We start from the raw sequence: 144179 nt of genomic DNA, 5'->3' as shown, positions 1-144179 counted from the left end.
GACACACCTACTCATTCAAGGGTTTTTCTTAATTTTTTACTATTTTCTAACCTGTAGAATAACAGTGAAGAAATCAAAACTATGAAACAACACATATGGATGTAGTAATGGATGTAGTAACCAGAAAAGTGTTAAACAAATCCAAATATATGTTATATTTGAGATTCTTCAAAGTAGCCACCCTTTGCCTTGATGACAGCTTTGCACACAACAGGCTCAGCCGTGAAGTGATAGGCCACACTTGCCCACAGAATGGAACCGCCGAGTGCTGAAGCGTGTAGCGCGTAGAAATCCCCTGTCCTCAGTTGCAACACTCACTACCAAGTTCTAAACTGCCCCTGGAAGCAACATCAGCACAAGAACTGTTCGCCAGGAGCTTCATGAAAGGGGTTTCCATAGCCGAGCAGCCGCACACAAGCCTATGATCTCCATACGCAATGTCAAGCGTCGGCTCAAGTGGTGTAAAGCTCGCCGCCATTGGACTCTATGTTCTCTGGAGTGATGAATCACACTTCACCATCTGGCAGGCCGACGGAGGAATCTGAGTTTGCAGATTCCAGGAGAACCCTACCTGCCCCAATGCATAGTGCCCCTTAGTTCCAGTGAAGGGAAATCTTTGCTACAGCATACAATGACATTCTAGACAATTCTGTGCTTCCAACTTTGTGGCAAAAGTTTGGAGAAGGCACTTTTCTGTTTTAGCATGACAATGCCTCCGTGCACAAAGCGAGATCCATACAGAAATGGTTTGTTGAGATTGGTATGGAAGAACTTGACTGGCCTGCACAGAGCCCTGACATCAACCCCATCGAACACCTTTCAGAGCCAGGCCTAATTGCCCATCATCGGTGCCTGGCCACACTAATGCTCTTGTGGCTGAATGGAGGTAAGTACCATCAGCAATGTTTCGACATCTAGTGGAAAGCCTTCCCAGAAGAGTGGAGGCTATGATAGCAGCAAAGGGGGTACAAACTCCATATTAATGCCCATGATTTTGAAATGAGATGTCCGACGAGCCCACATACTTTTGGTCATGTAGTTTATCTGCCTCCCACTTCACAAAATTTGTCATTTTTCTCTATATTTCCTACATACAGTATTTATAAAATTCTTCAGTATGCAGGTATAAAAGTAGTCTTCAGGTGGTCTCTGGATACATGCCCATCAACCGTAGACAGCAATGAAGCATGTCATTGGCTCACTAATAGGTGGATCATGGATGGCTGTATAATGAGAGCAGAGCCCTGTCAGTGGCCGGCTGCAGGCATCCTTCCCAACCTGGCTTGCAGCAGTACCACCCAGCACTGTCAAAGGCTCTAAATCTCGTCTGCTGCACTGCTGATGAGCCAAAGGCGTCCATCTCCCACAGACAAAAGCTATTAGGTTTCCACTGAATCCCCAGTATACTGGAGGACAGGAGTTTGCCTCTCTCCATCCAACTCTGAATCAAACTCCATCCTGTCAGGCAAAGGGTGGTGTGTTTGTGTGTTAATGTGTGTGTGTGTGTGTGCGTGTGCGCGCGCGCGCTAAGCTCATAGCCATTAAGGGCATTCTCTGTGTTCTGTCATTTCACTATTCCGGACAGTAGACAGAAGTAGGGCAACAGGAAGCAAAACATTTTTGGCCAAAAACACTGGTCTGGCTTACAGGCAGAAGTAACGTTTTTGGTTTGGTCCAAAATCTGAAATGATGTATCTCCAAGAGTATTTTCTAGGCCAGTACTGTAAGCCAGAGTCATAGCAAAACACACTAGGCCTGTAAGGAAGCAAATCCATCTTGGCATTTCTCTTCCTGCAACACCAGCACAAAGCCTTACTCTATATGTGCTTGTCCACTCTAATTCTTGCATGTCTAATCGGTTCCAGAAGTTCAGAAACATCTGCTGTCAGAAGTTAGCTTGTGTCAAACTAGGCTGGCTGCAGTGAGTATCAAACAAAACATCCGAGTCGAGATAAGCATGGTGCTGGGAAATGAAGAGCAGTAGAGGTCCACCAGCTGACACATTCTCGATCAGAAGGACTGGGCTGTAAACAGGGGTTAACTAATTCAGATCTACTGATAGTGTCCATGAGAAACGTCGCAGCTGCCTCCTCATTGAGGTTGTTCAGAGGGAGAGAAAACATGTCTCTTAACGTTAGACGCTAATATTTGTTGAACATACTATTTTTACATGGTACGGGCAAAGCATCACATAGATCATCACATAATACAACATATGGGCAGCACAGCAGAATGTAATGGACCAGCTTGCATTTAATTAAAACCTCTACAGGATCGGTGGGTCCCCCGCGGGACAGTTGAGCTAATGTAGGCTAATGCGATTAGCATGAGGTTGTAAGTAACAAGAACATTTCCCAGGACATAGACATATCTGATATTGGCAGAAAGCTTAAATTCCTGTTAATCTAACTGCACTGTCCAATTTACAGTAGCTATTACAGTGAAATAATACCATGTTATTGTTTGAGGAGAATGCACAGTTTGAAACTTGAAAAGTTATAAATAAACCAATTAGACACATTTGGGCATTCTTGATACAGAATTTTGAACAGAAATGCAATGGTTCATTGGATGAGTCTAAAACTTTGCACATACACTGCTGCCCTCTTGTGGCCAACATCTAAATTGTGCCTGGGCTGGAATAATACATTATGGGGTTTCTGTTGCATTTGAAAGATGATGGTACTGTAACGGCGTTCGTCTGTTGAAAAAAGAGAGTCGGACCGAAATGCAGCGTGTAGGTTATTCATGACTTTAATGAAGGAATCGCGGTACATGAAATAACTGAATCTAAATACAAAAACAACAGAACGGAACGAAACTAATTACAGCCTATCTGGTGACTACAGCACAGAGACAGGAACAAACACCCACAAAATACAAAGCGAACTCAGGCTGCCTAAATACGGTTCCCAATCAGAGACAACGATAAGCACCTGACTCTAATTGAGAATCGCCTCAGGCAGCCAAGCCTATACCACACCCCCAATCAGCCGCGATCCCAAATAATACAAACCCCAATACGAAACACAACATATAAACCCATGTCACACCCTGGCCTACCCAAACATATAACAAAAACACAAAATACAATGACCAAGGCGTGACAGGTACAAAAAACTGTTGCTTTTTTATTTTTAAACTCAGCTACAAAGAACATCCCTTTTTCAGGACCCTGTCTTTCAAAGATAATTTGTAAAAATCCAAATAACTTCACAGATCTTCATTGCAAAGGGTTTAAACATGGTTTCCCATGCTTGTTCAATGAACAATAAACAATTAATGAACATGCACCTTTAGAACGGTCGTTAAGAAACTAACAGCTTACAGACCGTAGGCAATTAAGGTCACAGTTATGAAAACTTAGGACACTAAAGAGGCCTTTCTAGTGACTCTCAAAAAAAGAAAGAGGGTCCTTGCTCATCTGCGTGAACGTGCCTTAGGCATGCTGCAAGGAGGCATGAGGACTGCAGATGTGGCCAGGGCAATAAATTGCAATGTCCGTACTGTGGACGCCTAAGGCAGCGCTACAGGGAGACAGGACGAACAGCTGATCATCCTCCCTGTTGTAAGGCAGGTCCTCACCAGATATCACCGGCAACAACGCCACCTATGGGCACAAACCCATCGTCGCTGGACCAGACAGGACTGGTAAAAAGTGCTCTTCACAAACTATTCACGTGATGGGGTGATGGTCGGATTCGCGTTTATCGTCGAAGTAATGCCCATTACACCGAGGCCTGTACTCTGGAGAGGGATTGATTTGGAGGTGAAGGGTCCGTCATGGTCTGGGGCGGTGTGTCACAGCATCATCGGACTGAGCTTGTTGTCTTTGCAGGCATTCTCAACGCTGTGCGTTACAGGGAAGACATCCTACTCCCTCATGTGGTACCCTTCCTGCAGGCTCATCCTGACATGACCCTCCATCATGACAATGCCACCAGCCATACTGCTCGTTCTGTGCGTAATTTACTGCAAGACAGGAATGTCAGTGTCCTGCCATGGCCAGTGAAGAGCCCGGATCTCAATCCCATTCAGTACGTCTGGGACGTGTTAGATTGTAGGGTGAGGGCTAGGGCCGTTCCCCCCAAAAATGTCTGGGAACTTGCAGGTGCCTTGGTGAAAGTGGGGGTGTAACATCTCACAGCAAGAACTGGCAAATCTGGTGCAGTTCATGACGAGGAGATGCACTGCAGTACTTAATGCAGCTGGTGGCCACACCAGATACTGACAGTTTTTTAAATATTTTGACCCCCCCTTTATTCAGGAATACATTTCTGTTAGTCACATGTCTGTGGAACTTTTTTAGTTTATGTCTCAGTTGTTGAGTATTATTATGTTCATACAGATGTTAAGTTTGCTGAAAATAAACTGACAGTGAGAGGACGTTTCATTTTCTGCTGAGTTTATTATCTTTTACCAGATCTAATATGTTATATTCTCCTACATTAATTTCACATTTCCACAAACTTCAAAGTGTTTTCTTTCAAATGGTATCAAGAATATGCATTTCCTTGCTTCAGGTCCTGAGCTACAGGCAGTTAGATTTGGGTATGTCATTTTGGTCGAAAATGTCAAAAAAGGGGCGGATCCTTAAGACATTTTTAAGCTAGCTAGCTACTTATCCCGCCTGCTGTGTACCTGAGTCCTATCTTGCTCACTAGCTAGGTAGAACCCAGTGTCCTAAAAGCCTGCCAAACTACTGCCCTCACCAACAGCGGGAGCGAAGAACACTGTTTATCGTTGTCCCAGCTAGCTAGTTATCGTTGTCGCCCCGCCTCTTCTTGTGTGGGATTTATCATGGTTGGTATCCAATGTTATGGTGCATTACCACCACCTACTGTACTTGAGCAACCCTGCCTCTAGCATTTGTACCCGAGTCCTAGCTTAAGAATGGACCAATAGAGTATAAAGAGGGGCTCCTGCAGATGCAGGAATGCCCGAAATTGCTGGAGGCAATTGCACACTTCTCAAATTTCTAGGCAGGACATCAGAATTGACATATCCCAATCCCATGTATCCTTTGCTGATTAGGCTATCCCATAACACCTGGCGGTGCAGCAAAAGTGCGGAAATATTTTCCAGAAAAATAAGGAATAACTTTGTGAAATGTAAGCAGAATGTGTATTTGTTCACCAAATTATGTTCAAATTACTTTTGTATGAAATTTGAATTCAAATGTTGAGCAAATGGTGTTAATCAGCCCGTTCCCAAGCTAGCTAGCTAAGGCAATCTCATCGTGAAAATTGGCTTTTTACAGACGAACAACTAAACTAACTAATCAGAGTTTCTGCAATGTGTCAATTGTCAAGACCCGGACAGTTTTTAAATCATGAATCAGTCAACTTGCTAGCCAGCTAAAGACATATAGCAAATCGTTTCTCACACTATTGCATTAGGTAATGCATTTAAACAACATCTGATGAAAATCTTAGAAAATGCAGGCAGCTGTATTCTGTTCAATCTAGGCTTTCTAGCCTAGTTATTATTTGTGCATTCTGTTGATGTGCCTGTTTTACTAGCTGCATGCAGTGTCTGTTTACCTAGCTAACATTAGCTAACTTTCTCTTGCCACTTTCCCTTCCCCTATTGTGTTGCAAATCAAATCAAACTTTATTTGCCACATGCGCCGAATACAAGTGTAGACTTTGTCGTGAAGTACTTACTTATAAGCCCTTAACCAACAGTGCAGTTAAAGAAGAAAAAAATATTTACCAAGTAGGCTAAAATAAAATGTAATAATAAAAAGTAACACAATAAAAGTAACAATAACGAGACTATATACAGGGGGCACCGGTACTGAGTCAATGTGCAGGGGTACAGGCTAGTTGAGGTAATCTGTACATGTAGGTGTGGGGGGGGGCAAAGTGACTATGCATAGGTAACAAACAAACAGCGAGTAACAGCAGTGTACAAGAGGGGGAGGGGGTGTCAATGTAAATGGTCAGGTGGCGATTTTCATGAATTGTTCAGCAGTCTAATGGCTTGGGTGTAGAAGCTGTTGAGAAGCTTTTTGGTCCTAGACTTGGCGCTCCTGTACCGCTTGCCTTGTGGTAGCAGAGAAAGCAATCTATAAATTCTGTGACTGGAGTCTCTGACAATTTTATGGGCTTTCCTCTTACACCGCCTATTACATAGATCCTGGATGGCAGGAAGCTTGGCCCCAGTGATGTACTGGGCCATTCGCACTACCCTCTGTAGCGCCTTATGGTCAGATGCCGAGCGCAGTTGCCATACTAGACAGTGATGCAACCGGGTCAGATGCTCTCCTTGGTGCAGCTGTAGAACCTTTTGAGTGTCTGGGGACCCATGACAAATATTTTCAGTCTCCTGAGGGGGAAAGGTTTTGAGGTGCCCTTTTCACGACTGTCTTGGTATGTTTCAACCATGGATAGTTCTTTGGTGATGTGGACACCAAGGAACTTGAAACTCTCGACCCGCTCCACTACAGCACCGTCGATGTTAATGGGGGCCTGTTCGGCCCACCTTTTCCTGAAGTCCACGATTAGCTCCTTTGTCTTGCTCACATTGAGGGATAGGTTGTCTTCCTGGCATCACACTGCCAGTTCTCTGACCTCCTCCCTATAGGCCGTCTCATCGCTGTCGATGATCAGGCCTACCACTGTTGCGTCGTCAGCAAACTTAATAATGCTAAGGATCAGCATGGCAGATGTGTTGTTGCCTACTCTTTCTTACCAACTGGGGGCGGCCCGTCAGGAAGTCCAGGATCCAGTTTCAGAGGGAGGTGTTTAGTCCCAGAGTCTTTAGCTTATTGATGAGCTTTGTGGGCACTATGGTGTTGATCGCTGAGCTGTAGTCAATGAACAGCATTCACACATAGGTGTTCCTTTTGTCCAGGTGAGAAAGGGCAGTGTAGAGTGAGATTGAGATTGCGTCATCTGTGGATCTGTTGTGGCGGTATGCAAATTGGAGTATGTCGAGGGTTTCCGGGAGGATGCTGTTGATGTGTGCCATGACCAGCCTTTCAAAGCACTTCATGGCTAATGACGTGAGTGCCACAGGGGGGGTAATTATTTAGGTAGGTTACCTTCGCTTTCTTGGGCACAGGGACTACGGGTGTCTGCTTGAAACATGTATGTATTTCAGACTCAGTTAGGGAGAGGTTGAAAATGTCAGTGAAGACACTTGACAGTTGGTCTGAGCATGCTTTGAGGACACGTCCTGGTAATCCGTCTGGCCCAGCGGATTTGTGAATGTTGACCTGTTTAAAGGTTTTGTTCACATCGGCTACCGAGAGCGTTATAACACAGTCATCCAGAACAGCTGTTGCTCTCATGCATGTTTCAGTGTTGCTTGCCTTGAAGCGAGCATAAAAGGCATTCAGCTCATCTGGTAGGCTCCCGTCACTGGGCAGCTTGCGTCTGGGTTTCCCTTTGTAGCCTGTAATAGTTTTCAAGCCCTGCCACATCCGACGAGCGTCAGAGCCGGTGTAGTAGGATTCAATCTTTCTCCTGTATTGAGACTTTGCTTGCTTGATGGTTCGTCTAAGGGCATAGCAGGATTTCTTATAAGCGTCCGGATTAATCTCCCGCTCCTTGAAAGCGGCAGCTCTAGCCTTTAGCTCGATGCGGATGTTGGATGTAATCCATGGCTTCTTGTTGGGATATGTACGTACAATCGCTGTGGGGATGACATCATCGATGCAGTTATTGATGAAGCCAATGACTGAGGTGATGCATTCCTCAATGCCATTGGATAAATACCGGAACATATTCCAGTCTGTGCTAGCAAAACATAATCTGACCACCTCCGTATTGAGCGAGTCACGGATACTTCCGTGGGGAAAGCTTTCTTTGCATCTCTTTGCGTGGAGTAAAGGTGGTCTAGGATTTTTTTTCCCCTGGTTGCACATGTGACTTGCTGGTAAAAATGTGGTAAAACTGATTTAAGTTTGTCTGCATTAAAGTCCCCGGCCACTAAGAGAGCCGCTTCTGGATGAGCATTAACTTCTTTACTTATGGCCTTATCGAGTTGGTTGAGAGCGGTCTTAGTGCCAGCTTCGCTTTGTGGTGGTAAATAGATGGCTACGAATAATACAGATCAGAACTCTCTTGGTAGATAGTGTGGTCGACAGCTTATCATAAGGTACTCTACCTCAGGCGAGCAATACCTTGACACTTCTTTAATATTAGACATCGCGCACCAGCTGTTATTCACAAAATAACACACCCCCACCCTTCGTCTTACCAGGGGTAGCGTCTCTGTTCTGCCGGTGCATGGAAAATCCAGCCAGGTCTATATTGTCTATATTGTACCATTCGAGTTGGTGTTACTAGTTCAAATTAGAGGCTAAATGATTTTACTCTTACTGTAAACAACTTGACCAAGCCTAAAAATATGCAAAACTGTTAACAAAACGATTGAAACTTAGTAAAGGTAGTTGTGGCTTCAGCAACTTCAACCATCACTGAAATTTGAGCAGTGAAGTGAATTTCTCTCCCCTTGTCTCTGCTTGTTCCAGGTTGAAGGACATCCCACCCTGACACCCTGTAGATGTAAACAACTTGTTGTGAATCTCGCCGCCACCAGGATAATCCCAGGATATTACTCAGGAATGTGCACCAACATCACAAAGTTAGATAGAAATAGATTCACCCATGTTATTGTTTATCATGCAGATTTGTCAGGACATTGTAATTTATTAAACTCATTCTAAAATACTGACATTATTTCTGTCCCAGGGATTGCACGGTGTGCAAGTCTTCAATTTTAACCACAATTAGTTGAATTGGGTGTTAGTGAAGGGCTAGAACAAATACCTGTTAACTCTTGTCCTGTCTATTAAAAGAAAACTGCTGGTCATGATAAAATTGTGCCTCATGTACCGAACAAGCTTGGGAATTACTTATTTTGCGCAATGGACTGTGTTTTAAGGACTAATGCACAGATACAGGAAAATCAGTTCAAATATTTTAATTTCTAAAATAGTTGATGTCTCCACATTTTTCTGGTTTTTAGGCTTGGGTATCTGGTGACTGCAGTTCCGAAGCGTACTGCTCAGACCAATGCACTATGGCAGTTCGCAATGCTCTTGCAAGCCGTGAGAATACTTGATGACACCCGATGGTATGAGGTCGGTTGGTTTGCAGAGCCTTCCCCAAACCATAGCCCCCTAAGGACAATACTGCATTGTATAGCCCACAAACACTGCTTCCAGCTGCTCCATGGCAGCGATTCTAAATATTAAAAATGAATTCTCCTGCTGCAGGACTATTTTCCTCCTGCAATGAAATGGGTCATATTAAGATCCAACATCTGTAATGCGTGACTCATGCCTCTTTGATGTCTATTTATGCAGATCGTGATCTGGTCTTGCCAGTCTGTGTGATCTATATTTCCATGCCTAGAATTGTATAATTGCAGGCTATGCTGTTTCTATTTTAGATGCCTCTTTAAGCCGTGATGGCCCAGGGAGAACAAATGTAGACCATGCTGTAAAGAACCACCCAAACTGACTGAATAGGGAATATACTGAAATTACTGTACTTCAAAACACAGCTTCAACATAGAAATGTGAGAGTGCTTTATAGTGATTGAAATCTTTGTTGGCTGCCATACATTCTAAATCCTTTCAGTATTGCCATTCAACCTTGGATGTGCCTCAGCACGATGTTTGTTTGGACTACAGGGGAGAGCATTTTTAATGGTTTACCCACTTGGCACAGACATCATTTCCATATCTAGTTTTGATTTACATTTGGTTGAGTTGTCAACTAACATGAATTCAAATACTTATGGTAATATATATATATATATATTTTATATACATGTAAATAGAAGTTTACATGTATATAAAGTAGCTATAACTATATGTCAAGAATCAACGAACATCAGTGTAGTGGTAGTAATACATTTAATCTATAATCATTTTAGCAACAACATATGTGTGTGGGGGAGCAGTAGTTCTTAGCCAACAGTCTTATGGCCAGGGTTAAGAGTCTGTTTGTCTGAGCCTTGATGCACCGGTACCGCCTGCTGGATGGGAGCATGGAGAGCAATCCATGTCTCGGATGGCTGGAAATGTTGTGATTTTTTGTGTGTCTTTCTCAGACACGGCCTGAGAAAGAACGTCCTGGATGGCTGGGAGATCACCCCCAGTGATGCGCTGGGCCATCCGCACCACCCTCTATAAGACCATCGAGGGCTGTGCAGTTGCCATACTAGACGGTGATACAACCAGTTAGGATGCTCTCCATGGTGCAGTTGTAAAAGTTCCTAAGGATCTGACAGGACATGCCAAATTGTTTCAGCCTTCTGAGGGAGAAGAGGCACTGCTGTGCCTTCCTCACGAGTGTGCTGGTGTGAGAAGACCATGTTAAGTCCTCAGTGATTTAGACACTAAGGAACTTGAAGCGCTTGATCCTCTCCACTGCAGCCCTGTCAATGGGGATGATGGTGTGCACCTGCTCCTGTTTCCAGTGGTCCACGATCAGCTCCTTGATCAGCTCCATGGTCTTGAGGGAGAGGTTGTTGTCCTGGCACCACACTGCCAGGTCTCTGACCTCCCCCTGTCTCATCGCCGTTGTCATGTCATCAATAAACTTGATGATGGATTTGAAGTTGTGTATATGAACTGTATATGAACACATGTCTACAGGCAATTGCTGGCTTCCAATACAGGACGTTAGTATGAGCCTCCATATCAACATTGCCTCCGGTTGTACTCTATATAGAGAATAAAACGTTGGCAGTATCCAGGTTTTTCTTCAGATACCCTGCTATAACTCTCGTTATGATAAACAGTCTTGGTGTGTCATTGTCAGGGAAGATTTCATTCAGCTCCAAATCTCCCCTGGGACCAAAACAAATCTTCATCTTTAGATTTCTACTATTCAGCAAGTTGTTTGTGTTTTCCACCACCAACGGATCCAATTCTTCTCAGAAAACCGCTCCAGGGCATTTGTCAGATGAACATTCAGGAATCCCATTGTTGCAATGACATAAAACAAAATTCAAATGCCCTAATGTAAATACATGGCACTTTATCTATGTATTATATATTATTCCCCTTTATAATGAGCCATAAAGTCAACAGCATCTAGTGAAAAGCTATTGGAATACTAAGGGAACAGGGTTTGTATTCTGTATTCTAGAGCCTACACCTGCTGCTCTTTGCTGAGCTCCATCATGAATGAGCCGGACTCAGACACCACAGGACCAGGCACGTACTGTAGAGATGAATGTACATCTCACACAGTGCATTATCAAGGCCAGACCTCACTCGATTGAATTTCAACTCGGCACTCGCTGATAGTGTCTGTCAGTTTTAATTGAGTTGTTTAGTATCTTCAAAATGGCAATTTAATCCTGGTCTGGATGTGAAAGGCTCGAAATGAGGAGCCTGGCCTAACTCACCGATTAGGAAATGAGGTATCTCAGCTATGTTTTAATTGGATATAATTATAATTATGGGCTGAACTCTTAGGGGGGTCAGGGGATTAACATTTTTGTTGAGCATTTAATTGAAATGGTCACTCTTCGTACGTTCACACAGAGAATAAGTCTAAATTGATTGTGGAAAACAAACAGAACCTTAATCCTTCTTAATTATACAATACTTCTAAATAAGATATTGGCCAGTCAATTTGATTCAGGGCAGTTGCTTCATGCGGTGTTATTCTCTGTGACAGAACCACAAGGCTTTTCCTTTCAAACTGGATTGCTGGTGCAGGATGTTAGCCATCTTATTAACGTGGCGTGTCCAAGCAAACAGTGAATTGATCCCACCACTGCAACCTCCCCAACACCCCACCGACACCCTCTCCCTCACCTCTGGGAAATGTAATTGGCTGGGTGTCAGGTTTGCTTACACTCCTCTGTGGGCTGTGGTAGGTGTATATCAGCTGAGAATTAATAGCACACGGAGGTCAGCCCATAATCACCCTGATGAATATGGAAGAGGACCCTTTGGGTTTACACGGGATGGCTGCCAAAAATGATAATGACCCCCTTTGTGCCTCTTCTGGAGTCTATATGTCCTCATCTCAAGGTTGGGACTGACACACAGCCACTGGCTTAAGAGGAATGGACACTGTTGCCTTTTAGTGTAATCTGTTGGTCGCCATTTTGTTAATTTGCTAAGAAAATGAAAGATACCTACCTGTAACAGAATGTGTTCATAAAAGTATTAGCCATGCAAATCTAATGACTATCTCATGGTCGGATGAGCGAAGTGTAACAGTCTATACATCTCTCATCACAGGTTGCGAGGAAAACTGTAGCATACCAAAGTGGTGTGATCAGGGGTCATCCCTTTTTCGGTTGATTTTGCCTAGCTACCGGTAAAGTAGGCGGCTGTGCCAGATCAACTGTGAGTTATACGGGCTAATTAATGTGGCCGGCGTGCTGTGACAGGCTGAGCGATGGTGTCTCTGGGCCCAGCCATTCCCCCTTATCTCCATCAGCCACTCCTGGCCACTCATCAACTTCAGCCTGCTTATTCATGCACCCAGATGAGAGATATATTAGGCTGGGTGAAAGCGGTCACAGCTGTCCCAAATAGCTCCATGAAGATACTACTTAGCTGCTACCATGCCGTCCCTCTGTCAGCCATTTTGAGACGTTGACTTGTTGGAAACTAGAGGGCTGGTCAAACTGGCTAGACTTCTCCTGACCGGGTAAACGGTTAATTTCCTTCCAATTCTTCAACTTCATGAGGTGAATTAGAATTCAGTCTGCTTGCCAGCCATATTCACATATTAAATTGCCTTCACTCCGCTCCAGACTATCAAGAGAAACATTAAAGATGTCGAGGTCAGCACCTGCATGACCCACGTCGCTTTCCATTTGAAAAGTATTCTCAAGGAGAATGTACCAAGCTTCAAAGTCCGACAGATGAGACTCTGATGGGAGAATTCATCACCTTCCACTCTGATTAGGGAATGAACTTTATGAAGTATATGGCTGCCAATGTCAATAAATGATGCACCGAGGAACATGACTATAATCAATATTATCAGCTGATGGAAATGGGGCGTTTGAAGGGGTAAGGTAGCACAGTATGTGCACCAGTGGATTTACTCTAGGATAGCTTCAAGCCAATATTGTGCCAGGGAGGAAGGTTATAGACACAGGAGAATCATTTTGCAGTAGTTGACATAACGTCAAAGCAGTTAGGTGACATGCTGCAAAAGTCCCCATGCTCTTTTGCCTAAGAAAAACATGCATTGGTACCATCTTCTTTTTTTGTGTCTGGTCGGAACATATTCTCACTGTGCTGTGGGTGTCCCATCTGACTACTATCACATGTCTTGGTATGTAATTAGCTCTGAGGAAATGAAAAAGCCTGGCCCCCATCAACAGATGAGATGCCCTGTCAGGGTCGACCACACACAGGCCTCCACCACCCCACCCAAAACAAGCCCTAGTCACACTAAACATGGTTGCTTATTTGCTTATGTCTCCCTGTTGTGATATTTCAAAACACTTACTCTGTCAATTATTAACTGAAGTGTCCTTGTTGCTGACTATACTGAACAAAAATATAAACTCAACATGTAATGTGTTGGTCCCATGTTTCATGAGCTGAAATAAAAGATCCCCAAAATGATCCATACACACAAAAAGCTTATTCTAAAACTGTTAGTGAGCATTTCTCCTTTTCCAAGATAAACAGTCCACCTGAGAGGTGTGGCACATCAAGAAGCTGATTAAGCAGCATGATCATTACACAGGTGCACCTTGTGCTGGGGACAATGTGCAGTTTTGTCACACAACACAATGCCACAGATGTCTCAACATTTGTGGGAGCGCACATTCGGCATGCTGACTGCCTGAGAATTTAATGTTATTTCATAAGCCTCCTTCAATGTTTTTTTTGAGAATGTGTAAGTCGAACTGGCCTCACAACCGCAGACCAAGTGTAACCACTCCAGCCTAAGACCTCCACATCCGGCTTCTTCACCTGCGGGATCGTCTGAGACAGCTGATGAAAGTGTGGGTTTGCACAACCAAGGAATTTCTGCACAAACAGAAAACATCTCAGGGAAGCTCATCTGCGTGCTCGTCATCCTCACCCGGGTCTTGACCTGACTGCAGTTCGGCATCATAACCAAATTCAGTGGGCAAATGCTCACCTTTGTTGGCCACTGGCATGCTGGAGAAGTGTGCTCTTCACGGATGAATCGTGGTTTCAACTCTACCGGGCAGATGGCAGACATCGTGTGGGCTGATGTCAACATTGTGAAGAGAGTGCCCCGTGGTGGCGATGAGGTTACGGTATGGGCAGGCATAAGCTAGGGACAACGAACACAATTGCATTTAATCCATGTCAATTTGAATGCACAGAGACATCGTGACGAGATCCTGAGGTCCATTGTCGTGCCATTCATCCGCAACCATCCTCTCATGTTTCAGCATGGTAATGCACGGCCCCATGTCACAAGGATCTGTACACATTTCCTGGAAGCTGAAAATGTCCCAGATCTTGCCTGCATACACACCAGACATGTCACTGGATCCATGCGCTAGATTGATGTGTGTGACAGCGTGTTCCAGTTCCCGCCGATATCCAGCAACTTCGCACAGCCATTGAAAAGGAGCGGGACAACATTATCAACAGCCTGATCAACTCTTGCGAAGGAGATGGGTCATACTGCATGAGGCAAATGGTGGTCACACCCGATACTGACTGTTTTTCTTATCCACGCCCCTACCTTTTTTCTAAGGTACTGTATCTGTGACCAACAGATGCATATCTGTATTCCCAAATCAAATCAAATCTTATTGGTCACATACACGTGATTAGCAGATGTTACTGCGAGGGTAGCGAAATGCTTGTCCTTCTTGCTCTGACAGTGCAGTAATATCTAACAAATTAAACAACATATACCCAATACACACAAATCTAAGAAGGAATGAATTAAGACTATATGTATTTGGACGAGCGATGTCAGAGCGGAACGGACAAAGATGCAGTAGAATAGTGTAGAAAACAGTATATACATATGAGATGAGTAATGCCAGATACTGTATGTAAACATTATTAAAGTGAATAGTGTTCCATCCCTTAAAGTGGCCAGTGATTCCTAGTCTATGCCTATAGGCAGCAGCCTCTAATGTGCTAGTGATGGCTGTTTATCAGTCTGACGGCATTGAGATAGTAGCTGTTTTTCAGTCTCTCGGCCCCTGCTTTGATGCACCTGTACCTTCTGGGTAATGAGTTGTGCAGACCGCACCACCCTCTGGAGAGACTTGCGGTTGCAGGTGGTGCAGTTGCCATACCAGGCGGTTATACCTGTAAAGGTTTGTGAGGGTTTTAGTTAGCCTCCTGATGTTGAAGAAGCTCTGTTGCGTCTTCTTCACCACACTGTCTGTGTGGGTGGTCCATTTCAGTTTGCCAGTGATTGTGTATGCCAAGGAACTTGAAGTTTTCCACCTTCTCCACTGTTGTCCCGTCAATGTAGATAGGGGGGTGCGCCCTCTGCGGTTTCCTGAAGTCCCCGATCATCTCCTTTGTTTTGTCGAAGTTGAGTGAGAGGTTGTTTTCCCAGGCACCACAATCCCAGAGCCCTCACCTCCGCCCTGTAGACTGTCTCATCATCGTTGGTAATCAAGCCTACGTGACTTCCCAGTCATGTGAAACCTGTAGATCAGGGCCCAATACATTTATTTCAATTGATGTATTTCCTATGAACCGTAACTCAGTCACATCTTTTAAATTGTTGCACGTTTGCATTCATAGTTTTGCTCAGTGTAAATTATCATCTGTTTATTTTCACAGCAACGAAACAACCCACGAAGCCAACTGATCTTGAGAGCATAGGAAATGAATCTGACATCCGTAAATGATCAAATAAAAGTTCTACATATGATAACCATGTCATGTCTCCATGTTTGATTATGCAATATTCATGTTACAGGGTGGCTCTTTATTCAGCTACTCCAGTAACAACCAGATCGGCACAGCTGTCCTTTTCACGCAATTAACTATTTGACCGCTGTTCAACTGTTCGAAGTCTCACCTGCTCTCCAGTGGCTACAGCACCTGGTATTTTCTTTCATCATGCTACACAACTTGGTATACCCCTCCAACTCACCGCCGTTGTGTTGTACATGAACAATGAACTTGAACGCAAAACCGCCTTTTTCCAAACAAGCCCATTTTAGGGCTCGAAAAATGCCTTAATTCTTAGCGTCATCAATTACTATTTCATCAACCTATGGATCAAAAATATTTTACAAGCAGTTCTCTTTGCTCTAAGAAGTCATGTGTCCTCAACAAAATGTATTTATTCAAGTATCTAGAGTCAAAATCCTTTAGCGTGTTTAGTAGGCTGAGCGTAAACATATCAGACATACAGCTCCTTTGAGAGGTGAAAAAGAGCCATTCCAATAAATCACTCATCTGCATCCTCTCCTCGTCCCTACCCCCATATGCACAGAGCACACAGTAGCCTTCCTCTGGGAAATAAAGGAAATGCTAAGAAAATGAAGATGTCATCAGGTGTGCTCTCTGTAGATCAGGCCAGTACCATTGCTTTGGCATTATTTGTACAAATGTGTATCTTTCTTTTAAGAACCCCCCCCCCCCCCCCCCCCCCAGCCCATTCTACAGTGCCCTCAGAAACTATTCATACCCCTGGAATTATTACACATTTTGTTGACATACAGCCTGAATCAAAAATGGAATAAATTGATTTTCTCCTCTCTCTCACGCATCTACACACAATACCCCATTATGAACAAGTGAAAACATGTTTATAGAAATATTTACAAATGTATTGAAAATGAAATACAGAAATATCTCATTTACATACAGTGAATGGACACACCTACTCATCTTTATTTTTAATATGTTCTACATTGTAAAATAACAGTGAAGACATCAAAACTAGGAAATATGGAATCATGTAGTATCCAAAAAAGTGTTAAATAAATCAAAACGTATGTTATATTTGAGATTCTTCAAAGTAGACACCATTTACCTTGGTGAAAGCTTTGCACACGCTTCGCATCCTCTCAACCAGCTTCATGATGTAGTCACCTGGAATGCATTTCAATTAACAGGTTTGCCCTGTAAAAAGTTCATTTGTGGAATGTCTTTCCTTCTTAATGCATTTGAGCCAATCAATTGTGTTGTGACAAAGTAGGGGTGGTGTACAGAAGACAGCCCTATTTGGTAAAAGACAAAGTCCATATTATGCCAAGAACAGCTCAAATAAGCGAAGAGAACAGACAGTCCATCATTAATTTAAGACATGAAGGTCAGAAAATAGGGAACATTTCAAGAACTTTTGAAGTTTCTTCAAGTGCAGTCGCAAAAAACATCAAGTGCCATGATGAAACTGTCTCTCATGAAGAGGAACAGGAAGGGAAGACCCAGAGTTAACTTTGTTGCAGGGGCTAAGTTCCAGAGTTACCAGCCTCTGAAATTGCAGAAGTTGCAGCCCAAATAGATGCTTCACAGAGTTCAAGTAACAGACACATCTCAACATCAACTGTTGAGACTGTGTGAATCAGGCCTTCATGGTCGAATTTATGCAAAGAAACCACTACTAAAGGACACCAAAAATAAGAAGAGACTTGCTTGGGCCAAGAAACATGAGCAATGGAAATCTGTCCTTCGGTCTGATGAGTCAAAATATGACATTTTTGCTTCCAATCGCAGTGTCTTTGATAGACACAGACTTGGTGAACAGATGATCTCTGTATGTGTGGTTTCTACCGTGAAGCATGGAGGAAGTGTGATGGTGTGCTTTGCTGGTGACACTGTCTGTGATTTATTTCAAATTCAAGGCACACTTAACCAACATGGCTACCACAGCATTTTTCAATGATACGCCATCCCATCTGGTTTGCTTTTTATTTATTTATTTTACCTTTATTTAACTAGGCAAGTTAGTTAAGAACAAATTCTTATACACAATGACGGCCTACACCGGCCCAACCCGGATGATGCTGGGCCAATTGAGCGCCGCCCTATGGGAATCCCAATCACGGCTGGTTGTGATACAGCCTGGATTGGAACCAGGGTGTCTGTAGTGACACCTCAAGCACTGAGATGCTCAAGCACTGAGACCGCTGCGCCACTCTGGAGCAGCTTAGTGGGACTGTCATTTATTTTTCAACAGGACAATGACCCAACACAACTTCAGGCTGTGTAATGGCTATTTGACCAAGAAGGAGAGTGATGGAGTGCTGCATCAGATGACCTGGCCTCTACAATCACCCGACCTCAACCCAATTGAGGTTTGGTATAAGTTGGACCGCAGAGTGAAGGAAAAGTAGCCAACAAGTGCTCAGTATATGTGGGAACTCCTTCAAGACTGTTGGAAAAGCATTCCAGGTAAAGCTGGTTGAGAGAATGCCAAGAGTGTGCAACGCTTTCATCAAGGCAAATGGTGTCTACTTTGAAGAATCTCAAATATAAAATACATTTTGATTTGTTTAACACTTTTTTTGGTTACTATGTGATTCCATGTGTGTTATTTAATATTTTTGATGTCTTCACTATTATTCTACAATGTAGAAAACAGTAAAAAAATAAATAAATAAAAACCTTTGAATGAGAAAGTCTCTAAGAGATTCCCACACCTGGATTGTGCAACATTTGCACATTAGTTTTTTCAAATTCCTTCAAGCTCTGTCAAATTGGTTGTTGATCATTGCTAGACAACCATTTTCAGGTCTTGCCATGTATTTTCAAGTAAATTTTTGTCAAAACTGTCTTTTTGTTAAGCAACTCCAGTGTACATTTGGCCTTACGTTTAAGGTTATTGTCCTACTGAAAGGTGAATTAATCTTCCATTGTCAAGTGGAAAGCAAACTGAACCAGGTATTCCTCTAGGATTTTGTCTGTACTTAGCTCCATTCTGTTTCTTTTTTATCCTGAAAAACTCCCCAGTCCTTAACAATTGCAAGCATACCCATACAATGATGCAGCCACTACTATGCTTGAAATATGGAGAGTGGTACTCAGAAATGTGTTGTATTGGATTTGCCCCAAACATAAAACTTTGTATTCAGGACAAAAATGTTAATTGCTTGTCCAATTTTTATTGTAGCATTACTTAAGTTCCTTGTTGCAAACAGGATGCATGTTTTGGAATATTTTTTATTCTGCACGGTCTTCCTCTTTTACACTCTGTCAAATTTGGGTTAGTATTGGTGGAGTAATTATGCCTAACTATGCCTAGCTAAATAAAGGTTACAAAACAAATACAAAAACAATACAACTCAAATTTTGTTGATCCATCCTCAGTTTTCTCCTATCACAGTTTTTAAACTCCAACTCACGTAAATGTGAAAGTCACCCAGTAAAATGACCTGGGATGCCCAGGAATATTCTCTCGATAAGTGCGTGAATTCGACAATTTTCATGTCCTGCTAAGCATTCGAAATGTAACGAGTACTTTTAGGTGTCAGGGAAACTGTATGGAGTAAAGAGTACATTATTTTCATTAGGAATGTAGAGGCGTAAAAGTAAAAGTTGTCAGAATAGTAAAGTACAGATATCCCCCCAAAAAACAACTTAAGTAGATTACAGTACTTTTAATTAAGTACCTTACACCCCTCCATCTACCAATAGGTGTCCTTCTTTGAGAGACATTGGAAAACCTCCCTGGTCTTTGTGATTGAATCTGTGTTTGAAATTCACTGCTCGAATGAGCAGCATGTGTGGGGTACAGAGATGAGGTAGTCATTAAAATATCAAGGTAAATACTATTATTGCACACAGAGTGAGTCTTATTATGTGTCTTGTTAAGAACATTTCTACTCCTGAACTTATTTAGGCTTACAAAAACAACGGGGTTGAATACTTACTGACTCAAAACATTTCAGCTTTTCATTTTCAATTCATTAGTAAAAATTCCAGTTTGACATTATGGGGTATTGTGTGTAGGCCAATGGATTTAAAAAAGATTTGTTATTAATTTTAAATTCAGTCCTGTAACACAAAAATGTCAAGTGTGCATACTTTCTGAATACTTCCTGCGTTCTACACTATTGACTGAGCTTCTAGAGCATCTGAGTTGATATCATAGTAAATCTCACGGAAAATACTGTTGACAAACGACAACATCAGTTTCAATTAGCTCACAGTTTTCACGTATCATATCATCATATGTTTCGGTGCATTTATTAAGTATGTGTAAACCCCAAACTACTGAGACAACTGCAACCACAACATGTCAAGGATGGTTAAAATGGATAATTGGTGAATTATGAGATAAAACTTTTTTTTCAAATAATAACTTAACATTTCTCGGATTGTAAAATGGTATCCAATAAAGGGAACTGTCATTTTATTTCGACGTTCAGATTTCCTCCCTCTATGAGTTAACGAGGAGGGCGGTCTATCGAGGCAGTTTCTACTACCGCACTTACGTATTGATCCTCTTCAATAAGTACTTAAAGATGTGTCTTTGAGGCAAGATGGACTCAGGAAGCTGTGGGTTTGACATGGACGGGCGGAACTATTTGCTGTGACTGATGAGACATGTTAGCGAATTAAATAACTGCTGGGAGAGATTCGATGGATTGGTGGCAGCTAGGTCAGTCAGATGAGAGTAAAACAACATGTCTGTCCGTATTAATGTCTTATAGGATGTGTGTATAGGTGTGTGTGAGAGAAGCATAGCTGGTGACATTAGCAAACGTGATTTCACTGACAAGCGTATTAACTGGAATATTGCAGAATTGATCAAAGGAGACATTCATTATTGGTAAAGAGGCAAGAGAAGGCCTTTACATCATCGGAGCATGTACAGCATCCTCAGTCATTTGATTCCCTGTGAATCGACTCCTTGACAAGACAGTTGGTGTTATAGCTGAGTGTCAGTTATAAAATGGGCTCTGTTCTGATCAAATCTAGCTGTTTGCTCGTCTCTAGTAACAGGCGTGCGACATCAATCTTGCCAAAGGACTGAAAAATCGGATGCCGTTAGGGGCTGATTTAAGAAGGGAAGTCTTTGAGCAGCTGTCTTGCCCGAGGTACGTGCTGCTGAGTACTGGATGGGCAATCCTTGACAAATGAATAAATGATTTGTGCATCTCTCTGTACGCAGCAGTCGGGAAGCCTTTGCATATACAAACTGACACACAAGTGTCCACAATGAAGCACCGCAAGAGAGAAATAGTGGATGCTGTGTTGTCCTAGTCAACCACCACCACTCACACACACACACACACACACACACACACACACACACACACACACACACACACACACACACACACACACACACACACACACACACACACACACACACACACACACACACACACACACACACACACACACACACACACACACACACACACACACACACACACACACACACACACACACACACACACACACACACACACACACACCATCCACTTCATTTAGACCACTCTCCATCACTCTGAAAGAGGAATGCTTTTGGCAGCTGTTTGAGTAGGCTTGAATCTGAACATTTGCCATTTAGTGAGATAAGAGACAAAGGGAATGTATGTGCTGTTGTTTTGAAATGAGCACTTTGTGTTTGCTCTGCCATTGAGTAGATTACTGCTAACACTCTACAATGTAGTCCTGTAGTGTGGGCCTGCACAATGCATATGTGAAATTGTTCTCTTCAGATAAGGAACAAAATAATACATTCTGTGTGAAACAGAAGGGAGTTTGCTAATATGGTAGTCCTGTCCAAATGTATGTCCTTTTGAATCAAGACATATAGCCCACCTATAGTAGTGCAGAAGGAATATCAATTTTGCTTTCCCCCTACACCTGTTAACTGTGTTTGATTCCTCCAATGTTTGAGGATGTTAAAAAGGAACATGAGCAGGATATAAGGTGCACTGTTCGATATCTGAATAGTTACCTCTGTTCACGCTGCCTCCGGACATATGCACCTGGCATTTCATTACACTCTTTTAATAGATGGGCTGCGTTTTCTCTCTCAACCTTAGGTGTTGCTGCCATGCTAGCAGAAGTGCAGAGGTGTCACATTGTTGCGCTGAGGGCAGAAATTATCTCTACACCGGGTTCCAGAGACCACACAGTCTTGTTCACCACATTCCACTTGCAAGCGAAGCTGGTTTTGATTGACACCTGAACCTAGTGAGTCACAGGTAGCCCGGGTCTCCCTTGGTCGTCCACACAAAGACAGCCTCAGACTGCGGTAAGGTAATCCGACAGCCATCTACCCAGCCTCCCCTTCTCTCCTCCTTGCGTCACCACCACCCCGCTCACCTGGGCTGCCAGCTGACCTCAGGCTATCTTAGTCACGGAGGGCTGACAAACACACACACGCACGCACGCACGCACTCACTCACTCACACACACACACACACACACACACACACACACACACACACACACACACACACACACACACACACACACACACACACACACACACACACACACACACACACACACACACACACACACACACACACACACACACACACACACACACACACACACACACACACACACACACACACACACACACACACACACACACACACACACACACACACACACACACACACACACACACAGGCAACTGCGAGTCATACACTTCAGACAACGCGTTTCTCTCATCGCTCCTCTTGACAACACGAGAGATGCAGGTGACTTGTCTTTCTGAGTCCTCAATCAAAAAGCTCTGACAAATGTTGATGCCTAAGGACCCGCACGACGGCCTTAGGGATGAAAGAACACTTTCCTGCTATTCACAGGGGCCACTGTTCCTGAATACTTTATCATGTTTTGTGTAAACAATGGGAAAATCTCTCCTTTAATTAGCAAAGGAGCCTGATTTGCCTTGATGACAGTTGGCTCAATGGACCTAATTGTGAGTAATTTCACAGAGGAAAAATGAGTTGCTTGGCTGATGGCCCGAATGCGTCTATTTTACACAATTATGAACTCTCTGTTCTCTGTAATGGAAAAATGATAATACAATAGTGTTTCTCCGGAGTACACCATCTTGATAATAACCCACATCCTTCTTTCACAGAGTGAAGAAAACAATGCCACGAGTTCAACGCTAGTCACTTAAACAGTGATTAAGTCACTTAATCGACTCCCAAAGGCAAATGTTGTAGAATGGCAACACTGTATCAGAAGTATATGCTTTGAAGGACATATTTTTTGCCATTTGATTTGTGTGGTCTGGTCAGATTGCAATTGCTAAAATGCATGTGTGGGGTAACAAGAAAAATGCTGACTTTAAATGTCACGGTATAAAATAAATAAAGAGAGTCACACACACTATATATATATATATATATACATAGAAACTCCTAGTAATTTATTGAGTAAAACACCAACGTTTCAGCATCACTGTGCCTTCTTCAGGGTTATGTCATGAATGCTTGAACCACAATAGTGAGGGGCGTGTCAAGGTATAAATGTCACGGCAACAAACTAATAAACAGGTAACAAACTAATAAACATAATACTAGGATTACATTTCACCAGTAATTACATACTACACATACTGTACAATATTGGCATTAACCTACGCTGACATATAATGCTACACAAACCCTAGTCCCTCAAAAGAAGTTTAATAAACAAGGGATCATTTACGGAGACTTCATCGGAGCAAATATGATAAACGTCCTTGTTTCAAGAACAATAGCTGAAAATCAAATGTATTTATAAAGCCCTTCTTACATCAGCTGATGTCACAAAGTGCTGTACAGAAACACAGCATAAAACCCCAAACAGCAAGCAATGTATGTGTAGAGGCACAGTGACAAGGAAAAACTCCCTAGAAAGGTCAGAACCTAGGAAGAAACCTAGAGAGGAACCAGGCTATGAGGGGTGGCCAGTCCTCTTCTGGCTGTGCCGGGTGGAGATTATAACAGAACGTGACCAAGATGTTCAAATGTTCATAGATGGCATTCATATTTCCCAACAGTTCATAATGCACACACTAATGTAGCTACATATCACTATGCAGATGTTTCTTAAAGACGCACAAAAATAACTTACATCCGATACTTAGTACTATTGAAGCGGGACATGAAAGCTGAATTACTATGGAAAGCGCTTTTCTTCAACAGCTTTATTATTACAGATTACAGCTGTATGAAATGAACTATGAAAATAGTGCAGCGAGGTAAGATATCTTGCTGCATCACTGAGGCGTGAAGAAGCATCTGATAGAGCACAGCTGTTTTCACATTGTTGGACATGAAGAATGGGACTGAAGATACACTCAAGGCAAGAGGGTCTACACCTTTGATCAAAGAGATTCTGTACAAGCAATGCATTCAAGTGATTAGAGGGTTTTATGTTTGTACAGTGACATTGAATCGCAGTTTAGGGATTTTTCCAAGGAATGTGAGAGAGATAAAATGAGATTTGTTACATGATACCCATCTGCGTTATGGTGGGAGTATTGCACATTATTGCCCCCAAACCAAATGAATTTCTTTCACAGACAGGGGTGGAAATGTCTCTTCAAATTCTTATCTGTTTTCCAAACGAAACAAAACAGGCTGTCAATAGCATTGAATTCTATTCACCCAAATTCACCTTCTGAACCTGTTCCGAGTCACAGTGTTCTCCATTAGCTAGTGAAGTCAGTCTGTCAACGTCATTTAGTTCAGAATAGACATGAGGTTGTTCAACTAAGCATTCAGCCTTATAGCCGCACTCTACAGTATATAGCTTTTGGCAGTCGTAGAGACAGATTTTGTGCACATAAGTTCTCTATGTCCAGGGGTTTGTCCCTATGTCGACAAACATAAAGTGAAGTTAAAGAGGAGGAAGCCCTCACAGAGGCCATTATTGCACCTTACCCCGTGACTTCTGTGGAGCATGTATTTAATTAGAGACATGACAAGGAGGACATGAGGGAGTTCCAATGCACAAGTTTGTCATCTGAAGTGGAAATCACACCCTCACCACAGGGCAGGCTGAACACATTAGCCGGGGGTCGGAAATTACAGAACATCTCCCAACCTCAATGGAACTCTGCATGCGCTTGCCAAACTCCTGGACCCACTTCCTGGACTCACTGAAACTCCTGTTTCCTTCACATTTGGGTAAATAGAGGGCTTTGTCCAGACATTATTATTGGCTTATTGACCAGAAATGTGATATTTATTTTGCTTCGTACAGTAGCATGCCAAATTTGATCTTATTAATTGATTTCTATCCTAATGGCACTTTTAAAGTTCATGGGATGTTGGCAGAATGTCCCGTTCATTCTATCTTTTAAAAAATGTGTTGGGTTGCAGTACATTTGACACCGGTGAAACTCCAAAAATGCTTACATGGTTGAACATGGCTCAGTGGAGTGCCTCGGGGATCAGTTCTTAGCCCAGCGCTTTTTCACTCTGCCACCAGTGAGGATATGTGATCACTGAATCAGGGGAGACAGATCAAAGGATCCTTTCTTTCCTATGAGACTTGTGTGCTTGCCCCCACAGTCAGCACATTAAAATAAGGCTCTTGGGCACAGCTTTTCCATGGGTGTAATATTATCAAAGATATTATATTCCTCCTCGAGAAATATGTAATGCATTTGTTGGGTGATTGCAGAACTGTGGGACATTATGAAAAGGAAAAATGGTGGAATAAAATGAAGCACAAAATAACATGAGGCAATATTTGAATTATGTGAAGGCTTTTAACCATCATAATACACACATAGAAAAATACGAATTGCACATTTGAATACTGAAAAGGTGGAAATATGGACACAAACAACACAGCGCTTCCATCTGGGTGAGAATGAAATATTTCAAGCTCACTGCCGTTGATGAATAAAAAGTGCTGTAAACACCAAAGGTGCTGTACTTCTATCATCAACAGTTGAATTGTAGACATAATTGCTCAGACTTCTACACTATAACTATAGCAGCCTTAATCATAAGCTGGTCCCCTGCCACATTTCAATCAAAACCTAAACGCAGCGTTAAGATTACAATCAAAGATTTGTATGTGTCATTAAACAGCCCTAAAAGAAAACCCCTTAATGCAATATCTTTATGGCAAAATGATGCCCTCGACTTGGCATACTACAGGTCCACTGCCGTTTTCTTCATATCAAATATATGTGGTAGTGGAGGGTAAGGGTGGTGGTTTATGACACCAAGAACTAATTTGTATTCCTGCAAAGTAAAGCATTTACGAGCTGCGACGAAGCCTGAAACCTACTTACAGATGGGGGAAAAAAAAGACCCTTAAAAATCGATTTACATGTCTCCTGCGATCACTCAACATCTCCACCAACTGATTCAATTTGCAGATACACTCCTCAAACAAAATGAATACACATAAAAGGAAGCATTATCACGCTCTCAACTGGATTGAGAATACTGGGAAGACAATGTCTCTCCATGTACCAGCTCTCCGTGTACAGTTTCTCGTCTGTAGCGCCTACTGAGACGGCGCCTTTGAAAATGTCACTTCCTCCTTCTTTTCTGTCCCATTGACTTTGCAATACAGTTCCCATTCGTCTCATTATCAAGCCACTAGCCCCGTTTATACCTGCGTCCTTCATTCTGATCTTGTCCCCGATTATGTCCTGATCATGCCCGTTTTTACGTCAGAATCAGTTCACAGTGTGTCTCGCAAGTGTCTACACCTGTCTAAAAATGTGGGCACAATCAAAATGTGGACAGGATCAGGGCAAAGGGCATGTTGGAACGTGTACTTGGTCACTGGAGCTAGAACTTGAACATGACAGTCGGTAAAGCTAATCCTTACGCTGCACCTCAGGTTTTTAAAATAAACTAAAGTTCTACTCAGGGTTTGAAGTTTGAAAGGACATCCAAGGAGTCCATATTATCCACCCCCAACACGAGTGTGAAAATGGATACGTGCTTAAAGAACAGAACCCCACTCCAACTGAGGCAATTTGTCACTGTCCTCCTAAATCCTTTGAGGCTGGCTTTAAAGTTTCCAAGTATTATTCAAAGGGATAACATACTGTGATCTGTATAATCGTTGTCATTATCTTATCTTGAAATGTGATCATTCTTGTGAACGGAGCAATTAAAATGACATTTCTGTGCATGGATGGAGGCCTGATAAAGATGACAAAAACATTCCAAGCACACCACCCTCTCCCGTTATTGTTTGTGGAGGCATGAAGTTGTTTTGCATGGTGATACAATGGTGACATCTGGTGGGTAAATGCAGACATAGTGATTTGAAAAAAAAATACATATATATTTATCTAGGCAAGTCAGGTAAGAACAAATGCGTATTTACAATGACGGCCTATGAACAGTGGGTTAGGGGCAGAACAACATATTATTAAATTGTCAGCTCTGGGATTCAATCAAGCATCCTTTCGGTTACTGGCCCAGGGCTCTAACCACTAGGCTACCTGCCGATTTTGGTACGATATGGATTTTCTTTAAGATATGTAGGCCTACATCAAGGGAGATCTACTAATCAATAACATGTATATATGAAGGGACACTAAGGCTCTTGCAACAAACAAACAAAACTCTACACATTTCCATATCTCCTCCAGTCCACAGAACAAATGTCTGTGCAATGTTAGACAACACAAGTGGGATATCTCTCCAAAATATGACCACGATATTGTGGCTGGGGATCTCTTATACCCGCAACGCACATGTATTCCACCGAGTTGGCTGATTGACATTCACACGGTACAGTATATCCCGGTGCTGAGACCCGCTAAGCACAACCCGCCAGGGAGATGGAAATTCATGGTCGTGCATACGCAACGGAAGAAACAGAGCTTGTTGGGTAAGAGAAGGCCCTTACATTCTACTTAGCAACGAGGGGTCCGGGGGAAAATCCCTGATACAGCCTGGTTGACCATTTAAAACCTGGAGGCATGGTAAACAAATACAGACACGCAATAGATCCACTGTCAGCGTTAGATCCTTGCCATTCACAAACGGATTTGAAAAGAGGGACTGCTGTTTCACTGGCTCGCACTTCCTGGTTGTACAACAATCTCTTTTTTTGTGTCATACAGTGCTTCAAAAAGTCAATTAAAAGGACTTTCACTTGAATTGATTCGGCCCTTGCCTGAATAATAAAATAGATGATTCTACTGTGCAACGACTGTGTCTACTTAAAGACTGAGTTAAAAGAAAGCCTTGAAACTATGTCCCATTCATTTGAATGGAAATACTGTGAATAGAATCTTATGAACAATACATTTGCACTTTTATCTGTTGTTCTCCCATTGAGTTAACTCCTCGCTTTCATTCCCGTTCTGTCTGCAGTTTTCAATGAGGCACATGTCTGTTTTGGATTACGGCACTCTTTCATCCTCTCATTGACTGCTGCATTTGATCTTTATTACTGGGCCTTGGCTTTACAGTATGTTGACAGATTTTACGATTACATGTACTGCAGGGTTGTGCTCATGCACCTTTAAAAAAAAAAAAAGGAAACAGGCTACAGTATTCCAGTCCTTGAGGGGGTCCAATGTAATCAGATTAAGGGATTTCACTTTGGATTCTGAGTCGATAACTGGAGAAACATCTGTTTTAAGATGTCTACATATATGGTGGTAATGTGTTTAGATTCAATAGCCATGACAATCAAACAAATTATCACTGTGATGAGATGATATTGCCTGTGCTTTTCCAAAAAAAGTACACAATAAATTGTGCACATTTGGATTGAAAAGTCACAGAAGCCAAAATCAACGCTCAAATAACAGAATCTGCATGTTGCTGAGGTGTTTAAAAGCATTTAGCAGCCACGAAATGTAGCCAAATAGTAATATATATATTGCCAAAGGAGTACATTTTTGTTGGTTTGTTTGGGTCTTTGAACACTGAGCCATCTGAAGCATTTCTGCTAGGCCGAATGTCCAATTCTACTATGTTCCATTGAGGTCTCAACCATTTTGGATTGAGATGTATTTTATATTAAGGAGGCTCGCACATTTTTGCGTTTGGAGTTGTTTTTTTGATCGTGGACTAGACTCTGATTGGATTTTAGACTAACCTATTTATTTTAGATTTGAACTTTATGAACTTTATTTTGGACTCATTTTTTAAAATTTTAATTGCATGTTTTACTTGTCTGAAACTCTGATTGGTGACAATATGCTTCTTTTGCTCTTCATAACACTTTGCCTGTTTTGTTTTTGTTGCTCTAATATTGACACAGTATTTCCCTGAACTTTAAACTTGTAACTCAGTTTGAGATCCAATCTGATTGTTACAAGAGGTACGACTTGGGTCAATTGGTCATCTGGTTTTGAAGACCCATATGGATTGAAAACCGGCAACTCTGAAGTAAAAGATGAACACATCAATCCGAGCTAAAAATGTTTTGCATAAACACAATAACAAGATGATTTTTTAAAAATATAAAAACCATCCTGCAAGCTTCAAGCTTAGCATAATCAAGTTAACTGGCTGGCTGGCAGGCAGGAAAGACAGCGTGGGAAGCTAATCTGCCTTGATACTGTTAGTCTCTGTCTGTTAGGCTACTGGAACATTCAGTGTTGTGGTGCGTGCATTGGCTGTCAGTCCATACTGTCTGTGCCAACCTTCCCCTGTCTGTAATTGAATTAAGATGGTTGAGTCATGTCCTCTCTGATTCTGCTGCACAGCGATGTCCTGATCACGACCTCATTGTGCAAATGGTCATTGGTCAAATACGACTGCCACGATTGAGCAGACAGTTATGGTTCAAAATTAAATGTTTTAGATGTCATTCAGACATTTTGAAGATATATTTAGTCACTGACAAGCTCATTTTTTAAATTAATTTAAAAATCGATTACACACCATTTACGTGTTGGAGTCATTGCTGTCATTAATCTATTGGAGACATCTATTCCGTCACTTAAGAATACAATTTGAACGTAATTAACCTGCAGTATATGCGATATTTTATCTGCATTTTGCCTTGTATCATCACCCATAGGTGGAGTATCATTGTCCAAAACATTAAGGCTGCTTGATGATTAAATTAAGACACTAGAGGGCGCAACGTACCCATATGTAAAATACACCTCATAAGAAGACACATGACACTGATACATTTCCAAATTGCAATTCTGTTTCGCATTTTCATCGTTAGGAGTAACAACAAACATAAAACCGTTTGCGATGCATTACGAACATCTCTGTTTAAAACGTGTGACAATGAGAAAGGCTATTGGTAATCTTTCTATTCAGAGTTTTAAACTAGATACCTTTCTAATGAACCTGGCCTATGGGATTTAGGTGGGTAAATACATTCCAGGTTGAAACCTTATAGGCTGCATTTGTTATCAAGTTACCGGAACGTGATAAAGTCAGAACAATGTAAGAACATGTAGGCCTACATTTAGGCTACTTTGACGAATGACCACATTTTGAACTAACTATATTAAAAGGAAATACATGTTTTTAAAGACAATACTTCTACAACACATTTTAAGTAGACCTGTGTTGCAGTTATCCTAAACCTGTCACCTGTCTCACATGCCATAATGACTGATATTTGCTTTGATTGACGTTCTCCTCCACAAGCCACGACAAGGGCTCCGGTTTACAATAGAAAGGAATGGCAAGTAGGGCGAGCAGAAGCACTGTTATCCAATGGGATTACAGGTGGGAGGGAGTTTGCCTAACTCTAGTTTTGTTCTAAATTACTAGGGACCTAAGCGTATGGCTGAAGCTCCTGCACCGTTATTCCATGGGACATTGCATTGGTAGCCTACAGCTGAGATATTTGTGCCTGGCTTTCCGTATTCTATCAATACAATTATTGAATTACTTTTAACTTTTGGATACACTTTTGACAACTGAGAGGAGATATTCACATGTATGTTTCACTTTTGTATTTCCTATGCATCGGGAACTTTATTGCGCAAATTAACCATCCCGAATTGCCGCTCACAGATGCGTTTTGCTACATGGGAGCGCAGTGGTGAAACTTCATTGACAAGCAAGGGGACAGAGCACTGCAGATTCAATTACTACATCAAGATATTCTAACACGGGACAAAATAAGAGTCCTACTTCAGGGTACTCAAACTGTGGAAATATCCTTAATCATCGCTGGAATTATGAATAATTAGTGCATTTTTGGAATACAATGCTTTAGTGTTGGCCAAACTCGAATAAAGTTGATGCATCTTCGTCATGGACTTTTTCTAATAAAGGTGGACTGGGATTTTAACCATGGCGTTTACAGGTAGGGGCTTAGGCCGGTTCCATTTGATTTTATTAATGCTATGGACTTTGTCGCAATATTCTTCATCCAGTCAAATACGTCAAGAGTTTCGGGTATTGGAGGAGCAACCGATTGGTACCTACGTGGGGACGATAGAGACGAAGCCCAGCTTCGCCTATCGCTTCAGTGAAAACCACAAACTTTTTGCAATTAATGGCACCACTGGAGTCATTTACACCTCCTCTGTGATTGACAGGGAGATTTTGCAAAGCAATGTCATCAATGTGGTGGTCCTCTCCAGCCAACCTACTTATCCTACCGAAGTTAGGATTGTTGTACTGGATATAAATGATAATTCGCCAGTGTTTCCCGACTCATCAATTGTAGTTTCGTTTAAAGAAGACGCCAGCAGTGGCAGACAAGTGATTCTGGACACCGCCACAGATTCAGACATTGGGAGTAATGGAGTGGATCACACCACCTACAGAATAGTGAATGGCAACGAGCAAAGGAAATTCCGCTTGGATATTACAGTGAATCCTAGTGGAGAGGGGGCATTCTGTCACCTCGTTTCAACTGGAGGCTTGGACAGGGAAGTAACTCCCTTCTTCCAACTCTTGATTGAAGTAGAGGACAAAGGAGACCCTAAGAAGTTTGGGTACATGCAAGTAAATGTAACTATCCAAGATATCAATGACAACCCCCCTATGTTTGATCATGATCAATATCAAACGAGTGTTTTTGAAGACACAGCAGTTGGTTCTAGTGTTCTGCAAATAACAGCATCAGACCGAGATGAGGGCGCAAATGCAGACATCAGGTACTTTTTAGATGAGGGAACACCTTTTCAAATCGACCCCAAAGCAGGGACCGTCATTATAAAAGAAAGTTTGGATTATGAGCATAAGAAAGAATACTCTTTGACTATTCATGCTATGGACAACGGGGTACCTTCTCTGTCAGGTAGGTCAGAGGCTACTATCAAACTACTGGATGTCAATGATAATGACCCAGTTGTGAAGTTTAGATATTTCCCCACCACATCTAAGTTTGCCTCTGTTGACGAAAATGCTCAGATTGGTACAGTGGTAGCCTTATTGACAGTCTCCGATTCCGACTCGCCCACAGCTAATGGTAATATATCTGTCTCAATATTGGGGGGTAATGAGCAGAGACACTTTGAAGTGCACACTTCCCCAGTTCCCAACCTAAGCTTAATCAAAGTGGCTAGTGTTCTAGACAGGGAGCGCATTTCCTCCTACAACCTGACTGTGTCGGTATCAGACAATGGCAAACCCATGGCCAGGTCCTCTTTTGCCAGCCTGGTTATTTTTGTGAATGATATCAATGACCACCCGCCCATATTCCAGGAAGCCCTGTACAGAGTAGATATCAGTGAGGACATTCCAAAAGGCAGCTACATTAAAGGGGTCTCTGCAACAGATGGCGACTCCGGGCAGAATGCCAACCTTCGCTACTCCCTGGTGTCTGGAAACGGTTTGGGCTGGTTTGCCATCAGTGAAAACAGTGGTCTGGTTACCAGCGCCGCTTTGTTGGATCGGGAAGTAGCATCTGAAATAGTGCTCAACATCAGTGCAAAAGACCAGGGGCTGCAGCCCAAAATGTCCTACACTAAATTGATAGTCAACATAACTGACGTGAATGACCAAGTGCCCACATTTACACAGAGCACGTATCATGTGTCCCTGGTGGAGCACTCTCCAGCCGGTGCTGAGCTCCTGTTGTTGTCAGCGTCGGATGATGACCTTGGAGCCAATGGAACTATCCGGTTCTCTTTTGACCCGGAGACCCCGTCTAGTGTACAAGTGTTGTTCCGCCTGGATGTTGTATCAGGCAGGTTAAGCACAGCCACAGAACTGGACAGGGAGGACCAGGGGAGTTATTTACTTTACATCCAGGCTACAGACTCCGGTTGTCCCCCTCTCCACTCCATTGGTAAAGTAAACGTCTCCCTGAGCGATATCAATGACAATAGGCCAGTCTTCTACCCAGTCCAGTACTTTGCCAATGTGAAAGAGAACGAGCCCTCTGGCTCATTCGTAACCACTGTATTAGCCACAGACCCTGACCTGGGGAGAAATGGCACTGTAAAGTATATCATAACTGCTGGAGACACATCTAAATTCCACATTAATAGCAACTCGGGTCAAATCACCACCCAGGTGCCGCTGGATAGAGAGGAGAAGACCGCCTACCAGCTGCAGGTGACAGCAGCAGATGGCGGTGGACTCCGTTCACACACCCAGGCCATCGTCACCATTAATGTCATAGACACACAGGACAACCCCCCTACCTTTAGTCAGAACGCCTACAGTTTTGTCATGTTTGAAAATGTGGGCATTGGCACAGTTATTGGCACTGTAGCTGCCACCACTGTCGATCTGAATTCAAACATCACATATTTAATCACCTCAGGGGACCAGAGGGGGCTTTTTACTGTCAGTAGTGCAACAGGTCAAATCAAAGCATCCAGTCCGATAGACCGAGAGGAGCAGTCTTTTTATCAACTCAAAGTCATTGCCAGAGGTGGGGAGGTAACAGGCGAGGCCCTCGTCAATGTCACAGTGAAGGATTTAAACGATAACGCGCCCCATTTTATCCACGCCGCCGAGCATGTCAGTGCAGTGGAGAACTGGAGCACAGGGCACCTGATATTCCAGGCCAAAGCCTCAGACCCTGACGAGGGCACCAATGGCATGGTGCTCTATAGCCTCATGCAGAACCCCAAAGGCCTGTTCCACATCCATGAGAAACATGGGCTTATCACACTGACTGGGCCACTGGAGCTCACCACCAGCTCCTACCAGGTGGAAGTCCTGGCCTCTGATCTGGGGGTCCCCCTGCTCACATCCCGTCTACTGCTAACAGTCAGCGTGTACGACGTCAACGACAACGCTCCCGTGTTTGATCAGCTCTCGTACGAGGTCATTATTTTAGAGTCTGAACCTGTCAACAGTCGCTTTTTCAAGGTGGAGGCCACTGACAAAGACTCCGGCCTGAATGGGGAAGTGATGTATGACATAGTTGGCGGGAACACAGGCGATGTATTTGGGATCTTTCCGGATGGGCAGTTGTATATTAAAGCTGAGCTAGACAGAGAGGTCCAGGACAGATATGACTTAGTGCTTGTGGCCACAGACAGGGCAGTGGAGCCACTAAGTGCCAGTGTCAATGTCAGTGTAATTCTAGACGACGTGAATGACAATCGTCCCCTCTTTAACAGCACTAATTATCTGTTCCACTTTGAGGAAGAGCAGAAGAGAGGGTCACTGGTAGGGCGAGTGTTTGCAGTGGATAAGGACTTTGGCCCCAATAGTGAGGTCAGGTACACATTTGAGACTCCACAGCCCAACTTTGAGCTGAACGCCATCACGGGGGAGTTGACCAGTACTCTGCAGTTGGACCGCGAGTCTCTCATGAGACAGAGAGGCGCCACAGTGTTCAGCTTTACGGTCATCTCCTCAGACCAGGGGCTCCCCAAGCCCCTGAGAGACCAGGCCAAAGTGCAGGTTTACATCCAAGACATCAATGACAACCCGCCCAAGTTCACCAAAGACATTTACCAGGCCTCCATCTCCGAGTCGGCCCAGAACCTGACGCAGCTACTGAGGGTGTCTGCCGTCGATGTGGATGAGAGCAACAACGGACTGGTCCTCTACCACATAAAGGAGGGCAACGAGGAGAGCCAGTTCACCATCGACCGCAGCTCTGGACGGGTCACACTAGTGGGAAAGCTGGACTATGAGGCGACGTCCTCCTACTCGTTAAAAATGATTGCTGTGGACTCTGGAACCGTGCCCCTCTCCTCCTCCTGTATGCTCAGCATTAGCATACAGGATGAGAATGATAACTTTCCCTCTTTCCCCAAATCTGCCATAGCTGTGGATGTTCTGGAGAATATGAGGATTGGAGAGCTGGTGGCCTCTGTGACAGCCACGGACTCTGACTCGGGTCATAACGCTGACATAACATACAGCATCACAGCCACAAACAACCACGGGACATTTAGCATTAGCCCCAACACAGGGAGCATCTTCCTTGTGAAAAAGCTGGATTTTGAAACTCAGTCTTTTTACAAACTGAATATCACTGCAAGAGACAATGGGAGACCACCAAGGTCCTCAACAATTCCTGTGGTCATCCATGTCAGAGATTTCAATGACAATCCTCCTATATTTACCCCCGGTGACATTTTTAAATCCATTCCTGAAAATATGCCCCTCTCTGCATCAGTAATGACAATCACTGCTCATGACACGGATGCAGACATCAACGGACAGCTGGAATACTCCATAGTTCAACAGACACCCAGGGGAGGTCACTTCAGCATTGACTCCAGCAGTGGGCTCATATGCACAAACAAGGAGATTGACAGAGAGTTCTCCAATCTCTTTGAGTTGACCGTTAAAGCCACCGACCAGGCCGTTCCTGTGGAATTCCGGCGCTTTGCCTTGAAGAATGTCACAATATGGGTGACAGATCTGAACGACAATGTCCCCACTTTCGTTTCCCAGAATGCTCTGGTCGCAGAGTCCACCATCGTCATCGGCTCCATTCTCACAACGGTGGTGGCGTTCGATCCTGACGAGGGCTCCAACGGCGAGGTGGAGTACGAGCTGGTGAAGGGAGACTCGGACACGTTCATCATGGACCGCTACAGCGGGGATATCCGGTTGGCTTCCCAGCTGGTGCCGTCTCGCCTCATCTACAGCCTGACCGTGTCGGCCACCGACCACGGCTCGGACAGGAAGACCTCCAGGACCGATCTTACCATAATCCTCCAGGGCGCCGATGGGCCCGTCTTCTCCCAACCCAAGTACATCACCATCCTGAAGGAGGGCCAGCCTCCGGGTACCAACGTCATCTCCCTGGACGCCTCCAGCCCCAGAGGCTCGGCTACCAAGGTGGAGTTTTTCATAGTGTCGGTCCGCGGCGGTGGCAAGGCCGTGGGACGCCTGTTCACCATAGGCCGTCATACTGGAGTGATCCAGACCGCAGCCGAGCTGGACCGGGAACAGGGCTCTGACCTCTACCTGGTGGATGTGTACGCCATCGAGACAGACGCCAGTCAGCCCAGGACACAGAGAGCTGAGGTTAGTAGCCTGTTTATTTCTCTTCACTTAATAGAGTTCAATGGCTCCTTCGCATTGTGGTCGATTGCTGCCAGACAGCATAAATTGAACCCGTACAGATGTTGAAGTCGTTTAGTGGGATTAAATGAAATGAGATCAAGTTTTCGACTGGAAAACCCGGGAGTGAAAGGAAAGTGTCCAAGTCACACCTAGTCTACCTTGTGCTTTCGTACGCACATTAATTACATTCCTTTTTTTATTTATTTTTTCTATATTGCTAAAAGTTCTGTGTTACATTACATCTAAATTGCCTTGGACATAAGTAGGCCTTGTTTTTTTTGGCACAATAATTATATTGTTTCAGTTCCAAAAAAAGGGCTGGCCATAACAATCCGTCTAACGTTTTGTCTGTGTTCTCTGGGAAAGGGCCTGCGTATCCTGTGTTGTTGCTGTGCTCGTGCTGTTATGAACTTTGATATTCTTATCAGTGAATAGGAACGACACAAATCCAAATCGAACACATTTTTTTTTTTTTTGCTGCTCATTGCTGGCGTTACTCGTGCTGGGTTGCTTCTTATGATGGGCTTCCATGATAAATTGTTCTTGGTTTCTATAGATAGTAATAGAACAGATAATGAAAATATGCAGGTGACCTAGTGCATGTAGACTATACTATACCAGGGTGTCTGGAGCCTGAGGCTGTTTTGGTTTAAGGATGGTCCTGTTTTACTCTCCGCTACCACTAGGCCGGGCTCTGCAGGAAATAAGTGACCATCAAAATTGGGTGACCTCTTAAGACTCTGTGAAAAGATTTTTGGGAAGAGGAGAAAGGGGGGAAGAATCTGGAAGACTGAAACCTAAGCTCTCTATTTCGTATGCATTATGTGATGCTGCACCTCTTGGGCTTCGGTTTAACTTTCCGTTGGGGATGGAGTTCAATTCTCTGAAGTTGAGCGCTGAAACCCGAGACCCAGTTTTGGGTGGCTAAGCTCTAGCCACCCCTCAAATGAAAAACAAATGTGATTCTATAGACTGTATATGTGTTTTGGGAAATTTCAACTGGAACCGAGAATTTGTGTTATTACAGGCTTGATGACACAGGTTTATAAATTGGAGTTTTCTGAGTGCAACCAAAAAGGAGCCCACTGCTGCTTTTGATCGTTTTTGTGGATACCATTTCAACCATTACAAATACTGAAATTGAAATCCAATCCAATAATAGGTGATTTGGAGGCAAACTCAGATATGATTCAAATCAGAGATTATTTGCAAAGAATTGCGCTGTCATTTCACTTAATGTTAGTAGGGTCAAATGGGGATGTCAAATGCTCTCTCACTTTGCCTGCAGCACCACAGATACGGATCTCTTCAATGGAGGAAAATAATACATGTCACATTTCTTAAGTTTTCCCTGTACAAATCCTGTTCTCAAAGTCCAGTCCTGTTCTCAAGGTCCTTTTCAGTCGCCTGAGCGATGACTTTAACATAACCTATGACTGTCACACTCTATTGTTCCTTCTTAAGTGTAATAGCTAAAGCCACTTTGATGGTTTTAAACGGACTTTCCTTTGGGTGAAATGGCCTTTTCGATTTGCCCTACTTTAAAGCAGTCTCCAGTACTGCTCGGCAGTGTGACATAGGAAAGGCTAAGGGTTTGGGCTTAGACTGACACATTTCAAATCAAAACGTAATATTTAAGGGCCCTTTCAAAAGGGCCTTCGTATTGCTTGTTAAAAAATGTTGACCCTCACTTTTCTTGTGCTTTGCACTGTGTACCATGTTTAGGAATGACTTAAACGGAACAGAATTCTGTTGAGTATGCCTTATCAATGATTGCTATCATAAACAACCTGACATGGCGCTGAGCTTGCTATGAAACAGAAGTTGCCGCTGAAACAGAAGTTGCCGCTGACTTGTTGTGGAAATGCCTCTTGGTATCTGATTAAGTTAGTATAAATACCATTGATTGTTGATTGGTTTCTGTCTTTTGGGATTTGGAGTTGGCTTTGATAGCAGAACATGATGTAACAACCTGCTCTAGCTCTTAACCTGTCAGCCAATATTGTTCAGGGTGTCTGGCCCGCTCTCTCTTTCTTTCTTTCACTCATTCTCTGAATCTTCCTCCGTCTGCCAACCCCCCCCCCCTCTCTGTCTTTCTTTCTTTCTTTCTCTCTGTGTCTTTTCATTCTCTGGCTCTTCCTCTCCCTCCCTTACCCTCTGCCCTCCTCTCTCTCTCTCCACTCCCAAAACCACTCCCTCTCCAGCTCCAGCTCAATTGTTTTATTTTGCTCCTGGTGAAAAAGAATGGAGCTTTTAGGAGAGAGCCTGAAGTGCTACATCACTTATTTCCCCTCGAAAGCATTGTTCCTTCTGGAAATAAACACTGCCGACTCACAACAGTCCTTCCTTTGTTTTGCCTTCACAGATATAGTGTTGCTCCCCTCTGGCATTGGTTCAGTGGGCTCTGTTGTCTTATGGTCTGTGCCAGCATCATTCACTGACAGATTTAGGGTTGTGTATGGGACCCCCTCCTTTCTGACAGAGGAATAGGGAAGTGGGAGTTGGAGTGTGGGGGGGGGGGGGGGGGGACTTGGGAGAAGTTTCGGATCATCTCACAAACTGAGGAGGGGAGCATCAGCATTCTGCCCGCTGGCCTGATGTTCTTGGACTGGACATAGAAACAGGGGAATACAGATGGCTAGATAGATGCCTCTTACTAGTGCTTATCTTACTCTAGACAGCGGAGTTGACCGACTTCTTTTCCCTCTCTCTCCCATCTTTAGCTCCCTCAAACTTTCTGTCCCCCCCCCCCCCCCTGCAAGGTACATTTTGTCCAGAAAACTAGCCACTCCAAAGCAAAATTAAACAAAGCAAAACCGTCTATCCTCTTGTAAGCGATGAGACAGTTGGGGAAAGACAGTTTATTTATGTTATGCTGCTGTTTTAAGCAAGCTTATTGGGCGTTAAATGGATTGCGACTCAACCTAAATGCCTTACCATGGTTGGCGTCACTGCAAATACTCTGAATACTTTTACTGTGTTCGGGTTTGAGGTTGCCTGGCACAATGGAACCAATGGAATAGACAAAGTACAAACCCCGTCCACCTGGCTCTCCCGGCAGGCTTGGTCAAACGCTCAACGTATTTGAAAGAAAACAAACGCTATTTGAACCCATAAACTCCTCTACCTTGAACCCTGAGGAAATGTGAGTAGGGCATTAGTGGCCGGTGGAGTGCTTGATGTAGTGTAGAAGCACTATGAAACACAAAACCTCTACAGGCAGGTCAACAAGGTAGAGCGAGGGCTGCGCTGCCCTGATACCATACGATATGCTTGTTGGCGTGGGGGGATGAAGGGTTTCTGAGGCGAGCGAGACAGTAAATTCACGGGGTAAATTGGCTGGATATGTGTTTTGTTGCGGCCATCACCAGGGTTCCTCACAGCCTTCATGGAGTTGATGCATATGTTGGTCCTCCCATGGTGGTCCCGTCTGAGGTCAAAGTTCAGACAGGCCAACAGAGGATTCTCTCTAAGTGCCTGTGTCTTTTACGAGACAACCTATAAACCCTTCCTCACATGCATGCAGCGGGAAAAGCAGACACACACACACACGCACGCACGCACGCACACACACACACACACACACACACACACACACACACACACACACACACACACACACACACACACACACACACACACACACACACACACACACACACACACACACACACACACACACACACACACACACACACACACACACACACACACACAGCTGCCCTATTATTTTGTTGTTAATGTTCACAATTAAATAGCTGGATTACAAGGCGCGAGGTCAAGTTCACACACAGTATCTTCCATGCCAGGACAGGAACACTCCAGTTTTCATGCTACCACTTTAAAGCACTTCCCCTGGAAGAATGACTCTAACTGTTACAATATCAATGCTGATACAGTGATAGCATCGTGGGGCACGTCCGTGGCTGTCTCTGTCCAGAGACCTCACTTATTTTCTGAAATGTTGAACTTTTTGTTTCTCTATCTCGCCCGGTTTCAAAGCTAACGGCCACATCGACTCACAATGAGTGTCTGTTTAGCCACGATGGTTCTCTCAGGGCTCAGGTTGAAAAACAAGGCTGTGGGGTCGTTATCCAGACCATGTGTCACTATGTAGGCAAGTTGTGTCAACTAACGTCATGACACCCCCCCCCCCCTCCCCTCCACAATATTCTTTCTTCCTCCCTCTCTCCCTCCCGTCTCTCTTTCGCTCTCTCCCTCTTCCACTACAGTATACACAGCATAACATTTGCAAACAAATCAGCGCATCAAACAAATATATATATATATATATATATATATATATATATATATATATATATATATATATATATATATATATATATACAGGGGGGCCAAAAAAGTTTAGTCAGCCACCAATTGTGCAAGTGCTCCTACGAGAGGCCTGGAATTTTCATCATAGGTACACTTCAACTATGGCAGACAAAATGAGAAAAAAAATCCACAAAATCACATGGTAGGATTTTTTATGAATTTATTTGCAAATTATGATGGAAAATAAGTATTTGGTCAATAACAAAAGTTTATCTCAATACTTTGTTATATACCCTTTGTTGGCAATGACAGAGGTCAAACGTTTTCTGTAAGTCTTCACAAGGTTTTCACACACTGTTGCTGGTATTTTGGCCCATTTCTCTATGCAGATCTCCTCTAGAGCAGTGATGTTTTGGGGCTGTTGCTGGGCAACACGGACTTTCAACTCCCTCCAAAGATTTTCTATGGGGTTGAGATCTGGAGACTGGCTAGGCCACTCCAGGACCTTGAAATGCTTCTTACGAAGCCAGTCCTTCATTGCCCGGGCGGTGTGTTTGGGATCATTGTCATGCGGAAAGACCCAGCCACATTTCATCTTCAATGCCCTTGCTGATGGGAGGTTTTCACTCAAAATCTCAAGATACATGGCCCCATTCACTCTTCCCTTTACACATATCAGTCGTCCTGGTCCCTTTGCAGAAAAACAGCCCCAAAGCATGATGTTTCCACCCCCATGCTTCACAGTAGGTATGGTGTTCTTTGGATGCAACTCAGCATTCTTTGTTGAGTTGAGTTTTTACCAAAAAGTTATATTTTGGTTTCATCTGACAATATGACATTCTCCCAATCTTCTTCTGGATCATCCAAATGCTCTCTAGCAAACTTCAGACGGGCCTGGACATGTACTGGCTTAAGCAGGGGGACACGTCTGGCACTGCAGGATTTGAGTCCCTGGCGGCGTAGTGTGTTACTGATGGTAGGCTTTGTTACTTTGGTCCCAGCTCTCTGCAGGTCATTCACTAGGTCCCCCCGTGTGGTTCTGGGATTTTTGCTCACCGTTCTTGTGATCGTTTTGACCCCACGGGGTGAGATCTTGCGTGGAGCCCCAGATCGAGTGAGATTATCAGAGGACTTGTATGTCTTCCATTTCCTAATAATTGCTCCCACAGTTGATTTATTCAAACCAAGCTGCTTACCTATTGCATATTCAGTCTTCCCAGCCTGGTGCAGGTCTACAATTTTGTTTCTGGTGTCCTTTGACAGCTCTTTGGTCTTGGCTATAGTGGAGTTTGCAGTGAGACTGTTTGAGGTTGTGGACAGGTGTCTTTTATACTGATAACAAGTTCAAACAGGTGCCATTAATACAGGTAACGAGTGGAGGACAGAGGAGCCTCTTAAAGACGAAGTTACAGGTCTGTGAGAGCCAGAAATCTTACTTGTTTGTAGGTGACCGAATACTTATTTTCCACCATAATTTGCAAATTAATTAATTAAAAATCCTACAATGTGATTTTCTGGAATTTTGTCTGTCATAGTTAATGTGTACCTATGATTACAGGCCTCTCTCATCTTTTTAAGTGGGACAACTTGCACAATTGGTGGCTGACTAAATACTTTTTTTGCCCCAATGTATATATATGTAACAGAATAACTTTACGTCCGTCCCCTCGCCCATACCCGGGCGCGAACCAGGGACCCTCTGCACACATCGACAACAGTCACCCACGAAGCATCGTTACCCATCGCTCCACAAAAGCTGCGGCTCTTGCAGAGCAAGGGGAACTACTACTTCAAGGTCTCAGAGCAAGTGACGTAACCTATTGAAACGCTATTTAGCGCGCACCGCTAACTAAGCTAGCCGTTTCACATCCGTTACACTCACCCCCCTTTTGACCTCCCTCCTTTTTCCGCAGCAACCAGTAATCCGGGTCACGGCACCAATGTAACAGAATAACTTTACGTCCGTCCCCTTGCCCATACCCGGGCGCGAACCAGGGACCCTCTGCACACATCGACAACAGTCCCCCACGAAGAATCGTTACCCATCACTCTTGCAGAGAAAGGGGAACTACTACTTCAAGGTCTCAGAGCAAGTGACGTAACCGATTGAAATGCTATTTAGCGCACACCGCTAACTAAGCTAGCCGTTTCACATCCGTTACATATATATATATATTTTTTTAACATAAATTCAATAGTCAATAAAGAAATGTCATTGGTAATGAACGCTCTGAGCACCACATTAGGTCAACTAATGTCGACCAAGAGTCAACCTCAGACGACAGACTGGCCAAACGTTTCAAAACGGTCTTCAATAATCATTCTCCTTTCTCTGTCTGCTGCCTATCTCTGCTGTTTGAAATGAATGTGGCGGGAGCTCCAAAGAGCTATCATATGGCCTTTTTTATTTTTAACTTCAGAGATACATTTCTCTGGTTCTGTGGATTTGATTGTCAGGCCTCATCACTCCTCGCATATGTGGTCTGAACACAGAGGCTGAGCTAGTATCAGGCCCACTGGGGGACGCCCTGCTGCTTTGGACTCTGGGACAATTGATCAAACAACAACAGGACCGGAGGCTTAATGAGTTTGTTCTCTTGACCGGAACCTTGATGAGAAATGCTCCTATCGAGTGCACAGGAGGTTTGCGGCACCTTAATATCGGGAGGACGGGTTCTTGGTAACGGCTGGAGTGGAATAGGTGGAATGGTATCAAGTATTTCCCCCCCAGAAGCCTCCACTGATTTGATTGGCCAGCAGTCCAGGAACTCCGGTTTACTGGGTGACTTTGAGTAGAATGTCTTGACTGACTTTCCGGCGTAGGTGTTACAGGTTGTTAGCATCCAGCCGACATAGAAACTGGTTCAAGCTGATAGGCTGTCTTCGGGTGTTGTTTACTTTATTGACGTTGCATTCACATTAGTATTGTGTAGTACTAGGATCTACAATATCTAGTCATCTACAATATAGGTATTGTAATAGCTGTGCTGCTCAAGTCCACGTAACTTGCCTGGTCTATGAAGGAACGGTTCAAATCCGTTTCCAGCAAAAAGATTCCACTACTTAGGCTAGTAAAAAGTTAGAGGAGTCAGACCCAGAGTGTGCTTGGGAGGAGGGGAAAGTCGAGAGGGGAGTTGATTTTGGCACATTTTCACTGCAGTAATAATGGATCCCAGCTACGGAATGATTTGTTCTACACGTGACTCACACACACACACACACACACACACACACACACACACACACACACACACACACACACACACACACACACACACACACACACACACACACACACACACACACACACACACACACACACACACACACACACACACACACACACACACACACACACACACACACCAAATGTATACAGCTCCCCCGAAGCCTCTATTGTTTTCTCTGGACAAAAGTACACTGCAGCAGTACCTTTAGGCACATCTTCATTTCATCTGGAAAGAAAAACGCTTTCAGGGATTTCGATTGCCAGACCCTATATCACCACCCTGTATCATCAGCACCAAGTGACAGACCCTATATCACCACCCTGTATCATCAGCACCAAGTGCCATTAAAGGACTTGCAGGAAACAGAATGTGCGTTTTTGTTTTCCGCCCTCTGCAATGTCTAAACCACCTCCTCTTTTCTTTGAGCCTGCGGTTAGCAGAGATGACCCCAAGGCAAGAAGGCTATCTCCCACAGGCAGGCAGATAATTGAGGAGCAGAGAGAGAGAGGAGGGAAGGGAGGAGGCGGAGGAGGAGGAGGAGGGATTGAGGTTTGAGCTGTGGGAGAGGGTCAGAGCGAGCTTCAGCACCGTCAGGCCTAGAAACAAGGAGGGATAGATTGGCACCAGAGACAAAAGTTCACGTTATTGTTTTCTTCCCTCTTATTTGATGAGTTTTCCATCAAGAGAGGGGGACAAAGTGCAGAGCATACTGTATCCTGGCTGGTCAAACGGTTTTGACAGGAAGCGTGATTTATGTTTTACCTGTTTATTTTCAATTATGTGTGGCGTAGTGTGCGTGTCTCTCTAGAGTGCCTCGAAGCATCTCTCTAAACTCTGGAGAACACTTTTTTTATTAGGTTTCATTATACATGCACACCAGCGTGTAACTGAATAGTTGTGCCTTGTTTGGCACTTGAAAAAAAGACAAACTTCTCTTGAAATTATGTTGGCCTTTCCATATCATATCTTACATAATGCAGTATTCAAAGTGAACTGAATTGCAGGCAACTTTGGCTCATGAGATATTTTCAAATTCCGACCAGCTATTCTCCCAAAACAAGTTTGTGGTGTCCAAGAGTTACTGAAGAGGATTTGCTTGCGTTTTAAGGATGGCAGCACAAGTTCCATTCAAATAGTCTCATCTACATTTTTCTAAATCTAAACAAATGTATTACATTTGCACGGCAACAAACAAAACTTGCTTTAATAATAAAACAACACTTTTGTTTACACAATTCCAACAACTGAAGTCTCCAGTTTGAGAGAGAAAAAGAGCTCTCCTCTTTAGCTGGCCATTTCGGTGAGTGCGGCCCCCTCTGGTAGGGCTGCCTAATTGAAAACATCTGGGTGCACATTTTTGGGGGGGCAGCGATGTTCTAGCCAGCCAACGTGACTCAAGCTCTCGTTTTTGATTGGGTACCTGAGCAGCTCTCTCTGAGCTTTGTTGTCAGGCAAAGGTTCTGCTTTTATTAAACCGGACGATATCTCAAGGAGCAATGGGAAGCGTTTAGCTGTTTGTGCTCCGTACATCGGGACACAGAAACAGTTTCTCTGGTTTCGATTACACGCGTTGACATTGTGCAAATGTTACCCCCCCCTCATTTGTTTCTCCTATGCAAATCGCTGGAGTGGCCTAATTAGACCAGCTGTGCTGTCTCTGATTCCTTTGCCGTAATTTAGTCTCACGTTGAATGTTGTCATATTTGCCATTTAGCTGTGTGCGTGTGTGCAGTTGTGTGGTTAAGTCAAGAATCCCCTGTATTTTGGCCAAAGGTGCATACATTGTCCAACAAGCAAGATGGAAAATATGCTGGCTACTTCATACTGAAACACTGTGTTCTGATACCCCCCTGGTGATAGGGACGTCCTCATGAGGTTTGCTCTTAACGGGAGTAGCTTCCCTGAACATCATGCACTGTAGTCATGCATTAAAAGTGACCCCATACTGTATGTACTTCGTTCTACTCTACAGGTCTGTGCTGAACTTGCTCTGTGTTATAACCCACAGCAAAAACCTACAAGTCCTGGTGCATTGAATTTGTGTCATTTCTCTGCAATAGAGCTGCCTCTCCATTGGAGCCAGGTGATTTATCAAGATCAGGCCAAGAATGGGATTTCCTTCCATATTTGTTCCTCTACCGTATAAACAGACACATACTCCCATTGCCGTTGAGTCTTCATTCCGCGTGTTGGCGTGAAATGGATTACGTAAAACTTTTCATTAACATGATTCTGGTCACGCATAAATGAGAGGGAGACGTATGTGTTGGCTCAGTCTTGATCTGATAACGAGTTAATTCCCTGAGGGAAGGTGATGAACGTTCACACCGCAAAGGGTCAGGTTGCCAGTGAACGTAGAGACGTTTGACTTGCCCTTGGCAGAGCCTGCAGAATTTGCAGAATTAGCGGAAGCAATGTCCCTTGGCAGCTGAACCACTGCGCCAGCTGTGTGTGTGTGGTCATTCTTGCATCGTGTGTGTGTGTGTGTGTGTGTGTGTGTGTGTGTGTGTGTGTGTGTGTGTGTGTGTGTGTGTGTGTGTGTGTGTGTGTGTGTGTGTGTGTGTGTGTGTGTGTGTGTGTGTGTGTGTGTGTGTGTGTGTGTGTGTGTGTGTGTGTGTGTGTGTGTGTGTGTGTGTGTGTGTGTGTGTGTATGTGACATGGCCCTACAGTGCTGGAGACCCTGACCTCCCCATGGCGTCTTTATGCATCTGAGACGTGTGACAAGGCTGAGACGCTGTTAATAATGATGTGGTTATTACGTCCCATCACCCCTCGCTGCAGGCCGGCCTATGAAACAGCTCCGTGTGCTCCTTTTGTCTCTGATTGGTTGCCCATGGAGCAAGTAACCTTGTCGTACGCACATCACATTATGCTCATACTCAGGCCCAGGTGCTGGGCGGAAACGTTATGAACTTTATAAAGACCTACTCCTTATACATTGCCGATGTCATCGTGACATGTGTTTCAACTATGTTGTTTTCTTTATGGTTGCCTGTGGAGGCATTTGCAGAAGTTCCCTTTTCGATTCGAGTAAAAGCACAGGTTTTTACACCCTTCTAAGTCTTCAAACCTTTCAACATTGCATTCTGAGTGTGTGACAACTTAAAGTATTACAATTGTTTGCACGTTCTGTATATTTAATCGTTGGAATGTGTGTTACTGCTAGGTTAGATAGCGCACACGCTAGGCAAGTTATCTCAAAGTTATCCCCAGGTCGCTACCCCATATATTATTCATATTCATTGGCTGTCTATTTCCGAGTATGAGCTCTGGCCGCAATAGTAAACGCACATCAGATTCAGATTTATCTTTAAAACCTAATATACCATCCTACTGTCAAGTTTCTCGTAAGCAGGCCAACAAGTGGTTGCCCGAGCTTGATGTCTTGGCATTATCGGTCATATGGAGTCAATCAGAGAAGGCTCGTGTTTCCCCCTCTCTGTCTGTCAAATGCCCTGTCTGACCCCTGCAGTAGGTTTCATAGCAGCTTTAAAGACACTGTGCTGTTTGGCATTAGAGCCATTGGGGACTGTGGTGCGTCTTAAGGTCGGGATTGTAAACGTGCCTCTGCCTCTACTATTTTCAAAAACTAACACGGGAAATGTTTATCAGTGCTAATCTCGGACGTGTGTTTTTGACTATGCTGTTGTCGTGATGTTTTCACCCCGTTCACTTACGCAACTGAATAAGGACTTTAAAAGGAATTGTGACATGGACCTACGAAAGCATTCGGTACGAAACTCTGTTGCAATGTAGGCTACTACAATGTTTGGCGAAGTATGAATTATGCAAAGATTATGCAAAGATTATGCAAAGAACAAGCAGTAGCAACCTTCCACCTCATTTTAGATCCACTTATCTTCAAAAATACTTATTTTTCCTGCTCATTAAGCATGCTAGTCTTCGGATATCCCATTCATATCATTATTACATAAATTAGCCTCTTGGATCATTATCCTGTTGTTGTTGTTTGTTGTTGTTGTTGATGTTGTTTTTCCACTCCGCATACATCAGTACCACTTTAATTAATTTCTTACCCGAATCAGCTCTAATAAAAATAATCCCAGGATGATTCATTGAGGGTGGTATGATGAGGACAAGCAGCAAAGATCAGAAGCTCTTTTTTAGCACCAATGTTAATTCATCCTCCCCCCTCAACCCCCACCTTTTTTCTCCATAGCTTCGTAATAATCAATTCCGCGGTCTGGTTTTTATTCTTAGCGATCACTAGACCTCCATCGGATTTGGATGGAAATGAGGCTGGCTCTCTCCGTCGCTGGGGATTTGCTGGTCGGATGGATGGGTGGATAGAGACTCATCTGGAGGTCTCCTCTCCAGGCCTGTGGCTCGTAGGCCATTGAGAGGAGATTACATAGCCCAGCCGGTGGTTGTAAAACGCCGGCCGCCCTGGCAGACACCAAACGGGACTCACAGGAGTCCTTTCAAACATCACTATTGTTAGCCAGGGATTATGCTTTGAGTTGTTATACCATTAAACACTGTAATGGTAGCTATTTTCTGCTTAGGATCCAGAGATTGTTGGGGAGCAAAAAAATTCTGGAATGTTCTTGAATCATTTATATGTCATCGACAATCTGTAAATAAATAGCAGGATTAGATATTCATAAGTCATTATTTTGTTTCCAGTTATAGACCTCATTATTCCTGCTTGTTTTCCGCCAAATCCAATGAAATATGTTTTATTTGTAATATATGATAATATCGACTGGCAGTAAAACATTGTAGAATTAGCTGTAAGTCTCTTACTTGACATAAGAAGACCTTGTTTATTATTCTTAAAGCAGTGGGAATGGATAATTTGCTTAACTCCAGACTGAAAATGGAATTCCTTAGAAAGTCAAATTCTTGCCATTTTCAGGGTAATCATTTTTTCTCTCTCAAATTGAGCTATACGACTCTCTTTTTTTTATTTTATTAAACTCTGCCGTCAACAAGGCTTTTCAAAGTAATGCTCTTAGCAGGTCATTAAGCTTTTTGAGAGCTTTTCTGTAAGTTTGCCCAAACACTAAAACCCTGTGTCTTTCACTTCTGATTAGTGACACTTTAATAAAGTCGTTTAAAGTTCAGTGGACTGAATTTCCCACCTTTTTCGAATGTTTCTATGGTCACAGGGGAACGACCTGCATTCAGGCATCTATGCCATCTTTTAAATGCAAATCCTTTAAAAGTAACTGTGTAATTCTGTGTATTGGGGACTCTCCCGACTTGGCTGCGAGAGAAAGTGTTTTTTAGATTTTTTTATATAAGGCAACCGCGGCTGTTTTTCTTTCTGTCTTCTTGATCTGACAGCAATTGACTAAACCAGCCCTTAAAGCGTGACAAAAGCTTGGCAAAATCTTTACATTTATTTTCCTTTTTTTCACTCTCACTGCTGCACTTTCCTTGGTCGGCCAAAGGTAGACAAAAGCTGTCTCTCTTCCACTTGATTGGGTCGTAAGGCTGAAGTGAATGTTTGGTTGAAAATCTTCTTAACATTCCCTGCATTTAGTTTTTCCTCTTCTGGGGAAGCCAGGAAGACTATGTCGAATCAGCCACAATCAAATCATTTACGGTGAGCTCACAGAGAAGGAATTAATGCATTTTATATTGGTTCCCTCCGTTGGAAATGATGGCTGTCATCCACTTCACAAGGGGAGCAGGGAAGCAGGTCATTGACTTGATTTTCATGGGAAGGCTGGTTCGGCCATTCAGGGCCTGATAGGTCCAGTATTGACAGCCTCGGAGAGGGGAGGGGAGCACGCCGCCTTCATTGTACCATGGTTTGCTGATGAAAAACAAGAGAGGTCCAGAGACAAAGCGCTCAATGGGAACAGTAGCCCCTGTGTCCCCGCTTCTGACTGCTGCCGGGGCTTGTGTCTCCCATTCGGCTGAAGTGCTACTCTTCTCCCCCCCCCCCTCCCACATTCCTTTTTCACTCACTCTGTCAAGTGGCTGCAGAGGTGTTGCAGTCGCTCTCCCTGACACTGAGTGCAGAGGTTGTGTTTGCCTTCCTCATTTATAGGGAACTTGGCATTCTTTAACGAGGTTGTACTGTTCTCTGGCTAGACTAGCCTTATGTGTATCAGTTCTTCTTCTCAGACACTGGCACTAGTTTCCATCGAGTTACTGTTAGCCACCGCTCACCGTGGCTATATTATAGTTTGGGTTATCAGTTCAGGTTTATCAGACCAGACTTTGAAGTTAAGTGGTGGCTCTGTTTAAATACATTAGTTGGCTCGGGGCTGTGGGGTAGGACTTCTAGTAAATGTTTTGATGTTTTAGGAAGTATCTTTATCTGATAACAAGATAAGGGTTACATTATATTCTCTAATATCTCTTAATAGATATTGTAGGGAATCAGAATTACTTTATTATTGAAAAATACCTTTTTATAATGGTGTACAAACTTGATACAATTGCAAGAAGTTGGTCTACTCTTCTCACAAATGATCGGCTGCATGCCGTTTACTATTACCAAAGCTGCATCTTTGTTCTTGTCAAACAAAGATTAGGATAATGGTGTTACAGTAAACAAACGGGGAGAGTTCTGAGATTATAAGAGATGATAGAGGATGACAAGAGATCACGTTATTTATTTATTTTTGGCGGTGGGGTTTAAACCGAAGGGATTAAACCTTGTGTTTTTTAACTGAGGAGGATAAATAACCATGACTGTGTGGGATGAACTCTGACCCTCCCTGACGTGGCTTCCGACCTCTCGGGACACTCTTTGACCTTTTTAGTTCTCTGGCCAACCCGGGAAACTGCCCTTCCCACTGACAACCAATCAACACAGACCCTATTCCCTTGCTTCCCTTTCACTCATTTGGTTAAAGTTATTACAACCCAACTGATAGCAATTAGAGGCCATTCAAAAAGTCACATTTTCAAAGAGAAATAGTTAGGGAGAGAACATACCACATACTATTTCAACATCCTAGGTCCCTGTAAGATTTTTTAGATCTGAGGACCACAGTGGCATTGTGGACTTGAAGGACACTGCCGCCCCCCCCCCCCCACACCTCCCACTCCCACTCTGTCTAAGAAGGGGGTTCTTTTGAAGTGTGGATTTTATGGAGAAGTGTTTCTCATCCCCCCCCCAATCTGTCGATTGATGTATTGAGCCTGGCTTTCAAATGGGGATATAGTTCTCTCTATTTGGTCGTGATCTCTTTATCATAATATACTGTATAAGGGAGTGCTTCCCTCTGGTATGGAGGGATTTGAGAGGGCTGGTCATGTGCTGGACTGATTAAGAAGTTGGTGGTGACCCAAGGTTAAACCCTCCTGGGGGAGGGGGTGTCACGAAAGCAGAATGAATCAAGCAGTCCGAAGGAAGAAGCTAAAAATGGGTCAAACCCAAACTGATCAGGAAGATGTGAAACTTCCCAGGGCACGAGGGATTCCTTTTACCTTCCACCTTCACTTTCCTCGCTCTGTCCAAGGGACTCTGTTTTAGATAATACCATTCAAACTAAACCTCAAGCCCCTTTTGAGTTATCAACAAGGCCCAATTTTTAATCACTATTACTCTCTTCTTATCAAATTCCATTAATCGAAGATCACCTCTCTTTTTTTTTATCCCTCCTCCGGCTATGGGTGTAATTCAAGTCACAGCCGGGTTGTGTTCGTAGCTGTTTTATCTCCGCAGACGATTTGGACGTCCTGAATGGTGACAGGTTTGCCAGCCAGGCTGTTGCGGTGCAGCGCGTCTGCATTGAGTCTAGCCTGTTTTTTTTTTTCTCTCCCCTTTTCCAGTGTCTGATGGGAGTCAGACAAGCCAGGGCTTGAGTAAGTACAGAGGCCAGCTCTGTGCTCAGGCGCTGCCCGCGCTAGTGGCACAGCCTGGGACGGCCCAGATTATGTGTTACCGGGCCCGAGATGTCACAAGGTGATGGGGGCTTTTGTTGCCTTCCAAGGGAAACTTGGTCATTCTTTTGCACTATTCATTATCATCAGCATGAGGCGAACGAACAACAAGGCCAAAGAGAGAGCATCATGGACGTGCAACCTCTGTGCAACTGCAGTTGACATGCTCATTCATTTTTTTCCATTCATTTTGTTGTTACTGGCCATAGACAGGGGCTCAGCTAGGAGCTCTTTTCTTTTGCAGGATTTCCGCTTTCTTTCTGACAGTTAAATGAGTGCTGCTGTCCTTCCTGGCAATGCATTGGCATTAAAAGTCATTGACCCGTTTTGATGGTTAACGCGACCCAGCTGAGCGACGCTTGTTTCTGCAAGCAGATGTCACGGTATGTTGCGTTTCATTTGGAAAAACCGTGTTAAAGGCTAGTTTATTTTAACTTAAATCGTTATCGTCAGAACTGGATCGGAAAAAGGTTATCCAAGACAAAATGGAACTAAAGAGTCACCTTTTTACTGCGTCTACAACATAAGGTTTACAAAACCCGGCATTACGCGTGTTGTGTAGCAAAGAAGAATAGGTCTTAACGCTGTCTTCATGAGCCGTTTCTGCCTTCCAATGAGCACTGAAAACCTTGCAAAATGGAGGCACTGTAAGTGGAATTCATTAGTGACTTTTCCCTAGGAGGCCCTTCCCCCTAGCCTCTCTCTTTGTCTGTTAAAGTGAATGTCTTGCACCACGGCCCCTGTGCCCTGGCACGGGCTCGCCAAGCTCTCTCAGGTCCAACAGGTAATTCCCAGGCATTCCCCCCCCCCCTTGTTTGGCTAAGGGAAAAAAATGCTCAGCTTCATCCCTGTGTGTTTAAATCATCAACGGAATGGGGGGGGGGGTGTAAGAGAAGGAGGTTGTGGTTGCTCTGCTCAACCCTTAATGCTCATTACTTCATTCAGAAAGGACGTATCCATCCTGGGAAATGTTTCAAACTGAGACATGGCGAAGAAGATCTAAATGGCGTAGTCTTTTTGATGTCTGTCACGATGCACTTAGCTCTTGGTAATGGGCATAGGGTTTACACAGACTGGAAGATGTACGCGTTAATCGCCCAGCGTTTCCATTTGGATTCTGTGTATATTTAGAAATAAACAGTACTTTTGATACAATCAGGCCTATATCTCTAAAGCACTGAGATGGATGACCACTCTTAAACAAAATAGCATTATTAATCCGACCAAAGGCTCAACGTTTTGTTTACAGGATCCCTTGATGGTCCATCCGTTTTACAAGAACCGCTCATGCCGATTTATCTCCTGGTCTGAACGTCCCCCACCCCATCGCAGACACACTTTCACCGCAAAGAGAGGGAGAGTGCTCTTCCTTCAGTCTCCCGGTCATACAGATACTATAGATACTTGCACCACCACAGTCTTGGACACTCTCTGTGTGGCGGCAATTGTTTTGCCTTATGACCACTGTGTGTGTTTGCGCGTGTGGGATGCATATGTTTGTATGATGTGTGGCGCGTATGTACGTGTGTAAGGCGGAACAGCAGGGGTCCTATGGGCTATGGCTGGGATCCACCCGGGGGCCCGGTGGTGAGAGGAGGATGATAAAAGCTCCTTGGTGACACTGAGCCACCGCTTTCGAGGATTTCCAAGGCCTTGAATGGCAACTGTGATAATGCAGGGACAATCCTGCCCCGGTGGTCCCCCCCATTGGCACCCCTTAATAACTATATTAGTAATTAAAGGACAGACCCCCGCGGACCCTCCTCTCGCCTCCGGGAGACACACATTTGGTTAATGAGCTGTGGGAAGACTTCATCCCGTGTACCACTCCCTCCTTTTCTCTCCGTAACAGATAACCCATGCACAATAGATAATGTCCGTTCACTGTGATAATGAATATGTGCACTGTTTTCTTTCAGTCAACTTCAGTCATAGATTGGGGAGTGTTATGTACGAAGGGGGGTGGTGGAATGAAATATTGAAATTGGGTGTGAGAGTTGATATCTTCAACCCCCTGTTTCAACACTTGGAGTCACCATGAGCGATGAACTCTTTGGCCCTAGGGGATATTTTGTGGAATTGTGGGTAACATTCTTTCAATATAGTAACTTGAACAATTTTAATGTTGGCTAAATCTGCAAGAGGATCACTCGCAGGCTTAATGCATGCTCAGGCGTTTGTGTAAGTCTACCCTGTTGCACTCAAACCCCTGGTAAAAGTCACGTACATTAGCTGTGTGAGCCAAAGTGCGTGTCTAACATTACACTCATGGTGACCCCTTGGCTTAGTCTCCGATGAATAACTCTCTTGACCAGTCTTTCCCCTCGTGTCTATGTCCACGTGAGCTAAACAGTCTCATTTAAAAACAGTCTCACTTTTATGGGTGTAGGGCCTTCATGTCTCTACTTGTCGGGTTGCCGCGATACGGTTCAAGGACACATGATGTGTGATATTTGGGAAATTTTCTTTGAAAAAAACTACGACTTTAAAAGCTGTTCTGTCGTCAGCGTCAGGGGGATATTGTCATTTCTCCTCTCTGTTGCTCTGACACTTTTCACTTTTCGTCCGCGACCCAGACCCTTTCACGCACTCCCCCCATCCCTCCCCACCACCGCTCTGGTCAGCGAGAGTTAGAAGTTATGGATGAGCATACTGATTATGCTGACAAGCCCCCTAATAGGAACAGAGGATTCTATCCTCCTCCCCTGGGCCCGTGATTGGGTAGGGGAACAGGGATGACAAATAAAAGCTGAACTCTTGAATGGCAAGGTTCTGCTTCCCGGGGTTCTGTTTGCAGCGTGGACCCCAGAGGCCATAGCTCTGCCGCCCAGGGGGTTGTCAGTTACTGATGGCACTGTTGTTGGTTCCAGTGTGAAGGGGGCCGAAGAAGCCCCCACAATCCTGCTTGTTAAATAGCATGAATTAATGAAGTGGAGGAGCTGGGAACTTCCTACCCCCGAGCAACAAAAAAAGAGCCACTTCCTTTAGCATTTCTATGGGCCCCCAACTTCTTTTCATCCTGTCGGTTTTTTTTTCCAACCCCAAACTTTTTTCTTTTTTTTAAGATCCTTTAATCCTCGGGATTTATGCTGGGTGGAGAACGGTAACTGATAAGCAAGTTCTCAGTAAGCACAAATAAAACCGGGTCTTTTTGCAGAGGGAGTCGTATGTAAATGCTAATGTGAACAGTGGTCATGGCTAACGGCATGAGATGAAAGAAGGCGCCGATGTGAGATTTAGTGTGTTTCTATTTTTCAACCGTACACAGCCCACTTCATACTCCTCACTTATTTTGCAGTTCACTAAATGTTCATGCTCAAACTTTAGTTTTAGGTTGTTTTTTTGTGTGCTTGGTTCTGTGGTACGCTGGACCACAATCCAAGCATCTTATGGTCATAGTCAAAACAACTGCAAACCTTATGCCCATGACTCTCAATAATACATTTAAGTTGCTGTTGTAATGCTAGGAGAATTCAAACGAGCCAGGCTCTGTAAGAGATATTCCCATGGCACATTGCTCTCTTTTTTTATGGCCATCTTGCTTTCTTCATTTACTTTATTTATGAAAGTCCGTACATTTTACTTGGCAGTTTGCAACTTTTATGTAACTTATGAGCTGGGGTCCTAGACACCTGATTTACAGACAGGCAAAGACTGTGGAACACTTTTATAGAACTGTAAACTGGCCCAATGATGCTGATGGATTAGACTAGCAGCAGACCATCTTCAGTGTAGAGCTTGACACAGACCTGGTTGATTTAGTGTGGATTTAATGCAGTCTGTATCTAGCACACAAACTATCAGGGTGGCAGGTAGTCTAGCGTTTAAGACCGTTGGGCTGGTAACCGGAAGGTTGCTGGTTCAAGTCCCAGAGCTAACTAATTTCTCCTGTAAGTCGCTCAAACTAAAATGTATCACGCACCAATGTGGTACTTGAAGGAAGAACACACGGCTCAACCAATTCTACCACCCCATTTAAAAAAAACGTTATTTTGGTGTAATTTTTATGAAGCTGGATTGGCCTGAGAGGCTGTGACTATGGCTGACGATGGCCTGCCACAATGGCCCCAAGTCAAAGGGATAACAGAACAGAAGTCCTGCAGTGAATCAGTCCAGTGCAGACCCAGGCGCTGGACAGATAACACAGATCCCTTTGAGGTAATGCTGGTTGGCTGCCAGAGCCTAATGGGATCATGTTTATACTTTGGGTTTATCTCCCGTTTTCGACTGCGAAGACCCTCCGATGTACAAAGGCTGGAATTCGCCTCATAAAGCGGATACCGTGCAAGCAAAATAAATAAATAAATAATCACAAGGTCGAGGGAGGGGGAAACAATGCCGCACGGGACGAAACGCTCGATTGGTATCTCGCGCTGGACACATACACATGCACGCACCGTGCATTTTGCCACGGCGAGGGTTGTAAACATCATCTGAGGCTCACATCGGTTCCGCTCTGGCAGGGGAAAACACTTCTCCAAGTTTCAGACGCCGATTGCGAGCCGCGATAAGGTTTCTATTATGCTTCCTTTACGAGAGCGCTCTCTAACTGATGTAGACGAGCGGCTGTCTGGCTGCACCAATTTCTAAGGCGCGCATTAAGTGCAGCCATCAAGCAATTATATGCTGTAGAAGGATTGCCTTCGTGCTACACTGTACAGCCATGGTTTGTTAATCATGTGTTATTTCAAGCATATTAACTCTTCTTCCAGTACCCACATGGACAAAATAGCTTGATCTGATACCAAGCAAATATTCAGACTGTAATATAACTGGAAATGATACTACGCAAAGATACAGACTTGTGTGCACATAGACTATGCATGTCCATCCATCCAACCCACTCCCTGGAACCCATGGTGTCACCTCAGGCTGAAATGACAAGTAAGGCAATGGGGTCTTGCCCCTGGACAAAGCACTGGAAGTGACCAGCTCAGACTCCACACAGACTTCCCCGTCTGGCCTGTGAAACTAGACTGGCCATTATATCCTCTCTGTTTCTCTCCAGGCTCCCCCGTGGTTCTCTGTCTGACTGCCCCCCCCCCCCCTCCAACAAAGCAAAGACCCAAGGAACTGCAGGTAGCGATGCTTTGCTTCCCCTCAAAGCCCTCTCTAAAGCAGGGCCTTTTTTTAAAAGGAAGCCTCATTGAGGCCTCTTTTTAAAAAGGTTATGAAATTAGTCAATTAGAATCTGCACAGGGAAGATAGAGACAGAGTGAGGGAGGGAGGGAGAGAGAGAGAGGGATGGAGGAGAGAAGCCTCTCTTACTCTCCCAAAGCCCCAGCATGGATTAATCACCCTGTCTGGAGAATGAATGGCCGCTCACATCCCGGGGCCTGTTATTTACAATTAAGTAGTTAGACAATAAAACTCACGCCGCAGAGTCTGCTCAAGCCCTGCCTGCCAGCTCTCTCTTTTCATTTTTTCCTCCCTCACCCCTCTCTTTCTTTCTTTCTTTCTTTCTTTCTTTCTTTCTTTCTTTCTCTCTCTCTCTTTCTCTCCCTCTGACTGGCATTCTGACTGCCCGAGAAGTAACAGAACCCGTGGAACCAGATAATGGGGCGAGGAATGTCCCGGGCCTTTATGTTTTGACTTGTATACTTTTTTTGTTTGTTGTCGTTGCATTTACTTCGAGCCCTGTTAAAGTCACACACCCTCGTGCACACATTTCTACTAACACACTCCTCCTGGTAAAGCTCGAGGGAAGGCGGTGTCAGGAGGTGACTGGTGTCAGACATGCAGGGTCAGTCTAATCCCCCTGGAGGGAATCAGCATTTACTACAAAACAAATAACAGGAAAGCAGGCCGCTCTGCAACATTTCCAACAATCCCAACGGTGGTATTTCTCCCGCCCCTTCTCTCCTTTCGGTCTCTGTGGTGACGCTTATTTTTAGGACTTCCGTAGACTCATATCCTTGTTGTCAAATAATGCACGTCTCAAGGTGTGGTCTAGATGTTTTGACAAGGAGGCTGCATTGTACATTGTTTATTGTTTTATCCAGTGCGATACAGTTTCATAGGCCCAAATGTGGCTCTAACATGGCATAGGAATCAAGTAGTTATATGATGTAGTGTCAACATACTCATCATGGGCAACTCTGAAATAACAAAGACACTAGAGGGAATGTATAGTGAACCTCACAATCTCAGACTGGTAGCATTGGTTACAACATGAACTAAGTCAAACTCACTCCTGTTTATTCTCCTGATTTGGATGCAGCTTTGCTGTAATTAGCATCACGAGTGGTTTCATTATTCCATTTGTTTTCATGTCAGAGGTTAAGTGTGGCATAGTGCGTAACGCAAATAACAAGTGTTACACTTGTGGAAAATGACCAGAATGTACTACCCTGTAATTTGGAATCCCCACACTCAAGACAAATGAGTATACCCTCCTTGATTAACTGGCAGAAGCGAGTTAATTCTTCTCTCTGTGTTTATCTTACTCTAAATGTTGTTACCAGAGGGCTCACTCGTCTCGGTATTCTAATCATAATACGAAACCCAAAAGTTTTTTTGGGGGAGGCCTAATGTTTCATACTTAAACATAAAGCAACATTGGACAATGTCATCAAGCTCGAAATAGACGGTCGCTGCTGGCAAAGCGGAGGCGGAGAGGGTTTGGAAAACTGATTACAGGCCTTAGATTTGAGCCCACTCTTGACCAAAGAATCAACATATTCAATATATAACGTTTCAGGAATAGAAGGAGAGAAAAAAAAAGGAAAAAAAGGGGAGAAAAAAGCGAGAAGAAAACGTTCAACAGGAAATAGCATCACTCTTTTCGATTGCCAGTCCAACGGTGTTCGCCAAGAATAACAACGAGGGAGTCTGTAGTTAAGAGGGAGAACTCCTCGCTGGGGGAAAAAAAAGAATAATATTATAGCCTTTGTTGAACTCCACCAAGAAATGTCTCCTCCTTCTGTCGCGTTCTCAATCACGATGGCTCCACTGTGTGAAATGGCTGTGGCAAAGTTCCGTTTATCACATCTTTTTCACTTACAGAGTCTAGAGTTACCTCTTAAAAACCGTATCTGCCATCTTGTGTGTTTCAGAGTTAATGTTTTACAATGTGTGTATATTTGACCTCGGTTTGACTTATAGAAGAGTAATTGCACCTGTAAACAATGGGGAGTGGACCTGGGGGAGAGAGTCAGAGATAATGCAGACTTCTTCTAGACTGAGAACTCAGATTTAGGTGGAGGAACCATGTTGAGAGATCCACATTCTGTGTTGTCTTATCGGAATGGTGTTTTGGATCGCTGAAAAACATTTCTAGACTACAAATGATTCTCAGCATTCCCATTGCGGCCTCGAGTGTTAATAGATTTTGTTATTTGGATAAATAACGTGTACAGCATTGTAATGGACAGAAGTTGTACCCAAAACAAGCCAAGCATAACTTTGAGGTATGACGGTCATTGGCAAACATTCACCGCTGTGTTTTATACAATGGATAGTGATGAACTTTGGTCGAGGCTTCAGAAAATGATCTATTGGCCAAAGAGAAATGTCATGACGGCTTCTTTTACAGTATTTACCGTGGCCAAACTATAATGAACACCTGCAAAAGACAACGTCTTCATATCCTTTTCCAGCACGTTCCACCCCATACAGTAGGTGAAATCCCCATCACCATTCTCCTTCCCTCCCTTGCTCCATTGTGCCTCAATGACATGTCTCCGTTGGCAGTGACTAGACACAATTCCTTAGTTCGCCAGAGTTCCTAGCGGTGTGGAGTCTATTCTAAACACAGAAGATGGAGGGGAAAACCCGAGAGCCGTTTTCATGGGCTTCCCGGCTGCCAATGCTCTAAATTTGTAGACGGAGGCCTCCGTTTGGACAGAGTAGCTGTCTCGGACCGGGTAAGTGATGGATCTCTGCAAGCGGAGCTGACGAGACAACGTGAGCTAGCTGGACCCAGGTTAGAGCGGAGAAACGCCATATATCATTCCAAGTTTTAAAAAATCAAAAAAACGTTTTCTTTTCCAAACACAGCTGGCTCACTGAATTTGGCTTATTTTTTCCCTTCCCTCACATCCCTTCTACGAAAGCAAAGACCCAGTTGGATAAATGTTAGCATCCCACCTGAAAACATTCAGTGGAGCGCAGAGGGAGAGGACGATCCAGTATGGAAGTATTATCGTCCGTGTCCACCTGCCTAACACTTTTTGACCTCCTGATCTGTCAATTACTACACAGTAGTCTAGAGTTTATGTGAAAAGCTCCGAAATGACATTTTCGACAGATAATGGTATTGTTGTGGTCTTAAGACCATCTTCCTCCAACTGTCCTCCATATTGGTCTCTCTCTGCATGCTGCAGTCGGTTCAGAGGACCTATTTGATGTGCTTAACACATTTTTATTTTCTCACACATGTCCAAAGAACATGGCGTAAGTCTCTCCAGATGTCCTATGTTTGCACTGCATCCATGAACAGAAATGACATAAGCCCGTAATTTTCACTGAGACAGATTTTCGCCAGACCAAGGGTGCACTATTACGGCGCTATGTCAGTCAGCAAAGTGTGTTTCTCGCAGTGAGGTTTGTGTGTGTGTGTGTGTGTGTGTGTGTGTGTGTGTGTGTGTGTGTGTGTGTGTGTGTGTGTGTGTGTGTGTGTGTGTGTGTGTGTGTGTGTGTGTGTGTGTGTGTGTGTGTGTGTGTGTGTGTGTGTGTGTGTGTGTGCGTTTCACAGAGGGACACAGCTGTCTTGGCCTATGTCTTGGAATGAAATTGATACCGCTGTGTCTAAATGTGCTTGTATCACTGCCTCTGGCGCTATTAATTGACAGAGTTTGGCAATGTTCGTGACAACAGCTCAATCCAACAATTTGTGTGTAGTAATCACTAATAGACTTTTATTCATGAATGAATACAGTCACACATTTTCCACCCAGAACCTTTCGCACACTGCGCCTTTGTGCACCAGCAAACAAACAATTGCTGAACCTCAGTGCTCACATGCGTCACAATTTTCTGGTGTTTATTTCCTACAAACTTGTTTGGCCCTACATTTTATGTCCGAAGTAGGTATTTGTCTGAAGCCGAAAAAGAAAGGCAATTCACATGAGCACCTCAATTCCTACTCCACCCATGTTCTACCAAGGTTTTCCAGCACATAGCTTTGAACTACTACAGTAGCTATGTTGATCTATTGTAGTTCGAACAACGTTGCTTAGGATTCAAGCCTTCTCAAACACCCTAGGATTCAAACCTTCTCAAACAGGAGGCGCTCCCACAGCAATGTGACTTGTTCCGCTTGAAAGTTAAAGTATTGGACTCTTCACACACCACACTAATCCCATTCCACCACTTTTTCATTTTTTATTTTATTTTATGAAAGCAAGCTTTGCTTTTATACTTACAAGATCATCATCCTTGATTGAGCGAACTGTTTTGCGGTGGTGTAAAGTACTTAAGTAAAAACACTTTAAAGTACGACATAATAAGTAGTTATTTGGAATAGCTGTACTTTACTATTTATATTTTTGTCTACTTTTACTTAACTACATTCCTAAAGACAATAATGTACTTTTTCCTTCATACTTTTCTCTAACATCCAAAAGTACTTGTTACACTTTGAATGCTTAACAGGACAAGAAATGGTCCAATTCACAAACTTATCAAGAGAACATCCCTGGTCATCCTACTGCCTCTGATCTGGCGGACTCACTAAACACAAATGCTTAGTATGTAAATTATGTATTGGAGTGTTGGTGTGTGCCCCTGGCTATCCGTAGTATATAGGTATAGTTTAACAATTACAATTACTTTTGATACTTAAGTATATTTAAAACCAAATACTTTCAGACTTTTACTCAAGTAGTATTTTACTGTGTGACTCACTTTTACTTTAGTCATTTTCTATTAAGGTACTGTATCTTTGTCAAGTATGGCAATTGGGTACTTTTCCCACCACTTTTGTTTTGTATTTTGTGCAGTCTTGTAATTATACAGGACCAGTCAAAGTTTTCGACACACCTACTTATTCCAGGGTTAATTTTTTAAATATATTTTCTACATTGTAGAATAATATTGAAGACATCAAAACTACGAAATAACACATATGGAATCATGCAGTGCCCACAAATGTGTTAAACAAATCAAAACAGATATTATATTTGAGATTTTTCAAAGTAGCCACCCTTTCCCTTGATAACAGCTTTGCACACTCTTGGCATTCTCTCAACCAGCTTCATGAGGAAGTCACCTGTAATGCATTTCAATTAACAGGTGTGCCTTGTTAAAAGTTAAGGAGTAGAATTTCTTTCTTTCATGCGTTTGAGCCAATCAGTTGTGATTGTCAATATTATGGCAAGAACAGCTCAAATATGCAAAGAGAAACGACAGTCCATCATTACTTTAAGACATGAAGGGCAGTCAATCTGGAAAATTTCAAGAAGTTTGAACATTTCTTCAATTGCACTTGCAAAAACCATCAAGCGCCATGATGAAACTGGCTCTCATGAGAACCGCCACAGGAAAGGAAGACCCAAAGTTACATCTGCTGCAGAGGATAAGTTCATTAGAGATAACTGCACCTCAGAATGCTTCACAGAGCTCAAGTAACAGACACATCTCAACATCAACTGTTCAGAGGAGACTGTGTGAATCAGGCCTTCATTGTCCAATTGCTGCAGAGAAACCATGACTAAAGGACACCAATAAGAAGAATAGACTCGCTTGGGCCACCAAGAAACACAATCAATGGACATTTGACCATTGGAAATCTGTCCTTTTGTCTGATGAGTACAAATGTGATATTTTTGGTTCCAACTGTCGTGTCTTTGTGAGACGCAGAGTAGGTGAACGGATGATCTCCACATGTGTGGTTTCCACTGTGAAGCATGGAGGAGGAGGTGTGATGGTGTGGAGGTGCTTTGCTGGTGACACTGTCGGTGATTTATTTAGAATTCAAGGCACACTTAATCAGCATGGCTACCACAGTATCATGCGCCACCCATCTGGTTTGCACTTAGTGGGACTATAATTAGTTTTTCAACAGGACAATGACTCAACACAATTCCAGGCTGTGTAAGGACTTGTTTGACCAAGAAGGAGAGTGATGGAGTGCTGCATCAGATGACCTGGCCTCCACAATCACCGAATCTCAACGCAATTGTGATGGTTTGGGATCTGTTGGACCGCAGAGTGAAGGAAAAGCTGCCAACCAGTGCTCAACATATGGGGAAACTCCTTCAAAACTGTTGGGAAAGCATTCGAGGTGAAGCTGGTTGAGAGAATGCCAAGAGTTTGCAAAGCTGTCATCAAGGTAAAGGGTGGCTAAATGAACACTTTTTATATTTAGATTCGTTTCACTTTTTTGGTTACATGTGTTAATTCGTAGTTTTGATGTCTAAACTATTATTCTACAATGTAGAAAATAGTTCAAATAAAGAAAAACCCTTGAATGAGTAGGTGTGTCCAAACCTTTTGGTACTGTAAGTATTCAAATCAAATGTATTTATGTAGCCCTTCTTACATCAGCCGATATCTCAAAGTGCTGTAAAAAAAAACAGCCTAAAACTCCAAACAGCAAGCAATGTAGGTGTAGAAGCACGGTGGCTAGGAAAAACTCCCTATAAAGGCCAGAACCTAGGAAGAAACCTGGAGGAACCAGGCTATGAGGGGTGGCCAGTCCTCTTCTGGCTGTGCCAGGTAGAGATTTTAACAGAACATGGCCAAGATGTTCAAATGTTCATAAATTACCAGCATGGTCAAATAGTAATAATCACAGCAGTTGTCGAGGGTGCAAGAAGTCAGCACCTCAGGAGTAAATGTCAGTTGGCTTTTCATAGCCGATCATTAAGAGTATCTCTACCGCTCTTGCTGTCTCTAGAGAGTTAAAACAGCAGGTCTGGGACAGGTAGCACGTCCGGTGAACAGGTCAGGGTTCCATAGCCGCAGGCAGAACAGTTGAAACTGGAGCAGCAGCACGGCCAGGTGGACTGGGGACAACAAGGAGTCATCATGCCAGGTAGTCCTGAGGCATGGTCCTAGGGCTCTGGTCCTCCGAGAGAGAGAAAAAAAGAAAGAGAGAGAATTAGAGAGAGCAAACTTAAATTCACACAGGTCACCGGATAAGACAGGAGAAGTAATAATATAATAATAATATATGCCATTTAGCGGACGCTTTTATCCAAAGCGACTTACAGTCATGTGTGCATACATTCTACGTAAGTACTCCAGATAACAGACTGACCCTAGCCCCCCGACATAAACTACTCAAGAGACACTGTGGCCCCATCCGATGATGTCAAAGCACAGCCCCCACACCACTAGAGGGATATCTTCAACCACCAACTTACCATCCTGAGACAAGGCCGAGTATAGCCCACAAAGATCTCCACCACGGCACAACCCGGGGGGGCCGGGGGCAACCCAGACAGGAAGATCATGTCAGTGACTCAACCCACTCAAGTGACGCACCCCTCCTGGGGACGGCATGGAAGAGAACCAGTAAACCAGTGACTCAGCCCCTGTTAGAGGCAGAGAATCCCAGTGGAGAGAGGGGAAGGCAGAGACGGCAAGGGCGGTTCGTTGCTCCAGAGCCTTTCAGTTCACCTTCACACTCCTGGGCCAGACAACACTCAATCATATGACCCACTGAAGAGATGAGTCTTTAGTAAAGACTTGAAGATTGAGACTAGAGGTTGACCGATTAATCGGAATGGCCGATTAATTAGGGCCGATTTCAAGTTTTCCTAACAATCTGTATTTTTGGGCGGCAATTTTTTTATATTTTTTAAATTTATAAATATTTTTTTACTCCTTTATTTAATCTTTATTTAACTAGGCAAGTCAGTTAAGAACACATTCTTATTTTCAATGATGGCCTAGGAACAGTGGGTTAACTGCCTCGTTCAGGGACAGAAAGACAGATTTTCACCTTGTCAGCTCGGGGGATCCAATCTTGCAACCTTACAATTAACTAGTCCAACGCAATAACGACCTGCTTCTCTCTCGTTGCACTCCACAAGGAGACTGCCTGTTACGCAAATGCAGTAAGCCAAGGTAAGTTGCTAGCTAGCATTAAATGTATCTATAAAAAACTATCAATCATAATCACTAGTTATAACTACACATGGTTGATGATATTACTAGACATTATCTAGCGTGTCCTGTGTTGCATATAATCTGACTGAGTATACAAGTATCTAAGTATCTGACTGAGCTGTGGTAGGCAGAATCAGGCGCGTAAACATTCATTCAAACAGCACTTTCGTGCATTTTGCCAGCAGCTCTTCATTGTGCGTCAAGCATTGCCCTGTTTATGACTTCAAACCTATCAACTCCCGAGATGAGACTGGTGTGACCGAAGTGAAATGGCTGGCTAGTTAGCGCACGCTAATAGCGTTTCAAACTTCACTCGCTCTGAGCCTTGGGGTGGTTGTTTCCCTTGCTCTGCATGGGTAATGCTGCTCCGGTGTGGTGGCTGTTGTAGTTGTGTTGCTGGTTCGAGCCCAGGGAGGAGCGAGGAGAGGGACGGAAGCTATACTGTTACACTGGCAATATTAAAGTGCCTATAAGAACATCCAATAGTCAAAGGTTAATGAAATACAAATGGTATAGAGGGAAATAGTCCGATAACTACTACAACCTAAAACTTTGTACCTGGGAATACTGAAAACTCATGTTAAAAGGAACCACCAGCTTTCATATGTTATCATGTTCTGAGCAAGGAACTGAAACGTGAGCTTACTTACATGGCACATGTTGCACTTTTACATTCTTCTCCAACACTGTTTTTGCATTATTTAAACCAAATTGAACCTGTTTCATTATCTACTTGAGGCTAAATTGATTTTATTGATGTGTTATATTAAGTTAAAATAAGTGTTAATTCAGTATTGTTGTAATTGTCATTATTACAAAAAAACAAAAACATTATTCGGCCAATTAATCGATATCGGCTTTTTTGGTCCACCAATAATCGGTATCGGCGTTGAAAAATCATAGTCGGTCGACCTCTAGTTGAGACAGTCTGCACATGGGTAGGAAGACCATTCCATAAAAATGGAGCTCTATAGGAGAATGCCCTGCCTCCAGCTGTTTGCTTAGAAATTCTAGGGACAATTACGAGGCCTGCCTCTTGTCACCGTAGCGTACGTGTAGGTATGTACGGAAGGACCAAAGCGGAGAGATAGGTAGGAGCAAGCCCATGTAATGCTTTGTAGGTTAGCAGTAAGACCTTGAAATCAGCCCTTGCCCTAACAGGAAGCCAGTGTACAGCGGCTAGCACTGGAGTAATATGATCAATTTGTTTGGTTCTAGTATTCAGACCCTTTACTCGGTCGTCTTGGCACAAATGTATTTGGGGAGTTTCTCCCATTCTTCTCTGCAGATTCTCTCAAGCTCTGTCAGGTTGGATGAGGAGCGTCGCTGCACAGCTATTTTCAGGTCTCTCCAGAGATGTTCAGAGACATTGTCTTGTCTGTGTGCCTAGGGTCATTTTCCTGTTGGATACCTCTGGAGCAGGTTTTCATCAAATATCACTCTGTACTAAAGGCTTCCGTCTGAAAGCTAAGGCTTCCGTTTGTCACGAATGCTAAGGCTTGGCCACTCTACCATAAAGGCCTGATTGGTGGAGTACTGCAGTGATGCTTGTCCTTCTGGAAGGTTCTCCCATCTCCACAGAGGAGCTCTGGAGCTGGAATTATGAAGGCCACTGTGTTCTTGCGGACCTTCAATGCTGCATACATTTTTTGGTACCCCTCCCCAGATCTGTGCCTCGACACAATCCTGTCTCGGAGCTCTATGGACAATTCCTTCCACCTCATGGCTTGGTTTTTCTATATAGATATTTTTTTCTATATATATTTTTTTTATATAGACAAGTTTTTGCATTTCCAAATCATGTACAATCAATTGAATTTACCACAGGTGGACTCCAATCAAGTTGTAGAAACATCTCAAGGATGGTCAATGGAAACAGGATGCACCTGAGCTCAATTTTGAGTCTGATAGCAAAGGGTTGTAATACTTATGTAAATAAGGTATTTCTGTTTTTTACTTTGAATACATTTGTGAAAATTTCTAAAAACTAGTTTTTGCTTTGTCATTATGGGGTATTTATTTTGTGTAGATTAATGAGGAAAAACATTTATTTAATACATTTTAGAATAAGGCTGGAACATAACAATATGTTGAAAAAGTCAAGGGCCTGAATATTTTCTGAATGCAGTGTGTGTGTGTGTGTGTGTGTGTGTGTGTGTGTGTGTGTGTGTGTGTGTGTGTGTGTGTGTGTGTGTGTGTGTGTGTGTGTGTGTGTGTGTGTGTGTGTGTGTGTGTGTGTGTGTGTGTGTGTGTGTGTGTGTGTGTGTGTGTGTGTGTGTGTGTGTACACTACCATTCAAAAGTTTGGGTTAACTTGTTTTTTAAATAAAAGCACATTTTTTTTGTCCATTTAAAATAACATCAAATTGATCAGAAATACGTTGAAAACATTGTTAATGTTGTAAATGACTATTGCAGCTGGACATGGCTGATTTTTTAAAATGTAATATCTACATAGGCGTACAGAGGCCCATTATCAGCAACCATCACTCCTGTGTTCCAATGGCAGGTTGTGTTAGCAAATCCAAGTTTATAGTTTTAAAAGGCTAATTGATCATTAGAAAACCCTTTTGCAATTATGTTAGCACAGCTGAAAACTCTTGTGCTGATTAAAGAAGCAATAAAACTGCCCTTCTTTAGACTAGTTGAGTAAATAGTACCTGCAAAACGCCAGTCTCAACTTCAACAGTGAAGAGCTACAATAGTCATTTATAACATTAACAACGTCTACACAGTATTTCTGATCAATTTGATGTTATTTTAATGGACGGAAATTTTTGATTTTCTTTCAAAAACAAGGTCATTTCTAAGTGACCCCAAACTTCTGTGTGTGTGTGTGTGTGTGTGTGTGTGTGTGTGTGTGTGTGTGTGTGTGTGTGTGTGTGTGTGTGTGTGTGTGTGTGTGTGTGTGTGTGTGTGTGTGTGTGTGTGTGTGTGTGTGTGTGTGTGTGTGTGTGTGTGTGTGTGTGTGTGTGTGTCTGAGTTAGGTGGGTGCAGAAAATACTCTGAAAACGAACTTGCTAACGACCCTGTTAAAAATCCAGGTATGTGGATCTCGGTAAACAGCCGGACGGCTCATGACGAGAGTTGGAGATTGTTTTGTGTGCCTCCAATCAAGTTGTTTTTCAAATTTCCATCGACACTGCTGTTATATTGGCAGACATATGATAGGTATATTTCAACTTAACATTGAGCTTCAACCAATAATATCAGTAATGAGTGCATCTCAAAGGTTTCCTATGTATGCTGCTTTCAAGGTGGGTGCTTTTGACAATTCCATTCCCCGTCTGGCTGACCTTAATCTGGATTAGTCGTTTCCTTCCTTGGATTACTGTAGTAGCTTCCCATTTAATTGAACAGCATGTTGTTTATTGAGTTTGTATCAAGGTATTGCAAAGAGCCAACAGCTGCATAAGCTTTCAGAGAAAGACGAGGTAAGCCACTTTATGCAGTTTAGCCATCATATTAAATCCACTTTATGCATTTCAGGCATTATATTAGGGTTTGGCGGTATCCAGATACTCACAATGTCATACTGTACTTCTCTCATTCCAGGATTTATGGTATTACTGGTTTAGTACACAAAGGGGAGCCAAAAAACACAAAAAAACACCATTGGTCGTCTATTACCAGAATGCTAAAAGAATTAGTACAAGTAATAGCGAATTTCCATGGAGGCTGCTAGCGCAAATGAAAATAGACAAATTGCAAAGAAAGGCAATCCAGCTCATAAAGTTATACACATAGGTAGGAGCTACCGAATGTCATGTTTGGTGAGTTTGGACAATGTGAACAAGAGACATTGTCAAATGAACCAAGTTTGGACACATGCTTGTCAGAAGGAAGAACAGTACTGGCTCTGGAGCAGCATGTGTACACGCTGTGTCTGTGTGTAGTCTTGAGTGTCTAGGGCAATGGGCCTTCCTGCTCTGCTCAAAGAGGACAGAGGAGGGAAGAGGAACAGACAGACCGAGAACAGAGATGAGATAAAATGCAAAGAAACCAAGAAAGCAGTGGCAGCTTTACATATAACGAATCCAAATGGCTTTGAATTCTCAAACACGGCAGAAAGATAACACAATATGATGCCCCGTCACCTTATTAAATTCAGCCACTTGGCCTCCCGAGTGGCACACTGGTCTAAGGAATCGCAGTGCTTGAGGCGCCACTACAGACCCGGGTTCGATCCCAGGCTGTGTCACAACCGGCCGTGACCGGGAGTCCTATAGGGCGGCATACAATTGGCCCAGCGTCGTCCGGGTTAAGGGAGGGTTTGGCCGGGAGGGGCTTTACTTGGATCATCATGCTCTAGCGACTCCTTGTGGCGATATGGGCGCCTGCAGGCTGATTTCAGTCGTCAGTTGAATGGTGTTTCCTCTGACACATTGGTGCAGTTGGCTTCCAGGTTAAGCGAGCCGGTGTTAAGAAGCGCGGTTTGGCGGATCATGTTTCGGAGGACGCATGATTCGACCTTTGCTTCTCCCGAACCTGGAAGTTGTGGGGATGAGATAAGATGGAAATTGTAGAGAAAAAGGGGAGAAAATACCGAAAACAATATATAAGTTATGCCACATACTTAAACAACTAGCAAGTTAAACTTCAGGGTTGCGTAAAACGCATGAGAAATATCTTGCTGCATTTGCAAACGCAGATCTAAAATGCTTCTTATTGTAATATCTGCTCGGCAACTGACAGATGTTGTGCTTCAGTTGCACTTGTACACACGGATTAGAATTCACGAACAAGCATATTATAAGCAGACATCGCTTGGACTATTCTCCAGTACGTTTCAGTGTAGCCTACTTTTCTCCCGAAAATTTGAAAGATTAACTTTAGGCATAACATTAGGATATGTAGCTGGTTACCAGTGGTCTGAAGTCCTTAAGTAAAAATACTACTTAAGTAGTTTCTTGGGGTATCTGTACTTTACTATTTCTATTTTTACTTTACTATTTCTATTTTTACTTACTTGTATTTCACTACATTGCTAAACAAAATAATGTACTTTTAACACCATACACTGAAAAGTACTCATTACATTTTGAATGCTTAGCAGGACAGGAAAATGGTCCTATTCACTTGCTTATCAAGAGAGCATCCCTGGTCATCCCTACAGCCTCTGATCTGGTGGACTCACTTAACACACATGCTTTGTTTGTAAATGATGTCTGAGTGTTGGAGTGTGCCCCTGGCTTTCCTACATAGGATCATCAGCTAGATTCAGCCACGGGTCAATTTATTTTTGAGCGAATGGCCAGCACATAATACCAAATAGATTTTTAGACTGCATATTGACCCCATGAAGCCTAAAGAGATATACTATTTGACCAATGTAACGAGTGCGCTGAGAGTTGGGAAGCAAATCCAATTTTATTTGTCACATACTCATGGTTAGCAGATGTTACTGCGAGTGTAGCGAAATGCTTGTGCTTCTAGTTCCGTCCATGCAGCAATATCTAACAGCAAGTACAGGGAGTAAGTGTTTTAATAAATAAACACGAAACACAAACAACGCACCGACATGAAACAGAGTCAATAACACCTGAGGAAAGAACCAAGGGGAGTGACAGATGTAGGGAAGATAATCAAGGAGGTGATGGACTCCAGGTGAGTGTCATGAGGCGCCGGGTGCGCATGACGACGGTGACAGCAGCCTGATGACCTAGAGGCTGGAGAGGGAGTATACATGACAACTATAAAGCATCATTTCAAACCTTGATTACATTTGGGGACATTGACCTGCGTCGGGTTCCGTCTTTCAGATGGGACGTTAAAGCGGTCGTGCTGACTCTTTGTGGTCATTCAAAATCCCAATGTTCAGGCTAAATTCCCAACCTGGCCATATTTCCATCATCACCACCTAATCATCCCTTTCATTCCTAATTGGCATATGTCACTCCTCACCTCTCCATATGATAGCTGATGTTTTGCGTTCTGGGACAAACACGGTTGCCGTGCATCACTGAGGTGGATGAGGTGAGTTTCCCCCTGCTATGTAAAGTGCTTTGAGTACCTCATTTGGTAGAAAACCATTTTTTAAATCCAATAAATACATAATGAATTATTACTATTTGTATACAATCACGTACGGTAAGTCCCTCTAAGCATGGGAATAATTGGGAACCGAGTTTCAAAAATTAAAATAACTTGGAGCTGATTTCCTGGTGTTTTTACAGTCTTTAATGTCCAACAATGAAAATGTTAAATAAATCTTATTTTTTCAAGAGTAGCTTTAGTATGCAAACCTTCGTAATAATAATACGTTGTCGTTCAGTTATGCAAACCTCCTTGTCAGCATGTAATGAATAACCTTTCCATATTATTTTGATGCATTACCAGCTCCTTTTGTTAAACCAAGGATGAAAAAAAACAGGCCCTCCATTACTGTTGTGAAAGTGAAGGTTTTGCTAGGGATATCCCAAGTGAAAGCAGAGATCTATTAAAGGGGAAAATAGTATTAGGGTTATTAGAGAAGGGAAGGGGGTGAAGAGTAAAAAGGAAGAGAGGACACTAATTAAGGAGAGGAGGGGACAGCTGAGAGGAAAAGAGAGAGGGAATAGACAGGAGTAAAAGAGGGTTTGAGGACACAAAAGGCGAAAGGACCAGAAATAATGAGAAGGGTTAAGAGGGGAGGGGTAGGGGGGGAGGAAAGAGAAAGGAGGCTAGGGGACGAAAGAGGAGGAGGGCCCATGTAAATGTGTCTCTGGGCCTCCCTCTCCCTCTCCCTCTCCCTCCCTTACTCTCTCTCTTTCTCTCTGGCCAGTGCCAAGTAGTGGTTTCGGGCTTTGCGTGCCGCGGTGTGGGGGAGGTGGAAGTGGTGATTGCTCCTGTCTTTGACTAGATCAGATGTGACACTGTTAGCTCTTTTACCCCAGCGCATCTCTTATTAAACCCTCTGCCCTCGACTGATTGACAGCGACCAGACGATCGGATTAAACCAAACCTTTTTTTGTGTGTTTCCTCGAATGAATGAAGTGCAACTTTCTGCTTGTGTCTCCATCTTAGTGTCCATAACTTTGTGTTAAATAGATATTAATATGGTGTTAATTGTTGCAAAAGTATTTTTTGTGTCAGTACAGTCATGGTTGTAACGTGACATGAACATGGTAGCCATCTTTGATTTTAAGTTTTCTCACAGTATCTCAAAAACCTGATTGTTTTTTTTACAGTAAATAATGTAGGGGAATACCCCAGCCTTTGTCCAGCCTCTAAAGACACATACTTTATTTTGTCTTATCTTAAGACCAGAGACTAAACATACCTCACAAAGGTTGGGGGCAGACAATAATTGGTGATCCTTTGTGTGTACTGCCGTGCAGATTGAGTAAATGTTGAATTAATAAGTAAATGACCGTGGTCCATTTGTTTGTGTGGGGCGTGTATATAACAGTGCATGTTGGGATATGCTTTCTCTGTATCTTGGATTGCATATCCCAAGGAACATTCTCTGTCATTGTCATTGATAATGACTTTCCGTATTTGTTGCCAGACTAAACAATTCCTTCATTACTAAACACAACTTTATTTATTAGTGACGGATTAGCCTCCCCGCTACGGAGTCACCAGAGGGACAATTGGAATGAGTCTTTTGTTGTCTGAATATTTCTGCTCAAATTCTCTGTAAACCACAAACCATTCATTTTGTGTAGTTTGTCTATATGCTGAAAGAAAGGGGGATGTTTTTGGTGAATAGCAATACAAATGAACATAACCAGTCCCCCACCCCCCTTTTCCTCCATCCTCTGGAAAACTGGAGAATGGAGGAGTGGACGCACAATAGAGACACAATATAGATGTCAGGGTCGGCATTGAAGGTCAACTAACAAATGACAGCATTTCGCTAAACGGGGGTCCTGACCCCCAACTACCCAGGAGCTCCCACAATGCCACTGCTCCAAGGGATTAATCATCACCTTCTGACCCCCTGAAGTGACCCCAAAACCCCCCAGGAAGCCCATAGGTGTTATGAGATGATAGCAAAGACATAGCGAGGAGAGAGGTAGCTAGCTAAAGCTCAGTGGGAACGTATGGAATGTATGGGTGGCTTCCTCCCCTAAGGATTGTTCTGTGGGTTTATGAGTTCACAATTAATCGTCTATATACGTTTCTTGAATGGGAATTGAGATCGATTGTCTTGGGGCCATTTGGCTGCAGTCAAGCACGCCACGAGACAAAACAGGGTGTCTGTGAAGCTGGATCTTTTTTTAAACGTTTCCTTTTTGTTCCTCAGACAGGCCCAAAGGGAAGCCCCTACAGCGGTAGTGACCAAGTCGGCTAAATGTATGCCAAACTCAACATGCTAACGAATGCTAATTCAAATAATCCAACATTTGGCTTCTTAAACCGTGTTTTCTGGTTTGAAACCGGTCCAATTGAGTCTGACATGTTTATTCTAAACAGACAGTAATTATATTTACCTATTTGATGGCTTCCTACAGGACATGGTGTACATGATTTATTTATGCTATCGAGACAGTGAGCCCTTCATGCTACAGACAGTAAATCAAAAGGAGAGTCCTTCAAATTAGGGTTACTCAGAATAATTTAGAATGGATGGTATAGTGTAGTGTTTCAGTATGTGGAAGATGTGCATCGTGTCTTCATAAAAACAAGGATTTACATTTTACAAGGCTTATGTATAATTCAAGTTATTGATAGTACTAAACAAAACAAGATAATGAAATGCACAGGCAACATGATGGGGCCGTATACACTTGAATCCGGTAACGATTTCTCCGTGCTTTGAGAGCTCCTCTTTAGCCAGTCAATCGCTTTCCATGCTAGCATTCACTGCGGCTGATGTGCATACAAATGGAAAGTTAATCAAGACGGATGGTATTCCGAGCGAGTCCGTCTTCATGATAAAAAAATATTTAAAAAACAAGTGAACATTAAACATGTGAAGCTTACACATCTTCCTTGTGAGGGAGGTTGAAAAGCAGTCTTCAGTGGATAGGAGAGACTAGCTCCAACCCTTAGTCTGTTGCTATGAATGGTCTAGGTGGGGGGGGGACCATCTCTTGTTGTCAAGTTATTTGGCAGAAGTCTTTTTTTATACAATTTTTATATATATATATATTTTACGCAGCCTCATGTTAAATGCATCAACATTTCTCTTTCCTTTTTTTTGTACCTCTCAAAATGTCTTTGGATCAGGCCATCTTGCCAAATGTTTCCTGTCAGGTTTCTAAATGACCGACGCAGATGTATGGGACGCGAAATGAATGATAGCTGCATGGCCACGGAAGAGGAGAAAGAAAAAAATAGGTTATTCTTTTGGATCAGAAATGACAATGTGGGATTTTATGATCGAAGCAGTGTTCAACTCGCGCCAGGTCTTCAGTCGTAGCTGCAGTAGTAGACTAATGTTCCCTCAAACAAAAATCTCAACCCTCAGTGCACATTTCTATCTGCAGTTTTGTCAAAATGCAGTTATCGACATAGCCTTGTTCCGTTCAATGTTCTGTACCTGTGTAGTACTCGAAGTACCCCAATTGATGATGTTAAAGGGGAAATGAATAAGTACATTAAAGAATCTGTACCCATTTGATTCTTACAAATGGATCATGAGCTTCGTTCAACTGTCGTACCCCATCAGAACACAAAATATAATAAGCTTGTTCTACTTCCATGTTTGTAAAAGAAGCAAATGTAAGACTGTATTGCCTAAAAACATGGTTAAAACTACAATGTTGATATCATGGACGGTCAATCCTTGCCTCCATAGTTCTGTCTTTGAATTTGAGAGTGGTTACCTTTCTTTTTACTGAGGGGAGAACACTTTTTGTATTGTTTTAACTGCTGATTGCCACTTTAAGGTCATAAGAATACTCAATAAAAATGGCTGACACCATTGAAACAGTGAGGGTTCGGGAACTTTCAAGCCAATTATCTCAGAATCATCTTTTTACAGATATTACCTTCGTGTCCCAAGCTCTCGATGTTATTACTGCTGTGTGCAACATTAGTATAGTGTGAGAATACTGTCACACATGAATGCTATGTACTTCAGTGGTATTTCTTTACCAAAACATTAGCAGCCTGTCTCTCAGAACTATATTTCATCAACAGTTACTATAACCCATTAGTAGTGGTGGAAAAAGTACCCAATTCTCATAAAGTATAGATACCTTAATAGAAAATGACACATGTGAAAGTCACCCAGTAAAATTCTACTTGAATAAAAGTCTAAAAGTATTTGGTTTTAAATATACTTAAACATGAAAAGTAAATGTAATTGTTAAAATATACTTAAGTATCAAAAGTAGAAGTATAAATCATTTCACATTCCTAAATTAAGTAAGTATTCCTAAATTAAGTATAAATCATTTCACATTCCTAATTTCACACTCAGAGATAATTTGCAAATGAAGCATTTGTGTTTAGTGAGTCCGCCAGATCAGTAGGGACAGTAGGGAGGACCAGGGATGTTCTCTTGAGAAGTACGTGAATCGGACCATTTTCCTGTCCTGCTAAGCATTCGAAATATAACGAGTATTGGTTGTCAGGGAAAATGTATGGAGAAAAAAGTAGTCCAAAATATAAAAAGTAAAGTACAGATACCCCAAAAAAACTACTTAAGTAGTACTTTAAAGTATTTTTACTTAAGAACTTTAAACTACTGCCTGTTCGTGTCTAGTAAACACATAAAGGTGCATGTTTATGTTCTTGGAGAAACTGTTGGCCAGAGAGTGTGTGTGTGTGTCTGCTCAGTCCGACCTCCCTCTAAGGCTGTTAAACAGTCGGGGAGCTTGGAGTGTCGCCGGCATGCACAACCATTCCTGATTAGGTACCGACCATTGTTACTGTTTTCTCGGTTTTCACATAAACAGAGGCTGCAGGGGGTTCCCAGATCTGTTCTCACACAGAGTTGGTCCTGTTTTAGATTTAATCACACAACACACACACACACACACACACACACACACACACACACACACACACACACACACACACACACACACACACACACACACACACACACACACACACACACACACACACACACACACACACACACACACACACACACACACACACACACACACACACACACACACACACACAGCCCTCCATTCACCCGTGTAGAATAAAATGCACACAAGACTTCAGTAGACTGTCCTTCCTTCCACCCACCCCAAGCCCTTGTCCCTTTTCACCTTCTCAATCACGTTCTGTTAGTGGACCATGGAAAGGTCATGAGGTCAACTCTTGCCTCCCCTGGTGCCCTCGAAGCCTCATCAGGTCCCTTACTTTTTAATGACCTTTTCTTCCTTAATAGTTTAATAGAGTGATGTACGTCACTGAAAAGAAATAAGCAACCTCTGCAGATTTGTCTGTCTTTCATGCGTAGTTTGGCCAACTCCAGATGAGCATATCACCAATGCCTTTTCTGCTCCCTGTGCCTTAAAGTTGTACACATTAATCACTGGTGGACAGCTACTATTAAATGGATGCCGGAATAGTCTTTAAAGCCAGGCCTTCTCCTTCCAGAAGACTTGGAGACCGACTTTGGCTTGAAAGAGACAAGCCTTGTATCTGTATCCCTTAGATTTAGTAGTTCTCTTGTTGAAATCCCCTGGGTTGAACTTCAAACTGCAAGCAGGGGCACTCAGTATTATCTTCCACTCTTAAATATTTATGATGACTCTGAATCATACAAATCACATCAGTTGGCAATGGAAATGACAGTTGTAATTGTTCTGTTTTTCATTTCTTACCAGTCAGAAATCGTTTTTTTTGTGAGTCTTTTTAAATGATAATTTAGCATGGTGTTTTATCAGCCCTATTTTTACTTGATTACCCCTATTTCCTGCATGCTCGACGTGGTTTAAATGCAGTAATGGACGGTAATGGTGGATACGCTGTAGTGATAAGGCCATGGACTCACGCAGGGCTTGTAGCTCCTAGATGGAGATGGACTCCCGTAACGGTCTCTGTCCATTTTGTCAAAGCATACTTTTCGCAAATCTTGTTTTACTTCTTTCTTTTTTTACCTTTACCGTTCTCTCTTGGGGAGAAATGAGGTGTGCTTGTTTGATGTTCTTAAATTCTCTCAAACCTTTTTTTTTTTTTTTTTTTTACATGTATAGTAGTTAGTGGGCTATGGTGGTTATGAGGATAGCTTTTGTATTGGGCTGGAGTCTTGAAGAGGTGAATGTTGTCTCTCATCTGTTCCATTAGCTCTGCTATAGCTCAACTAATAATTCAACTTTCCGCCCAACTCTTCCTGGTAATCAGCAAGAGGGAAGAAATATTACCACATTAAATACAACGACAATTCATCATGATTTGTTTCAAGGGTTTATGTGGGGAGATGTCAACAACGAGTCCAGCAACTCCGTGAAGAATACTCTGGACCAAACAGACTGTGGGTTATTAGTTTTGCAGGGTTATATATTCCTCCTGAACACATTGAGGGTGACCTTGCTTGACAGAGGCTGCAGGGGGCTTGGAGGACCAATTGTAGACTAACTATCTTTTAGCAGTACTCCTTTGAGAGGACTGTGATCCCATTTATTAAAACCACTTGTCCGGCATTGTCTCTCCTCCACCCGTTGGTTTCATAAGAACTAGGTGCTTTGTGATCGTTTGCAGGCACTCCTATTTTGTTTAGTTTCGTCTCTGCGTGTTTTTTTTTCTGTCTGGAGAAGATTTGGAAGCTCGGAGGACAGGACCCTATCCTGACTTCTCTCCGGCACTGTTCGTTGGGGTCTGGCAGTGTTCCAGCTTTGTCTAGCTTTTCCCGAGCACATTCCCCATCCCAGCACGGTCAAATTCTCCTCTCCAGAGCACACACTGCCGACTGCGGTCAGGAAGATTGATTGTTGCGGGGGCTTTTGTTTGACAAATCAAGCGGTTCAATGATTGCGTATGTGTAAAAAAAAAAAAGCAGGTGGATCAGATAATTTATACCTGATCCCATTGCCTTTTATTTTTTTGCTTACATTTCCTTTTGCTCTTAAAAACGGAGACTGGAATGGTACTTGGAGTTCTTAAGCCAGCATCACCATAAATCTGAGGCCCAAAAATCCCTGACGTTATATCTAAACAGTTAAATGAGTAAAGGAGAGATGGAGGGAGAGAGAGAGAGAAAGAGAGAGAGAGAGAGAGATAAAGATGGTCTTTGTAAGCGAGTCTCAGGAGCCCCAGGAAATGAATAATGTTGAATGTGCCGTTATATCACCCCAGTCCGCCTTTACATTTCTCTGAGCTATAGCAGGACATTCATCAGACTTGCACGGATCATGCCATACGCTTTTCAGATTAAGCAATGCAAACATAGACATCGGGCCTGGGTTTTTTTTTCTTCTAGAGGGTTCATCCATTCCTCGTATCAGGAAGATGACAGATCCCTTCAAACAATGCAGTGCCTCTTAAACACTACTGGATCTTATGGAAGGGTATGATTTTACCCATAGGGTCGCTTAGAGCTTCGGAAGGTTTATCCCTTGTATGAAATGACCAACTTTGTTTGTATAAGTGTCCTGGTAGACCTTAGTGATGGGTGTGGTATAGTTAGAAGGTCTTAGAGTTACTGAAGTGAATGTGAGAAGCTCCAGTGAAGGCTCCTTCCTCTCCCTCTGGGAAACATGGCAATAAATTGGATCCTTTCTCTGTAATGTGTTTTCCTGGGGACTACTTGTCACATAGAGCAGTGGTTCCCCAACTTTTTCACTCAGGGCCCCTCCACCAGCATTGGGGAACGTCCCGCAGCACACATTTTTGCAGGTTTGGAGGCTTATTTCTTGCAATACTACACATTTTGCCGTGTCTAATGTGTGTTTATGTGATATTTGAGTGACTCAAAAAAAGAAGGAAAAGGAGAAAATCGATAGTTGACATGGGCTAATTGATCTGGACATTTCTGACAAGTTATAAATGTCTCTCGAAGGTATGCAATAACTAACTTGAAAAGAGGAACTGATGATGCACTGTACAATTGCACCTTGTGCAATCTACTATTGCAACTTTTAAGAGTAAGTTTAAAGCTGGACTGAGTTTCTTTAAAAAATCAAACGTTTTAGAACATCTACTCATTCAAGGGTTTTTCTTTTTTTATACTATTTCCTACATTGTCGAATAATTGTGAAGACATAAAAACTATGAAATAACACATATGGAGAAACCAAAAAAAGTATTAAACAAATTCAAATGCATTTTATATTTGAGATTCTTCAAAGTAGCCACACTTTGCCTTGATAACTGCTTTGCACACTCTTGGCATTCTCTCAACCAGCTACATGAGGTAGTCACCTGGAATGCATTTCAATTAACAGGTGTGCCCTGTTCAATGTTAAGTAGTGGAATTTCTTTCCTTCTTAATGCGTTTGAGCCTATCAATTGTGTTGTGACAAGGTAGGGGTGGTACTGTGTACAAAATATGTCCGTATTTGGTAAAAGACCAAGTCCATATTATGACAAGAACAGCTCAAATAAGCAAAGAAAAATGACAGTCCATCATTAATTTAAGACATGAAGGTCAGTCAATCCAGAACATTTCAAGAAGTTTGAAAGTTTCTTCAACTGCAGTTGCAAAAGCCATCAAGCACTATGATGAAACTGGCTCTCATGAGGACCACCACAGGAAAGGAAGACCCAGAGTTACCTCTGCTGCAGAGGTAACAGACACATCTCAACATCAACTGTTCAGAGGAGAATGCGTGAATCAGGTCTTCATGGTCGATTTGCTGCAAAGAAACCACTACTAAAGGACACCAATAATAATAAAGAGCCTTACTTGGGCCAAGAAACACGAGGAAAGGACCGTTGAAATCTGAGATTTTTGTTTGTCTCTGTGAGACGCAGAGTAGATGAACGGATGATCTCTGCATGTGTGGTTCCCACCATGAAGCGTGGAGGAGGAGGTGTGATGATGTGGGGTGCTTTGCTGTCGACACTGTCGTGATTTATTTAGAATTCAAGGCCAACTTAACCAACATGGCTATTACCCCATTCTGCAGCGATCAGCCATCCCATCTGGTTTGCACTTAGTCCCACTATCATTTGTTTTTCAAAAAGACAATGTCCCATCACACCTCCAGGCTGTGTAAGGGCAATTTGACCAAGGAGGAGAGTGATGGAGTGCTGCATCAGATGACTTGGCCTTCACAATCATCTGTCCTCAACCCAATTGTGATGACTTGGGATGAGTTGGACTGCAGAGTGAAGGAAAAGCAGCCAACAAGGGCTCATGTGGGAACTCCTTCAAGACCGTTGGAAAAGCATTCCAGGTAAAGCTGGTTGAGAGAATGCCAAGAGTGTGCAAAGCTTACTTTGTAGAATGTAAAATATAAAATATATTTTGATTTGTTTTACACTTTTCTGGTTACTACATCATGTGTTATTTCATAGTTTTGATGTCTTCACTATTACTCTACAATGTAGAAAATAGTACAAATTAAGAAAAACCCTTGAATGAGTAGCTGTGTCCAAACTTTTGACTTTTGACTATATATATAAATGTCTTCTGCCAACCCAGTGGAGATGCCCCACAGTTTGGGAACCACTGAGATTGAGGACCCAGTATTAATCTTTCCCAACATGCTCTCTGTCCGTACGCCAGCTAACTTCAAGGCCCTATCCAATGATTGGCCAAATGTGATTGCGGATAAATGTCGTTTCACTGCAAATAAATAGTGCATTCTGCCTATCATTTTTGTCTAATCATTTTTTTTATAGAATCAGAATGTTTTAATGGTTTTAGTGTTGAGCTCATTTTCTGGCATTACAAACATTCTTTGTATTCTTTTATTTAATTCCGAGCCAACATCTGAGTAATTTCTTGTAATGGCTCGTGATTTTGGCCCTATGCTATGATGAAGTGTTACAGTAAAATAGCTCCGGTGATCCAGGTTTTGACACATTAGTTCCAAGTACTCTGCTGCTACGAAATCCTTTTTTGGTGATGCAGAATGGAATTGTTCAATTTTCAAAAGGCCAATAGATAATTAGTGTTGGAAGTTGATACTTCCCCGAACTTTCACCTCAAGTCGTCAACAAGGTCTAATGACACATGTAATCATTTGGAAATGATTATTCTCTACATGAGACGCACCCTTTTCCATTTTATATGATCACATGAACCAGATTTAGCTTTCCGACATGTTGCATCAGAGGTTATAATGTGTGTTTGAAACGCTCTCTTAGAAAAGAGACGCTACTTCGTTGATGTTTCACTTACTCTGTTCAAGTGGAGTCTTCGTGATCACAGCAATGAGTAGGAGAAATTGTGTCGTGTATTACCTCATCTTTAATGCAGACCAGCATTGAGTTCATTAATTGGCGCTACCCACTGGTAGGAAATGCTGACTGACTCAGTAACTCACTAAATATGTGCTTACTATAGGGGGTCATGTTCAAAGACTTCATATCGTTCCTCCATGACCCCCCCCCCCCATCTCCCCATCTTCGTGCAGTCATCTTGGCATGATTGGGGGAAAGTGTACGCGAATCACTGCCAGTGCTTCCACCTTTTTAAAATAGGAGGCCGATAATAAGGGAAAGGGTATGTGCACCGGGAGGGAGTGGCCATTTCAGTACATTCTGTCACTGTTAGGGGAAGAGAAGTGAAACAGTTGGGAGTGTTCAGTGTCTGCAGCTTGAGCCTTTTTTCTGCTTGACGATATGGCTTGTTGAGACGGCAAACGGACTTTGTGAAGGGTCTCAATCCCACAAATGCCGGTTCCTACTATCAATGGATGACGTGTGTGCAATTCCTCACTTTTAATTGGAAGAGGGCTGGAAGGTTTTGCCAGGAAGTTGAATGCAGTGGTAGTTAAGGAGGACAAGGACGATTTTATGAATGAAATCATCTAGGGGTATATACAGTCGAAGTCGGAAGTTTACATACACCTGAGCCAAATACATTTCAACTCAATTCCTGACATTTAATCCTTGTAAAAACTCCCTGTCTTAGGTCAGTTAGGATCACCACTTTATTTCAAGAATGTGAAATGCCAGAATAATGGTATAGAGAATGATTTATTTCAGCTTTTATTTCTTTCATCACAGTCCCAGTAGGTCAGAAGTTTACATACACTCAATTAGTATTTGGCAGCATTGCTTTTTAAGTTGTTTAACTTGGGTCAATCGTTTTGGGTAGCCTTCCACAAGCTTCCCACAATAAGTTGGGTGAATTTTGGCCCATTCCTCCTGACAGAGCTGGTGTAACTGAGTCAGGTTTGTAGGCCTCCTTGCTCGCACACACTTTTTCAGTTCTGCCCACACATTTTCGATAGGATTGAGGTCATGGCTTTGTGATGGCCACTCCAATACCTTAACTTTGTTGTCCTTAAGCCATTTTGCCACAACTTTGGATGTATGCTTGGGGTCATTGTCCATTTGGAAGACCCATTTATAACCAAGCTTTAACTTTCTGACTGATGTCTTGAAATGTTGCTTCAATATATCCACATACTTTTCCTTCTCATGATGCTATCTATGCACCAGTCCCTCCTGCAGAAATGCACCCCCACAACATGATGCTGCCACCCCCATGCTTCACAGTTGGGATGGTGTTCTTCGGCTTGCAAGCCTCCCCCTTTTTCCTCCAAACATAACGATGGTAATTATGGCCAAACAGTTCTATTTTTGTTTCATCAGACCAGAGGACATTTCTCCAAAAGGTCCGATCTTTGTCCCCATGTGCTGTTGCAAACCGTAGTGTGGCTTTTTTATGGAGGTTTTGGAGCAGTGGCTTCTTCCTTGCTGAGCGGCCTTATGTCGATATAGAACTCATTTTACTGTGGATATAGATACTTTTGTACCTGTCTCCTCCAGCATCTTCACATGTTCCTATGATGTTGTTCTGAGATTGATTTGCACTTTCGCGCTAGGAGACAGAGTGCGTCTCCTTCCTGGGCGGTATGACGGCTGCGTGGTCCCATGGTGTTTATACTTACGTACTATTGTTTGTACAAATTAACGTGGTACCTTCAGGCATTTGGAAACTGCTCCCAAGGATGAACCAGACTTGTGGAGGTCTACAATCTTTTTTCGGAGGTCTTGGCTGATTTCTTTTGATTTTCCCGTGATGTCAAGCAAAGAGGCACTGAGTTTGAAGGTAGGCCCTGAAATACATCCACAGGTACACCTCCAGTTGACTCAAATTATGTCAATTAGCCTATCAGAAGCTTCTAAAGCCGTGACATCATTTTCTGGAATTTTCCAAGCTGTTTAAAGGCACAGTCAACTTAGTGTATGTAAACTTCTGACCCACTAGAATTGTGATATAGTGAATAATACGTGAAATAATCTCTGTAAACAATTGCTGTAGAAAATCACTTGTGTCATGCACAAAGCAGATGTCCTAACTGACTTGCCAAAACTATAGTTTGTTAACAAGAAATTTGTGGAGTGGTTGAAAAACGAGTTTGAATCCAACCTAAGTGTGTGTAAACTTCCGACTTCAACTGTAGGCATCCCACTCACAGTATCTTAGTCGATTTGACAGACTTTGTGAACAATTCCTGTCAGATAAGAAATCTTCTGGCCATGTTGCAGGCGTAGACAGGCTTAGACCCTGGCAAATAGTCCTTGATCACTTAAGGTATCATAATCGACAGCACTCGGGAGCCGTTCGGCCTTTGAATCATTCATGTCAGGCATAAATAATGGAGCCTATCAGCCAGTTATAGCAGCTGCAACTCGAAACAGTAGTGGCCTGAAACACAATCTTTTCCCCTGTAAACTAATGTGTTTCACCTGCACCACACTGGGGCGTCTGGGCCTGAGTGACAGGTTGAGCAAGGGAACTAAAAAAACTCATTCCTCCCTCCCTCCCTCCTGACCTTGCTTCCTCTTCCTCCGATGAAATGTTTCACCAAGCCTCTTTGATATCTCTCCCCCAAGGGAGCTTGGGTAATGTAAACTATAAGCGCAAGGCGTAATTATTTCTCATAACCGCACTTCTTCTCTAATTAGTTCACTCCTCAGAAATGGGCCGTGCATTTTTTTACACATCAAGAGGACACGGGTTGGAAGATAAATATTCATTGTTTGTTGACTTTGCCGAGTCCCTCGGCTCTGGAAGTGCTGTCGCTTTCCGTCTTGTTTTTACATGGTACATAGCGCCCCGACCGGGATGGCCGGCAAGGCCCCGCGTTAAATCTGAATCAGGGTCAGATCCACCACATCCTCATCCCAGACAGAGACCACTGAACAGCCCTAACCACTGATTCAGGATCAGATTAGTAAGCGGCCACCGTGGAGACACGTTGTAATCATAGGCTTATGAAAGCTGCTCTTGGTTTTGGACAGTGTTAGTACGTATTCAGACTTTAAAAAAGGATTTTCATCTGGCTGGGAATGAAAACAGTTATAGAAAAGCAATTATAGCGCTTAAGTCATCAATAAGAAGGTTCTCAATTCAATTGCCATACATGAATCCCCTCTCTCTCTCTAGGCGTCTCAATGGCTTTCCTACTGGGTCACCTTTAATGGACTGCCGCGCTTGAAAAGGGATCTGGATGTTGGCATTTGTTGGTAGTTCCAGCATGCTGCTTGTTTCAGAGTGGATTTGCAGGAGCACGTGAGGTCTGTTTTTCCTGTCAATGGCAGGCCTGAATAGACTCCTGTATCTCACCCCTCTCGGTGGTCCTGTGGCCTTGAAGCTCATTGTCTGCACGGTAAATGCCTGTGAGGGGAAACTTGGGTTGGTTAAAAAAAACTCAGCCAGTCCCATTGTGGACGTGACACAGCTGTTCCTTTTCCCATTTCCTATTGCGCCTCAGCAACCCACATCAACCCGCACAGCGGCAGAACCAACTGGAGGACTGAATAAGACTGAATAGGCATGCTCAGGAGAAAGCAACTCGCGGTTGAGTTTTTATGTCTAGCGAATAATTACCATAATCACTGTCAACATTAATGGAGATTGCAACGCTGGAGAATTCAAACCTGGCTTTTTATAGAAGCCCTAAACAAAAATGCAAAGGCAAATGTCTGTTGTGATTTAAAGCAAACACTGTTTACTGGCGTTGAAATGCATATTTGGGTTAGGGGATGAGATGTGATTGCGGAGTATGAGTGGAAAGGCAGTATTCCTGGGCTAGACACAATTTGACACCGTAATGTGTAGGTCTCTTATCTTCATTTATCTTTCTCTGTTACTCTCTGTCTCTCTCTGTCTGTCTCAGTCTGTCTCTCTGTCTCTCTCTGTCTCTCTCTGCCTCTCTCTGCCTCTTCTCTCTCTCTCTCTCTCTCTAATTCTCTCTCTCTCTGTCTGTGTCTCTTTCCGTGTCTTTCTCTCTGTCTGTGTCTCTTTCCGTGTCTCTCTCTCTGTCTGTCTCTCTTTGTCTCTGTCTCTCTGTCTGTCCATCTCTCTCTCTGTCTGTCTCTCTTTGTCTTTGTCTCTGCCTGTCCATCTCTCTCTCTGTCTGTCTCTCTCTCTTTCTTCTCCGTCTTTTCTTTGTCTGTCTGTCTGTCTGTCTGTCTGTCTGTCTGTCTGTCTGTCTGTCTGTCTGTCTGTCTGTCTGTCTGTCTGTCTGTCTCTGTCTGTCTGTCTGTCTGTCTCTCTCTCTCTCTCTCTCTCTCTCTCTCTCTCTCTCTCTCTCTCTCTCTCTCTCTCTCTCTCTCTCTCTCTCTCTCTCTCTCTGTCTCTCTCTTTGTCTGTCTGTCTGTCTCTCTCTCTGTCTCTCTCTCTGTCCCTCTGTCTGTCTGTCCGTCTGTTTGTTTGTCTGTCTGTCTGTCTGTCTGTCTGTCTGTCTGTCTGTCTGTCTGTCTGTCTGTCTGTCTGTCTGTCTCTCTCTCTCTCTCTCTCTCTGTCTCTCTCTTTGTCTGTCTGTCTGTCTCTCTCTTTGTCTGTCTGTCTGTCTGTCTGTCTGTCTGTCTGTCTGTCTGTCTGTCTGTCTGTCTGTCTGTCTGTCTGTCTGTCTGTCTGTCTGTCTGTCTGTCTGTCTGTCTGTCTGTCTGTCTGTCTGTCTGTCTGTCTGTCTGTCTGTCTGGCCCCCTGTATATAGCCTTGTCATTGTTATTTTAATGTTACTTTTTATTATTTTGTACTTTAGTTTATTTGGTAAATAATTTTCTTAACTCTTTCTTGAACTGCATTGTTGGTTAAGGGCTTGTATGTAAGTAAGCATTTCCCGGTAAGGTTGTATTCGGTGCATGTGACAAATAAAGTTTGATTTTGATTTCAACTAAATATGATCTGTCCGATTTAGAATTCTAACCGTGACGTCTATGGTGTGTTCGAACACACAACTGCGTGGTCTGGATGGAACTGTCCCAGTCGAACGCATTGATAAGTCCTTTCTACTCTTGGCACCGGACTAGCGTTGATCTCTACAGTGCACCCAGTGTCAACGTAAGACTATGTATACAGTATGTGAATATGAAACACGTGACATTTCAGCAGCTCTCCTCTCTCTGCAGTGTTCTGAAGAGGGGTAGAAGCAGGATTTGACCCCTGCTGGGCGCGTATCTGTCAGGAAAGCCGGCTAGGACGTGTCGCAGTGAACCGACCGGCTATACTAGTTGTTTCTGTTCATGGGAAACGGTTGTGTTCTTTGTTTCCCTCCAGGTGGAAATTACGCTCCAGGACGTCAATGACAACCCACCTGTTTTTCCAAACGATCTTCTTGACGTGACCGTCGAAGAGAACGTCAGCGACGGCTTCAAGATAATGCAGCTAACAGCCACAGACGCAGATGAGGTAAAGTCTCCCAGGATTGGCCTTTTAAAAATATATATATATTCTGTCTGTTCCTTGTTTGAGTACAACTCTGGGAGATACGTTCCCTCTGTCCCCTTTACACAGCGATGCCATCGTTATCTCTGTGTTACCATCAAAATGTGTTTTCTGATGTACATTATGACTAGTGTGTAAAGACAACCAGGGCTTAAGGGTGCATGGGTGGCGTACTTACACGTACAGCGCCCAACCTCCCAAATACATTCCAGTGCTCTTATCTGCGTGTATTGACCTCAAATCTGGAAATGAGCTGATGTGATCCTCTGTTGGGGGATTTTCAAAGAGACAAAAGAAAGTGGCTGCAGGAAGATTCTTTTTCTTCTTCTGATACCCATCATTTTTTTTCAGTCCAAGTCATGCGCTCTGCAATTCTCCTACCAAGTATTTGACCACAGCTTGAAGTTCTCTTGGAGCAGTCGGAGAACTTTTTGCTTTCCCCCTCTCTCTCACACACACACACACACACACACACACACACACACACACACACACACACACACACACACACACACACACACACACACACACACACACACACACACACACACACACACACACACACACACACACACACACACACACACGGCCCCCAGTGATCGTGAGTTTTGACGTTACCTCAGAGGGGCCACGAGTGTCACAAAGCCCTGAGGAGAGCGGCTAAAGATTGTCTCCTCACACCGGGCAGATTGTCCCTCCGCGGCCTCTGTAGTTCACATTACATCATTGGCTTCGCCCTCGATTAGAAAAAGGCTCCATCTTTCGCAGCTTAGGCAGGATGTGGACATAAAATCCAGCACTGAGCGAAAATCAGGCCCTCCCAGCATCTCCAAGGCCTGCGGTTACTCAGCCCTGCCAATGAGACAAGGGAACTGAATGGAAAGAACTGGGGCCATTGTGAGGAGGGATTAGTGTGTGAGAGAATATGGACTCATACTTAACGTTAACTTATGAGGCCACACGTTTTTATTGCACAGCTGTTACCTCACCAACCTCGCCAGTTAGAATGTGAGACAAATCATGCACAATCCATTTATGGAATGGTCATTGTATTCGGAATATAACATTGACTGTAAATCCTAGATTTAGGTCAATATTTTGACTAATCTGGCATTTTAAGGGCAACATTTGAGTACATTGTTTTGGACTCAAGTGAACTTGACCTCAGAGCTCTGATCTTGAAGGATGTGATATATGGTATCGAATGGGCGGCCGGTGTCTGTGCGTTTCCTTCTCACTTTTTCCTCATAGTCAAAATCAAAGGGGAAGAAGGACTTGAGCTGTGTTTCAGTAGTATCGAATAGCTTCCTTGCCTTGCTTCCTCTCCTTCCCGACCACTGATCCGAAAGTATCTTCGGGGAAAAGCAATATGATGAAACCTATCCAGTCCTTTTACCTATTAATGAGACAATTATAGAAAGGAAAAGGCACTAGTTTAGAGTATTGGGACGCAGCCTCGGACGAAGTAGTTGCACTCCGATATGATCATTAAACAAACTTCGATACAATATGGACTTACTATGGCGAAAGAGACGTTTATCCAGAACTTAAAGACAGAAATGAATAGGTCACTAAATAGTAGGAACATAACATTTCGGTTCCAGCTATTTCGGTCCAGATAGGGCCGGCCAATTTCTGCCCACATCCTAACGCAGGAAACTTAAGTTGCCCTGACACTAAGCGTACGGAATGCATTCGGGCCCGATTCAGAAAGCCACATGTGTGATCCACGGAGGCGTAGCCAAGCGCAGCAAGCTGTTGGCCAGCTGACTGACTGATTTCAGACATCATAATGATCCCATCCAATTTAACAGTGCTACATGTGGGATTCATGTGTGAGCGTATTAAAATGCTGTTTCTACGCATCCGTTTTTTTGCTACACCCATTTCCACCCTGGATTGCAATTCAGTTTGGAAAATTAAAAAAATGTGAGCGCTTTGCTCGCTCCCATAGTGGAGGCCTCTCTAGGAGAAGAAGAGAGAGAAAAAAATCACTTTTTGTCTTTTTGTGGAGAGAACATTCTCATTTTATTAGCATTCTGACATAGTGGAAAATATGCAGGTACCAGGAGCGAGCTTAACTAAGAGAAGTATCTAGAACAATGGGTGCTAAAGAAGCAAAACAACAGCGGAACAGCCAAAAAGACTGTTGAAAATACAAATGAGTGTGACTGAAGTGGGTTGCTACAAGACACCGTTACTGTGGCCTTGAATGATGCACCCCGAAATGTAAATATACGAAGACTCATTTCCTAAAACAACAGTTTCCGAGTACATCGTTATGCTATATGTACATCATTAGATTGATGCGTTGTAAATAGGGGCATTAGTACACATCACCTCTCAACACGTTACTGTGAGTCAGACTTAACACCTGTGTTGTGGCTGGCTCAAACGGCCTAGTCGTGTTTCAGGAAGCTCAGTCTCCCGACAGCTCTATGAGCCTCTCACCTTCCCCTGAGCTGCTGCTGCTGAAACTCATCTGCTAAATGAGTTTCCTTGTGCCCAAGTCTGGCCCGGAACCCTGCTCTTTAATTGTTTGGTCCCCCCCCCCCCTTCTTCCCACTGTGCCTTGGGATGGCTGTAAACTAGTCAAAGTCTTTACTAGGGAAGGTCAGGGGAGCGGTCAGCATCAGGGGGAGACGATGGACCCCCTACTCTTTTCCCCTCTCCTCCTCTTTTCCCCTGTCCTCCTCTCTCTCCTTTTGAATCCTATACGATAATTAATTGGCAGACGAAGGGTGTCGGATTCCGTTTTTGCAGCCCAGGTGGCTGATGGGAGTCCCAGATCCAGCATTCTGATTGAAAAGCCTGTTGGATAAATTACAATTTAAAAAAAAAAAAAAACACACTCTCTGGGTCTGAGGATGGGCTCTTTGGAAATGAATCTAACTCACAATTATGGAGTTTTGTCCTTGGTAAACTAGTAATAAACTGTAACTACTTTTTATTGTATATTGGCAAGATCAAAAGTATATATGAAATTAAAAATGCTTTTAGCTTTTGACCAGTCAAAACTAAAGACCTCTGTTGAAAAGTAGTAGCTTTTGAAGTGGACCCCCCCCCCCACTCACTTAGCATCAGACATCAGGAGATGGTGGTCTGCTCTGGTATTGTCCTCAGCGCCAACCTAAATGTCAAGATCTGTCACCGCTGTTATTGGGTTTTCATATCGCGTTCAGTCCTCTACTCCAATTGCAAAGGACCCTATGGCTTTCACATGTGTACTGGGTTGTACTTGTCTAAAGTATCAAGGGATCTATTAGTTGCATTTATAGAAGAACCCTATAGCCCCAGAGTTCAAAGAGTAAGGCCCCAAGAGAATACTGCCATTCAGCTCCTGTGAGTTTTTTTTCCCTCACCAGTATGACCATTGTATTCTGAGGAGAGCATGCTAAGTGGAAGCTACAATGTTGTAGTGTTTAAAAAAAAAATATATTTCACTCATTGAGATGTATAGTATTAGAATGTCTACTCTGCATTTATCCCTAGAATAAAGTGGTTGTGAACATGAATTTCACTCTCACTAAGATTCATCCTATGATGTCCCTCTCCCTTTTGGACTGAACAATGACTAACCCTATGTTAATCATAAAAGTCTCACGTTAAAACTTCATAATATAGGGGCGGCAGGAAACCTCGTGGTTAAAGCCGAAAGGTTGCTAGATCGAATCCCCGAGCTGACAAGGTAAAAAATCTGTCATTCTGCCCCTGAACAAGCCAGTTTAACCCACTGTTCCTAGGCTGCCTAGTTAAATAAAGGTCAAATATAAAGTCTATATGGTGTCTTTATACTCTAGAGAAAGAATAATTCACGTTTGTATTTCTCCAGGGTCCTAATGCACTGGTGACCTACACCATCATCAGCGGTGCTGATGACAGTTTCCGGATTGACCCGGAATCGGGGGACCTGATTGCCACCAAGAGGCTGGACCGGGAACGTCGCTCCAAGTATTCCCTGCTGGTTCGAGCTGACGACGGGAAGCAATCCTCGGATATGAAGCTGAACATCACCGTCAGTGACGTCAACGATCACACGCCGAAATTCTCCCGTGGAACGTACTCTTTCGACATTCCCGAGGATATGGCGCCAGGTAAAAGGCTTACTGTCGCATGGCGTTGCTTGTTGACTACCAGGTTATTTCATGCTTACTCAGATTGTGAAAGGTGCCAAATGAATTCCTGCGAAACGTTATGCCATTCCTCTTGAATGCCATGTGTCTATCCAAAGGGCTTTTAGTGCAGGACATTTTCTAGTTAGCTAGGTCAACAGGGAATCAAAATGTGGCACTTTTGAAGTATGGAATATGTATTTATTTTCCTAATATGGCAGTTGAAGGGGTTGTTTGGCAAACGTGAGGGAATCCCAATCCAGCCATTCAAAAAGCACTCTCAAATCCTCACTGTCTGACTGACTGCATATTGACTTGTCAGGCTCCATCGTGGCGGCGATCCTGGCCAGTGACTCGGACTCGGGGGTGAACGGTGAGATCACGTACTCCCTGGAGGACGACGACGAGTACAAGACCTTCCTGCTCAACCCCGTCACGGGGGTCTTCAACGTCACGCGGCCCCTGGACTACGAATCCCAGCAGTACTACATCCTGACCGTGAGGGCCCAGGACGGCGGTGGTCAGGCCAGCACAGTCAGGGTCTACTTCAACGTCCTGGACGTCAATGACAACCCGCCCTTCTTTAACACCACCGCCTACAGCACCTCGGTCACCGAGAGCCTCCCCCCTGGCTCCAGTATCATCACTGTAGGGGCCAGTGATGAAGATGATGGTATGTTTGTACTTTGTGTCAGTTGCTAATGTCCACAAGTGGGTAATTTGTCACAGCAATGACGTCAATGGATGGTTCACTGAAAACACTATAAGGAACCCCCATTTGAGGAACCCCCATTCGAGACAATTATGCCTCTTTTGGAAGTGAACATTCTCACAGTTTAATAAATGGCATATATGCTATCAGGAAAATGATCCTTTGGTTGTGTCTATGAAGGTCTTAGGTAACATTGGACTACGGAAATACAATTATTTCAAAGAACGTAACAGTATTTTCATTAGATTATGTTGCTGTAGGTTATATGGGAAACTAAGAAAACACTAAAAACACCACAATTCAAAGGTTAAATCCATCACAAAGAAAACATCATTTAATTTTGGCAGGTCTTAAAAGGGGCAGTGCAGTTAAAAAAACGTGAATTCCCCCCTTCCCCTTTTTTGGGGGGATGATATTTCCTCTCTGAGGTCGAAATAACACTCTGAAATTGTGAAAACTATGATAATTCCCTTTTAGTGTAAAAGCTTTTTGGAGGAAAAAAAAATGCCTTGGAATTTCATCCTGTTCAGGTGGAATGGAGTTTTTGTCCCACAGCAAAAAACACAATCTGATCTGATTATTCTACATAGAGGTCCTAAAATGACTGATTATTATCATTCCTAATTCTATGTTTTTCTTACCAATGACCAGTCATCTTTTATTTTCATGTGTATCCTGCTTTGAAGGGGTAAGGGGGGGGTAGGCCCTAGAGTCTAGACAATTCTATCTGGGCTGTGTATGTCAATATATTTACAATATATATATTTATATTTGTATCAACACGCCCACACGATCAAACTGAGTATTTCAATGGCTAAGGAAGCTCGGGGAAATAAATGATAAAAAATATATTTGTTATTTTCATGAGCAGTTATGATTTAAACATACAAAGACTGCATGGGGGCTTTGAGAAACATGGGAATAGGACATTTTAGAAGAACAGAGTAATGTGATCACTCTCAAATTCAAAGACTATGGGTGCAAGGACTGAGCATCCATGGTATCAAAATTCTGTTGTTAGGCTATACAGTGTTTGTTTACATTATTATTATTATATTATTATTTGTTTTTTGGACGAACATTGGAGTAAAACCAGTTTATATTTTGTGCTCTGATGGAGTACGACAGTTGATGTCAGCTCATGAGGCATATGTTATCTTTTTCAAGAATCAACGGGGCACAAAAAACAAACAAATGTATAAGTCCAAAAATAGATGTAGCAACTGCTGACTGCCCCTTTAAGTTGAATTACATCACTAGTATTTTCTGACGCATGCTCATGTGTGGAGCGCTTGGAACAGCGGTAATTCTTGGAAATGATATTCTGAAATAGAGCTCACCTCTTGAATGTTGGCATTTGACACAGGTAAGTGTTTTAGGGAATGCAGAATCTGCTCTTTCTTATGCTATTTAGACCTCAAAGAGTCTTACCTGCATTTAACTCTGTAGGAGGATTAGAAAAAGTGTATTTGTGGTGCTCTGTTTTCTGCCACTGTGTCAATTCCAAGCAGTGCCCATCTCTTCATTTACAATTTGACAATTGATAATATATATTTTCTTTATTTATTTAACTTTGTTTATTCAGGGCAGCCCAATTGAGACCAGGGTCTCTTTGTCAGTAGTGCCCTGAGAACAAACCATTGACAAATTGTCACCCAAATTGTCAATTTATTATTGGGCTCTATTCAAACCACATAGCGGATGTTCAGCGTTATAGCGTGATGATTGACATTTAAAGGCAATGGTCCCGCTTTAGCGGAGACTGCATTCACGATAAACACTGAATGTGGGCGGCAGGTGGCCTAGTGGTTAGAGCGTTTGACTGGTAACCGAAAGATTGCAAGATCGAATCCCCAAGCTGACAAGGTAAAAATCTGTCATTCTGCCCCTGAACAAGGCAGTTATCCCACTGTTCCTAAGCTGTCAAGAACTTGTTCGTCACTGACTTGCCTAGTTAAATAAAATTAGAATATGTCAACTCAATCTGAAATTCCCTTCAAATTTCAATCGTGGGAATCTATAATGCTTCGGCTATACAGATTGAATAGAGCCTCTTTCCTTTATGCTTACTAATATTATTTATATATGTGAAACAGGTGTCGATATAGTTTAGGTTTAGTTTTGATGGGCCATCAGCTGTGCAGGCGGACTGCCCGGTGAATGACTGGTGTTGAATGATGGGCAGAAAACAATGACCTGTCCTCTAAAAACTTCAAGATGTTAAGATTCTAAGAAGGACCGTGTGTTATATAGACGTATTTATGAAAAATCAAGGGCGGAGGGGAGCATGACTTTAAAAATGGCAGAGTAATTAAAAATGCAAATGAGTTTTGTGTCCACATTATGGTCTCGGCTTTTGTAATGTTCACATGGTTTTCCAGCATGTTGGTCATTGTAGCTGTGTTACAACATTTTGCGGATGCAATTTTATCCACTCTAGGGGGAAATATATAAACCAACATTGCATATACAGTACTATGCAAGGCCCGCAACTCTTTTTGCATGACATCAACACCTATAATGATAATGCTGTGATGATAAGGCAGTTCACTAAACAAAATCTTCGCCATACATTTATTTGACATTTTATTTCCTGTCACATTAGAATCACATTGTGAAATATGGTTCATTGGGCCTATAAGTGGCTTTGAGGTATTCGTCCATTTCAGGTGGTTACGGTTAGGCTGCTTCATGCTATTATAACAGCCCTTACCGTCCCTCTCCGACTGCAATTACCGCTCCAACCAGACCAGGCCTAATGTGGTTACTGTAACCCACATTCCTGGGGCAGAAGTCTGTCTTGTTTTTTCCCAACGTCAGGCTTCCTCTCTTCCACTGTCCACTCGCTCTCATTGACCCTCACTTTTGATTGTCAGTGTTTTCTCAATGTTCTCTCTGTGTTATCAGCACCACTAAACGTCATTGTTAGCACTTCCTGAAGTTCCTCCATCCTTGACCCCCTGTAGACGTGGTTGTAAACTGGGGACTTGGCCTTTTGATAAGGGATTGCTTGTGTACAGTAAACTCAGCTGGAGTGTGGGAAGGTGCCAGGCCGCTCTCCACATGAATACCCCAATGACTTGAATTACAGCCGCTCAATTTAAGTTCAGTTTTCCCCGGCTCCAGGGGAGGACTGAGGATTAGACTAGATTTCAAGGTCTGATAGTTTGCATTTGTGCAGTTACTGTAGTTAATGATGTAATTGAAATGAATGTTTCGATTGTGAGGAAAATCTGAAATTATAGAATGCGGCGGGCTTTCAGTAAAGGAGATGATTTTTAGTTGCTGTGCTGCATAAAAGCATTGTCTGTTTGGAGGAAGAAAGTGGAAGGCTGCTGAGCTGCAGTTGTTTGTGTGAAGACAATTTGTGGAAATGCATGTCGATAGCAATTATAAACTGGGTGGTTCGAGCCCGGAATGCTGGTTGGCTGACAGCCGTGGTAGATCAAGCCTTATACCATGGTTATGACAAAATATTTTTACTGCTCAAATTACGTTGGTTACCAGTTTATAATAGCTATAAGGCGCCTCAGGTGTTTGTGGTATATGGGCAATATACCACGGCTATGGGCTGTATGCAGGCACTCTGTGATGTGTTGTGCTTAAGGAACAGTACCTTAGATGTGGAATACTGGCATGTATATACTGTACTTGATACCATCTACTGTATCTTGCCTATGCTGCTCTGTACCATCACTCATTCATATATCCTTATGTACATATTCTTTATCCCCTTACACTGTGTATAAGACAGTAGTTTAGGAATTGTTAGTTAGATTACTTGTTGGTTATTACTGCATTGTCGGAACTAGAAGCACAAGCATTTCGCTACACTCGCACTAACATCTGCTAACCATGTGTATGTGACAAATACATTTGATTTGATTTGATTTGACATATACCACACCCCCTTATTGATTATTGCTTAAATATACAATTCTAATCCAGACATACAGTACGTAACAGTCATATCTAAGCAACCCAATATCAGTAGATGCCATTCAAAATGTTCGAGGAACAGTGCAGTATATCACGTGACATGTTCTTGGGTCTATTTTAAAATAGTCTAATCCCACGTTTTCTAGATGAATAATTTGTCTTGAAACACAAGGGTCCATTAAACTGTAATGACCCCCTACCATCAAAAACAGCTGAAGCAAGCACACAAAGCTTCTTCAGAACTTCACATTTTCTAGTACAAGTAACTTCAAGATCACTGACTCAAAATCAATTGCCATTGCTTGCCTTCCAGGTCCGAATGCCCAGCTACTCTACACCATTGCATCAGGAGATCCTCAGGGCCAGTTTGACGTCACCAAGGCGGGGGTACTCCAGACCAGAAAGGCCTTGGACCGAGAGGCCCAGTCCTTCTACAACCTGGTGGTTACTGTCCATGACCTGGCCCTCGCCCCCATGACCCGCTTCACCAGCACGGCCCAGGTGTCCATCATCCTGCTGGACGTCAACGACTGCCCGCCAACCTTCACCTCACAGAAGAGGACCTATATCCAGGAGAATACTCCAGTCGACACGGTGGTCTTCACAGCCCATGCCATCGATGCAGACAGCGGGCCCAACAGCTACGTGGAGTACTCCCTGAAAGGCCCCTTTGGGAATACGTTCAGCATAGGAACTATCGATGGAGACGTGAGGCTGGTGGGCGAACTGGACCGGGAGGAGATGTCGAATTATACGCTCACGGTGGTAGCCACGGATAAGGGCGAGCCGCCGCTGTCTTCAGCCATGGATGTGACAATGCTGGTGCTGGACGTTAACGATAATACGCCCAGTTTCTCGCAGAACATCTACGACATCGAGATCGAGGAGGACATGCTGACGGGCACCGACGTCATCCAGGTGTTTGCCAGCGACGCTGATGATGGAACCAACGGGCAGATCCGCTTCTCCATTGCTGGTGGCAACACCAACTCAGATTTCCGTATTGATTCTGTCACCGGGGTGATCTCGGTGGCCAAGCAGCTGGACCGCGAGGTGCAGTCGTCTTACTCATTGGTGGTCCAGGCGGCCGACCGCGGAAGCAGCCCGAGGGTGGACCGCTCGACGGTCAACATCGTGCTGTTGGATACGAACGACTGCCCGCCGGTGTTCCAGCTCTCTCCTTACTCTGTGAGCGTTCAGGAGAATGTGGGGACTCTCCCCAGGAACATACTACAGGTCAGTGTGGTCTTTCACTTTCAGTCAACCATTCTAAACTGTTATGGTCAAACGTTATTCACATTTCTGGACTGGACTTTTGAGCCATAAAGAAAGCACTAATTGATATGCCAGGCCTAAGACCTTCAATGAGCTAATGGCTTAACTACATTTGTAGGAATATTAACCCAATAAGTATGTGTATGGTATCCATTTACAAAAACATCAAGCATGGTGGTCCTGTTTTTGCGAATTAAATCAATTATATATGATACCAATCAGTTTTCTTGTTTCACTCTTTTGAGATAAAAAATAATTGCTTAAGAAAATATCATTGGTATATGAAATTGTACAGAGTTAACCTGTTGGACCCATTACGATCTAAAAACCAAATTGAACGAAATGGGTTCCTGAAACAACCTGTCTCCACTTCAGTGAGCAGCCACAAAAAAATGAAGTGTAGTTTGCCTGTATACTGTACAGTACCTATGAGGAAATGAGTCTGCAGCTATGTGGGAACAGCTCCAGTGGGGTGGGTCGCCACCCAAGAACACATCCCTGTGCCAACCTGGCTGTGGCCCTCTATCTGTGCCCTGGCAGGCAGCGCCCATACTGCGCTGGCACTCACTAATGAGTCCTTTCAGTCTCAAGATTTACGCCCAACCTCGCAGCAATAGGAGCGGGGGTTGGGAAAGACCAATATCAGATTTGAATGGTCCCATTTTTCAGGCAATATTAGGTATTGTCATATTTTTGGGAATCTCTGAAATAGTGTCTATTTTTACTCTAGGTTATGGCGAGGGATGATGACCTGGGTTCCAATGGCCAGCTGAATTACATGCTGAGCGGTGGGAACGAGGAAGGAGCCTTTAGTCTGTCGTCCAATGGTCAGCTGATCCTCACCCAGACCCTGGACCGCGAGACGCAGGGAAAATACACCCTCGTCATCACGGCAACCGACTCGGGTAAGAACACAGCAGAGAAACCCGTGAGGGGAGGTCAAAGCAAAATCCTTGTGAAAATGTGTCTAGTAACAAGACAACATGAAGATGGATAGCGGCCGCAATGTTTTATTACGTCTCATTGGTGTTCTGAAGTATGGCGCTCCTGTGCAAATGCATACCATATTCAACATGTTAGTGTCTATCATCTCCTTGAAAAGGGAGCATATCTCTGGCGAAGGATGAGCGCTCCTCTTTAGGAGGCATCTGTGTTGCATCACATGGTCATAGAGCAAAATATCCTGACATAGAACACATATCTGAACAGTCTGGATTTCACACTAGAAGCTACGCATTGTTTTTTTTCTCCCCCCAGAGTAAATTCATCTAAACATGCATTCTTTCAGGCTTTTTATGTACGCTGAGTGCACAAAACATTAGGAACACCTACTCTTTCCATGACATAAACTGACCAGGAGAATCCGGGTGAAAGTTATGATCCCTTATTGATGACGCTTGTTTAATTTACTTCAATCGGTGTAGATGAAGGGGAGGCGACAGGTTAAAGAAGGATTTGTTGTTGTTGAATTTTACCCCCTTTTCTCCCCAATTTCATGGTATCCAATTGCTAGTAGTTACGATCGGGAACACCGTGCACCTGGCGACCTGGTTTAGCGTGCACTGCGCCCGGCCCGCCACAGGAGTCGCAAGGCAGAATATTTAAGTGCCTTTGAACGGGGTATGGTAGTAGGTGCCAGGAGCACCGGTTTGTGTCAAGAACTGCAACGCTGCTGGGTTTTTCACATTTGACAGTTTCCTGTGTGTATCAAGAATGGTCCACCACCCAAAGGACATCCAGCCAACTTGACACAACTGTGGGAAGCATTGGAGTCAACATGGGCCAGAATCCTTGTGGAACGCTTTCGACACCTTGTAGAGTCCATGCTCCGATGAAATGAGTCTGTTCTGAGGGCAAAAAGACTGGGGTATGATCCTAATGTTTGGTATACTCAGTGTATATCCTGTATTTGATAGAATAGGGCCCTTCTCTGTTTGTTTGGATACGGTGGTGGAGCTTGTTTTATCCAGATAATAGGTCAGGTTGTCATTCCATAGAGGTCAGTAAATGTGCAGTTAAGTTGGTACATGTGTATCCTTGTTGGAGCCAAATCACATGGTATGGTTAGTTAAGCATATGTTTCTTTGGGCTACTCTGGCATGGTCGTCATGGTCAAAGGGTGGTTCTGTTTCATCCCTGGACTGACCATGTGACCAGCAGAAATGCTGGATATTTTTGACTTGGTGTAGACTTTGGTGAGTAATTAATGTTGAGATTCACTCTCTATACTCCGCGATAATATGCGTGTATTGGGATATTGGATCATAATAAGGGGCTTTCCTGATTGCAAGGTCTGAAATAGATATGGTGTCAGACCTGGGTGGCATCTTGCCCTCATGGTTGTTTTGGAAGTGCCAAGGGCTTAAAAGCACAATCTGTACCTTTCATCTCCAGTCAAAATGGTCAAAGTCACGAAATGTAACACAACCTTGCTGATTTTGTTTGATTTGTGACTTACTCTCAAATTCAGAGACATTGAATACTATGATTCAATTATAGACAATTCTAAATGAATTATGGCAATTATTGTGGTCCTCTTTGAATGCTCCACAAGATTATATTACTCAACAAATCCAAAATATTTGATGGAACACTTTGGAAGTTTCCCCATGAAGAAAAAAAAAATTATGCATGAAGAGGGATTTGAGTAGAATATCAAAATATCGAAAAACCCATAATCATAGTGCAGTCTAAATTACCCTCACATTTTTGAGGCCGAGACACGGAGGGAAATTGTTATCCCATTTACTATCTGGCAGGACATCTTTAAGGTACAGTAGATGTTGAAGACTTTATCCCACGTTATCACTGTCAAGTACAGCTCATTTTAACACTTGCATTTGAACTCTTTCTTTACTGCAAGAAACGGAAAACGTTTTAAAAAAAGTAAATACTTAGTCGTTTTTTAAAAGTATTTTTTTATTGCACATTTCAGAGCTAGCCTTCTTGTCAAATCAATGATGTCTTTGGGTGACACACAGTAGGCCTAATAATAGTTGTGTAGTTGAAATATGGTTGATCTGGATCACGGATCATGGAATGAATTCCACTTATTTGGAAGGGCTTGTGTTGCTGCTCTATCCTGCGGCTGCCACTGTTCCAGGGCCTGTCTGAGGGTTTCAACGAAGGTAAACTCGTTAACCAGGGGCTGAGTGGAGTTTCAGGCCTGACTCTGTTGAGTGAAATCTGTCATGAAATGGATGGAAACAAAAGAGCTCTCTGGTCCTGGTTCTCATAATGGTTCCTGGCTGGGGAGCAGGGAGTTTGGCACGCTCCTGTCATTATTTGGAAATCTGCGCTCCGGCATGAAATGTGGCACAAATACAAGCTGCATAAAGGTGTTTTACAAGGAGGCTTGTTGAAGGGAAACTTGAAGATCAGATCCGCTTGCAGTGGAAAGTTGTTGGCATCATTTCTGAGGGAAAAGTGTGACTAAAAAAAGAGAGATAATAGAACTGTTGAGTCTCAGGCAACTGTAATAGCTATATGGGGCAAACATCTGGGATCAACTGAAGGAAAATCCGATTTGTAACCCACTGCCTACCAGCATACCTGTACAAGTAATTCCCCCACATAGAAGGCTGTAGGACAATAGAAAATCGTAAAAAGGAGGTACACACGTGACACGTGTGCACACACACCAGAAAAAAATGAACATTTAATGTACGACATGTTGGCCTTGTGCATGCATCGTGAACTGTCATAGCATTGCTTCTCACCCAAGAATATTTTAGAAGGCCATATGTTTACAGTGCAGTACGTATATTAACTCTGCAGATGTTAAACATCTCCTAAAGTAATTTACACCAAACTATAGCTGTGTCGTCCGCGGGGTTTGATGCTAGCAGTTTCTAAACAATCGATATAACGTGAATGTGTTTTCAGAAAGTATTCACACTCCTTGACTTTTTCCACATTTTGTTGTTGCAAAGTGGGATTCAGTGGATTTAATTGTCACTTTTTGTCAACGATCTACACAAAATACTCTGGAATGTGAACGTGGAAGAAAAATTTGAATCTATTAAAAAATATATTTTTTAAAAGTTGTATGAAAAAAATAATGTTTGAATCACCTCTGGCAGCGAATACAGCTGTCAGTCTTTCTGGGTAAGTCTCTAAGAGCTTTCCACACCTGAATTGTGCAACATTTGCCCATTATTCTTTTCAAAATTCTTCAAGCTCAGTGAAATTGGTTGTTGATCATTGCCAGACAACCATTTTCAGGTCTTGCCACAGATTTATGTCAAAAGTGTAACTCAGCCACACTGGAACATTTAGTGTCTTCTTGATTCAGTGTAGATTTGCCTTTTAGGTTATTGTCCTGCTGAAAGGTGAATTCATCGCCCAGTGTCTGGTGGAAAGCAAATTGAACCAGATTTTCCTCTAGGATTTTGCCAGTGCTCAGCTCCATTCTGTTTCTTTTTATCCTGTAAAACTTCCCAGTCATTAACGATTACAATCATACCCATAACATGATGCAGTCACCACTATGCAATGGAGAGTGGTACTCAGTAATGTGTTGTATTGGATTTGCCCCAAACGTAACACTTTATATTCAGGACAAAAAGTGAATTGCTTTGACACATTTTTTGAAGTATTAATTAAGTGCCTGGTTGCAAACAGGATCCATGTTTTGGAATATTTGTATTCTGTACAGGCTTCCTTCTTTTCACTCCGTCAATTGTATTGTGGTGTAACTACAATGTTGTATTGATACACCATCCAAAGTATAATTAATAACTTCACTATGCTCAAAGGGAAACTCAGTGTCTGTTTATTTTTTTTAATTTTAATTTTTACCCATCTACCAATAAGTGCCCTTCTTTGGAAGGCATTAGCAAACCTCCCTGGTCTTTGTGGTTGAATCTGGGTTTGAAATTCACTGCTCGACCGAGCGATCTTGAAAATAATTGTATGTGAGGTATAGGTGATGATGTACCCATTCTAAAATATTGTGAAACTATTATTGCCCAGTGTCAGTGCAACTTATTTTGTGACTTGTTAAGCACATTTTTACTTAAGTTTTTCCCGTTTGCACTTAGCCTTGTCATAACAAAGGGGTTGAATACTTGTTGACTGAGTCTTAATTCATTTGTAAACATTTCCAAAAACATAATTCCACTTTGACATGATGTGGTGTTGTGTGTAGGCCAGTGAAAAAACATCTCCATTTAATACATTTTACATTCAGGCTGTAACACAACAAAATGTGGAAAAAGTCAAGGGGTGTGAATACTTTCTGAAGGCACTGTACGTGCATTAATTTAGGCTGTCCATCGAGCCATGCTCCTTTATGAATGCTTATAGCAATAATTATAATGCCCATTAGACTACCTCCTTTGTGTAATGCTCTATTTTTTTTCCTGTATGACGTTGGAAGTTAGCTAGTTGTGCTCACCCTCATACTCAAGAATATCTCCATTGCCTTGAGGATCAAGCTGTCAGTGGGGGCAACCGTGCTGGGAGTTGAACTAGTCTAGTGCATGTGCGTGTGTTAAAACGTCCCCGGAGGAACATTGACATGCACAACGTTTGGTCCCGTTTATTAAAGAGGCACAGTAAATCCCCCGGCCCATGCCTGTGGTGGCGGTTACCGTCGCATAGAGATCCCCTCTTTCACATCTCGCCATTAGGGCCAAAGTGTTTTTACTTTCTCCTTTTCAGGGCTAAATGACGCCTTAGTAGATAAAGGATTGTAATGGCCATCCCATTTGAAGACAGGATCTTTTATGTTGTTCAATGGCTTCTCATGAATCTGGTCTGTACATTTTCTTAGGTTTCTATACTATGTCCCAGCATAGGATTCATCCATTAGGAATGAGCGGTCTGGTCGTCTTAAAAATGATCTCCATCTTGGATTTATTTCTAGATCCTTTAAAAAAAAATGTTTTTAAAAATGTTTTTGGGAAATATCTCTCATCTATGTCCTTACCTAGCTTGACCACATTAGTGTTTAGCTCCTTAGACTGATTTCAACAAAAAGTGAAGCTGACAAAGTCTTGAGAATGACTGATAAGTAATAGGTGTTGTAAAAGCTTAGCAGGGACCTTGCCAAATCACTGTCCAAATCTTGCCACAATAAATCTTTAATGGGACCATTTCTGAAGTCCTCAGCCATGCAGACTAGTGGCAACACAAGACGAGGCCAAATAAAACACCAGCCCCCCCAAATGAACTTTAACAGACCTGTAACATTCTATATCAACTCTTAAAAACCAGCGCAGTAATAATGTGGAGGAGCTTTTTTCCCTATGCCTCTTTTTCCAATCATGGTTTATGGTCCGCTTAACAATTTCTGGAACATAATGTTTGTGCAAAATAGCTTTCGTGTCTGATAAGGATCTTAAAGAGATGGTGTGGGTTGAATAATTTGTGCTCTGCGGCAGCCAGGAGATCCATGTTTTAAAAACTCTGGCTCTCTGTGACCCTGAGCAGGTCTTTTCAACTGTGATCACAGTTTGTGTTATGTGGTCTAAGAAAATATCCCAATGCCCCAGGGCAGTGATTGGGATATTGCCCTGTGTAGAGTGCCGTCATTCGGATGGGACGTTAAACGGTTGTCCTGACACTCTGGTCACTTAACATCCCATGGCACTTGTTGTAAGACTCCAGTGTCCTGGCTAAATTTCCAATCTGGCCCTTATACCATCATGGACACCTAATCATCCTCAGCTTCCAATTGGCTTCATTCATTTCATCTCCCCTCCTCTCCCCTGTAACTATTCCCCAGGACTTTGCTGTAAATGAGAATGTGTTCTCAGTCAACTTACTGTTAACTTTAAGGGTAAAAATAAAGAATCAGTTAATCTCAAATGAGCAATTAGCTGCCAAAATAATGCATTGGCATACAATTTATGCCAATAGGCATTAGAAATTAGTGGCATAGACAGATCTTTTTCAGTTGTTGTCACTCTTTTTTTAACTTTTGGAAACAACAGTCATTGTCATTTGCACTAAGATGCATTGGTAAGGTTGTGTTACAATAGAATGGGGGGGACCTCTGTACGGGCTTACTGGTCGACAGCAATGTCAGAACCATTGAACAGTTCAGCAAAAACGAAACATGCTATGGTAATAACAGCACAAAAGGAAAATCACTTCATAAACTCTTAGTATGTGCCCTGCAGTAGAAGAAAATGGCAGTTTGTCTGTGAATGGACATTTCCTGTCTGTCTGTCTGTCTGTCTGTCTGTCTGTCTGTCTGTCTGTCTGTCTGTCTGTCTGTCTGTCTGTCTGTCTGTCTGTCTGTCTGTCTGTCTGTCTGTCTGTCTGTCTGTCTGTCTGTCTGTCTGTCTGTCTGTCTGCCTGTCTGTCTGCCTGCCTGCCTGCCTGCCTGCCTGCCTGCCTGCCTGCCTGCCTGCCTGCCTGCCTGCCTGCCTGCCTGTCTGCCTGCCTGTCTGTCTGTCTGTCTGTCTGTCTGTCTGTCTGTCTGTCTGTCTGTCTGTCTGTCTGTCTGTCTGTCTGTCTGTCTGCAAACCCTATCCATAACATATGGGGAAAAGTATGTCAAACCGTTCAGACACGGCACTCCATAAATAATTGGAAAGTTCTATAACGTTTTAGGTATAATTTGATGAATACGTCTGAGATTGAAATAGGGTTTTCGAAACAGGGAGTGGCATGTTCTGTTGTTTTATAGCTGGGAATAGCCTTTTAATATTCTCTCACTCATTAGCTGTGAGAAAAATCCCTGTTTACTTTGTTACGTCTGGCAAACGCAGCGGTGGGATAGCTCGCAACCTACACACACAGCCTCACCATCCCCATTCAGGAGTGTTGGAGCGGGCGCATTAAAAGGAGCTTTGTCGCAAAGCAACAGGTTCTCAGAAGGAGAAAAATGTCAATTTTGGGGCGAGATGGCGGCCAATTCACTGTGAGTAATGATGTGTTTTATTTACGCTGTCCCAAAAGAACACAATCTAGCTGCAGTCCATAAAGCGTAATTAACCGTTTAGCCTTAAGCTCCCAGCTACAGATGGCTGTCTCATAAAATTTACACATTCATCCATCTTCCTAAGTCAACCTGTCCGGGAACGTCCAACTTTAATGAACCCAAGAGTTTGGACAACGATGCTATTCTTCTGATGAAATGTTCAACAATAGACCACTGGATGATATTGAAGGAAGAGATTATCCCCAGTGCCAGTAAGACATCCAAAACCTCTCTCTTACCACAGCTCAGACTGGCCAATCCCTGGAGGTTACAACACTTCTCAGGGTGTTGCAGCCATTTCCTCCAAGTCAACCCCCTGCACAGATCTCCATGTGTGGCATATGCTCTCCCACCATCTTCAGATAGTTTAATTGTAATTACCTATGTATTTTGTACCCCCTCCAGCCCCGAAAGTATGGCCCATGCCACCTTTTCCAGGGCTAATGTGATTTGTCCACTGGTAATGTACACTAATAAGGTGCTTAGACTCGGCCATATGTTTATGCTAGACATTGCTTACAGGGGAGGGCTTATGGCCGGCTTACAAGGAAAACTGTCTGTGTGTGTTTAAGGCCGATCAAGCTGAGCAGATGGAACACAGCACTCCCAGTGAGTCTTCGGAGCTTGTTATTTTGAACGCTGACACCTAGGGTTATTTAGGGTTCTCCCATTCGCTCATTTGACCCCACCAATAACAGACTTTTAAGGATCCCAGGCTCAAATGGAATAATTGCATATTAGGGAGGAACTGAACATCGTTCTTCTCATGACCATTAGGTATAATTTAGTAATATCAAATAGACAGTTATGTTTTGGTCTCAGCTGCCCACATTTTGTCAGTGAACAAGCCTAGGGGAGTATGCTTTACGCTTAAATGGTATTGCTTTTTTGATTGAATTAAAAGGGTGAGGAATCTTCATACTGCGCTTGTGCTTAAGGAATTTAGCTGAGGTGTCGTATTTCTGCGTGTGAAATGGGCCATAATGACGCAACGTCTCTATCTTTTGTTTTCTCCCGTACTCTAATGGCATCTACAAGGTTATCTGAATATCATCAGTCTGAATTTTTCCGTTGGAAACTAAAAAGTTAACTGTGGAGACAAGTCTCTTGTCAGGACTTAGCTTGGGTTCATCGTGTCTCAACACTATTGCAGAGCTTGCTGACTCCACTACGAGTCTCAGGGGGCAATCTTTGTCTTGGAAACACGGTACCACGAGATGAAATATTTTCTTTACTGATTGAAAGAGCACATTTCTTGGGTCCAAACACCATTTCCTCATGTTGTAATCTTCAAGACATATTTTGATTAAATATATACACTTTGAGCCAGTCAGCGCTTGCTGGCAAAACATTTTGTAATCACAGCAAAGTCCCCCATGTAGCATATACAATGTATCGCTGTGTTGTTGATATGTCCCAGTGTGACGTAAATACTGATGTATGAAAGTGTAATCATCAGGACAGGGGCACGTCGGGTCAGAGCAGTTTGTTTTCCTACCCAACCTAAGATGAACCCCTAGAGAAGATTATGCAAACGAGTCAAATTCGATTCAAATGGAGCAGAAGTGGTGTCAGGTGGCTTTATCTGGTACCTTATCAGGCACCTTTCCAACTGCTGAAGCTCCATTTCAGCCATGTTTAATTTTTTTTAAATTAATTTCTTTAATCAAGACATTTTTGGGATCATGTCTACCGAAACAGTGTGTTCCTCTAACTATGCACCATGTGATAGATTACCAAGCCTTTTCCCCCAGTGGATGTAATGAAGTTAGGGCCTACCCTGGGGTATCACCGGAGATGGCAGGAAAAAACATGCTGCGGTTTCATACTAACTCGTAAATAGTGTCAAATACACAGAACTGCTGGTGCAGCAGGAAGAAAGAGCTTTCTGGGAACACGTTTTGCCTATGGAAACAATACTTTTTTAACCACAATGCATGGCAGCACAACCGGTTCTGCAGACGTCCCGGTGATACTTTCCACCGGCTTTCTTTCCATGGAACAATGATTGCATTTGTCATGTGTCGGTGGGCGAGACAAGGTTTGCTTACAGCCAAACCTGCTGTATGCCTAGCTCTGCCATATCTCTCCTGCCATTGGTCACAAGTGGTCGTAACGTTCGCCATACAAGTCAGCTGAAAAGAAATCATTGACCTTCACATGCTAATGGAGTGAGATTGCCAGATCCCAGTGCAGGCTGTTTTGGGTGAGATGCTGATATTTTGGGGTGAAAGAGCTTTCCTTTAAAACTGCATAACCTTCTCGCTGTTTCATTCGGCAGTCACGGTCAAACTAATGGAGTCCAATTATTAACTTGCCTTGTTACCAAATATGGGTGAGAATTAGGAATTTAGCGTTGTAAGTATGGGTGTGGGTGATATCTATGGTCTCTTCCTCCCCTGATTCAATGTCACATAAGCAGTCATGGAACGTTGCCTCCTAACCAAAACTATGCATAATCACCATTATTTGTGTACATGTGCATACCGGCTAAGATATTGTATTCCATGATGACTGAATCTGTGAGCCCACAGAATGTAACGAGAGAGATTTAGAACTATGTACACATTTTGACAGCAGATCCAAGAAACAGCTGCTCTTGTTATGTGATCGCAATGATCCCCGGGAGGTTAAGAAGCAGACTCTGGAGAGAGTAAGATGGTGTGAGACTGATCCACACAGAAAGATGTGGAAAATGCCTTCGTTTGAACCCTGGCTGTCAACAAGGGTGAGTTCAGTGCAGTGTCAGGGTCAGAGAGAGAGGAGTGTTTCATGGGGTTTAAGGCTGGGGGGGGGGGCGGGCTTCCTTCAGGCTTACCCACAGATTAGCTGGGGTAACAGAGTCTGTCCCGAGCGCCCAGCCCCGGATGCGCTGGGCGCTTGGCATGGGGTCAAGGGTCGCACAAGTGCAACGGCTGCTTCGGTTCTCCGGTGGCGGGGCGGCAGGCCGAGTCTTTCTTCTCTCCCGAGTGAGTAAACAGGTTGTGAATTCACATCCTACCAAAAAAAAGTGAAAGGTTTGGACGGAGGCCAAAAGTATCCCACCTAAAAAAACAAAAACACGCTGCTCCAACCCCATTGTCTTCCGTTTTTTTTCCCAAAAGGGGAACAATGCCATTGCACTGCAGTGGCTCCACTCTGACCCTCAGGGGCCAATTCTATGTGCTGGGAAAACATGCACCCACCTTGGCTTCGGAGAACACGGTGTATTTCAACTGAACATGTCTGCATTGCACTACGTCTCCACAGGTTAAACAGATATCCACGCTTCACTCAGTTAGTGACTCGGAGACAAACGGCAATTGGATTTTAAAGCCGTTAAAACAGTCGAGGAGCTGCAGACCAGAACATCCTTAGCCGGCGACGTTGCAGGGCTTCTCGCAAGTTGTCTGTCAAACAGAGCTTGCCTGATAACATTGGCTCATTGGCTACCTTAAACTAATACAGATACTGTCTGACATGGACTGCTGCTTAATAACCTCCTTGATTAAGAGGATCAGTTGTAGAGTGACGGCCATTTTGATCTGCTTCAATCAATCAATCAAATTGTATTTGTCACATGCTATGTAAACAACAGGTGTTGACTAACAGTGAAATGCTTACTTATGGGTCTTTTTCCAACAATTCAGAGATGGAAATAAAGATTTCAAAAAATACCAAATACAAATTTAAATAGTGACACCAGGAATAATACACAGTGATTTAATGAATAACAATAACGAGTAAAAAATAATATGGTTATATACAGGGAGTACCAGTACCGAGTTGATGTGCAGGGAAACAAGGTAATTGAGGCAACTATGTACATATAGGTAGGGGTAAAGTGACTAGGCAACAGGATAGATAATAGACTGAGCTGTAGCAGCAACATTTGTCAGAGCTTTTTGATTGAGGACTCAGAAAGACAAGTCACCTGCATCTCTCGTGTTGTCAAGAGGAGCGATGAGAGAAACGCGTTGTCTGAAGTGTATGACTCGCAGTTGCCTCTGTGTGTGTGTGTGTGTGTGTGTGTGTGTGTGTGTGTGTGTGTGTGTGTGTGTGTGTGTGTGTGTGTGTGTGTGTGTGTGTGTGTGTGTGTGTGTGTGTGTGTGTGTGTGTGTGTGTGTGTGTGTGTGTGTGTGTGTGTGTGTGTGTGTGTGTGTGTGTGTGTGTGTGTGTGTGTGTGTGTTTAGCGTCAGTGTGCGTGTGTGCACATGTTATCTGTGTGGGCTTATGTAGTGTGTGTTGAGGTGTCAGTGTAAGTATGTGTGAGTGGAGTCCAGTGTATGAGAGTCAGTTTAAAAAAGGGTCAATGCAGGTAGCCATTTGATTAGCTATTTAGCAGCCTTGTTTAGCAGTCTTAAGGCTTGGAGTTGGAAGCTGTTCAGGGACATGATGATTCAGGGCCTGGTGCATTGGCACCACTTGCCGTGCGGTAGCAGAGAGAACAGTCTATGGCTTGGGTGGCTGGAGTCTTTGAAAACCATTTTGGGCCTGGTATAGAGGTCCTGAATGGCAGGGAGCTCGACTCCAGTGATTTACCGGGCCGTACTCACCACCCTCTGCTTCCATAACAACCCGCGAAAAACAAAATGATGACTCATTCCTGTTAATCTTATCACGTTGTATGGCATTGGGTCCCGCGTCCTCATCACGTTGTATGGCAATCACATCGCACCGCTACTAGGCAGTTTGCCGACTCATATGTTTTGATACTGGTGCCACTGGTTATGTAATTGAATGAGGACAATCCAACTTAATGATATTTATAGTATTCAGTGTTCCATGCATTTCATTTGGGCCTTGGGGGGGTCTTAAAAAATCTATTGCCTTTGAATGAGTGAATATGTAAGCAAAGGCTGAAACACCTTCCTGGAAATGATGCACTGTATGATCATAAATTACCTTGTCATATGTCCCTTTCAAAGTCTAAGGCCTATAGTTGGTAATAAATACAACATTGTGAACATGGTCTACTTTTCTGAAGGGACAACGACGGATGACTCATCTTCGTAATGACTCAACAGTATAAAGATTAGAGCTTGTGGTTTCTGAGCCCGGTCTTTTGGGATAAAAACCTGTTTACTTTTTCCCCGTGTGTGTATCATTTATTTTGTGCTGGAATGCATTTTTTTGTTTGGGGCGTTTAACTATTTTAAGTGTGTTTGTGTGAACTGCTGTGCTAATCATTGCAGCTGGACGCATTAAGAATTGAGTTGAATCTGCAGGAATTAAATGCGAGTTCTGTCTTTGGAGTTATTTGGAAAGGGTTGTTTCGCACGGGAAGGTTCTATGGCAGCAGATATCACCCCAACGCTCATTAGCTAAATATAAGGCTCTTCACTGGGACCATAATCCCTTTGTCATCCAAACGAGCAGATAAGTGTTAGTTATGCGGCAAAGGGCTTATGGAGGCACATGTTTTGGACGATCCTGATCTTTACAAATCAGGAGAGCCCCTCCTGGCTCTAAGGGATGGACTCCATCTTGTCCCTCTGCGCGAGATTCTGGAGTCTCTTGATGTTTTGATTGTGCACAGGTTCCAGACCAAGAGAGATTATTCACGGTCACTTTTTCCAAATGTTTTTGATTATAGTCTTATTAATCTGTGCCTCCGCACATTGTGCAAGGTTCGAGTATTTGATGCTATTAACAGCTGAAGATACATCTGCGTGTGAGCCGCGAATTCATTGGTAACACTTTAAATTAACGCGCTATCCAAAGAAGGGTTTGTGAAGTGGCACTTCAAGCCAGCAGATGTTTTAATCTTTTAGAATCTCTGCATTGGAGTTCGTTTTTCATCTGCTATTGATTTAAATCCATCCCTCAGGGCCCAGAGAGCCTTATTTCGTCACTCGCTTGGGGAAAGAACGGTTAGATTTCTGCTGAAAATAGCATTTTCTGTTCTCGAATTCCACAGAGTAACTCACCGAATGCTGCTTGCCTCAAAATAGATATTAGTACCTCAGCAACCAGATTGAATCTATGATATGCAAGACCCCAGGAAGGACACGTTCTAAAGATTCTGTTTCAGAGTTATTGAACTCTTCTGACGTGTTTTGTGTTGATGTGGCAGTATGGCTCAGGAAGTCGGACTTGTGGTGACCGAAGACGTTTGCTGGATTAAATGCAGGGATCTTTTGCTTGAGTCCCTGAAAGGACATAAATTGCTTCAGCATGTAAATGATAAGCCAGCACAATAAGTCATCTCATATGGTACTTTGTTGGTCTGCACTTATCCCTTAGGTCTTTCAAATAAAGCTCTTGGTCTTTTGATATGCTCTCATTCCCTCGTTCTTTTTTTTCTCTCTCTCCTTTTATGACCAGGCTCTCCTCCCCTGAGTGGAACGGGTACGGTCACCGTCCTGGTAGATGACGTCAACGACAACGTCCCCATGTTCTCCTCAGCCACCTTCCACACCACCATCCCCGAGGACGCACCCACCGGCACCGACGTGCTCCTGGTCAACAGCTCCGACGCAGATGTGGGCCTCAACGGTGTCGTAAGGTACAGTCCCCCACCCCATTCCATCCCTAGGGTCATAAGCGGGGCTCCTGTACCCCAAGCCGAACATTTGATTCGGATCCCCCCTCGCCCTGGTACCCCCAATGGGGAGGCGCAGGGGGGGTACGTCAGTTTGCCCCACTTTCCCAAAACATCATAATGAGGATGTTAATTGGCTATGACAGAACTAGTATGAGGGTTTCCATGGGTTCTAGGCCTTAATGGAGAGCATAACCAGTTGCCATCAGTATTAGTTTCCATTCTCACAGCCCATTAACTTGGGCTTTTTTGAACTTCTGCTTCTGGACTGTCTGAACCACTTCTGGTTGTAGACAACTTGGTTGTCTGTGGTCCCAATAAGTCTGTGTTCCATCTGTGTTCACACTTTATTCCATAATTTGTCCCCATTTTATAGGAAGCGTTTTCAAAATATGTGCTCTTGTGAGCTGTTTGAATTAAAGCCTCTGTGAGAAGCATCAAAACACAGGAGAAAATGGAATGAGATACAATATTAAGATGAATACCTTAAGATTTGGGTAATGCTTGGCCAATACATTATAGATGGTGCTTTCATCAAACAAAAACCACATAAAATGTATTAAGTTATTTTATGTCTGTGTTTTTCAATGAAATATACTCTCAGCCTCTTTAAAGCTTAAAACAGTGCCCTCCGTAGGATTATTTTGGCAATGCTGATCAAGATATTTGAATCTGGGCATTTATAGGCAGTAGAAAGCTTACCAGTATGTGCTGCATATTATCACAATATCTAATGTAATGTATGTAGGAAACTGCTCCTCCTGGCGACAGTATAGTAACAGTATTAAGATTGTATTGACTAAAACTAATGTTCAAATATTGTCTCGAAGTAGTGTATAAAGTATATGCATATATGTTCCATAGAAAATAAATGAAACATCTCATCTAAAACCATGCTGTACAAATCCTATCATTTCCCCACTGTGTGTTACTAAAACGTGTCCTCTTCTATGTATCCCTACAGTTACAGTTTGACTGGAGGCAACGGTCAGTTCTCCATCAACCCAGCCACAGGCCAGATCATCACCAGCTCCCTACTGGACCGGGAGGCCAGAGCCAACTATCAGCTCCTAGTTGTGGCCACAGACGGAGGGCAGCCCCTGGGCACGTCCAGCTCTGCCACTGTGTCGGTGGTGGTGGCAGACATCAACGACAACCCTCCCCATTTCCACCACCACCCCTACGTCACACACATCCCTGCCTTCATCTCAGCAGGTGGGTTCAGATTTTATTCATGAATATTCATTTCAAATATTCATGGGCTTACAGTATATGTCTAATGATATTATGCTTGTATAATATGTGATTATATAACTAAAGTATCAACAGTATTTATCTGACCTCTTATGAAATTATTACTTTTGTGGAAAATATTGATGATTAAGCATACATCTGCTGTAAATGTTATTCTGAAGCATTTGGTCTCATTTTGTATTTTTCAGGCAACTTGGTATTCGCTGTGACAGTGACAGATGAGGACGCGGGACCCAATGCTCAGCTCCACTACTCTCTAACTGGCCGCAACTCAGACAAGTTCAAGATTGACCCCTTAAGAGGAGCCATCACAGCCAATGAGAGGTTGACAGGCAGCTCGGAGGTTACCCTCACTGTTCGAGTGAAAGACGGCGGAACCAATCCCAAAACAGACTCGACCACCGTGACCGTCCGGTTTGTGACTGGGGGAGACTTCCCTGTCATCAAGCTGAAGGATACTACTTTCACATTCCCAGAGAGCCAACCCACAAACACGATCATTACCACAGTGACCGGGTCCTCGACACGTGGCGGGGCCCTGTCATACTACATCGCCAGTGGAAACCTGGATAATGCCTTTCACATTGACCAGTTGACTGGAGAGCTGTCAATCAAACATTCACTGGACTTTGAACACATTCAGAAATATGTGCTCTGGATTGAGGCCAGGGACCAAGGATTCCCCCCCTATTCCTCATATGAGAAAGTGGAGATCACAGTGCTGGATGTAAACGACAACCACCCCGTATTTGACAGGGAACCATTACATGCAGAGATACTGGAGAACCTGTCCCCTCAGCGGGTGCTCATTGTGTCTGCTGTGGATCAGGACAGCGGCCTTAACGGCCAGCTGGAATACGCCATAATCGACGGCAACAAGGAGAACAGCTTCAGCGTCAACCGGGCCACTGGTGAAATCCGAACGACCAGGCCTCTTGACAGGGAAAAAGTAGCTCAATATGCCCTTAAAGTGAAGGCCACCGACCGTGGCAACCCTCCCAAAAGCACGGCTGTTAAAGTCCTGATAAACGTGCTAGATGTGAATGATAACGCTCCCAGATTCTCTAAGATCTTTAGCGCCACAGTGCCCGAAAACGCCCCAGTGGGGTACACTGTCACCAGGGTTACAACCACAGACGAGGACGCAGGTGCTAATGCCATAAGCAAGTATTCAATCACAGACACAAGTCTACCGTTCACTATCAATCCAAGTACAGGAGACATAACAATCAGTAGACCTCTCAATAGAGAAGACACTGACCATTACATTGCCAAAGTCTCTGCCCATGATTCTGGCTGGACAGTTAGCACGGATGTCACAATATTTGTAACAGATGTCAATGATAATGCCCCCCGATTTAGTCGGCCATCTTACTATCTGGACTACCCTGAACTTACAGATGTGGGGTCACTTGTTACTCAGGTGTCTGCGACGGACCCTGACGAGGGCTTCAATGGCAAAATATTCTATTTCATCAGGTCCCAGTCAGAATACTTCAGAATCAATTCAAGCTCTGGAGAAATCTTTATCAAACAGCATTTAAAGTATAAAAACTCAACAGGCAGCAACATAAACATAAATCGCCATAGTTTCATCGTTACTGCTTCAGACCGTGCTCCAAAGCCATTGATGAGTGAAACTACAGTCATTGTAAACATAGTAGATAGTAATGACAATCCACCCAAGTTTGAATCGTCTAACTACTTTACACCTGTCACTAAAAGCGTCAAAGTTGGCACCAAACTTATCATGGTCATAGCTCTAGACAAGAAAGATTTTGGCCTCAACTCTGAGGTGGAGTACATAATATCAGGAGGGAACAGCTCTAGCAAGTTCAAACTGGATAAGCAGAGTGGATGGGTCACTGTCGCCGCCTCACTCACCTCAGATATGAACAAGGTGTTCCTCATGGATGTTACAGCCAGAGACAAAGGCAACCCCCCTCTGACTGCTAGAACCACTGTGAAAGTGGCAGTCACTGAGGAGAACCACCACACACCAGAGTTCTCCCAAAGCCAAGTCACAGCTACCATACCGGAGAGCCTTGCTGTGGGGACAGCCATCAGGACTCTCTCTGCCAGGGACAAGGACAAAGAGATGAATGGGCTCATCGCATACAACATCACTTCGGGCAATGACAAGGGCCTATTTGCCGTGAACAGTAAAACAGGAATCCTGTCTCTGGCCAATCATCTGGACTTTGAGGAAAAGCAAAGATATGAGCTCAGAGTGACAGCCACTGACGGGGGATGGATCGCAAAGACCAGCTACGTCATGGTTACAATCCATGTAACCGACGTGAACGATAACCCACCTATATTTGATCCTGATGAGTATTTCCCTGTGGTACAGGAGAACGTTCCCAGTGGCACCACAGTGGTGAAAATGAATGCCACAGACAGAGATTCTGGGCCCAATGCCGTCATGGCTTACGTGATCCAGTCTTCAGACAGTGACCTCTTTGTAATTGATCCAAACACCGGTGTAATCACCACCCAGGGTTTCCTGGATTATGAGGCCAAGCAGGTCTACCACTTAACAGTGAAGGCCTTCAATGTCCCAGACGAGGAGCGCTGCAGCTTCGCCAACGTCAACATTCAGCTCAAGGGGGCCAATGAATACGTTCCCCGCTTTGTCTCCAAGCAGTACTACTTTGAAGTCTCTGAAGCAGCTCCAAGAGGCACAGTGGTGGGAGAGGTGTTCGCCAGTGACCGCGACCAAGGACATGACGGAGTGGTTTATTACCTAATTTTTGGGAAGAGCAGAAGAAAGGGCTTCAGCATCAACAGGAAAACAGGACAGATCTACGTCACAGGTCCGCTTGATCGTGAGAAAGAGGAGAAGATCTCCCTCAAAGTCCTGGCGAAGAACGCGGGAAGCATCCATGGGGCGGATATCGACGAGGTCTTTGTGAACATCACCATCCTGGATGCCAATGATCCTCCTGTTTTCAGCCAGGAACTGTATGATGTTCAGATCAGTGAGGGTCTCTCCCCTGGCGGCTTGGTCACCTTCGTTAGTGCCCAGGACTCTGACTCTGTCCCAAGCTGGAGCAGATTCTCTTACTCCATAGTCTCAGATTTCAAGAAAAATGTCTTCAACATCAACCCCCAGACTGGCCAAGTGTCTGTTGCAGCTGAGCTGGACAGAGAAACCACTCCTCTGTTCAGCCTGACTCTGCTAGCTGTGGACTCTGGTTCACCCTCAGCAACTGGAAGTGCAACCCTGATCGTGAATCTGGAGGACATTAATGATAACGGTCCTACTCTGATGACGGTGAATGCAGAGGTCATGGAGAACCAGCGAGCCGGGACAGATGTTGCAACTCTTACCTCAACCGACCCAGACCTTTCACCTAATCAAGGTCCGTTCTCGTACAGTCTGCTCAGCGCCGCTTCAGCCAACAACTACTTCGGCCTCAGCCCCGCTGGAGTGCTGACCACCAGTCGAGAGATCGACAGGGAGCAGATCAGTGACTTTTACCTCTCGGTGGTGATCAAGGACTCCGGCGTCCCTCAGATGTCCTCCACCGGAACGGTCCACGTAAAAGTCAGTGATCAGAATGATAACCCGTCAGAGCCGCGCTCAGTGGAGATCTATGTCCACTATTTCGGAAACATGTTCCCCGGAGGGTCCCTCGGGGTTGTGAAGCCCCAAGACCCAGATATCCAGGACAGCTTCCATTGCTCCTTGACCCCTCCTTCATCCAGTCTGTTCACCATCCCAACAGGCACCTGTGATCTCAACTCCAAGGCCCGCTCAACAGACGGAACATTCGAATTAGCTGTCCGGAGTAGTGATGGTGTCCATGGCTCTGTCAGCAGTAACGTCCGCGTCTTCTTCATGGGGTTCACCAACGCCACTGTGGACAACAGTATCCTGATTCGCCTCCGTACCCAGGGGGTCACCACCTTCCTCACCAATCACTACCTCAGCTTTGTTCGCATCGCAAACTCACAGCTGGCGGGGCTAGGCACTGGAGTACAGCTTTATGGTGCGTTTGAACTCAACAACCAGACTTTCCTGATGGCCGCCATAAAGCGCAGCCATGGACAGTATGTCAACCCCAGTGGAGTGGCCACCTTCTTTCAGAGCATCACAGAAGTTCTGCACAGGCAGTGCGGGGTGCAGGTAGACTCAGTGGATCATGACCCCTGCACACGTAACCCATGTCAGAACGGGGGCAGCTGCAAGAAGCGCCTTAGCGTGGGGCCAGATATGAAGACAGAGGAGAGTGTCCCGGTGATCCTTGTCACAAACCACCCCCTCCAGCCATACGCTTGCAGTTGCAGACCAGGGTACGCGGGGGCGCTGTGCGAGATGGATATAGACGAGTGCTTGCCATCCCCATGCCACAACAGTGGGACCTGCCACAACCTGGTGGGGGGATTCTCCTGCACCTGCCCCGAGGGATTCACGGGCATGGCCTGCGAGAGGGACGTAAACGAATGCCTCTCCAACCCCTGCAAGAACGGGGCGCTCTGCCAGAACTATCCCGGTGGCTTCAACTGCCTCTGCAAATCCGGCTTTGCAGGTACTGTACAACGCCTTAGGAGTCATTTGGATTTTATGAGCAACACAACCACAGATGTTCAGCTAGGCTCAAGTATACACACACTGCACATGAATCCTGCTTGTCCAAGTAAAGTATTTGCCTCCAAACGATTGCAAAGAGGTGTTGTAACCCTAGCATACAGGCCTGACTGCCAAACATTTTTGGGTTTTACGATTACTAGTTGGGGGGTATCAGCTTTGATGCATATCATCTTGTCATGTTTACTTTAATAAAAAGGATGATGCGAAATTGAACCCAGTAAGGGCCTTAGTCTCATATAGACTCATATTCCTCTCCATGTATTTCTTTCTACAGTACTGCATATTTGAGATGTTTAAGGTTCTTTCTATCTTTCTGTTGGTCGAGCATTTAGAGGTTTAATATGTATTGAAGATTGCTCTCCCTAATTTCGAAAAGTGAACTAAATAGTACTAGCCACTGTGTAAATCACCCCCTCCCTGCTTGAATGTAATGCTAAGTTGATGATATGATGAATAAGGGAGAGCACATAGAGAAGCAAAACGAGAACAGTAGTTTGAATCATGTCTGTTTGGTCAGCTGCTGGCTGTAGTTGCTGAAAGACATTTCCAATGATCAACAGCAGATGTTTTGCCTTTTTTACTATGACCTTAACAAATGACCACAAACCTTTTGCGTTTCAAGACAAATGGCCCTCCTGAAGAATTGCACCTATTGACATACAGTAGTTTGCATGCCCTCACGTTGAACTCCACACTTCCTGTTTGCCCTGTCTGGTTGTGGTGAAAGAATGTATCTCCTTTAAACTATTTGTCTCATGTTGCAGGAGTCAGTACCTAAAAATACATGACGCTGCAGGTCATTGTCAGTCTCGCCCCTTGCATACCTTGTTCTGTCTGTGTCTATTAATATATTTTTTTCCTTAAGTCATCGTATTTTCATCATGTCTCTTGGCCCCAGAGATCCAGTAAAGAGGCTATAGTTGTCAAATCTATATATAATCTCCCAATTTATTACCTTTTCACTTATCTAAGTTTCAAATAGATTATCCTAAGTTTGCAATAGCATAGACCCCCTGTGATTTTAAGCCCCCCCCACACATTTTCCTTTGTCATCCCCACCTCGTTCATTTGAATTTGTGTTGTTTTGTGAACCCAGGCAAAACGTGTGATTCCATCATCAATCACTGTGAGTGTAACCCATGTTTTAATGGCGGCTCCTGCCAGAACAGAGTGGATGGATATTACTGTCATTGTCCATTTGGTGAGTATTAACGTAGGGGCAACTGCTAGATGATTGAAAACTATCTGGATTGGCAAAAATGACTGTTGCTATCCCCCATTGTCATTTATTGTATGTCTCCATGTCACATTTATTCACATGTTGTTGAACTGTTTCTCTCTTCTTAGCATGATTAGCGTTAGCCTAGGATGGCAGATGGCAACAGATTCCTAGCTATGTGCTGATTTAGTAGATGCAGCATGGTGAATTATTCATGACTTCCCTGTTTGATTTGTATTCATTCCTTTCGTCCTCAGGGGTCTTTGGAAAACACTGTGAACTCAACAGCTACGGCTTTGAGGAGCTGTCCTACATGGAGTTTCCTAGCCTGGATCCCAACAATAACTACATCTACATCAAGTTTGCCACACTGAAGAGCAACGCTCTCCTCATGTACAACCATGACAACCAGACCGGAGACAAGGCGGAATTCTTGGCTCTGGAGATCTTTGAGGGACAGATGCGCTTCTCGTTTAACTTGGGTAGCGGGACCTATAAACTAATGACCATGATAAAGGTTGCAGATGGACAGTTCCACACGGTTATTGCAAGGAGAGCTGGAATGGTGAGAGTCATTTCTATGTTATATGTATGGCTGTACCAAGATGTCTTTATTTGGTTTTGCACCATAAACGGTTGGGAAAATATATTTTATTGTAAGTTTTAATGGTTTGATGGGACCTTAATTGCAAAAATGTAGAGGGGAAAATCCTAAAGCCACCAGATGTACATAGAAGATTAGTTTATGATTCAATAGCAGTTATGACCTTCTGGGTTTTTATAGCCGAGAGCAGCGTCCACATTTGGCCTCGTCGTCTTTTTTTGCACCATGAGATGATAATTAAACTGCCCACACAGTGGTAGTTCTGTATGGGGTTTTCATAGTTTGTAATTATATTTGATTGCTTGTTGTGATTTACAATATAACCTCCAGAATAGCGTCAGACACTGAAATTCCTTGTATTTGAATCTAGTATTTTCTCTGCCAGTTGGCGGGGAGAGAAAAAATCAGCAGCCTGTCCAACGTTTTATACTGTAAGTCTCCGGCTGGACATCAGATCTGTCATTTCTCACCCTGCACTTGGATTTCATAGGAAACTGGTAAAATCGTTCAATTGTCCGCTTTGAGATGTGCAGAGTGACAGAATGGAAAGGTGTGACAGAATGGCAAGGTACACAACAGGCATTGAGAAATGCGATGCTGCCCTTACTGCACTGCAAATATTACGGGTAGGTTGAGGAATGACCATGTTGAGGCTCTTAGCCGAGCTAGAAGAATGGAAGCAGAGCGGGCACGTGTCGTGCCTGAAGTGCCAAGTCCCTGAGGCGGTGTAAAGCGAACCTGATCAGTGTGATTGGAGAAGGTGATGTGGGTCATTGAGGTTGTCCCTTGAAGGCCTTTTTTCTTCCCCAGATCCTCCACTTTTGGATTCTGAGCAGATGAAAACCAGACACCGTTCGTAGTAATGTATGACGCACCGAGAGTCAAGGACACCGTTGTTTATATGAGAAGCATATTTTAGATCACCCTACTGAAATCGGCACCCCAACAAGCATTGTTTAATTGTTTATACTCTGTTGTTATAGCTTTATTTACAACGGCAATGGCAATGAGAATAGAATGACCACTAAGTTAAGAACACTAATGTAGTTTACGTTTGTTATACAGTCCTGTCTCAATTTAACTGCAACAATTGTGGTCTCATTCTTCTCAAGGCTATTTTTGCCTTATTTCTGTTTGTCTTGTCATGAATGAGAGTGGTTTTAGGCCTCACATAAGAAAATCTACAACTGGTTTACACCCTTTTAGCATCTACATTCAGTTGTTTTCCTCCTCAACAAGTGTTAAACTTGACCTTTTCACACAAATAATCCAACAATAGTGTGTTTCTGTAGACAATGACATGTTTCTGTAGTGTTCAACAGCAGCCATCTTTCTGGATTTGTCATCTGATTTCGTTTACCCTGTTTCATACCTTGTTCCAAGTTAACCAAACAAAAATAATGCTCCTGGTAGTTTTTTTCTTTTCAAAAGGTTTTTCCTTGAGAAAAACCCTTTTCCAATCGTGTGAGACACTTGACAGTGTGTGTATGCTGCGGTTTGGCTGCAGGGACTTTGATCTGAGAGAAAGGCATTAATAAAATGCCCATCTGGCTCTGACGTGTAGGTCTAGCCCTTCAACAATAGCGACAAAGCCCAGAGACAAATTACTCTTGTTTCCCTTGTTGCTTTTTCGCTTCGTAAAACGTTCCTGTGTTAGCAATTACCTCAGGAGACCGAGAAGGGGAGGGGGTCACGTTCTCCGCCATCTCTTGGATGATTTGTGCTCACGCTCCAAGCAGGCCGCTCCGTGTTTACCTAAGATCCTGGTATAGGTGGAGCATGCTGTCATGGTTTTTCAACACGTTCACACACTTTCCTTTTCTCTTGCCACCTCTTTTTTTCCCCACATCAGTCAAGCTTCAGAGACACATAGTGGAAAGTAGAACAATTATTAGCATTGGCTAAGGGTGAAAGTCATATCTTAAGGGAATCTCAGATTAATATTTAGGTTTACTGTACCTCCCATCTTCATAATGATGGTTTCAAATACAGTATGCTATCAAACGACATTGATTGTGACGTACAAAATCAGTCATGTGGTTATCTGTAAACTGGAGTGCTCGTCTGAGTAAGACATGACCGTCTGAGCTGGTACAACTATCAGGAAGGAACAACGTGTGTGGTGATTTGTTGTGTGCTACTACAGTATATGTACTGTACAGTCCAAGGAGAATGACGTGTGTGTGTGTGTCTGCTCCCCTCGTCATGCAGGCTGCGTCCCTGACAGTCGACCTGTGTGGAGACGATCAGGAGCCAGGCTACTGTGCTGTGAGCAACGTGGCTGTGCATACTGACTGGTAAGAACACATCAAGTAGAGCTTAGCACACACCCTGGCAGTGTACACACAGAAGAGAATTTGGGTATAGAGGAAGTATTTATTTCCATATGTAAATGTTCATAGTATACAGTATCTATAGTAATGAGAGAGAAAAACAGAATTCCATTTGAAGCTGTTTACTTTCAGAGTGGCTTACCACCTTCAATGTATGCAAATATCATCATTAGTCACTATCTAAACAATGCGGCAATATCTCAAATCTCTGCAAAGAATGGAACAATCTGTGGGCACATTCATCACCTTGACTGTTCTCAATGAACCCTTGCATATCCAGCTAGCCTAGTGTAAATCATAGTGTATGTAAACACGTACATGGACATCACTTGTACCGTTTAGCATTGTGAGAGGCGCAGAGTGAAAAGCCGTCTGGACCCAGGGGGGGGTGTGTATGCGAGACTCTGTGTGAGCGATCTGGCAGATGAGGAATGGTGCGGGAAGGTCATTGTCATTGTGAGAGGTGCTGACCTCCAGCGGCTTCTCCTTCTCGCAGGATCCTGGACGTTGGGCCCAACAGGCTCTCGGTGGGAGGCGTCAGGTCAATAGAGCCTGTACTTCACCGCCGCGGCCAGGTTGCCACCCACGACTTTGTGGGCTGCATCATGGAGTTTGCCGTCAACGGCCGCCCGCTGGAGCCCAGTCAGGCCCTGGTATCTCATGACATCCTTGACAGGTCTGGTTCCCTCCCTCCCTCCTTCTCTTCTTCTTTTCTGTCTTTCCCTACACCCCCTCCATCCCTCTCAATCCCCCTAAAACCCCAAACTCTCCCAGCAGGATATCTGGTCATTCTCTGAAGCTCTCAACCCTCAAGAACAGCTGAAGAGCCATCTTTGATTTAAATAGCAGATGTACAGTTTTTTGAAATAGTAATCGTAGAATGGAAATTCTTTCTCTTAGTTGGTTGTGAATAGTGGCGAGGATAGATCTTTTAATATGCTAATTCCCTGGATCTTTTATGTTTTTTTTGTATTGCGGGAATCTCATCTGCCGTGTCCTATTGAGGGCCGGCTGTCCACCAGGGGGGCAGACTTGTGTGTGCCTGTCTGACTGTCTATTTGTTTGTAGATGTCCCAGACTGGAAGGAGCCTGCACAGCCAACCTCTGCAGACACGGGGGCACCTGCATTGACTACTGGTCCTGGCAGCAGTGCAAATGCATGGAGGGCTTCACCGGAAAATACTGCGAGAAATGTACAAATAATTTGGAGGGGAATTTTGTCATACACTTCTGAATTTGACCATTACTCAGAAGGCAGATGGTATTATTTTCTTTGACTTGTGCTTTTCATTCTTTCATAGACATCACGGCCGACACGGCTCTCTCACTGGATGGGACTGGACGCCTTGACTACGCCATGCGCCAGAGCCCCAAACGGGACATCCTGCTGCGCCAGAGCCTCATGGGCTTGACCTCTGACCTCTCTGGGCCCAGCAGCCTCAAGGTTAAGTTCCGCACCCGCAGCAAGAGTGGCACCCTGCTCCACGTCCAGGAGAGCAGCAACTACACCACCATCAAGGTAAAGGAAGTCTCCACGGAGCGAAACCCTATTGGGTAACAAGCCACACACAGTACAAATACTGTATGCATGCAGAGATGCGCTTCTAGTGCTAATGTGTTTGTCTGTTTTGCTTTTCCCAAACCATTCTGAGGTTTCTATACTTAGATTTCTCACTCACACGCGTTCATTTGTGTCTGTTTCTCCATCTGCCACTCGGTCCACACTTAAACATGTCACACGTATGCACAATCCTCCCTTTTAACCCCCACCCCCTGAGTCAAAGCTATAAGGGGATCTGTGTCTTTATCACCTCCTCTCATTACCCTTACATATACGCTCCTTCATTCTGCTGATATAGAGTTCAAGGCTTTGACTGATCCGGGGCAGCTGTCCGAGGGCCCAAGCTCTTATTCATCCTTTTCCTTTTTTCCCCCAGTCCACTTCCTTTCCCTCTAGGACACACCGGGTCTCTCTGGTTGTGTTTTCCAGTGCAGTGCGTGTCCCCCCAGAATCCCCCTACCATTACTACTATACGGTCCAAAGAACAATATTGAATGTACTGCTTGACCCCCCCCCCAACCCCCCCTCCCAAAAAATATATATGCATAGGGTATAAATAACGTGATGTAAAAGAGATAAGTTAAATTGGTTCTCCAGATCTCGTTTCCTGTGTTTTTGGCTCGTGTGATTTTTCTTTTCTCTTCCATTTCCAGATTTTCGTCGTGGGCCTTTAAAATCAATTCTTCCTGAAGCTACATACCATTGCTGATGTTTTGTTTCTTTGAAGGGGAGGCAAAAGAGGTTACTTTTCCACTTTAGGCTGAAATATATGAGATTACCATATACAATGCCTGGCACACTGTCATTTTGATGAATTACTTCTATATGATTCACTCTGTTGCGTATGGATATAGTTTATGCATATTGAAGGTAATAGTATGAACGTTCCTGCATACCTAATATGATCATCATAATAATAGCTGGTTTACTGGTATTTGGCATATGCAACCTTTACCTCTGCACTGCAACCGTCGTTGTTGTAAAGGAAAATGTGTTTTCAATCAACGTAACTGGTATAATAACGGTACTGTAAATTAAATAGATTATTAGTATTACAAAACAAGAACAGCTCTCCAACTGAAACAAAACATCAGCAACATCTCTGAGTTGGGAATTATCAGAGCATACAATCACATCGTCATGCTTATCACATTTATCCACTCTTTCCTTCTCAACAAACAATACAGTATCAGTCTGTCTGCCGGGCCTGCATTCCTGTCTGTCTGTGTCCATCCGTCTGCCCAATCCATCCGTTTGTCCTCGTCTGCCTATCTGTCCATCCATCTAACTCAGTCTCTGTCTTTTTCCCTCCCAGCTGAAGAACGGCAATGTCCACTACATATCTGATGCTGGTGTGGGGGGTAAGGTGGAGAGGACCCTGGGAGAGATGGTCCTATCAGATGGCCAGTGGCACGTCCTGCAGGTCTTCAAGAACGGCTCTTCAACCTCCCTCCACGTGGACGGGGCACTCGTCAAGCTCATCCAGCACCCCACGCAGGACTTCGGGGGTCTCAACGTCCTGACCATGTCCCTCGGTGGAGTCCCCTCCGGGCCCACCCAGCAGAGAATTGCATCAGGTGAGGTGGTGATGTGTGAAGTTTCTGTTATTGTCATACAGTATGTGTATGGTAGATACCTTTTTCAATTAATATAAGGTCTTCTGTTGAATCAGACCATATGTTGCAGTCCTGCTCTCTGGAGCAAGTGTAAATTGTGTTTTATTTGACATTGGACAAATTGTAGAAGAGAGTTAATGCTGCTCTCTTTTACAGATCATTTCTAGACAGTAACTAATGTGAAAGTAGTTTGATTAGGTGGGGAGCCCTGCCTTTGATGCTTTCATGTTTTCATCTTATTGCCATGGAATCGTGTCTTGGATTAGATCTAAATCAGATCAGATGTCACATATCAAATGTTTTCGGACTTGAAAATAGTTTGGATAGGGTGAACGAGAGGGCTTCCAGGGGGAAGGGATACACCACTGTACATTTTAGACTTTTATTGGAAAGAAAATGACTTTATACTATGGACTAACATGGTAAAAAAGAAGCAATTTTAATGATTTGTTGGCCTCTTTCACACAATAAGGTAAAGATATACTTCAAAATAAACGTGCATGCCTATGGCAGGCTGACTTGCCTAGCACGAAGATTATCTGGTCCCGGTTTCTTGGGGCCACACATACACCAAATAGGAACTGACCCTCGCTTAATATGCATGTAGAAGCATTTGTGGTCTGGTGTGCATTCAACTAGTAAGGATCTAATGAATAGAACAAAATGGGATAAATTCAATAAACATGTGTTTACATCTGTGAGGGAACTTTGTGGAGCAAAATGAAAGCGAAGGTTTGAATTAGTCACCAAAACATTTCTTCCAGATGGATGTCTTGAAGCGATACGAGGTCTGAAGATTGTCTGGCATCCACCTCCTATGTTTTTGAAAATAATTACATTGGCTTCTCTCAGAGTTGCCAACGATTTATTTACGCGTTTGAGAATGTGATTTGTCGAGGTGTTTTCCATGAGGACATTTCATTGAGATTTTGGCCGATGCTTAACCAATTTGCCGACTAAACAAAATTCCTCCAGTTCTGATTATAGCTTTCAGTTCCTGTTATTTACAAGTTGGCGATCCCAGCCACTTGGCACATTCTGAAAAGCGCTCAAACTTAATTCGGAAATTATCACTGTGTTGTCTTAATAGCCGTCCAGGAGTGCTTCCTGTTATTTGAACACCTCTTCCTCTCCCTATTCTTCCCACAGGCTTCGACGGCTGCCTGGCCTATGTGAAGTACAATGGGGAAAATCTTCCCTTCAGCGGAGATCACAGCACTGTCACCATCTCTAAGACCAGCCCAGCCGTCAAGATCGGCTGCAGAGGGCCCAACCTGTGTGAGAGCAGCCCATGCTGGGACGGCCTGATGTGCGTCAACCAGTGGTATACCTACCAGTGCCTCCCGCCCGGCGAATGCGCCTCGAACCCCTGCCAGAACCGAGGGAGCTGCGTCCCTGGCCCCCACTCTAGTTACACCTGCGTCTGCTCTGAATTCTACACTGGCAAGACCTGCGAGACCCTGGTGGCGTGCCTGGGGGTTCAGTGCCCTCAGGGCACACTCTGCAAGACAGCCAACAACGGCGGCTTCATCTGCAGCCCGAGCCCCACGGTCACGGAGCTGACCTTGCCCATCTGGGCGGTACCGGCCATTGTGGGCAGCTGTGCCACAGCCCTGGCCCTGGTGGTGCTCAGTCTGATCCTCTGCAACCACTGCAAGGGCCGCAACAAGACCAACGTGCCAAAGGAGGAGAAGCAGCCCAAGGAGAAGAAGAAGAAGAAGAAGAAAGGGAGCGAGAACGTGGCGTTTGACGACCCAGATAACATCCCGCCGTACGGCGACGACATGACGGTGAGGAAGCAGCCTGAGGGCAACCCCAAGCCAGACATCATCGAGAGGGAGAACCCCTACCTGATCTATGACGAGACCGACATCCCCCACAACAACGAGACCATCCCCAGCGCCCCGTGTGCCCCCTGCCAGATGCCTGAGGCAGATATTGAACACTATGACATAGACAACGCCAGCAGCATCGCCCCGTCCGACGCCGACATCATCCAGCATTACAAGCAGTTCCGCAGCCACACGCCCAAGTTCTCCATCCAGAGACACAGCCCTCTGGGCTTCGCCAGACAGTCTCCCCTGCCCTTGGGGGCCACTAGCTACAACTACCAGCCCCAGTACAGCCAGGCCCTGAGGTCCACCCCTCTCAGCCACTCAGCCTGCCCCACACCCAACCCCCTCTCCAGGCACAGCCCGGCTCCCTTCACCAAGCCCTCGTCCTTCTACCGCAACACCCCCACTAGGGAGCTGAACCTGGCCCGCCGGGATGGAAGCCCCCTGGACCTGCACCACAACGAGATAGGCCAGCCGGGCGCCATGTTCAACTACGCCACCCGGCTGGGCCGCCGCAGCAAGAGCCCGCAGACCATGGCGGGCCACGGCTCCCGGCCGAGCAGCCGGCTCAAGCAGCCCATTGAGCAGATCCCTCTGGAGACGGGACCCCCTGTGGGGCTGTCCATCGAGGAGGTGGAGCGGCTCAACACACCGCGGCCCCGCAACCCCAGCATCTGCAGCGCCGACCATGGCCGCTCCTCATCCGAGGAGGACTGCCGGAGGCCCATGTCGCGGGTCCGCAATCCGGCCGACGGCATCCCCGCCCCCCCGGAGTCATCATCTGAGAGTGACTCTCACGACTCCTTCACCTGCTCCGAGATGGAGTACGACCGGGAGAAGCCCGTGGCCTACAGCTCCAGGGTTCCCAAGCTGTCGCAGGTCAACGAGTCGGACGCCGACGATGAGGACTACGGCGGGCGGCTCAAGCAAAGGCGTTACTCTAGCCGGTGGGCCGAGGGCGGACCCGCTGCACAGGCGCCGATGACGGACCATTACACTTTGCCCCACAAACTGGGCCAGCAAGCCGGGGGCTTCAACTGGGACAACCTGTTGAACTGGGGCCCCGGCTTCGGCCATTACGTGGATGTGTTCAAGGACCTGGCCCTGTTGCCGGAGAACGCAGCTGCAAAAGAGATGGACATTGAGATGAACAGTGGGGACGGGTCAGTGACCATTCTGAATGAAGGGGAGGCCGAGCAATATGTATAAGACTATTTATTACAATCCCGTACAATATGGTATGTTCTCTGAAAGACAAACTAAGACGATGTATATAAGAAGCAGAGAACATTGGACTCGCAGTCTCCATTAATGTCTTTGTGCAATAAGGCAGAAAGGGACACCTGTAATATTACTTCGAATGGAGTGTAAACCTCCTGGAAGAGTTTACCAGTCCTTTCCAGACCTCATACTGTAACTGTACAATCATTCATCTCTTTAAGGCGTCATTATGCGAAATACATTAACACCAAATGGTTGGAACAAAGAGCCTGTGTCTGAATTCAATTTAGGTACTGCAAAGCTCCATTTTATCTTAATCAAAATGTTTCTGGTCTGTATTATCAATAATGCCACTCCTTTGCAAGACTTCTGTTACATTCACTTGTGAGAGATAAGCGATAACGTTGAAACACTTTGCAGGAGAAATTCCAAAGGCCATAGCAATAGAAACCCAGTCCCGATTCTCATTTTTAAAAGGAAGCATGTGTGTTTTGATCCCACTGCACCTGTAAGCATCAAGATACAGCCCTCGGTGTGAAAATGAGCGCACCACTTTGTTCGCACGGTAATCGAGGCCTGCCAATGTTATGACACGAGCACGGTGACCACTTTCTCTGGCTGTATGTGCTCACAGATGACCGGCTAAGCACTCCAAGACCTAAGATTAATCAAGTCCCTGCCTTACCGACATTTGAGGATGGAGAATGTGGAGGTTACTGTTGGTTCTGTTGGCTGGGGGTGGGAAGGTTCTGGGGTGAATAGTCTGGGTCACAATCCTCCGAGCTGGAGTGTTATTCGACCAGCCAAAAGGTTTGGGCAAGGCTAGCTGATCCATCCCGTCTTGACGTGAACCCCCCCCCTACTAAGACTATGAACTTGTGTACATTTTTTTAATTCATGGGAAATCATGGAAGTTATAGTTGTCAGTGTTTTTGTCCATTATTTTTAAATGTATGGTTTCTACTTTTTGTACTGTTTTATTAACTTAAGTGACTTAAGCAGTGTTTTATGGATATGTTCACCTGCTCAAGTGTATGTTCTTACTTTCAGGGAAAGTAAGATCGAAGACTTATTTTTTACATTTGTTACGTATGTAACATCAATATTTTCCACTTTTGATAAAACTATAACATGCTTTGTAAATGTAAAAAGCCAATAACAGAATAAAAAGTATTTATTTAAAGGGTCTCGTTTAATACAAGGTGAGCACACCATGCGGTAAGCAATCTCACTGCAATCCTACGGGGGCTGTCTAAAAATAACGCAAACTTAAAATAGGAACCTTATATAGCAGTTCAATAATGTGGGTGGTAAGGTATTTTATACTCTAAGGACTCTAAGCCTGTTGTGAGCTGAATTGAACAAAACATTTCAAAAGGCCATTGAGTACCTAAATGAAACTGAGCCACGGTGCTGGCAGCCAAGCACAACATACAGCGGACCTTGCGACGCAGGGCCCTGTATTGCTTTCAACAATTATTTACATCTGGCTTATTCAGCAGAACAATTTTTTCGTAGCCTGGTGATCCGGTATGCAACATGCTTATCTTCTCTGTCATCGAGAAAGAGAGAGAGAGAGAGGCCATGAACCAAGCGAGGAGTGACAGCTCCAATCTGGTGGATTACTGTGGGCTCCTGGAGAGGTTCTGTCCTGCCGAGGCCAATGTTGACGAAGCCTGCTTGGGAATGCTGTACCATGCTGATGCTGAAATAATAATAACACTCATAATGATAATGACAGCAAGTGAAAAAGAACCTTGAGTAAATACAAGAGAAGATGAATTCAAAATGAACCTCACAGCATCTCTCTCTCTCTTTACTGTTTGTGAGACTGGCATGGCAGGGTATCAAATTGAATAGAGGAGTCAAAGATTGCGTAGCAATGCACTCCAACTATATGTGAATTAGAAAGGGAGACAAACCCCTATAGGTGAGAGGGAAACAGGGCTGCATTAAGGGAGTATTGTCCTACTAAATAAAACTAGAGAAATGGGTAGACACTGTATACTTGTCGTAGAAGGATTTGTTGTAGTTGAAAAGTTGCCAAAATTGTGTTGTGGAATTGTCTTATCGTAATAATTGCCACTAGCTGGTTATGAAATGGAATTGCTACAGTGTATACCGTATATTTCTGAGGAACATAATATAGAACACTGGATAAACACAGTTAATGTTATTTCAATGGAGTCAAATGGACAAACACTCGTAGGGCTATATTCAATCCGTATCGCAGAAGTTCAGCGTTACAGCTCGATTGAAAATTAGGGGCTCTCTCCAACCCTTAACGCTGACGCCTTACAGATTTCGTGACAGAAATGTGAAAGATCATTTCCGATTGAGGTGACGAATGCAGCGTTTACTGTGAATGCCGTCTCCGCGGGAACATTGACTTTCAATTTCAATTGGGCTTTAACGGCTGAATTCCCACGATAAAGATTGAACAGGTAATGTTCCCCGCGTTAGCGGAGGCCGCGTTCATAGTAAGCGATATATATATATATATATATATATATATATGTCGGCTCAATCTGAAATGACCTTTACATTTCTAACGCGCAATCTATAACACTTCAGAGATACAGATTTAGTAGAGGCCCCTAGTCAAGCACAACTTCACATGATTACATTTGTTAGTTTAGCAGTGCAGGGTGACTTAAGTTATCAACGTTCACCACATGAAGTTATCAACGTGTCAAGATAAAATTGGAACAAATTGTTTTCCAAGCGAGCGATAATGACGAAGATGCCAACAAGGCGTTCCTGATGTTCTGTATCTCCTCGTGCCAAAACCTTCTTTGTCTTGACTGAAGGCGCAAAAGGAGCTAGAGGCAATTTCCCATGCAGCTTAGTGGTGAGCGAAACCATTTTAAAGTCAACAAGTGTCATCGAAATAAAACTGCCATTAAAATGGTTCACTATTTTAAAATCCACAAGTGTCATCGAATGAAATTGCCATTACAATGGTTTTGATCTACTCTGTTTACTTTGACTTGTCCTCAATGTTTATAAGAGGATGTGGTGTGGCAATATTATTGACTTTCTTAAATCATCCAGTTCGTTCAAAACCCTCCCAGAGCTTGTTTATAAAGATTGATTATTCCTAAGACTCCGGCGTCATGAGGCACGATGAAACTATAACAGCTTTCCTTAGGCTTAAATGATGTGGCTTTTAATTAAAAGCATTGTCAGAGGAACATACGCCTTATTCACTAACAAGACTCAGAGTTGTTGGCTGATCCTAAAATCTATTCTGGGAAGTGGCCTGCCTATCTTGCATGTAGTTAAAGCTCTAGAGGATAATCTACTGACTGGAACATCATACGAAGAGATTAGTTCCAAAACGCTATATCCATTCACTATTCACATTTGTTTGTTTTATTATCAGAAATGATTGCTTTTGGGTACCTGTTTTGTCTGTGAAATATATTACTGTTCTCAAATTTTTTAATTCCTAGATTTTGAATGTGTATTAACATGGATTTTGTTGCAAAACGCTGTATGCTGTATACATTGCTTAGCTGGAATAGAATGTTTGTTTCCTGTATATTTTAAATACATAACTCATATTACCTGTATTGATTCATTTAAATAAATTATTTTGTTAAAATATTGACGTCACAAATGTATCATTTGTACCGGTCTTTGCTAAAAATGTGACTATTTGTCTGACTATCAGTGCAAAAGAAATCTCAGAGTGAGGCGTATATATGTAGCGTTTTGCAACAAAACATTGATTATTTATCACTCTGAAATGAAATGATCTCGTGATTCGTTTCAAACAAATACATGTCTGTCATTGAACAAAGTGAGGTTATTTAAACAATAAAAGCTCATTTGCCAACATTTCCGAAAATGGATATATAGCTTTTTGCAATTAAACTCTTCATTAATGACTATCTTTTTGAGGCAGGTGTTCATTTATGCTTACAGAATCTTAAGGCCTTGATGGATAAAATGGAGGACAATCGCTGGCTCATTGGTGAAATACTTGCACGTGAAATAACAGCTAAAGAGATCTACATAATGAGGAGTGTTCAAGTTCACATCTGCATCAAAGCTGTGTCGTTGCCTTCAGTAGTGTTCCTCAATGCTGTGCATTAACGCAGCCAAGTCGATGCCTTTCAACTGACATGAAAGCATCAATGAAATAAACTGCGGGCGAAGAGAGAAATGGTTTACATACTTTTGTATGTCTGCATCTTTGGAATATAATATATTGTTTCTATGACTTGCTGGCACATTCTCTCGTCCAAAGGGAAGGATTATGTAGGCTTATACCGTATGCAGTGGCGTGTCCAGAGGGCGGCTACGTCCACCCCTGAATTCTGATTGGCCACCCATGTGCCCCCTACCAGAATTCTGAGATCTGATAGATTGTCAATGAATATATTGATCATTTTGACCAAGACGTTAAAAAAAGAGTACGACATGCCATATTGTTTTTGGCCAAACAGCACCAGATACACGGGCTACAGATACCAAGACAGAGCGGCACTGTTTGCCTCGCGAATTGAAGGAACATTATGAAACACGGATACACACATATTGGGAAATCATTTTTTACGTTTCTTTTTATTTGTAAACATTTCACTGGAAGCCTTGCTTCCCTTGGCATCCATGGATACATGCCACTTTGTAGGCCGAACGACGTGACACTGACGCCGTTGGTAATTGATGTCCCTTTCCATTCAAATGGCGGTGGCACGGAGCGCTGTTGGGATGCTGGTCTTATTTTGGAGGTAGGTGAAGGTGCTAAGGTAGCCTACTTTTTGAAGTGATTAGTTTGACAATCAGATGAAAACATCATGACTGGTTGTGGTCATGACACATGAAAAGGTCATGCATTTTTACAGTTAAATAACATATTTACTATAAAGCCCATGAAAAAAAGATGGTGCTCGTGCACGCATAGGAGGTCCCAATAAAAAAAAGTCACGGTAGAATTCACACTCTGGATGGCATTTTCACAAAGTGAATTGACTCCTGTATGATAATGCCCTCATACAAAAATCCTGACCTTGGACGCAAACACTTTAACAAGACTTTTCAAGTTGATTTATGATTTACCTCAACAGGGAAATGTACCAAAACTAAGCATTTAAAGCGTCAAACTATAACAATTATATTGAACAAAAATCCATCTTGCATCGATTAAGGTTCAAAATGTTATGGCCACCCTAAACTGGTTCTGTGCCCCACCTTGGTCACCCCATTCAAAATGTTATGGCCACCCTAAACTGGTTCTGTGCCCCACCTTGGTCACCCCATTCAAAATGTTATGGCCACCCTAAACTGGTTCTGTGCCCCACCTTGGTCACCCCATTCAAAATGTTATGGCCACCCTAAACTGGTTCTGTGCCCCACCTTGGTCACCCCATTCAAAATGTTATGGCCACCCTAAACTGGTTCTGTGCCCCACCTTGGTCACCCCATTCAAAATGTTATGGCCACCCTAAACTGGTTCTGTGCCCCACCTTGGTCACCCCATTCAAAATGTTATGGCCACCCTAAACTGGTTCTGTGCCCCACCTTGGTCACCCCATTCAAAATGTTATGACCACCCTAAACTGGTTCTGTGCCCCACCTTGGTCACCCCATTCAAAATGTTATGGCCACCCTAAACTGGTTCTGTGCCCCACCTTGGTCACCCCATTCAAAATGTTATGGCCACCCTAAACTGGTTCTGTGCCCCACCTTGGTCACCCCATTCAAAATGTTATGGCCACCCTAAACTGGTTCTGTGCCCCACCTTGGTCACCCCATTCAAAATGTTATGGCCACCCTAAACTGGTTCTGTGCCCCACCTTGGTCACCCCATTCAAAATGTTATGGCCACCTAAACTGGTTCTGTGCCCCACCTTGGTCACCCCATTCAAAATGTTATGGCCACCCTAAACTGGTTCTGTGCCCCACCTTGGTCACCCCATTCAAAATGTTATGGCCACCCTAAACTGGTTCTGTGCCCCACCTTGGTCACTGCATTCAAAATGTTATGGCCACCCTAAACTGGTTCTGTGCCCCACCTTGGTCACCCCATTCAAAATGTTATGGCCACCCTAAACTGGTTCTGTGCCCCACCTTGGTCACCCCATTCAAAATGTTATGGCCACCCTAAACTGGTTCTGTGCCCCACCTTGGTCACCCCATTCAAAATGTTATGGCCACCCTAAACTGGTTCTGTGCCCCACCTTGGTCACCCCATTCAAAATGTTATGGCCACCCTAAACTGGTTCTGTGCCCCACCTTGGTCACCCCATTCAAAATGTTATGGCCACCCTAAACTGGTTCTGTGCCCCACCTTGGTCACCCCATTCAAAATGTTCTGGACAAGCCACTGCTTATATGCCACCCTCTTGAAAACGCTACCAGAAGCGTCTGATAAGTGCTAAGCAGCAAACATCAACTGGTATCAAACGTCCCGTTGCAGTGCCACTACACGCCCTGTTTCAATCTGCAGACGCTAAGAGGACAACACTTCCCATCTGGTATGAGTTACGACGTTAAACTGCTGGCTCAGCATTTTGTTTTATTTTGTTTTGTTTTCTAATTCGGGGGGATGCTGACTTAATTGCCGCCTAGCTCTCTGTGCTTGGCTAACGGTTGAACTAGTGTCCTGTCCCCTGGGGAAAAAATAACACACTTGTCTTAGATTTGGAAAGATAGTCTGGTTGACATTGATTTGGGGTGAGATAAAGGCACATTTGACTCCAGTAACTATAGTGGACATTTACAGTGCCTCCAACCTAAATGTTTGAGTTCAGGGGTTTTACTCGGAGTCGGCTATCCATCAGACAGAGGGGTCTCCTTCAAGTCATCCATGGTCTCAGCTTCAAGACACAAACATGGAAAAAGTGATTGTCTACAAGCAATGGTCAACAAGTAATCCCCAGTCAGGCCAAAGCCACAGCACATAGCACTACACACACAAACATCTGCATGGGCCAAGTCCTTACACTGCCAAGTATGCATCTGTGGGTGGGTCGCCTATCCAAATGTTTACTCACTCTGCTGGCCACCACCTCATCATATAACATTGAATGCATACTGATAGTCATTCCTCCATTTATGGAGTGTATATGCTAAATCCCTTGTCATGGAATCTCTATAGAGCAAAGAAAGACAACGGAGACCAAATCAATGCTGCTACTGGTGCCCAAGACCTGCCAAAGTTGGCAAAGAACACAGAACTGTAGAAACTACTCCATAAAAATTGCTTCACAGAGTTCCCTAAGTAAGTCAAGCAATTACTCGGAATGCACCATGGGAATTGGTTTATTTCATTAATCGTTGTGCGAATTGAAGAAGACACGTGTCAGTTATCACACTCACAGGTAGTCATTTCCCCATAACTATTTCCACACTAACAATAGGGAAAGAAGACACCCGTTTTAAGTTGAGGCGCACACAGTCTCAGTGTATTGCCAATCTTTACAATATTCCCCTTTTTCAGTGATTGTGAAGCCCAGACCCGACAGCTCTGAATTATGTGTTGCTGATTCGTTCTCTCAACTACAGTAAGAAACGTAGAAACAGCTGCCTTCTATGTAGTTACCACATATTTCAGCATGGCTGTTATGTTTATGAAGTCATTCTGTAGGGGGATTTTTACACACAATGACCTGCTGGCCAGCAACTATTCCAGAGGACCTTTTCAGTACTTCCTGTGCACTTGTAGTTTATAGACTTGTAGTATTGTACTCTGGATGGGGATCATAATGTAAAATACCACCACAAATCATTTGTTTCCTGCGTTTGAATTTGACTGCACTGGGTTGCATCCCAAGTTGACCTAATTCTGTACCTGAGGGAATTTTTACTTCTGTAGTTGTCTACTACTTCATAAGTCCTTCTTTGACAGGCTTGCATGTATATATAGAGGGGGGGTAAACAAAATCCGCATCCAAATAAATGCCTCTCTTTAGTATGGAGGAGTGCACAGACACTTAACAGCCGTTTCAGGCACATACATTTTCACAATAACATTCATTGCCTAATTGTCGGCCTTCACTCATTGGGCATACTTCAGTCGCTCCGTATCCCCTATTTAGTGGGCTCTGGTCAAAAAGCACCGATGGGCCTGGTCAAAAGTAGTTCACTTTATAGGGAATATGGTGTCGTTGGGGACAAACCTTGTTATATACCCCTTAGCTCAGTCGCTAACGCCAGGGTAGTGGGGTTCGTATCCCGCTATCCATATATTATTATTATTATATTATATATTACTTCAGTCGCTCCGTATCCCCTATGGACTTTCCCATGCCCTGTATATCTTTCCCCATGTCTTAATCTTTTCATTCTGTCAAGCGAGCTCTCGGCAGCCTCAATGCTATTTCCAAGGTCTGGGCTTCATGCTAATTGTGTGTCAATGGCTTGGTTACCTCCCACCTACATAATGCACCTTGTTTCCTTAGCTCAAATCTGGACTGGACCATTTGCGGTCTCATTAGAATGTAGGGGGAGACGAAAGAGACTGTATAAGCCATGCCCCGAGCGTTTGATGTAAACTACGATACAATAAAAACGTGATTAGGGGTCTTGTTTTTCAGGGAAACGGGTAGCTTAGTTTCGGATGGGAGTCAATCACTGCATTGAATTGAATTGAGTTACTTTTATTTCTCCAGAAGGAACTTCAGTTGGGGCAAGTCAGATAGGATACAGATAAAGATATATAGTAAACATATAAACAGCAACATTCACACATGATGGGGGGGTTACTAAGCTAACAAATGGAAATGTTTTAAGATGGTCATAATATGGATCATTTAGCTATTTGAATTTTAATATAAGGACCCCTATAGGTATATATAAAAAACAAAAACATTATTTGATAAAATATTACATTTGGCCATTACTACTATAGCCCATAGAAACGCATTTAATAATACATTCATAAATGGCAAATCAGACAGTCCAAAAATAAATCATAAGAAACAAGGTTTTGAAGTGTCTATATAAAAGAAAGCTTCTTTTTTTTTTACACATATTTAACCATTTTTTTTGTTGGCACAAAACTACTTCCATGATTTGTTTGAACCTTTATCCGTTACCTTCAGACGAGACACTCGTAGAGCAAAACGGAGAACCCCATCGTGTTAGTGAGAGTCTCCTCTTCCCATAGTAGGGTCATATTCATTTGCAGCCAAATTGGTTCAGATGCTACAGACTCCTGGTCTGACAAAACAGCGCTGTAGCTCTGCCACTTTCGACAACAGATGCACAAGGCCTACATCGGCAAATGTGTTGAGACGAGGCACCATGCAAAAGAAAAACACCTCTCTAGCTTAAACGGATGGATTTCGATGGGGATTATGCTTATTATGCTGATTCAATTTACGCACGGTTGAATTAGCATAATTGACAAAAACCCGTCAGTTCAAATGGCAGTGCTGTCATGCAGTTTCTTTTGGCTTCATCCTCAATGACACCTTACAAAGTAGCACAACGACTCTATTGCTAGCAGTGTAATGAAAAGACACAAGAGGTTTTAAGGTTATGAAAATCATAGCTCAGAAGTGGATGCTTAGCCCCTTCCGTGGGTTTAGTGAAAGTACCTCAGTGAAAGGCGCACATAAATTGTGCTAATTGTGTCCACGTAGACCCCAAATTGGCTGTTTTTCTTCAACCATTCGGCACTGAGACTACAGCCACGCACCATTACCATCTATTCAATTGGAGTTCCTTTGATCTCCGCAGAGGGAACAATGGGGAGCACACAGCGATAGAACCAATAGAAGAGAAAAAACATCATCAACAATTCAAATGTGCCCAATTATTGGACCATAAATAAAAGGCTAATTAGCATAAATTGCTCCCACATTATTGCTATTTTTACATTATATATTAGTTCTTGTTTTTTTTTCTCTCTGAATTTTCGGGTTAATGTTCACTTTAAACAATTCAACGTCAGTGTAATGTTTGCTGTGTTATCACGGAGATGCTTAATTTCACAGCGAAATAGCGGCCTAATTAAAACTGGTGGGTAAATATTTACTTTACTGCAATATCCACGTCTGCTTTTGTTTTTTTGGGACACATAACTCATGCTGTCTCAGTTGCAAAAACCAGATGATTTTGTTTCTCTGATTCATGGTCAGAGTGCAGTCGGCGAGGGCTATTATTACAATATGAAGTTAGGTACTGATTCTGACTCCTATCAGGGAGCCCTCAATGAGACATCAGTGACTATGATGTATTTCTCGTCTGATGTAATAAGCATCGAGGCAATTATAGAATGTTATGAGAGAGTCTGTGTTGACTCAATAAATGTTCCTGATTGTAGCTCTTGCCAATTAATTAATGGAGCACAGGAGACCTGACCAAATATAGATATGGAGCAATGGAAAAATACCTCTCTTACCAAGTAGACTAGAAGTAGGTGTGAAGTTAATTGTAGGCAGCTATTGAGATGAATGTGTTCTGAGCATGATGTCATGAGCATTCTAGGAGAGGACAGTGAGAGTAAAGTGAAGGGTTACTTGGTTGGGATGTGAAGATACCCATTCTATTGATTACCAAAATACCATTGTAATAGATGGGTTGTTGTTGTTTTTTTCAAATAAAAAAGCCTGTCCAAACGTAAATGTCCTCAGTCCACCTCTTGTTTTCACAGACTAAACTACGTATCCAAAAATGGATAAAACAGCTTTGAAAACAGCTCTATTTCCTGATGATTAATTGACCTGGATATCATTAATGATAGGGCTATATTGTTGGCTCTCCTCAAAAAGCGCGGAGAATAGCATTACGTTCTATAAAGACTTCCTTTGACGCCTTTTGGTTGAAACCTCAACCTAAAAAGATGGTCAAATGTCTACTCCCACACAATTAGATGGAGTGAGCTGAAGTTTGAGCCTTTGACTTCCAGTCTCTTTTGTTCTCTTTTGTGGGTTTGGTTTAGTTTTCATTACACACTCCGATTCATGTAACTCCAATTTATAATAACCAGTTCCAGCATGGAAGGTTACAATAATAAACCGTAATTCTTTTCTCAAGTTTGAATGTTTTCCTTGGTCACTGTTGAAGTCACTGTGCCATTAAAACGCCAGAAATGACTTCATTGTGATTTCTATCCAACTTTGGCGGGAAAAAAACGTATTGTTGTCTATTGCTCTACTGACATGATAATTCAGGTCGTTCTGTGGTGTAAAAAAAAAGCCTTTCTAAATTGTGGGATGTGTTTAAATGTTGCATGAGGATGTTGAGAATGCATATCATATAGTGCCTTCAGAAAGTATTCACACCCCTTGAGTATTTGCACATTTTGTTGTGTTACATCCTGAATTTAAAATGGATAAAATGTTGTGCCACTGGCCTACGCACAATACCAAATGATGTCAAAGTGGAATTATGTTTTTCCCAAATATTCCTAATGAATATAAAATTAAAAGCTGAAATGCCTTCAGTCAATAAGTATTCAACCCATGTGTTATGACAAGCCGTTTAGGAGTAAAACTTGTACTCGCTCTATGTGCACTAATAGTGTTCAACATGATTTTTTAATGACAACTTACTTCACCTCTGTACCCCACACATACAATTATCTGTAAAGTCCCTCAGTCGAGCAGTGAATTTCAAACACAGATCCAACCACAAAGGCAAGGGAGGTTTTCCAACGCCTTGCAAAGAAAGGCAACTTTTGGTAGATTGGTTAAAATACAAAAAAAGCAGACATTGAATGTTCCTGGTGAAATTATTAATCACACTTTGGATGGTGTATCAATACAGTCACGACAGAGATACAGGCGTGCTTCCTAACTCAGTTGCAGGAGAGGAAGGAAACCGTTCAGGGATTTCACCATGAGGCCAATGGTGACTTTAAAACAGTTACAGAGTTTAAATGATAAACAATGGCTTTTGTTTTGCTTCAGAAATAAGAGCCAAGAAATAGAATAGGGGTTAGTTAGACCTTGTGTACAGCATCTATGACACTGTTACAGGTTTTGGTTCTTCCATTTATGTTTTGAGGTTGTACTTCAGGACATATAGCTCTTTAGCGCGTAGGACGCACCAATTGGTATCACCTTGTTAGTCAGTATGTGTTACACATGTGCTGGTTGCCATCTCGTTAGTTGGAAGGCGTTTCACCTGTGCTGGCCCAGCTGCTATTTAAGAGTGGCTGGCCCAGTGCTCCTGTGGTCTTGAGAGATATGGAGGGTCAGCCCCTTTAGGTAGCTCGCCTGTTTTGATTTCTAGAAAAACATTTCTTTGTCTGATTTCCCTGATCCACCTTTTTTGGTTCGCTTCCTGTCTTTAAGTTTGGTGTGGGTTTTTCTTTTGTTTGCCTTTTCTTGGGCAAATTAAGTGGGCGCCCATGGTTGGTGTCTTTTAGGCTCCAGTTGTTGTTGCTAGTCAACTTTCAGTGGACACCCCAATGAGTGTATTTCAGAAACCCTTCTAAAAATCCAGTATGTTTTGGTTTTGGTTGTTGGTCAGTGACTCTTTGTTAGTTTCCCCTTCTTTTTGAGCGACATTTTTGGTGGGGAACGTAACAAGCACCTTCAAATGTTTATCAATGAAGGCAAACAATAATGTGAATAAATGAGTCTTAATGCTTTAGTATAGATGTTTAAAGTTCAATGCGTCTCTTGTAGCCGTGGCTGACCTGAAGCTGATCGTCTCAAATCTGTCCCATCACGATTGCCAACATAAACAGATGACTCTCAAGACATAGTATAGCTCTGCTATTTCAGAAGAGGGTGATAAACGCATATCCAATGTGGTACTAAAACAGTAGAAATTACTTAATAATAGCTAATGAGACTCATGCTATAAAGAGGATTGCTTTCTGTGGATTTTGGTAGCCATACAGGGTTCACAACACTAATGTTAAGGCTCGACTACACAGTTTGGAGTGATGCTTGGTCTTCAATCTGCTAGTCCTGGTTCAGGTGTTCATGTCTCCAGCTGTGAACACTCAGTCGTCCAAACCGCTTATGCGGGCAGCTTTGAGAAGATCCGTAAAACAGCATACGAATAAAATCCTCTCGAAATGGTTCAATAACACAGGTGTTATGGCATGAAAAAAAAAAGCATCCGTCTTTTGTTTAATGCTGCAAGGAGATACTCTTATCAAAAGAGTACGCTGAGCTATAAATCAAAGACATGGTTATAAAAAGTCCCAATTAGAAACGCATTGTAATCGTTGCACAGAGTTCTAAAGTATGATACAGGGCTAGGAAGATGTACTGTGTGTATGAATGGTCGCTAACAATGTGAAATCCTTGATGACGTCTTTATCCTCACCAACTGAACTGTCGAAACGCATTCTGATTCTGGCTTCTCTTTGGCAAGGTGAAACAGCCTTTTCTCAATTTCACTTCATATTTCCTCAGCAACATTAAGAAAGCCCTGATTCGCCAACATTTTTATTGAGCAATTATGGCTTAACAATTCCAAATTCATAGCAAGTAGTCATTAATTGCAGTGCATTTATATAGTTGTTACACCGAGGCAGGTACAATGTGACCACATTGCATGTGGACATTGTTGCTTGTAACTGAGAAACCTTTTTGGGATTTGAATAACATTGGCATGTGTACCTGCATTGTGCTGTGGTTACATTCTACATACTTATGTAATTATTTAGCGACACTTAATGTAAAGTGGGACCAAATGGGGTACTAAAACAAGGATACCACAGGTACAGCAGAGAAAATTATTTTGGATTCAGTGTTGTCTTTGGCTGTGGTATGGTTCTGAAAGGTAGCCGTTCATACAGTAATTATCAAATGACTGCGTAGTGGCAATGAGCGAGTAAGAGGTTTACCAGGGAGTGTCTCGAAGTTCAGCAGGTTAGTTAAGGAGGCCTACCCCGAATATTTCCACGCTATTAAATTCAGTGGTGAGATTCTTGTGAAGAGCCTCCAAACTCTGCACCTGGTTCATATTCCATCTGCACAATCTGCTTTCTTTGGACACCACATCTTCCTCTTATTTGATTTCAGCTCTTTGAGATATAAAATACACGCTGATACTTAAGTGTCTTAGGGGACGTCTCGAGGTAGAAAGCGGCATTTTGAACCATTTGGAAAAGTGATTTATTATATGCCTTTGGCTTCAGCGTACAGAATCTCAGCATTAGAACTGTTCCGGGACCAGACAGAAACGCACAATGTCTGCCTTACTATACAATTACTGGGATCCATTCATGCTTTTTTGAACAAGTAAACCTTGGAGTCTGTTCGGGTATTTTTTTATAGACTAGATCAAAAGATTTATGGAACCATATTTACATAAAGATGCAGAAATGGAGATTTACATATTACTGTATCAGTCTGTCAACGTTTACATCCTCTGTAAATTCCCTCGGATTTAGTGGAAGTGGCTCCGAGGTTAACTGATTGCACTAAATGATGGTGCTCGGTGTTGTTATCTTGAGTTAGATACTACAATACATTTGGTTATGCTCCCTATAGTATATGTGTCTATGGGGTGGTATATAACCACTATGAAACCAACTCAGTGACCTTGTGGGTTAGAGTGTCTGCCAGAAGGTTGGGAGTTCGATCCTTGGCCGAGTCATGCCAAAGACTGTGAAAATGGGAACCAGTGCGTCTCGGCTTGGCACTCAGCATTAAGGAGACAGATTGGGGGTAAGGACCTGCAACACACTAGCGTCCTGTTCGGGGGGGGTGTAATTTTACATCGAGCTGCCGCACGCTACAGAAACGGGAGATAGGCTCCTGTTCCTATGAGCCATTCCGGCTCGCTTGTTCGAAGCTACATACTTATGTCCACCATGATAATCACTGCGGAGTGAATAACTAAATAAATGCACGTATGTGTAAAGTGTACAGGTCAATACTGTCTGTTGGCCTTGGAACTGCAGTAACCTGCTCGACTAGATGTTCAGTGGATTGTAACTACATTCAGTATCTTCTACAGACGTCTGAGAATTGTTTACAAACAAAATAGTCCGTTCAACCTTTTGTGGTTTACTTCTTAGAAAATTGAGTTGTACACTGACCACAGTGATGCAATCATAGATATTTGGTCCAATAATTGGGGATACTATGCCCTCTAAAGATTTAGCGGTTTTCCCAAACTCTGGTCCTTTGGCTACTTAGACAAATCTGTACTATATGCTGAGATATAATCCAGCTGAATACCCAGACCAGGCCAGGCCCAAGTCCTGAATCAGTAGCCGCCACCGATGAGGCACAGCAATGAGATGTTTCCCCATGAAGACACTGTAAGGAAAAGGGACTGCTGTTGTCATGAGTTGTTTTCTTCTTAGCCGTTCAACTTTCCCCACAACATAGCCTTTCTGTGATAGAATACACTAGGTTAAGACTGTTCAAGTGATTGTTTATCTGGTAATGTAGTTGGTGGTAAGAAGTACTCCTCTGAGAAGTGTGTGTGTGTGGGGGGGGGGGGGGGGGGGGCAAGAGGGGCAGGAAGTTTGAGAGCAGCCAAGAGGCCTGTTTTCCTGGCACACAATGACAGGAAACGCTGCCACACTATAAATGGAAGCTGAAAAAGTGGTAAAACTCAGTCAGCAAGGCCTCGTCCACCATTCTATAGGATTTATTGGTTTCTGCCTCTCTGACAACAGTTCCATTGTGATGATGAAAAGACATAAAGAGGCAGAGAACAGAATACCAGGAATATTGGGCATGCCGACCTGGTTACTCACTCTCAGTGGCCATGTGTGAGTGCAGATCCTCACCTTGACGTCGATTTAATAACAGGGCCCTGTGAACGTTGTTATCAATCTCACGAAGTCTAACCATGCACATTGGAATTACTTACAGCCATGACCTTTGAATGACTCTGTCTTACCGTACATGAACAACCAATTCAGTTTTTTTGTTGTTGTTGTGTGGAGTAGTCTCTCTGGCCGACATCTCTGTTCTACAGTTTAAAGGTTGACACTCCTGCTAAACGCATCACATCCCTCACCTTGGAGAAGCCCTCCCTGTCTGATGCTCTGTGGCATTCTCCCAGGAGTACATGAAAAACCTTAGAGCCTCCCCAAATGTCAAGGACAACCATAGTGAGGGGAACAGGCTGAGGGAGAGAGAATCTCCTTGGCCGAGTAGCAACAATTTAAAAATACAAGGGCGAAGACAGTTCTAATGACAAGTTAGAGGGTAACAATGATTCAATGCAAAAATCAACACACTTTTTTAAGTAAGACTGCAACGGAGGGATGCTAAATGATGTTTATGTTGCCAGTCAGAGGTCTCTGAGGTGAAAACGTAAAGTAAATCGTTATTTTGTTTGGATATGTGTCTCTCATCTCTATCCCCAGGATTAACCTTTGACCTCTTGAATTTTGACATGCTTGACAACATACAGTGCATTCGGAAAGTATTCAGACCGCTTTACTTTTTCCACATTTTGGTACGTTACAGCCTTATTCTAAAACTGATTAAATTGTCAATCTACACATAATACCCCATATTGCCAAAGCAAAAACAGGTTTTTAGAAATGTTTGCAAAATTATTTTTAAAAACACGACTGAAATATCACATTTACATAAATATTCAGACCCTTTACTCAGTATTTTGCTGAAGCACCTGTGGCAGTGAATACAGCTTCAAGTCTTCTTGCCTATGACAATACAAGCTTGGCACACCTGTATTTGGAGAGTTTTTCCTATTCTTCTCTGCAGATCCTCTCAAGCTCTGTCAGGTTAGATGGGGAGCATCGCTGCACAGCTATTTTCAGGTCTCTCCAGAGATGTTAGATCGGGTTCATGTCCAGGCACTGGCTGGGCCACTCAAGGACATTCAGAGACTTGTCCTGAAGCCAGTCCTGCGTTGTCTTGTCTGTGTGCTTAGGGTTGTTTTCCTGTTGGAAAGTGAACCTTCGCCACAGTCTGAGGTCCAGAGCACTCTGGAGCAGGTTTTCATCAAGGGACTCTCTGTACTTTGCTCCGTTCATCTTCCCCTTAATCCTGACTAGTCTCCCAGTCCCTGCCACTGAAAAACATCACCACAGCATGATAATGCCACCCCCATGCTTCACCGTAGGGATGGTGCTAGGTTTCCTCCAGATGTGACGCTTGGTATTCAGACCAGAGAATCTTGTTTCTCATGGTCTGAGAGTCCTTTAGGTGACTTTTGGCAAACTCCAAGCAG

The 144179-nt window shown here is 43.4% G+C and overlaps 1 protein-coding gene across 1 annotated transcript; it reads left to right on the top strand.

The window, feature by feature from the left end:
- The first annotated feature begins 30624 nt into the window (after nt 1-30624).
- LOC124010395 (protocadherin Fat 4-like) lies at nt 30625-130701 on the top strand. Its single transcript, XM_046322793.1, has 17 exons — nt 30625-36201; nt 86193-86324; nt 90193-90454; nt 90795-91145; nt 95437-96359; nt 97129-97303; nt 110638-110818; nt 111819-112069; nt 112297-116643; nt 117802-117906; nt 118182-118489; nt 120740-120825; nt 121358-121537; nt 121930-122054; nt 122163-122380; nt 123738-123999; nt 125188-130701. The coding sequence occupies exons 1-17, from the start codon at nt 31096-31098 to the stop codon at nt 127080-127082; spliced, it is 14907 nt and encodes a 4968-aa protein (XP_046178749.1). The 5' UTR covers nt 30625-31095; the 3' UTR covers nt 127083-130701.
- Nucleotides 130702-144179: the final 13478 nt, after the last annotated feature.

The sequence above is a fragment of the Oncorhynchus gorbuscha genome, linkage group LG23 (genome assembly GCF_021184085.1).
Source record: "Oncorhynchus gorbuscha isolate QuinsamMale2020 ecotype Even-year linkage group LG23, OgorEven_v1.0, whole genome shotgun sequence".
NCBI classification, from domain to species: Eukaryota; Metazoa; Chordata; class Actinopteri; order Salmoniformes; family Salmonidae; genus Oncorhynchus; species Oncorhynchus gorbuscha.
Note: the sequence above shows the minus strand (reverse complement) of the source record. Positions and strands in the feature narration are given on the sequence as shown.

What these genes read in the sequence shown, in the direction of transcription:
- LOC124010395 (XM_046322793.1), top strand. Translation starts at nt 31,096, where the DNA reads ATGGCGTTTACAGGTAGGGGCTTAGGCCGGTTCCATTTGATTTTATTA. An exon ending in TCCCGAGGATATGGCGCCAG is followed by an intron (nt 90,455 to 90,794) that starts GTAAAAGGCTTA and finishes TTGACTTGTCAG; the next exon opens with GCTCCATCGTGGCGGCGATC. An exon ending in GCAACTACACCACCATCAAG is followed by an intron (nt 122,381 to 123,737) that starts GTAAAGGAAGTC and finishes TTTCCCTCCCAG; the next exon opens with CTGAAGAACGGCAATGTCCA.